Source organism: Gossypium hirsutum, chromosome A08, assembly GCF_007990345.1.
Source record: "Gossypium hirsutum isolate 1008001.06 chromosome A08, Gossypium_hirsutum_v2.1, whole genome shotgun sequence".
In the NCBI taxonomy this organism is placed as follows: domain Eukaryota; kingdom Viridiplantae; phylum Streptophyta; class Magnoliopsida; order Malvales; family Malvaceae; genus Gossypium; species Gossypium hirsutum.
In genome coordinates, this window is record NC_053431.1 from 105,286,171 (window position 1) to 105,429,574 (window position 143,404).

The 143,404-nt window shown below is 33.4% G+C and overlaps 12 protein-coding genes and 2 pseudogenes across 30 annotated transcripts; 8 read left to right on the forward strand and 6 right to left on the reverse strand.

Moving 5' to 3' along the window:
- Positions 1–4,962: 4,962 nt before the first annotated feature.
- On the reverse strand, positions 4,963–7,688 carry LOC107900850 (somatic embryogenesis receptor kinase 5). The gene is made up of 4 exons (XM_016826592.2): positions 7,181–7,688; positions 6,766–7,026; positions 5,802–6,668; positions 4,963–5,715 (listed from the first exon to the last, which is right to left on the reverse strand). Exons 1-4 carry the CDS (start codon positions 7,593–7,595, stop codon positions 5,234–5,236), a joined length of 2,025 nt encoding a protein of 674 aa, XP_016682081.2. The 5' UTR covers positions 7,596–7,688; the 3' UTR covers positions 4,963–5,233.
- A 9,336-nt stretch (positions 7,689–17,024) lies between these two features.
- Positions 17,025–19,321, forward strand: LOC121204480 (40S ribosomal protein S13). Its single transcript, XM_041074310.1, has 5 exons — positions 17,025–17,200; positions 17,309–17,381; positions 18,464–18,602; positions 18,689–18,875; positions 19,069–19,321. The coding sequence occupies exons 1-5, from the start codon at positions 17,178–17,180 to the stop codon at positions 19,100–19,102; spliced, it is 456 nt and encodes a 151-aa protein (XP_040930244.1). The 5' UTR covers positions 17,025–17,177; the 3' UTR covers positions 19,103–19,321.
- A 12,195-nt stretch (positions 19,322–31,516) lies between these two features.
- LOC121204481 (uncharacterized) lies at positions 31,517–39,222 on the forward strand. 3 transcript variants are annotated; one of them, XM_041074312.1, is made up of 5 exons: positions 31,517–31,753; positions 36,813–36,963; positions 37,071–37,247; positions 37,542–37,759; positions 38,797–39,222. In XM_041074312.1, exons 2-5 carry the CDS (start codon positions 36,885–36,887, stop codon positions 38,992–38,994), a joined length of 672 nt encoding a protein of 223 aa, XP_040930246.1. In that variant the 5' UTR covers positions 31,517–31,753; positions 36,813–36,884; the 3' UTR covers positions 38,995–39,222. The 3 variants fall into 3 exon arrangements, with proteins under 3 accessions (XP_040930246.1, XP_040930245.1, XP_040930247.1); XM_041074311.1 differs by having other exon boundaries at positions 31,519–31,753; positions 36,747–36,963; positions 38,797–39,215; XM_041074313.1 differs by having other exon boundaries at positions 31,529–31,753; positions 36,747–36,960; positions 38,797–39,009.
- A 1,041-nt stretch (positions 39,223–40,263) lies between these two features.
- On the forward strand, positions 40,264–45,144 carry LOC107917646 (tRNA 2'-phosphotransferase 1). Of its 6 annotated transcripts, none has more exons than XR_005899397.1 (13): positions 40,329–40,661; positions 40,758–40,856; positions 40,971–41,118; positions 41,409–41,498; positions 41,641–41,695; positions 41,782–41,904; positions 42,221–42,277; positions 43,585–43,625; positions 43,720–43,788; positions 43,935–44,122; positions 44,252–44,336; positions 44,415–44,486; positions 44,874–45,144. XR_005899397.1 is itself a non-coding variant. In XM_041074315.1 (9 exons), the coding sequence occupies exons 1-9, from the start codon at positions 40,489–40,491 to the stop codon at positions 43,728–43,730; spliced, it is 792 nt and encodes a 263-aa protein (XP_040930249.1). In that variant the 5' UTR covers positions 40,329–40,488; the 3' UTR covers positions 43,731–43,767. The 6 variants fall into 6 exon arrangements, 2 of the variants coding, with proteins under 2 accessions (XP_040930249.1, XP_040930248.1); XR_005899398.1 differs by lacking the exon at positions 44,252–44,336 and having other exon boundaries at positions 40,330–40,661; positions 44,874–44,941; positions 45,017–45,144; XR_005899396.1 differs by lacking the exon at positions 44,252–44,336 and having other exon boundaries at positions 40,264–40,661.
- Positions 45,145–48,097: 2,953 nt separating this feature from the next.
- LOC121204483 (uncharacterized) lies at positions 48,098–49,498 on the forward strand. 2 transcript variants are annotated; one of them, XM_041074320.1, is made up of 3 exons: positions 48,098–48,331; positions 48,441–48,617; positions 48,912–49,345. In XM_041074320.1, the coding sequence occupies exons 1-3, from the start codon at positions 48,256–48,258 to the stop codon at positions 49,325–49,327; spliced, it is 669 nt and encodes a 222-aa protein (XP_040930254.1). In that variant the 5' UTR covers positions 48,098–48,255; the 3' UTR covers positions 49,328–49,345. The 2 variants fall into 2 exon arrangements, with proteins under 2 accessions (XP_040930254.1, XP_040930253.1); XM_041074319.1 differs by having other exon boundaries at positions 48,125–48,334; positions 48,912–49,498.
- Positions 49,499–54,190: 4,692 nt separating this feature from the next.
- LOC121204482 (uncharacterized) lies at positions 54,191–60,199 on the forward strand. Of its 3 annotated transcripts, none has more exons than XM_041074316.1 (8): positions 54,191–54,369; positions 56,742–56,958; positions 57,067–57,243; positions 57,538–57,755; positions 58,798–58,941; positions 59,096–59,313; positions 59,451–59,709; positions 59,828–60,199. In XM_041074316.1, the coding sequence occupies exons 2-8, from the start codon at positions 56,898–56,900 to the stop codon at positions 59,954–59,956; spliced, it is 1,206 nt and encodes a 401-aa protein (XP_040930250.1). In that variant the 5' UTR covers positions 54,191–54,369; positions 56,742–56,897; the 3' UTR covers positions 59,957–60,199. The 3 variants fall into 3 exon arrangements, with proteins under 3 accessions (XP_040930250.1, XP_040930252.1, XP_040930251.1); XM_041074318.1 differs by having other exon boundaries at positions 56,742–56,955; XM_041074317.1 differs by having other exon boundaries at positions 56,809–56,958.
- Positions 60,200–61,152: 953 nt separating this feature from the next.
- Positions 61,153–63,024, reverse strand: LOC107900845 (UDP-glucuronate 4-epimerase 3). Its single transcript, XM_041074321.1, has one exon. It carries the CDS (start codon positions 62,595–62,597, stop codon positions 61,296–61,298), a length of 1,302 nt encoding a protein of 433 aa, XP_040930255.1. The 5' UTR covers positions 62,598–63,024; the 3' UTR covers positions 61,153–61,295.
- A 10,774-nt stretch (positions 63,025–73,798) lies between these two features.
- LOC121205056 (transketolase, chloroplastic-like) lies at positions 73,799–78,191 on the reverse strand (annotated as a pseudogene).
- A 1,350-nt stretch (positions 78,192–79,541) lies between these two features.
- On the reverse strand, positions 79,542–82,386 carry LOC121204484 (DNA repair protein RAD51 homolog 3). 4 transcript variants are annotated; one of them, XM_041074323.1, is made up of 9 exons: positions 81,843–82,386; positions 81,472–81,570; positions 81,148–81,270; positions 81,021–81,054; positions 80,867–80,937; positions 80,553–80,779; positions 80,287–80,418; positions 80,027–80,093; positions 79,542–79,876 (listed from the first exon to the last, which is right to left on the reverse strand). In XM_041074323.1, exons 1-9 carry the CDS (start codon positions 81,952–81,954, stop codon positions 79,701–79,703), a joined length of 1,041 nt encoding a protein of 346 aa, XP_040930257.1. In that variant the 5' UTR covers positions 81,955–82,386; the 3' UTR covers positions 79,542–79,700. The 4 variants fall into 4 exon arrangements, with proteins under 4 accessions (XP_040930257.1, XP_040930259.1, XP_040930256.1 ...); XM_041074325.1 differs by having other exon boundaries at positions 79,542–79,894; positions 81,843–82,361; XM_041074322.1 differs by having other exon boundaries at positions 81,148–81,297; positions 81,843–82,361.
- A 602-nt stretch (positions 82,387–82,988) lies between these two features.
- On the reverse strand, positions 82,989–86,617 carry LOC121204485 (probable tRNA N6-adenosine threonylcarbamoyltransferase, mitochondrial). Its single transcript, XM_041074326.1, has 13 exons — positions 86,239–86,617; positions 86,077–86,121; positions 85,899–85,973; positions 85,716–85,812; positions 85,494–85,584; positions 85,305–85,354; positions 84,694–84,884; positions 84,473–84,558; positions 84,302–84,377; positions 84,110–84,193; positions 83,868–83,982; positions 83,556–83,644; positions 82,989–83,442 (listed from the first exon to the last, which is right to left on the reverse strand). Exons 1-13 carry the CDS (start codon positions 86,524–86,526, stop codon positions 83,311–83,313), a joined length of 1,419 nt encoding a protein of 472 aa, XP_040930260.1. The 5' UTR covers positions 86,527–86,617; the 3' UTR covers positions 82,989–83,310.
- Positions 86,618–88,456: 1,839 nt separating this feature from the next.
- On the forward strand, positions 88,457–91,463 carry LOC107899901 (protein NRT1/ PTR FAMILY 7.3-like; annotated as a pseudogene).
- Positions 91,464–126,837: 35,374 nt separating this feature from the next.
- LOC107900841 (protein GRAVITROPIC IN THE LIGHT 1) lies at positions 126,838–129,552 on the forward strand. 6 transcript variants are annotated; one of them, XM_016826576.2, is made up of 3 exons: positions 126,838–126,994; positions 127,524–127,573; positions 128,098–129,552. In XM_016826576.2, the coding sequence occupies exon 3, from the start codon at positions 128,154–128,156 to the stop codon at positions 129,351–129,353; it is 1,200 nt and encodes a 399-aa protein (XP_016682065.2). In that variant the 5' UTR covers positions 126,838–126,994; positions 127,524–127,573; positions 128,098–128,153; the 3' UTR covers positions 129,354–129,552. The 6 variants fall into 6 exon arrangements, with proteins under 6 accessions (XP_016682065.2, XP_040930261.1, XP_016682061.2 ...); XM_041074327.1 differs by having other exon boundaries at positions 126,841–126,994; positions 128,083–129,552; XM_016826572.2 differs by having other exon boundaries at positions 126,848–126,994; positions 127,515–127,573; positions 128,083–129,552.
- Positions 129,553–130,175: 623 nt separating this feature from the next.
- Positions 130,176–130,786, forward strand: LOC121205057 (pectinesterase inhibitor 9-like). Its single transcript, XM_041075982.1, has 2 exons — positions 130,176–130,608; positions 130,662–130,786. Exons 1-2 carry the CDS (start codon positions 130,176–130,178, stop codon positions 130,784–130,786), a joined length of 558 nt encoding a protein of 185 aa, XP_040931916.1.
- Positions 130,787–132,438: 1,652 nt separating this feature from the next.
- Positions 132,439–134,350, reverse strand: LOC107900842 (plasmodesmata-located protein 8). The gene is made up of 3 exons (XM_016826577.2): positions 133,470–134,350; positions 132,724–132,835; positions 132,439–132,624 (listed from the first exon to the last, which is right to left on the reverse strand). The coding sequence occupies exons 1-3, from the start codon at positions 134,212–134,214 to the stop codon at positions 132,606–132,608; spliced, it is 876 nt and encodes a 291-aa protein (XP_016682066.2). The 5' UTR covers positions 134,215–134,350; the 3' UTR covers positions 132,439–132,605.
- Positions 134,351–143,404: the final 9,054 nt, after the last annotated feature.

A 143,404-nucleotide genomic window follows, 5' to 3' on the forward strand; every position in this document is an offset into this window, starting at 1 on the left:
CCCTGATGTAGTGGAGGGGTGTATTTTTATATGATTATACGTATAGTTTTCTACGGGCTTTGCACTTCGATTCCCTGGTGTGGTGTAGTTACTGTTCTAATTAGCAACCTGGTGTGGTGTTACTAATATTACTAGTAAATTATGAATTTCTATCAAATTTAGTTCAAACTCAAATTAAATACTAAAATGTTAATCTTTTTTTTTAGGTACCAAAATATACAATTTTTGTTAAATACATATATCATTCTGGATCAGAAAAATACAGATATCAATTTAAAAAATAAAATTTCAAGTAGTATTAAACCTGACGTTGGTGTAAGATATTAGTTTAAAAAAAAAATACATTAGTACGATAAGTATAGGCATCAATATCTAAAAAAAGCAAATCCAAGCAAAGTAAAATAATGGTGAGAAGAGAGCATGACGATCATAACTATTATATTCTCAAGTTGGCAGTATTATTAGATTGATACAAGATGTCATGACAATGATATTGGCAGGTCAATGCCCCCCTCTACCAAGTAAATATGTAAAAGTAAGTTTTGGACTGATATAATATGTAATATGATTAAGGTGGTGGGTTTTAAACATATAATCAATAGCTTGGCTTATCATAAACTAGTTTAAAACTGACAAAGCTATCGCCTTCGAAAGAGAAATTTCAACTGTTTCTTTTGGACCATTTCAACGTGCTGCATTATTTACATAAATTCCCAACAACTATAAAGGCATATTCCTTCACCAAATTGTGTCTGTACCATGAACCAGTACTGCAGCTAAACATTTCGTATTGAAATAATTTAATTTGAATTTTTTAAGATTTTGAAAAAGTTGTTATTATTAAGAGTTGAAGCGTTGCTCTACCTATTTTTAGGACTTAAATCACATTGTAATTGTTAAGCATCACTCCCATTTCAGTTAATTTTAATAATTAATTTTTTTTATTTATTTCAATTATACTGTGATTAGTCTACATTATTTTATTATTATTTGATCTATGAATTTAGTCTGCAAAAAGGCTCTTTTACAACCTTAGAAAATACACTCATTAGATATTAGAACTCATAACATATTTAGAGAATTTTGTGTTTACGTTTGGAGAGTTCTTTATTTTCGGGTTTGCGATCGGGGTTTAGTTTTTCCCTCCATCTTTTGTACTCTTCGTTCTTTTATAATTATAGTAAAATTATATTTGCCCGTAGATTTTTATCCTCTTTGAAGGAGTTTTTTTACGTTAAATTCGTGTGTTCAATTTCTCAATTTCTTCCGTTATTTTTTACTTATTGTTTAATCAGGTCGATCTCTAACAATAATAAAGGTTCATAGTTTTTATCTGTTGGTTTAATTAGGTAATTCAATTATTTTTAGGTTAAAATTCCAACTTTAACGACGGTAATTTTTCTTATTTAATATGCGCTGATTTTTTTATATTATAAATAAATAAAAATAGATCATCCTAGTGCTATCGGTCCCTATGTTGTCAACATATTTTAATTTTTTTTTTAATTTCGAAATTTTAGTGTTCTTACTTATTTGATATAATAAATAAAATTTAATTGAGAATTCTATCAAAGAAATTGGATTTTATATATATATATATATTAAATAGTTAGATGGTAATTTAAAGTCCTTGGAACTTTGCTTACATCAAAGAAATTGAATTCTAATTGATAATCTTATAGGGATTGAATTCACAGCATTATAACTAGAACGGCTAAATTTTAAATGTGCAAAGAATATAGGGATTGAGAGCAAAATTAAACCCTTAATTTTATCAGCATCTTAGCCATTTCTTTTTCGAGTAAATATCAAAATTACATATGAAATTTTAATTTGATTCAATTTTCAAAAATGGCTAACAACATTATCAAATTAGCACCATTTTATGTTCGATATTACATACACAAACAATTATGCTAATCAAATATGAAAATAAATAAATTTATTTATTTTCTTTAAATACATACAATTGAAACAGAATCAAAATTTTATATATGCATATATGAAAAATAATATAAATTTCATATGTATAATTATATTAAATAAGAATTAATGCATAGTAATCAAGTAAATAGGGTGCATCGAGTATCGACTTTAGCTAAAATAAATATTTTCTCTCTCCTGTGGAAACCCCTAAAAGTTTAGCCTAATTCCCACCTACCCTTATCTAGTTTGTCACTGGCCCAAAGGCCAATCGCAAGTATTTTCATTTCCCGCTTTGTCTTTGTCCACTCTCCCCTACATATCTTTTCCTCCCCTCCCTTCCTCTCTCTTCTTCCTTTTTTTCTTCTCCCTCTTTCATATCTCCTTCTGGCAATTAGTGTCCTGTGCCATTAATGCCACAACCTCCTCGTTGACATCACCCCTTTCTCCCTCCACTCCTCTCTTTCTTTCTTTTTTCCATCACCACTTTGTTGTCCTCACCGGCCACTTCTTTTTCTGGCTTGAAGACTGTTGGTAATGCAAAAGAAAAGGGTAGTCCCACATTGGCTGGGAAAAGGCTTCTAAGAGGGTTTAAATATAATCTTACTTCTTACCTTTATTGAGTAATTAAAGCTAAGGTCCAACACATGAGCGTTGTTATCATTTGCTTGGTTTGGTCCATGGTAACATGTTTGGATAATTTTTTATTTTATGTAAATAGAAACACATGAGCGTTGTTATCATTTGCTTGGTTTGGTCCATGGTAACATGTTTGGATAATTTTTTATTTTATGTAAATAGAAATATTTTTTTCAGAGAATCTAATCAGTTACGGAAAATCTATTCAACTTCTTTCAGTTGCACCATTTGTGAAATCTTACCGTTTTGCCCTTCAAGAAACAAAATAAATAGCAGGTCCTCTTTCTCATTTTACAAAAAAAAAAAGAGAGAGAAATCATTTTTCTTTCCTTTACTTATTTACCTTCTTTCTTTTAGTCACTTCTTCCGATCGAGTGTTTAATTCCTTTGAGAAGAGCAATTCCAATCATTGTTCCACTTTTTTATTCGGATGTACAAATATAAAAGTAATGTGTTAACCTAGGGGCGATGTCCATTACTCGATACCACTAATTAGGATAAATTTGCTTCTAAGGCAATGGTTCTTCCATGGCACAGTGATTATTTTATTATTTATATTTTTCCAACAATTGATCAGATTAATAACTTTTGTCTTAAGGGTTTTCACTTGGCTTCTCCCTCTTAGAAGGTTTCTCCTTTGTTCCTTTTTATTTTCTTTCCACCAAACGATCTTGGAGAGTTTCTATGTGTTGTCAGTCACTCCTTGTTGTCAAGTTGGCTCTCCTTCTCCCCCCCCTCAAGTGGTGGCGCTTTCCTAAGTCCTTTCAAACTCCCCTCTAATAAACCATTTGATTTAGGCTTCGATGATTTCACCTTTGCTTTAGCCTTTTTCCTCGAGGTACCCTAGTCACTCTTTGATTTTTCGGTTGGAATGGGATGGCATGAAGAAGCCAGTCAATTTAGTAATTGAAGTCAAATTAGACAGTTTGCCCAGGATCTTGTTTTTCGTTCGGTCGGTTCTTGGTGTTTCAGGTCCTTCATTTGTTGGAAAATAGTCTCCCCAGTCAAAGGCGTTCATTCTAACAACGGTGATAGCGACCCCTCCCTAACCCTTGATAGTTTGTTCCTATGAGCTAGAGTTCCTTGTGGGCTTTAAGTTCCTATTGAGTTGGGCTAGGGTTTATGACCTTTGGGCTTTCTTTTTTTTCAGGCTTCTTGGGCCTATGCCTTATGGGCCTTCGGGCCACCAAGTACTATTCTTTATTTAATAGAATCTATATGTTGAAAAAAAAAGGTTAAAATAGAGTTCAAGTCCTTGTACTATTCCTACATTTAGAATTTAGTCCTACTATTCATATTCCAAAATTTGAATCCAATAATTAACACCATTAAAATTCTTTTGTTAAATTTACTGGTGTGATATCTTGAAATAAATAAATACTCACTTAGTAATCATGTAACAAGAAAAATGACGTAATGAACATGAATTTAACAAAATAATAAAGAATTTTAATAGTGTTAATAATAAAAATTTATATTTTTAAATCTGAAAAATAGAAGGATTAAATTCCTTCAAATAAAAGTAGGAAGCTTAAATTTTAAAAGTATGAAAAATACATTGATCTAAGCATATTTTAATCCAAAAAATGTGCCAAATCGGGTTGAGTAGGGTTCTGTATGGGCTTTAATGCCATCGGTATCCCTCTTAAGTTTGGATACAGTGGCTCAAAGCCAAATACGACTTCTGGGTATAGAAGATAAAGGATGATTCGAGTACTGAAATCGATGGGTTACTGTTAGTAATTCATGGCTTGAGTGAATTGGCTTTCAGTTTTCCCATGGACATGAAGTCTTTCTGGTCCCTCAGCCATTTCACCTGCAATTTTTCATCACAACTTTATGATTATCCAATCACAATATACACTGAAAGGGCCTGTCACTGATTTCATAAGTTTTTGCAGAATCACCATTACTATTCAAAAAGTTTTTGAGCAGTGGCGTTGCTTTGGACTCAGTCTTTGTCCATAAGCTAGTTGGCTATTTCTGCTGCTAGTGCCTGCCTGCAACATTTGCCCACCACATTGTTAGTATATATTTTTACACTCTTTGGGGTCATTTTCCAACGATTTCACGTGCTGGTGCAACATGTTTCAGTCCTGGAATGGAGTAAAAAACGATAACATTCCTCCATTTCTCTTAGCAACTTGTGCATAAAAGTTCAATTGTCGTTTCTTTAAAAAGGAAAGAATAAGCAGTCCCCAGAATTGTCTTATCCATCCCTTAATTCCACGCCTATGTTACACTAGGGTATGAGTGTCCCATACAGGTATATATTCAACATTTTCTTGTACAGGTATAAAAACAATATGAATATATAAGGTCATTTCTATCTCCATATGTTACCTTCATATGTGTAGCCATGACTGGAACTTGGAAGACTTGAGACCATTAAAAAGTTAGTACAGAAAACAGCCTTATTTCATTCAAATTGATTCATTTGAAAGGCAGGCAGGTTCATCTACCTTTGGTTCTTTTACATCAATTGCAACGAAATGATACAATACTTGAAACATAGATACACTGACAGAGTTCCAAATCCTTAGTAAAGGACAAAGCTGTTAGATGAGATCAGTAAAACTAGTGCTTACGTTATGGCATCAACCAGAGGTTAGTAATAGCCTAATTCCTGCCTTGGGTCACTTGAAAGTTGAGGTAATAACTCTAAAGAACTTCAACAGCTGCTCATTAATGCACTCAATTCTTGTATCACATTGTCAATGGATGGCCTGTGGTAAGGAGATTCATGGATGCAAAGAAGTGCAATTCTACCAAGTCTAGTGGCTTCAGAATCTGAGTACTTTCCTTCAAGATTCATGTCGATAAGATCTTCAACTTTTGACGTCTCGGCAGCGTGGCGGATCTGTTGGGTGATTTTTCGCTTTCCACTTAGTATCTGAAATACAATCATACCAAATGCATACACATCGCTTTTTTCGGTGAAACGGCCAGTTGTAGTGTATTCCGGAGCGAGGTATCCCATTGCAGCACTAGCCTTGAGCGTAGAGAAGACAATATCGTCTGCAACGAGTTTGTGCAGGCCGGAATCCAAGAGCAAGGGATTGGATCGGTTGTCTATAAGCACTTTCTCTGCAGATAAATTCTGGTGAACGAGAGCCTGTTTGCTTCCTCTGCTTTCATGTAAATACCGAATACCTGCAAGCATAAAACATGCAATTGTTCCAATAAACTGCTTTAATAGAATATTTACATAAACATTCACATATTTAAGATAAACTGACCTTTGGCAATGCCATATATGATGGAAATCCTGGTGGACCATTCAAGAACCTTTCCATTTCCCTGCTTTACATCAAGATACTGCAACAGATTTCCATTTGGGACATAATCATAGATGAGAAAACACTCACCCCTGCCCTTTGAACAACAAAAGCCTCTCAACCTCACTAGATTTTCGTGTTTCAATGAAGTCAATATCTTGAGACCTTGCAGAAACTCAGATTCATCGGACTTGCAGCTTGTCTTGGCAATGCATTTTACTACAACAGCAGAACTATCTCTTAAGGAGCCCTTATAGATGGCTGAGAAATTACTCTTCCCCAACAAATTTGTTTCCGAGAAACACTGAGTCGCACGCTTTACTTCCTCTAAATTGAACATAAAGCTCTCAAAAACTTCCTGGGAAAACCCATTCCCACTCCTACCTTTGTCTAAAGGATCCCAACCACTAGAATACTCTAAACTAATTAGGGGCGAGGCACTTCTCCTGTTAACCTCCTTGACCTGGTCCGTGCTAAGCCGACTATCTGAACTATCGAAAGCACTCCCGATTTTCTGTTTTCTCCTACGGTACCATGCGAAAGTAAAAAGTGCTGCAACTGTCAACACAAGAGCAACGCCAACAATGCCGGAGACCACACCGATTTTTGTACTACCGGATGGACTCGAGCAGTTAGCTTTGCTGCATTCAGTTGGTAAATCAGCAGACTCCGGGATATTCTTTTGGTTAAGGCCATTGGGTTTGAATGGTTCAGGTCTGCTTCTATATATCTTACTCGAATCCGCACAATCTTTCAAGTTAGGAAACCCAACACCACACAAACCAAGATTGTTTTCGTATTGGAACCCAGCATGCAGCCTCTTCAAAACTGCATTTCATCCACAAAGATACTGATTTAAGCACATGAAGGCACCACACAATTTTAAGAATCAGTGTAAAGAAAGACAGTAGAGTGAGTATATCACCTGGTGGGACATTGCCAGATAAGGTGTTGTTGCGGATGTCCAACACTTTGAGCATTGGAGCATTGGCTAACTTCACTGGTACCGAACCGAAAAGGTTATTAAAGCTCAAGTCCAGCCTCGTTAACATCCCCAAATCCCCCAAACTTGCAGGGATTGCACCAGTGAGTCGATTATCTTGCAAAGCAAGAACAGTAAGCTTATGTAGAGATCCTAACTGCGTTGGTAAACCCCCAGTCAACCTATTGTAACACAGCTGAAGAACTGTAACCAGAAGAACCCAATGTTAATTATCATGAAAATTTTTCTATCGAATCCTTTAATTTCTATATGGATCCTATAAGGAAACAGATCTATAGAATATACATAACACACACATACATTTAAAGTAAAAAAAAAAAAAGAGTTTTCTGAACACCTTGAAGATTAGTCAAGTTGCCAATATGAGGAGGAATCTCTCCGGACAAGTTATTGACATTGAGATACAAATCGGTGAGTTGACTCAGAGAAACGATCTCCTTGGGTATCTCCCCACTCAACGCGTTGAAATGCAGGTACAAACCGGTCAAGCTCTTGAGTCCACCAAGAGCCGGCGGTATCTGACCGGAGAGACCTTTCCCTTGCAGCGAAATGTTGACAACGCGGCCTTGTCCGTTGCATGCGACCCCATCGAATGAACCGGTGCTACAGTGGTCGGAGTAAGGCGTCCAGGAAGACAAGAAGCGGTTGTCAGGGTCCAAGGAGGCTTTGATTTGGAGGAGAAGGTCAAGTTCAGTTGGTGAAGAGAGAGAGAGGGGGAGGAGAGAGAGGAGGAAGAGAAGAAAGAGGGACATGTTGGGATGGAAGAAAATGGGAAGGAAAGAGAGTGGGAAAAACCAGTTTCAGTGTAAGATTCGAACTTGTTATAGATGATGGGCTTAAGTTCAAGTTTAATGGGAATCGTGCAGATAAAAAATTTATATTATTTTATTTTAAAATTTAACTCTTTTTTTTTCTGCAGAAAATTAATGAAATATATTTTTATAGGATGCTGTTTTTGTTAGGTAAGGGATTTGAAATGTGGCTCACATCAGTCAATACTTTCTATGACTTTTAACAGTCTAATTCAGTGAATTATCTGTCCTCAAAGCCCCACCAAAAATTAAATATTTACATTATTTTTAATTTTCAAATTGTTTTTAACATTAATTAACATTATTCTCCAAATCAGGTGGAGAAAGTGCAAGGGAAAGGAAAAGGAAACTTCTTCTATTCATTCATGGAAACTCTAAATCAATATTGAGTTTACGATGCTGTCGTGTGTGTGTGTGTGTGTGTGTGTGTGATTCTAATAGAATAATTGTTTAGGGTTTGTTAACATTGGAGAGTAGAGAGGTAAGCTAAAAACATTTGAAAATGTATAGTGAGCTATATATGTGGTGACAATTTTGAGTAAAGCGTTGGAGCAGTGGGGAGTAGGAGTGATTATATAAAAAGGAAATGAAGATGATTGATGATAGAAGATACTAGTACGATTAGCTGTAAACTGAGATTAAAAACGAAAAGCCTGCTACTTTTTTTGTAAAGTTAGGGGATGGTCATTTTCATCCCTTGATAATTGTTATCGATGGAATGATGGGGTTTTGGGAAAGCTGAAGCTGCCCACCCATACCGCAACAGCTGGATCTACATATTGGTATGATTTCATTCACAAAATTATTTTTGTAATGCCTTGTTTCTGTTTTCATGTTGAAAAGGAAAAGTCAAAAAGTAATCTTTCAAAGGGAGCTTGTCCTTTTTCTTCTTCCATGGCATGTTATGTTCATCTTGCTGGTGCGTTGATGTGCGCGGTTTTCTTTTTAATTTGCGCCCGTTACAATCATCTTTAGGGTCAGATTTTGCTATTGAGACTCGGGATCCCTTTGAATTTATGGGCTTCTCTTCCTCTCTTTATGTGTATTTTGATTCTCCATTCTCATGGTTTATTTTACCTAGTCAGTCAATCACATTAGTTGTTACTATTGTACCATTTAGGTATTGTGATCTTTTGCGATTAGTTTTGTGCTTGGGTTTTTACGGGTGTTTCTCTGTTTGATCTTTTACATTTCATGTGCTTCTGGTTATCTGAAGAGATGTATTTCGAACTGTGGACTATCATTTGGTTGAAATTTCATATATGTTTCGCGAGTCTGAGGTGACATGTGCCTTGATCTTATTGTTGTTGTTGCCTAAAATATGAATGTCCTCTTCTAGAACTGTCGAAGGTCTAAGAAAGTTGACAATAGTCCATGCTCTAATGAACTTTATTTGTTCTTCCTAAATTCCTGTTTAGCATAGACAAATTGGTTCTTTCAATGACTTTATTAACAACCTATGTCTTATTCATATGTACATGAGAGGAGTTTGTTGGAAAATTTTATTATGAAAAGCGTTTTGTTGCTGAACGAATATTTAATATTATTATAAAACTCGAACTTTTATTGTGTTATTTATGGTAAAAAAAATTCAAGTTTAATACATATATTTCATGACTAGAGAGACTTGTCGAATTTTTACTTTATATCAAATGATTTTCTCTGCTATTTTTGAACCTCTGGTTGTTAAAAGAGTACGCTCTTACCACTAACCGAATACAATGAAAAATAAAACTTTTCAATGGGAAAAGTTTACTTTCTTTATGAGACCAAAACCGAATCCACTATCACGAGTACTATGAAAAATAAAATTTATTTGTAGCTTAAAACTTTCCTAAATTTTAGCAATGTATTCACATATCAATGATGTGTGTAATTCGCTACCCCATAAACCCTATATATAGAAAAAAAAATCACAAGAGTTCTATTACAATGGTAAGAGAGGTGAAAATAATATTTTAATTAAAATTTAAAATCCCCTTAGGATTTTACCTAGTGGGTAGTGTAACAATCCGATAGTTAAGGATGTCGAAAAGTATATTTCTGGGATTTCATACTCGTAAAACGGACTCGTAAATAGTTGATTTAAATATTGAGGCTAGCTTAGTAGTTAATTAATTTTTGGATTAGTAAATTTCAAGAAATTATGAGTTATTAAGGTACAGGGATTAAATCACGTAAAGGTTAAAAATTGAATTATAATTGAAATAAACTAAAGGGACTAAAGTAGCAATTGTGCCACTTAATTAATTTTTGTGTATAAGTGTTCGGCCATGGGCTAAATAACAAACATGTGTATATTATATATATATATATTATTAAGTAATAATAAAAAAATGAAAAAAAAATTAAATGAAATAGAAAGAGATGAATGCATGCAAATTACAAAACATAGAAAAGGAAAAGAAAGAAAGAAATGAGAGAAAGGGTCCACGGCTAAGGGACATAAGGGTTCAAATCTAAATTGATTAGTGTAATTTAGTTATTTTTTTTTGTAATTTTTACGCTTTTAGAATTTCGGTACTTAGGGCTACCTGACCCATGTTGTAATTTTTAGTATTGGTCAAGATTTTAAATGTTGACATTGTTGAATAGTTTAAGTAATAGGGATTAAATAGATAGATTTTTAAGTTAGAAATGGAAACGGGCTAAATTATGGAATAAACTGTTGATTTTGAGAAATAGGAACTAAATTATAAAAATTTTGAAATTAAGAGGTCGAATTGGAAAAGAGGAAGCTAAATATAGTTTAGAGTGAAATTAGTATAAAAATATAAATTTAAATGTGAAAGTTAAAAACTAGTCTCGGTTTAGGGACTAAACTGAAGAATAAGCAAAATATAATGTGAAAATTAAAATTTAATGTGAAATTGAAATGTGTAATATTAATGTGATTTAATTGTTTTATTTCGTAGCTAACGTCATACTGGAATCCTCGAGTAAAAAAGGGAAGGATAAAATCGACGCCGAATAGCTCAGAATTCACAGTTTGTGTTTCTATAATCTGAACTAAGTTATAAATTATTGCATTTTGAATTGTTGCATATGGTAAACATTTGAGGTGAGTACTTTTATACTTTGAGATTGAATTGAATTCATAGTCGATTGGAATGGATTGATTTGGAATATTATGAATTTATTGAAAATATGAAGATTGAATTGAATATATGTATATATGTGATAATGTGTATATATGGAATATATGTATATATGTGATAATGTGTATATATGTGAAATTGAGACATTGGTTGTGTTGAAAAGTGAAATGAAACCCTATTAACTGTATCTGGCTGAGTCGGATATAGATGGCATGCCATAAGATATGAAGAGTTCAAGGATTACTTCGACCTCGAGTCGATGAGGCATTGGGTGCCAATTTGCTTTGGTTTAACCAATGAGACATTAGGTGTCAAATTATATAGCGTTGGGCGCAGTTATTACTCTAGATTTATCCAATGAGGCACTAGGTGCCAAACTGGTGTGTTGGTTGGATTCGTGTATCCGTCCGAATCCGAGTCGTGTTAAGAGGGGAAAGTAAAATAATAATTTATGTGATTGATATTAAAATGGCAAAGATGATGAATGAATATGAGATGAGAAATGTAATATGAAATGATGAAATGTAATGTGAAACTTGAAATGAATTCAAGTATTGATAAAAAGAGATGAATCATGCCATTGCATGAGTTGAAATATTCAAATGCTATGTGAAATGCCTTTGATATATATATATATATATATATTAACATATGGAATTTAGAGGATGTAATAAAGAATGAGAAATTTTGTACTATTGATTTGAAACATAAGTGCATAATATTTCTTGTTACATTATAAGTGCATAATATTTCTTGTTACATTCTCACACTTTGATTACTCATATCAAGTTAAATTGTTTAGATTATAGAAATACCATTGAGTTATACTTTGGTAGTGAATGAGGCTATGTTGATATAATAGCTTAACTCAATACTTTGGTATGTGTTAGTTCAAAGTTTAGTAGCTTAAGTAGCTAAGTGTTGGTCCAATTATGGTGAAATTTAGCATGAAGGAAAGCTTGAAGGGTTGATTGCTTGCTAGTGTGTTTGATGATATAAATTGTGGTACCAATGAGGGTACATTAGTTAGGCACTTAAAATAGATTGTCTGTGCTTGTTTTAAGCATGCTTAATCATGTTTTGAGTAGGTTAAATGATTGGTAAATGAGTTGCTTAATGTTCAAGCAAATAGGAAATGGTAAACTTAAGTTTTAATGTACTTTTAGGTGCACACGGCTGTGTGTCACACAGGCGTGTGACCGAAGTCAATGAGTTACACGGGCTGAGACATGACCGTATGTCCCAACTTCAAAAGTCACACGGCCCGGGGCATTCCACACGGCTTGGCAATACAGCCGCGTGTCCCCTATTTTTAGGAATTTTTGAAAATGGCCCAAAACTTTTAAAATTGTTTCAAATTAGTCCATGTCTATTTTTAAAATATTTTTAGGGTCCCATAGACTCAAAATAGGGGTTGTAAGAGTAACTTTTACTCTGAATTGGAAGGGATTAGCAAACCTAAATTAGTGCATTCTACTAACATTATCGAAGATAAAAAAAATAGTCGGAGTATGGACCAATACTTTGATGCTAATAATTGGAATAGTCTTGTATATAACCAATTTCTAGCATTCAAGAAGAGATAAATAGTGATAAGAGTGTAGATAGTGAAAGACCAAGTTTAGCATTGCATAGCATGATTCGTTATTCGATTGTTTAAGATTCTAGTATGAAAGTATTAGATTGTCGTGACCTGCCCTTGTGTATTAAAATGTTAATGACTAGCTTACATGTTTAATTATGATTGATTATTTGTTTTGATTTGCTAGTAATGCTCGTAACCCTAACCTGACGATAGAGAGGGGTTAGGGGTGTTACAGGTAGCACATTCTGGTATCCCAAACCCAATGTGTTGCCCACCCTATCTTCTATGGGGTTTAGTTGAGCCTCTCATTTATTGGTACAATTATATGTACAATCAGATTTTAATTTTTAATTAAATCAAGCTCATATAAATATTCAACCCAATAACTAGTTTATTATTCTCAAAATACTATTTATCTAATCAAAATTAATTAATTCAATTAAATTATTTTCTCAATCCAATTCTAATCTCGTCAGAATCATTACAACTATTCTATTAAGATGTACGAGTAAATAAATTTAATTGTCCTATTTAGTAAAATTACGATGATTAATTAATTTAATTTTCACTTTAAACTTTAATTATTTAGTCACAATTAATTAAATAATAATCCCAAATGGTTAAATTAGTTTCTAAGTCATCTCTTGTTACTTTTCGAGAAAATGTATTTACTATGTATAGTAATTCATGCAACTTATTTCTCTTTTGCCGTTCTCATTTGTAACAATTCGATTTTCAGTGGCGTCGAAAATGTGATTTTGAAACTCCATTTTCGTAAGTCAGGTCCATAAAAATTAAAAATAAATATTTATGGAGTTAGTATAAAAGTTTATTAGAGTTTGATCCTTCATTTTTTCCTACTAATTGCATAATTAAAGTATAGGGACTAAATTGTAAAAGTCTTATCGCTATAGACTTTTAATTAGCCAAAGGACAAAAATAGCAATTAAATCATTTCTTAAAGAATATTTAGTATGACATTAGTAACTACTCGTAAATATTAAATTAATAATATTTACTGACTCTATTGTCGGAATTGTGATCCTGAAACTACTGTTTCCAACACCATTGAAAACGGGTTGTTACACTTCTTTATGCACGATCGTTGTGTACTTATTTTTTGGAAACAGCAATCTAGTAGGGGACTGTTGAAAATTGTAGATTGCAAATTCATTAGATATCATTAATGGATCACTTAGTGCAATTCATGAGCACTTATTTAGATTAGAAAGTGATGATTCATTCATCTAATGGATACATTTGATTTCCATGGGACATGTTTCTTCTGAGAAGTATGTCCAATACAAAGGGCTATGGCTCTTCAATAATGTCCATGGAGTGCATATAAATAGAGGGGCTATGGTGCTCAAAAAGTTTATTATTACAATCAATCCAATTTCAGAAATTAGAGTAGGAGTTAAGGAATTCCTTGATTTTGCTAATCGAAGGAATTCAACAAGCTTCATTGTATCCTAGGAGGACCTTTGTCTTAACCCTTTAGCAACTTTATGTGGGGGCAAATTGTTCTCTTTAGAAAGCGTCATCCGTGCCTCAAAGTCTACTGTTTTAATTCCATATTGTTTCTAAATCTATTATTTCCACTCAAATTCTCCAACACCATCAACTACTGACTTTAAATCCTCCCACAACCATTTCCTCTTAAATGCCTATGGGCATCCATGGATGATAGAGAATACAAAATTCTTCATTGAATCGATATGTCGAATCCGAACATGCATGAATCGAAAATGATTATAAACAACTCCAACCCTCATAGAATCATTCCAAAGAACCCAAATTCTATCTGCAAACCCTCTAGCCTTAATTCTCTGAGAGCATTAGAACTCTAATTTTTTATCAACTTAATCAAAACATTAATTATTTGAACTAAAGCATAACATCGGTAAAAAGTAAAAAGATAGAATTATATCAAATTCAAGTAAAAAAAAAACAAACTATACCCATAAGTAAATTATTGTAGAGAGACAAAAAAAATCATAATTTGACCAAGTAAAAAAACCATCATACATTGCTTCCTTGGATGTTTTCCCTTTTCCATTTCATTGTGTAGAATAAATCGTTGGATAACCTTTGATTATGAACCTCCAATGTCCAGTTTAAGGTGAATCTCAAATCAATTTTATTGAATTAAATATCTCGATTTTTTTTTTTTTGATAATTCTCAAAATCAAATTTGAACACAGTTATGTGGGGACCTATTTTTATTATCATATTTCTCAGTACTCACTCTCCAGATGTAGGACAAACATGGTCCATGACTGACCTCTTGCTCACCTCATTGTTGAATGTTGAGTGATGCTAAACTAAAATTTCATTTATTGATTTATTTTAAAAATACTCTTCTAGTAAATAGGCACTATTCAAGTGAAATTCAAAATACAGTATTTTGTTTGGGTGGTATTTCAAATTCCAAATCTTTTTTGCTACATTGAGGCTTTTTTATCATCATTTCACATTCTGGAAAAAGAAAAACCCAAAATGGGGATATTGGCCAATCATGATTGAATTTATGACTTTGTGTTGTCAGATTTCTGTGTCACCAAAATCATACTTTCATTTTCTTTCCCATTCTTACTATCATTTAAAACCCACGCATAAAATCTTTGTAACCCTTTTTTTTTTTCCCAGCTTTTTAATTATACTTTTGCTCAGTTCCTTTCTAAAATTTGAAAATGGCACAACTATTTTCAAGGGTACCTTTGATTCTCCTTGGACAAACAATGGTAACAAGACACATGAAGGAGACAAGTGGAAGTTTCAAAAAGAAAAGCCTGTAAATATTGGAACAGTGGATTCTAATGTAAGTGCAACAACCGCCTAGGTTGAAGCAAATAATGCTAGACAAAGACAAATCTCTGTCTCTTAGTCTTTTTATTAATTATACCCATGAAACACCCCCCCACTCCTTTTGAATTGGGACTGTTCAGTGCATGACTAAATAGGGAAGTAGAGGGTGCGGTGTCTCTGGCCTTTCAACCATCTTTTGTTTTTAATTAAACCCTAAACATCTTTTCAGGTTTTTGTTTTTAGTCCACCTTTCTCTTTTCTTTTTCTCCCTTATTATTATTAGCTAAATTTCTTTATTAATTTCTGCGTTATGAGTAAGCTTTATATTTAGTTACTTTAATTTATCAATTTAGTATTGTTTTTATATTTAGATTAGTCAAATCAATTAAATTAGAAAAATTACTTAAACTATCAGTTTGAAGTAAGAGTTTAGATAGATTAATTCATGAACCAATTGAACCGGTCCATAGAATAGATTGAACTGTTTTTTAATTAATTTATTCAATTAAACTAGATAAAGTGGTTGGACAAATTGATATAATCGAACTAAGAATTGATATATTCTTATTCAAATTATCATTATATTTACGGTTGGAATTTTTCTTATTTTAGTTTTATCCTTAGGGTGATAATAGTTTGATTTGGGTTAATTTTGGAAAGAATAAATGCGATTACTATGTAAAAAAAAAAAACCCACATATCAACTAAATCAAACCAAAGTGAATTTAACTAATTCGGATGGGATTTATTTTTTTAGTTTCTAAAATATTAAAATATGGACAATTATCTTTTACACTGTGAGAGTGAAGCGGAATTAGTTTGATATAATTTATTTTTAAAATATGATTAAAAAAATATTTGACATTATCTTAAACCTATTTGTGGAGTGGCTTTACTTCACTCATAAAATTATTCACCTTAAAATATTAAATATTTTATACAATATTTTTAAATTATTTTCAAATTTCTAATTTGTGAGCTGAAAATGAAACCGAATAAAATTCAAAATCAAAATATAATATTCTGGAGGTTTTTTATCCTAGTAAAAAAAAACTAAGTGAAATGGGTGTCCATTAAAATATAAGTATAGAATGGCTTTGTGGAGGAGACAAGACAAGACAGTTTTATTTAAAGATTCAACTCTTATTTTTTTATTAATACTATTCCCTTTTTCAGGTCATGTGAACAACAACATCCACTGTGCCAAGGACATCGCACAATTCAAAGAGCCAATGGGCCATTCCCTTCTTACCAACGTCTTTTGTTATTTCTACATATCAAACAATCAACCTTAATTTCTTTCTCCCCTTAATACTATTTGTTTTGTGTACTTAAAAAAATTGGGTTTGAACGGAGGATTGGATGTAGTACGATATGTTTAATTTATTTTTTATTTTATGTTATAATATTTAGTTTTATCACTATTATTATTTTTACACTAATTATTGGTAAATATATTATTCATCTAAATCTATCCTTAATAATAATTTATTATCACCATTTTAACAATATATATATATATATAAAGGGAGAAAAGAAAATTATTCGAATTTAAAATTCGATGTCAATCATAATTTAATATCAATAAAAATATTTTTTTTCATTAACTAATGAAGTATACATGTACTAGCTGTCATGTTGATACAATTAAAATTTTAATAGTTGAGTTAATTGTTTGCAAAATGATTTAAAAAAAAAAAGACGAAATTGATAAAAGTGATAAATGTGAGAGATTAAATTTGTGATTGTATTTTTTAAATGGTTCAACAATACACAACATAGATGATACTTATAAAGAAACTCACTAACCAAAAAAATTAGTAGGCCCAATATGTAGGAAATGTCCAGTACATAAAAACTGAACCAGAGAACCGCCACGGTCAAAGGCCCAATAGGTTACTAGCAAAGGACCAGAATGAAAACCCTAGCCCCAGCCTCCTTTACTACTTTCTTTGCTAAAAGCAAGCAAGAAAGGAGCAGAGGTTAATTGACCGAGAGAGAAGCAGCCGTAAAGCTCGAAACTCTGTCGCCATGGGTCGTATGCATAGCCGAGGGTTTGTATTTGCTCCCACTCTTCATTCAAATTTCCCTCTGAAAAACTTTACTTTGATTGAATGATCTATATTTTTGTAGCTGCTTCATGATTTTATTGTTCTTTGCAGTAAGGGTATTTCCGCATCTGCTCTTCCGTACAAAAGAACTCCACCTAGTTGGCTCAAGATCTCCTCTCAAGATGTGAGTCGCTTGTTTTAACCGTGCTTTTTTTAAAAGAATAAATTTGGATTATTTATCTTCAAATTTATGAGCCGAATTATGTTCTATTATATATAATGAAGTTGCTCTTTATATTTGAATAATTGAATTCTCAATACCCGTTTGATTACTATATAGCAGAGAAGAACCAGATATTATCATCAATGGAAGTTTCACTAATTTGTACCGAAAATGGTTATACTTATTGATTACAATACAACGGTATACTCTGCTTAAAGTGTGAAGTTTTATCTTTAGGGTTTTAAGCCGGTCGCTTCGTGAAATTTTCAGGGTTTAAGTAGTAAAAATAACAAAAGATATGATTAAGTGAAAAATCGACGGCTGCTTAAAAGGAAATAAATCAACCATCCACATCATGAGCCTCGATGAAACCGAGCTCCATTTACATCAGCTAAAAGTAACTCAGTAATATACTAACAGGTGGTACTTGAAAAACATGAATCCCTAAAGCCATATTATAAGCAGAATCCGCCAAGGAGTCTGCAACTTGATTACCTTCCCCGCAGATATGTTGAATTATCACCTTCCAAGGTTTTCCTTGCAAACTACGAATTCTCCTTGTGATTATCCTTTTAAAAAAAAAAAAAACTGAAGGCTGTTGGGAGAAATTTTTCAGTAGTTAACATTTAAGGTTAGTTATTTCACAATAATATTTCTATATTTTGGGGATGTAGAATTATAATGACCATTTATTCTGGTGGATTAAATCTATCATTTTGTGAGGTATATATAGTTCAAGTTGTTTCAAGTTTCGGGTATCTTACTTTCCAGTTCATATTAGTCTGGTTTATATATTCCACTAGTGTTGCCAGAAATTTTAGTGCTAAATGGATGGAGTGTTAATAGTTGTTAATTCATCATTTACTGAACTGTTTCTAATGGTTTCTCGTTAATGTTCTTAAGGCCTTTCTTTTCTGGGTTACATCCCTGAAATGTTGAGCTGCAAAACCCTTAATTTTTTTAGTTCATTCTTTCCTTAAACGGAGTATGTAGGTTGTACACTTTTTAGGCAATATTCATTAATATTGTATTTCATCTTTTAGGTGGAGGAGAACATTTGCAAGTTTGTGAAGAAGGGTTTGACCCCATCTCAAATTGGTGTCATTCTCCGTGATTCACATGGGATTGCTCAGGTGAAGAGTGTTACGGGCAGCAAGATTTTGCGGATACTGAAAGCCCATGGTATAACTTCATTGTCGTCATCTTATGTTGCTTTAATCCTCTGATGCGAAGACAAACATTCGACTCATCCATTTGTTAATTGTCAGGTCTCGCTCCTGAAATTCCCGAAGATTTGTACCACCTGATTAAGAAAGCTGTTGCCATCAGAAAGCATCTTGAGAGGAACCGCAAAGACAAGGATTCCAAGTTCCGGTTGATCCTGGTTGAGAGCAGAATCCATCGCCTTGCCCGCTATTATAAGAAGACAAAGAAGCTTCCACCCGTCTGGAAATAGTGTGTATTCCTATCCCTACTTCCTTTTGATATTCCTTGACATGTATAAATCACGGTTATTAGAGGCATTCTCTCTTATAAAACGGCCTCCAACATGCATGAAAACTGTTCCTTCACCATTCTTATTTCTCAACTCTCTTGATCTAGAGGTTGGTTGTAACATGTAAACCTTAATGTGCTTTTGCTTTTGCAGCGAGTCGACTACTGCCAGCACACTTGTGGCCTAAGGGAAGACACTGTTGGAACCAGCTTCTTGCGCTTTGATTGATGGACCCCTGGATATGGGTTGGAGTAGTAAAGTTTTAATTACATGCTATATTTATGCTTTTAAAGAACCAGTTCACATTATGGTTTGAAATTGATATACTTAGGAGGGATAATATTATGTTTAGTGATCAGAATCATTTTTCTAGTCCATTTAAAATGTGTTGACGTTTTGGATCTTATCTTCAAAATGTTGTTACGTGGATTTATGTTTCCGAACCTTACTTGTTCAGGGGTTAGGGTTTAGTGAAGAAGCTTGAGCTTGACGGAATTTCACTTCTATATAACTCAAGTCTGATTTGAGATAAAGATGGAGCTGCTTAATTAACCTTGTTTTTTTTTCTGATGAGAAAATGTGTTTGATTTTAATATTGGATTTCAAACTTGATTATTTAGTTTGAGTTCAGATAGAAAATTTTGAATTAAAAATTGTCTGATATAGCTTGTTTAGGGTTGAGTGAAAATCTGGAATTTCACTTTTAAAACTTGAGATAAAAGTTTTTGTGATGAAAAAATGAGTTCGGATTTGATACTGGATTTCAATTTCAATTATTATGTATGAGTTGAAATTAAAAAAAAAAATGACTGTTACAGCAAGTTGGAGTTAGAGGAAGCTGTTGAAGCTTAGGAGAAATGATGACAATCTGTCAAACTCTATCTTACTTCAGTTTTATATTGTAACTACAATTGAATCTTAAAGAAAAATTAAATATTTAAAGAACAAATTGATAAAATATATTTTAAATCCAAATTAGGAAATTTACCACATGATAAGAAACTCAAAAATTATTTTGATAAAATTTGTAAATATTTTATAACTAATTTTTTAAACTCAAAATTACAAAATAAAAGGCTAAAATATGTTACTTACTTCAAGATTCAAAGATTAGTAATTTTATTTTTTAAAAATTTATTGATACATATTTTAAAATAATAATAATAAAATTGACTAGGTAGTCATGCAATTAAAAAATTGATATTGTAATAGACTTAAATTTTAAAAAATAATTTTAACACTTGAATTTTGAAATTTAAACTTTTTTTTCATCCACAAGTTTGGTATCTAAATTTAATTGCATTAATTTTTTGTTAATATGGCAGCGATGGCCATTCGTGCACTGCCACATTTCACCTTCTTTTGGCTGCAAATTAGACCATTTTATTAGTTTTCTTTTCCTTTTCTCTTTTAATTATTTTTCTTTTAAAAAAAATAATAAAACGTTTTTCTCTTTCATCCAATTCTATTCCTTTTTCATTTTTTTTTGTTCCTTTCTTCTCTTTTCTATCTTCTTTTCTTCTTCTTCTCCCTATTCATCTTTTGCTAACCCTAGTCACTGCCATCCATGGCCTTCTCCGACCATCAAAACCCTTCTCTCTTCCTCATTTTCTCAAATCTTATCTTGTATTTTCAAGAAAATCTCTTTAAAGCTGAAAAACAAATTCAAAGTTTGATCCTTAAGCTTTTGAAATTATACTTTACGCTTGTTCATGAAAGGCTAAGGAGGCTTTTGGTGAGGCTTAGAGTGAGTTAAGGAGCCGAAGGAAGTAGCAGCAGTGTTGCTGCCATGGCAACAACAGAGAATCGGTTTTCTTGAAGCATAGTAGAAATTCTTCAAGTCATGGAGTAAAGAGTTAACAAATTCAATGGAGGAATTGCCCTTGTTGTTTATTGGGTCCATAGGATTTCTAGGGTTTTATAAATTCTAATAAAAATTCATTAGGTTTACTTTTTTTTTTTGGGTTTGTTTTTTACGGAGAAAACAGAGGTTTTGGCTATTAAGATTCGGCTTTTTTTCTTGGTTTTGATTGAAGTTGTTAGTTTATTACTCTTTTTTTTTGTATTTTTATTGTTTTCCAATGCACAAAAATCAATGGTTTATTCATTGTTACCCTTCATGGATTATATATTTATATGTAAAAGATCTCTTCATATCTTTTGCGTATTATTTTGCTTGTTGTCGAAACCATTTTTATTTTGAAAAACGGAGGTCGACTTTAAAACGAAAATGGAGTCGCCACTAATCCTTTTTGTTTAGGTGCGATCGGGTCACCTTGTGATCGATCATTTTAATAAAACATTTCGGTTTATTAAAACAATGTTTTTTGTCTACGAAAAATTAGAAAACGGATTCGGGAGTCAGTTACACGCGAGGAAGTATTAGCACCCTCGCAACGCCCAAAATTGGTACCGTATTGATCAATTAACGTCCTAATGTTGAAAATTTGAAAAAGATTTTAAAATACAATTCCTTTAAACGTTTGGATAACTTGAATTGGATATTGAGATTCTCTCGCTTAAAAGGAATAAAATATCATATATAGCACGATAGGACACAACATTTCAAACCCTTAATACAAGATCATCTTATAATTTCCAAAACTCATGCATTTGAAATTTCAAAATGATATTTGGCTATCTGGTCAAACGGTAAGTCGAAACCCAGCACAATTGGGCACGATTTCTCGAATTTCCAAACACAAAATATTGCTTCATTTTAATTTAAGAAAACATGGACGAAATTTCAAAAAGATATTCAGTTATTCGATTGAACGAAAAATCAAAACCCAGCACGGTAGGGCATGATTTCTCGAATTTCTAAACACAAAATATTTCCTTATTTTGAGAGGTTTTTTAAAATGATGATGATTATAAAAGCGATCTAAAGTATATAAAATAATTTTAAAAAAATAGTATCCATTCAAGATAAAATAATATATAAAACTCTTTGAAAATAACATATAAACAATTCAAAATATATAATGTGTAAAAAAAAGTTTGAAATATATAATATATGAAAATATTAAAGTAAATAATATATAAAAATTTGAAATGAGCATTATATAAAAAGTTAAAATAGATAATAACCAAAAAAAGTAAAAAAATAGATAAATAAATAAAATGTTAATAACAAGAGTGAAAAACATATATAAGAAAAATAATAATGAAAATAATATTAGTATATAAATAGAAATAAAATATAATAAATAGAAATATAATAATAGTAGAAATATAAATAGATAAATAAAAATTAGATAAATAATAATAGTATTAGAATAACAAAATAAATATAAATAGAAACATAAAATAATAGCAATAATATATTAAATTAGTTAATTTGATAATAAAATAGCGAAAATAAAAAAGGATTAAATCGAACCTTAAAATAAAATTCTGGGGCGAATCAAAAATAAAGAAAAGGAAATGGACCAATTTGAATGTGCGAATAACAAGGAGGGACCAAAAGGGAAATAATCTCACCCTCCAAAACGCACAGCTTCAAGGAGGACCCAAAATGCAGTCAAAACGAATTTTAGGGCAAAAAAATGAAAACTTAATTGCAAAACAATAAAAAAAACGGAAGGGCTAAAAGCAATTGAACGAATTTAGAAAAAACAAAAAAAATTGAAATGAAATGGACAAAATTCCCATGTAATTGAAAGAGAAAAGAAAATAATTCAATTCCAATGGAAACAGGAAAAGAGAGAATAATCCAATTCCGAATTGAAGTAGGAATCCCAAAGTAATTCATCCAAAAGTAATTGGTTCCCTTTTAAAGAACAAAATACCCCTATTTATATACATGAGGTTTACTAAAATTAGCCTAAATAATTTAATAATTAAAAAAATTATATCTTCCTATTTTTAGCCTTTTACCAAGTCAACAAATTTTGATAACTCCTTGGCTTTCTTCATCTTTTTGATTTGGCCACAATTTAATGATTGTCTTTCAATTTGGCCCTTTTTTAACTTGTTTCCGATCGATTGCATCATTTGGCTTCGGTTATTATTTTTTGGTGGCCCAGGACAAAATTTGCCTATTACAGCTACCCCTCTTTGCTCATTGTCGTGTAATAAAAATGGAGCAAAGACTATAAAATGGACAATTTTGCCTGGGCCTGCTGAGTCTCGGCGCTTCCTTTCTTCCTCTTCAAGTAACCTCGCTTTAACCCACTGTATCTTCAGCGGTATAGGAATTTTTGTTTCGATTTGCTCCACTACTGCTTAGGGAGATATGATCTGTAATCTTCATCCTGCTCCACTGCTGCTCAGGGAGATAAGATCTGTAACCTTCAGTCTGTTACCCTACTGTTAAGGCTCATTGTCCTCGATCTGCTCCACTACTACTTAGGGAGATAAGATATGTAACTCAGCCTATTACCCTACTGCTTAGGGGGTTAAGGCTCACTGTCTTCAATCTGCTCCACTACTGTTTAGGGATAAGATCTATACTTTCAGCCTGTTACCCTACTGCTTAGGGGGTTAGGGCTTGCTGTCTTCAATCTGCTCCACTACTGTATAGGGATAAGATTTGTATTTTTCAGCCTGTTACCCTACGGCTTAGGAGGTTAAGGCTCACCATCTTCGATCTACTCTACTACTGTTTAGGGATAAGATCTGTATTTTTCAGCCTGTTACCCTACTGCTTAAGGGGTTAAGGCTCGCTATCTTCGATCTGCTCCACTATTGTTTAGGGATAAGATCTGTATTTTCCAGCCTGTTACCCTACTACTTAGGGGGTTAAGGTTCGCTGTCTTCGATCTGCTCCACTATTGTTTAGGGATAATATCTGTATTTTCCAGCCTGTTACCCTACTGCTTAGGGGGTTAAGACTCGCTGTCTTCGATCTGCTTCACTACTGTTTAGGGATAATATCTGTATTTTCCAGCCTATTACCCTACTGGTTAGGGGGTCAAGGCTCGCTGTCTTCGATCTGTTCCACTACTATTTAGGGATAAGATCTGTATTTTTAGCCTGTTACCCTACTGCTTAAGGGGTTAAGGCTCGTTGTCTTTGATCTGTTCCACTACTGTTTATGGATAAGATCTGTATTTTCAGCCTGTTACCCTACTGCTCGTTGTTTTCGATGTGCTCCACTACTGTTTAGGGGAGATTTTTATTTTCCGGTCTGTTACCCTATTACTTAGAGGATTAAGGCTCGCTCCTGTTACCCTACTGCTTAGGGGGTTAAGGCTTACTGTCTTTGATCTACTCCACTACTGTTTAGGGGAGATTTGTATTTTCTAGCCTATTACCCTACTGCTTAGGGGGTTAAGGCTTGCTGTCTTCGATCTGCTCCACTACTGTTTAAGGGAGATCTATATTTTCCAGCCTGTTACCCTACTGCTTAAGGGGTTAAGGCTTGCTGTCTTCAATCTGCTCCACTACTATTTAGGGGAGATCTGTATTTTCCAGCCTGTTACCCTACTGCTTAGGGGGTTAAGGCTTGCTATCTTTGAACTGATCCACTACTGTTTAGGGGAGATCTGTATTCTTCAGCCCGTTACCCTACTGCTTAGGGGGGTTAAGGCTCACTGTCTTCGATCCGCTCCACTACTGCTTAGGGAGATAAGATCTGTAATCTTCAGCCTGCTTTCTTGCTACCTCAAGAAGATAAGACTTGTATCTTCAATCTGCTCTTTTGCTATCTCAGAGAGATAAGGCCGGTGGCTAAAATCTACTCCATAGCCGATACATAGAGATAAGACTCGTCATTTTCGATCTGCTCCATAGCCGATACATGGAGATAAGATCTGTAATTTTCAGTCTGCTTTCTTGCTACCTCAAGAAGATAAGACTTGTATCTTCAAGCTGTTCTCCTGCTACCTCAGAGAGATAAGGCTGGTGGCTAAAATCTGCTCCATAGCCGATATATGGAGATAAAACTCGCCATTTTTGATCTGCTCCATAGCCGATACGTGGAGATAAGATCTGTAATTTTTAGTCTGCTTCTTTGCTACCTTAGGAAGATAAGACTTGTGAATTCACCGATGTCGCTACACTGTCCTCTGGGGAACATGCCCTATAGACTCAGTTTCATATGCTTATGTTTATTGTAAATAATTAAGATGCTATGATCAAAATGAATTAGATGCCCCTAATCAAATGCACTACGAATGATATGAATGTAAAAATGTCATAAGAATGGTTTTTTTTTAAAAGCTTAAAGTATCATCACTTGTTATTCATCAGAGTTTTATCACTGTTGTATTATGCTGCTTACTTGCTCGGCTAGCCTTTCCAACGAAAACCCACAGAAACAACCCATTTTGCTCAACTAGCTTGCCCCATTGTAGTTTCAAAGTCTCTTTCACTGTACCTTCTGGGACTTAAAGTTTATACTTCCCACGGCAACTTTAGGGGAATAGTCATTTGATTTCTTCTATCCATCCTGCTGCAACTCAGAGGTATAAGATTTGCATCATCTTCAATCAATTTAATCTATTACACCATTCCCTGGGTGTAATGAACAGATGTATATGCCTAATATCTACATGAATACAGAATACCATTTTCCTTTTCTCGAGAATAATCTCATTGCTCATTTTTTGCCAGGATTATAACACCAATGTAATTTCCTTTTTTCTCAACCAATGTATTTGACAGAAAACCTAAGGAGGTAATTTCAATTTGGGCTTAAATATTTCCAACCCTTAAGCTTGGTGAGTTTTAAACAATAGTCCCGTTTCAGGCTCCTGTATTATTTAGAAAGTTCCAGAGTAATATGCAAAACTCCTTTTATGAAAATATTATTAGTCCACTAATTATGATTTCAATGCAAAATACTTGAAAAAGATCATAACAATGGATCAGAAACATAACTCGAAGCAAGTAAGTTAACCAAGGATGTCAAAATGTGATTAAGAAGGAAATTTATTGGAATGTATCTTGAAAAGAATAAGATAATCAAAGATATCAAATCCCCAAAATAGGTAAAATAAAACACTAGGTGCCCCAGATATCGCAGCTTAAGCTTTTCTGTACCAACTTCTTGAGTACCACTTTGAGCTTAATCTGTGTTTAAGGGATCCGGAACACTTTGCCGATGCTCCCAGACATAGCATACTTCTTTATAGCAAGACCACTATATGCCCCACTTCGATCCAAATTTGAGCCGCCCTTTTCAGGTTTTCAACTCAGATCCCCTTTGGTCTTAAGGCACCAATTGCGGGTTTTCACATTGGCTTTTCTTGTTTCTTTTTCCTTTTTTTTGTGTTTTTCATTTTTTTGAAACTGCTAACTGTGACTAAATCTGAATTCATCGGATTGGGCAGGTTCTTGCCATTCGTCTCGGTCAATATCAATGCTCCTCTAGGAAAGGCTTTCTTTACTACATAAGGTCCTTCCCAATTTGGGATCCACTTTCCTCTGAAGTCCTTTTGTATAGAAATCTTCAATGCCAGGCCCCCGTCGTGGAATTCTTTGGGACGAACATTTCTGTCGTAAGCTCGCATCATTCATTTTTGGTATGTTTTGACCATGACGGGTAACTTTCAACCTCTTTTCTTCAATTAAGTTCATTAGATCCTTCTATTTCATCTAATTCTTGACTCAATTGAAGCTTGGAGAGAAGGAATCTCGATTTCAATACCGTTTTTATCCCATAAACCAATAAGCAATGTGTTGCTCCAACAAGTCCTGGTCGACGTTTGATAAACATAAATGGTAAATTGTAACTTCTTTATGCCAATCTTTACAAATCTCCATCGCCTTTCACTATGACCTTTGTTTTATTTTTTTTTGGGAGGAGTTTGATGATTTTGTAACATTGGCATATGAAGTGACCTTCACCTTCCTCATGAAGTAATCGACGACTGCCAAGATAAATCGATGTATATTAGTAGAGAATGACTTGATAACATCCATGCCCTATATAGAGAAAGTCTGTGAATAAATGAATGAGGCACATGAATTTTGTCTCCCTAAATACAGCCCAACCGATACAATTCCCTTCCTTATTGATCAATAGTACCCGAACCTCATGATTAACCTGGCTAACGTAAAACCATTAACATGTGTATTTCGAACACCCTATAGCATCCTACGTTTTAGTAGCCTAGGCATATCTTTATGTGATCATGAGAAAAAATCTTTGAATTGGGAATAACCCAATAATGTCTCGCTTTGTCTTTGTGGTGAGTTAGGCTTCGACCTTCACCTCTTTCCTAGGCTCGCAATGTCCACTGACCTTTTGTAGTGTAGGATTTGGTTTTCATCCTGTTCTTCTATTCTTAACAAATCAGGATATAGGCTATAATCTCTTGTCATATTCAAAGTCTTGAGATCCGCTTAAACACATATCTTACCCCAAAAGGGAGTCAGTTACAGCGTTGCTTATGTCGTTGATATCTGGGGACCTATTATAGGTACAAAGGCATATTTCCAAAGAATAAATGATTCTAAGGATGATTATTTGTATGATATGATCATAAATGAAGAATAAAATAATATTTAAAAGACAGTCCAAAGAACAAAATAATGTATACAATGAAATGGAAAAAATAAAAGTATATTTGCTTAACAAGATGCATTTTATTGAAATAAAAAATTCTGGACACAAGCCTACGTCACAAAAAGATTCTTATTGCCTCTAGGCTTAAAGCAACAAGCGTGTTTTGAATATTACTTTAGATTAGCTCTAAAAAATACAGGGATCTCTTCCACAGTCCCATCGTTCAAAACACTCCCAAGTATGCAAGGATTTGAAAACTTTTATTCCCCAATTCTCTCTTCGAATATGTCATTCAGATTTTCTGATATTCCTTCCTCATATTCTCGACTATCGCGTTTACCCTATTATCTTTATGATTGGGTAACGAATTTCCTATGCCAAGTGGATTATCGAATTTCACAACGCCCACGTCAATGAGCCTTTCGACTAGCTTTTTGAAAGAAAGGCAATTCTCTATCGACTGTCCTACTGTTCCCGCATGGTATTCACATTGAGTACCTGTGACGAATAATTTGGGATATGAGGGTTGCAACGGCTTTAAGTAGACAGGGGATATAACGTATGCATCAAATAAATTTTTGTACAGCTCCCAGTATGTTATTGGAATAAGAGTAAACCGGAGCTTCTCTGTGCTTTGTTTTGTATTGGGCTCCTGTCTTGGTAAAGCTTGCTGACCCGTGGCCACTACCTTCGGTTGGTTTACTGTGACTTGTTTTGCATAACTTAGGCTCACATTGCTGATTTCATCTTCTCTCTTCTTCGGGATGACCTTCTGGTACTTTCCCCAGCCTCTATCTTTTCGCACCTTATTACATTCTCTATCATCTTACTAGACATCACTATGTCCACAAAACTCCTAGTTGCGCTTCTCAGCATGTGATTAATAAAATGTGCCTTCAAAGTATTAATGAAAAACACGGTTGTCTCTTTTTCCAACAGCGGCGGTTGAACGTGCGTAGCAACTTCCCTCCACCTCTGGTATACTGCCTGAAACTTTTATTCGACTTCTTCTCCATGTTTTGTAACGTGATCCTATCAGATGCTATGTCGGTCACATGGCCATATTACTTCATGAAAGCCTGTGCTAAATCTCTTTATGATTTAACTTGGGTACGACTCAGCTGATTGTACCATTTAGCCGCAGCCCCAGCCAAACTGTCCTGAAAACAGTGAATCAATACCTGATCGTTATTGCCATGACCAGTCATCCTCCGATAAAACATCATAATATGAGCCTCAGGGCAGCTGGTTCAATTGTATTTTTCAAATTCTGGCATTTTGAACTTCGAAGGGAGTACCAAATCTGGAATCAGGCTCAACTCCTTAGCATCCATTTCGCAATAATAATCAGCACTTTCCAACGCCTTGAATTTCTACCCCAATCATTTATATCGGTCTTCCAATTGCTTTGGAAATTTCGCTATTTCCTTTTCTGCTTCCACTACCTCATCGAAGTCAGGGACCGCAGGATTTGCTCGATTGTCCTCTGGGTTAGAACACGAGCTCGTCGGGAAATTTATCGGTGCCAAAGTACCAGTCTGATATTGAAGTTTGATATTGACAGACACCCTTTGCGGTGGTACTGGGTATTTGTTGGGGTGAAACCTGGAGGGTAAGCAAGGATCTCATTGTCGTCCTTAGTATTAGTCACAAGACTATTCCCTTTTCCCGGTCTTCCAACTAGTAACTGAGTCAATTGGCTTATCATATTCTTTTTAGATTCCAGCATTTGATCTTTTATATCTTGCTAGATCTTAGCTAATTGCTCTTGCATTTGCGCTTGCATCTGTTCCTGCATCTCCTTCTGAATTTGCTCCAATTTTTTCAGCCTTTGATCCATAACTTTAGTTTTTCTTTGTGTGTAGTAGTGATGTTCCAGGATAACTATAACACGATTACTAGTTAATTAGGGTTCTTTTGTAAAATTTAATGCACATGATGCAATAATGCAATGCAATGCAAATACATGGAATGAATGCAAAAGAAAGAAAGGCGTTGATTCTGAATTCAATTCTATTGGAACAACTTTTCTAGAAAACAAATTCCTTTACATAAAACGAATTACATGTGCGGCATTGCCCTCATGTTCCAGGCGAAGACACCGGTTTCCTTTCTTTGTAAAAGTCAAATCTCGCAAGCTTCCAATAGATGCCCCCACTAGCTTCTTTTTCTTGATCCGGGCCACGATTTATTACTCGCTTATCCTTGCGATGTTGGTTAGCTCCTTTAAGAAAGTCGGGACATGACAGTTTTCTAGTAATCTTTATCGGCTTGAATCCTCAAGCAATAAAACAAAGTCTTGTTTTCCTCCGCGAACTATCAGCCTTCTTTCGCTGTGTTCACTTGGATCATGTTCCGACAACCGTATTGTCGAAACCATTTTTTAAAAAAGTTTGAAAAAAAACGGGATCGACTTTAAAACGAGGTATGGAGTTGCCACCGACCTTTTTTGAGGTGTAATCGGATCACCTTGAGGTTGATCATTTTAATAAAATATTTGATTTATTAAAATAATAATTTTAGGTCTACGAAAATTGAAAATAAGGGTTCGGGAGTCGGTTACACATGAGGAAGGGTTAGCACCCCCGTAACGCCCAAAATTGGTACCAATTGATTATTGAATGTCCTATCGTTGAAAATTTAGAAAAAAATTAAAATACGATTCCTTTAAAAATGTATGAACAATTCGAATTTGATTTTAAGGTTCACTTACTCCAAAGAAATAAAATACCACATCCAGCACGTTAGGACACGATACTTTAAGCCTCCAAAAACTGAGATCACCTCATAATTTCCAAAACACACAACGAATTCTTAAAAGGGTACTCCGTTATTTGGAAAAACGGAAAAAAAAATCAAAACCCAACACGTTAGGGCACGTTTTCCTGAATTTCCCAAACACGAAACATTACATTGTTTTGAAGAGTTTCCCAAATAAGCAATTATGAAATCGGCTCAAAATATATTCGCTTGGGTTACTTTAGGTTAAAAAGCAATCGATGTTGGGCGAAAATGCGGGATTTTAAAAAAAAATCATGATGCAATAACAAGAAACTAAAACATAATTATAAGCATGAAACAATAATAAGTGAATACGAATTGAAAACACAAAATAACACATGATACACAGATCTACATGAAAACTAGGAACAATATAACGCAAAACAAAAAACCATATGAACAATATACAAAGGGATAACATATATTAGAATTAAAAATAGCTTATATGAATAAAAAACGGATAATAAATATGTGATTATTAAAGTATATATTGAAATGAATAATATGTAACACAATTTCAAATGAAACTAATTGACTTAATAAATGATATACACATTTATATGAAAAATAAAAAATGTATATACAACGATACCAAAGTAATTAAAATAAATAAAATATGTAATTTAAATCAGGATCCTCAAAAAAAGCCAAATTTTATATGAATAATTTTAAGGAAAATATATATATAATAAGTTTAGAAGAAAGTATTTACATAACAGATTTGAAAAGAAAACATATATTAAATAGATTTAAAAGAAACTATATAAATAAAATAACATAGAATTAATAACGTATATGAAATAAAACTAATTTCATCATAATTGTACATTTACAATAATAATATATAAAAATATTTTAATTAAATATTATACAAGAACTTAGAATAATACTACATAAAAATAGAATTTTAAAATTATACTTTACAATTTAAACAAATAAATAACAAAGTAAAAATTTTAGTAACCCAAATTGTATGTTTAAATAATTTCCTTAAAAGTTGAATGCTAAATAGATTAAAGAAATAATGAATTATACAAATAAAAAACTCAATTAAAATAAAAATAAAATAAAGGGGATACTTCATAAATAAAACAAATCATTAAAATTAGAAAAGGGATCGAAGTGCAATGTGCACAAATACACAGGGACCAAAGGCACAAATAATCCAGACCCCCAAACTCAGCACCCAGGCGCGGGCCAAATCGAGACATCGCACAAATTGCGGGGACAATTTAATAAAATAAATAAAACACAAATCGGGGCTAATTTAAAAACTTGTGCAAATAGGAAGGACTGGCAGCGAAAATTACCCATTTAAGGTAAAATGCGCGGACCAAGTCAAATGCGCATACTGAATCTACTCCCCAATTCTGTTTCATTTTCATTTGAAATTAAACTTGTTTTAAAACCTTTTTTATTTTTGCTTTTTAAAAAAACATTTTAACTTTTATTCCCTTTTTTAAAGAACCCTAAATGCTTTGGAGTATGTCTAACTCCTTCACTTTCCTCTCTGCTTTCCAGCCAAACAACTAGTACCCAAGCCTCAACATTCCCAAAATCCGACGACGAACGGAGAGCCCTCCCCACGGCATTAGCACGACGGTGAGTCTCATTCTCTCTCACTTATATTTTAGCGTATCCGAAAATGAAAAAAAGAAAAAAACGAAATAAAGTAGTAATAACCACCTTTGAGTATATTTCTTGACTGCTTTCTTTTATTTTTTTATGTGTATTTGGTATTCGATTTGTAACCCAAAAGAAATCGTGTTCTATTTCTCTGAACAACAAAGGAAAAAAACCCCTAAACAAATGAAAATTCGTGGCCTTTTATAGCCAACTTTACAACGGTTTCTTTGCTTATACTAGTTGCAGGTATGGTGAACGTGGGGCGTGGGTCGTGCTACACGTGAGATGGCCGGACGGGTGAGGTGCGTCGACGTGCGTGGTGGAGGGGAGCAGCAGCTATTCTCTTTTTTGCTGAAAAGTTAGTTTAGTTTCGGGCTGTTTGGGCTCTAGGGTTAGGTTTATTTTGGGCTTATAATTGGGTTTGTTGTTTTTGTAATTTTGGACTCTTTTTGGATTTTTTTGGGTTTTATTTATTGGGCTGGAATTAAGTAGCCCGGGCTAAAGTTGGGTCTTACATGTATTATAATCTAATTTATCAAGAAATCCATTTTCCCATGACAAGCTATTCTATTTAGCAATCAAATATGAATTAACACCTCCTTTCTATGATGATGTAATGCAATGTAGTCATAAACAAAACAAAAACAAACACGTTAGTACAGAAGAAATAAATAACAAATAAAGTACTTATTCGGGTGCTCACTAAATTTGGGCAAGGTTCTACCTAAGGTGGACTCTCAAGGTTTACTATATGTGGTTCAGCTCTAGAGAAAGGGTATCTGAACCAGCAGATTCTTCAACCTTAACCTATTATAAGATCATGTGGATCAAGTTTGGTTCAGGGGAATACATTTTCCTATGGCCATGTGAAGGTGAAAACCTCACGAAGACATAGGTACGGATGTATCTCGAAAGCAGTCCACTAACCCATGCGGAGGTGAAAACCTCACGAAGGCATAGCTTCTCACTCCCACTTAAAAGGTGTGACCCCAAAGGTCATGCAATGAAATGCAAGAGTATTTTACAAGACTCAAATAATAGCAATCATGATAATCACAAACAAATGCAACAAAAGAATCACGATTTTTCAAATCAAATTTTCAATTTTCGACAAAAGGATAGAAAATAATCAATTTTACGGCTTGACTCTCTTATTGGTCCCCAGTGGAGTCGCCAAGCTGTCGAAACCATTTTTATTTTGAAAAACGGAGGTCGACTTTAAAACGAAAATGGAGTCGCCACTAATCCTTTTTGTTTAGGTGTGATCGGGTCACCTTGTGATCGATCATTTTAATAAAGCATTTCGATTTATTAAAACAACGTTTTTGGTCTACGAAAAACTAGAAAACGAATTCGGGAGTCAGTTACGCGCAAGGAAGGATTAGCACCCTCGCAATGCCCAAAATTGGTAACGTATTGATCAATTAACGTCCTAATGTTGAAAATTTGAAAAAGATTTTAAAATACAATTCTTTTAAAACGTTTGGATAACTTGAATTGGATATTGAGATTCTCTCGCTTAGAAGGAATAAAATATCATATTCAGCACGATAGGACACAACATTTCAAACCCTCGATACAAGATCATCTTATAATTTCCAAAACTCATGCATTTGAAATTTCAAAAGGATATTTGGCCATCTGGTCAAATGGCAAGTCGAAATCTAACACGATTGGGCATGATTTCTCGAATTTCCAAACACAAAATATTGCCTCATTTTAATTTAAGAAAACATGGACGAAATTTCAAAAGGATATTTAGTTATTCGGTTGAACGAAAAATCAAAACCCAACACGGTAGGACACGATTTCTCGAATTTCCAAACACGAAATATTTCCTTATTTTGAGAGGTTTTTTTAAAATGAGGATGATTATAAAAGCGATCTAAAGTATATAAAATAATTTTAAAAAAAATTAGTATCTATTCAAGATAAAATAAAATATAAAACTCTTTAAAAATAATATATAAACAATTCAAGATATATAATGTGTAAAAAAAAGTTTGAAATATATAATATATGAAAATATTAAAGTAAATAATGTATAAAAATTTGAAATTAGCGTTATATAAAAAGTTAAAATAGATAATAACAAAAAAAAAGTAAAAAAATAGATAAATAAATAAAATGTTAATAACAATAGTGAAAAACATATATAAGAAAAATAATAATGAAAATAATATTAGTATATAAATAGAAATAAAAATATAATAAATAGAAATATAATAATAGTAGAAATATAAATAGATAAATAATAATAGTATTAGAATAACAAAATAAATATAAATAGAAACATAAAAATAATGGCAATAATATAGTAAATTATTTAATTTGATAATAAAATAGCGAAAATAAAAAAGGATTAAATCGAACCTTAAAGCAAAATTCTGGTGCGAGTCAAAAATAAATAAAAGGAAATGGACCAATTTGAACATGCGAATAACAAGGAGGGACCAAAAGGGAAATAATCCCACCCTCCAAAACGCACAGCTTCAAAGAGGACCCAAAATGCAGTCAAAATGAATTTTACGGCCAAAAAAGAAAATGAAAACTTAATTGCAAAACAATAAAAAAAACGTAGGGGCTAAAAGCAATTGGATGAATTTAGAAAAAACAAAAAAATTGAAATGAAATGGACAAAATTTCCACGTAATTGAAAGAGAAAAGAAAATAATTCAATTCCAATGAAAATAGGAAAAGAGAGAATAATCCAATTCCGAATTGAAGTAAGAATCCCAAAATAATTCATCCAAAAGTAATTGGTTCCTTTTTAAAGAATAAAATACCCCTATTTATATACATGGGGTTTACTAAAAATAGCCTAAATAATTTAATAAAAAAATAAAAAAATAAAAATCATATCTTCCTATTTTTAACCTTTTACCAAGTCAACAAATTTTGATAACTCCTTGGCTTTCTCCATCTTTTTGATTTGGCAACAATTTAATGATTGTCTTTCAATTTGGCCATTTTTTAACTTGTTTCCGACCGATTGCATTCTTTAGCTTCGATTATTATTTTTTTGGGGCCTAGACCAAAATTTGCCTATTACACTTGTAATTTTTTTTAAAGATTTTGGGTTCTTTGTTTGTTATTTATTGCTTGAATGTGCTAGATTCTTTATTATTTGTTTTTTGATTGTGCTGAGTTATTTGTTTTTTTAATAGAGCTGCCTGCATCTCCCATTTTTTTTTCTCATATTTTCTCATGAAACAAAAAGAAAAAAGAAAAATGAAAAGATTCAACTACCCAACAACTGAAAAAAGATAAAAAAAATGAATGTGAAAATCCAAAAAAGAAAATGAACTCAAGATTCGAAATGTAAAACAAAGAGAAGAAAAAATGTGTTTAGTAGAGAAAAGAAAAGAAAATGTGTTTAACAAACAGGACAAGAATTGAAATCAATCATTAAAAGCAAACATGTTTAGCAGAGAAAAGAAGAGAAAATGAAATTGGGAAGAAGAAAGATCACCGGGAAATAAAAAGGAAAAAAGGAAATAGTTTTAAAAATATTTTATTGCATTTTAATATTTTTTATATTATGACCTCATTTATACCACGTGTCACAGTCTTATTCCGTCACCTGTCTTGAAGTTAATGCCGTTAAGCTTGGATACCAAACTCGTGGATAAAAATTACCAATCTGGGAGAAATGAACAAGTTTAGGTACTAATATTATATTTTTCCCTAATTTAAAATAATAATTAAAAAATACTTTTAAAAACCTTTAAATGAAGATGTGAACCTTTTAAAAGTTTAGAGAGCAGCCCAACTAACACGATTAGGCCCATACCCCAGAAAAAGAAAAAGACACCCTAAAACGCTTTTTATCATTTTCTGGCACTTCATCTTCTTATTCCCCTTGCCGCCAGTTTCTTTCTTTTTTTTTTCTTTTCCATTGTCTTCTTGTAACATCAAACCCAATATTAGTTTTAATTGCAGTTAACATAATTAAATATAAATTACATTTCATCAATACACACCATTTATCTTAACTTCATTTATGATCTTAAACAACGGCTTAATTCTAAAATCAGCTTTTAAATTATATCATTTTTTCCCTTAAATACTTATATATATATATATTCTTTTTTGTTAAAATAATATTTTAACACTCTCATTTCATCTCAAAAGTGCATGATATTAAATAAAAATATATTATGTATTATGTATTATATTCTATATAAGATGAAATTAACTTGAATTAATAATTTAAATACTGCTTTTAATATTTTAATTTCACGTGGTCACCATAAGTGTGGTCTGGGTTTGGTCTGAGTTTGAATCGCGTTAATTATTTCAGTTTTGTCGTGTTATTGTAATTAAAAAAAATTATTTACATAAATGAAAAATTGATATACTTCACTGTATATAAAAAAAAAATCCCAATTTTGATTTTTAATAAACAAAACGGTGAAATCGGGTGAACTTAACCGAGACAACACCGCCTATCAGAAAACATATATCGCGAAAACAGTAAGGAAAAGGAAAACAGTGAACTCTCAAAGAACATTGAAATCTCTTTTTCTTAACCTCCCCCCCCAAAAAAAAAAAACCTTTAATAGCATCCCGAGGAACCCAATTGCTTCAGGTTTGGATTTCTCTTCCATTTCTTCTCTTTATTGTCAACTGCATCTCGTCGTTAAGGTTTTTTTTTTCCTATTGCTTATTTTCTGTACTTAGCATGACATCTTCTGCTTTGATTCAAGCTTCCATTATTAATTGTTGGCATGCTTGTGAATTTTTTTTTATGCCTGATCTGAAATTGATTTACTTCTAGCTATTGAAAGTTCTAAAAATATAGCTCTAATTTGGAATCTCTTGTTATGATTTGTCTTAATGCCCACGGATTCCAAAATGTTTGAGTTAATGGTCTTGTAAATTTAGCTTGAAAAAACCATGTATTGGATCAATCCATAATAATTCATTTCTGCAAATCGTTCGTAATTCAATTTTATTTTTGTTGCAGCCGTTCTTAGGCTATTCTTTGAGGTGCCATTTGAAAAAATTCCTTCCCCCCCCCAAAATAATGCAGCAGCTAGCCCGTGATAAAGTAAGATAATTGGCGCTGGAAGATCATATCTATTGTTGAAAGATTGATTAAGGCATGAAAGCTTGTGTTGGATGGCGTCGTTTCCTTTTCTGTTTCCCACTTATTTTCATCCTTCCTCATTTATTTTCTGGTGGTTGTTCCTCTTTGCTACTAAATCATTCACTTGTGGGTTCTTCTAATGTCCTTTTTGTTTGTTATTGAAGACATCAAAATGATTCTTTTTTTTTTTCATGTTTCGAGTTCTGGAATTGCACCAGAATCAAGCAGTCACAGATTCCCCCAAGGAAAACACGAAGAAGTTTGATGTTCAGCATTCATCAGGAGATGATGCCCCCAAGAAAATAACCAAGAAATTTGATCACCTGGTTCTTGGACCTGCTGCCGGAGAAGGCTTGCCCAACCGTTTGCAATGCCGAGGTTTTGACTATTTTGCTGTTGCTAGCACATTAATTTGATAAAGGGAACATTAGACTTGCATTCATTTCTAAAAACTGTAGATGCTATAATAACTGTTTTATGTGATTAGGAGTCTGTTTTGTAGACATTTGTGGCATCAAATTCCTTTTCTTTTTTCTTTCTAATTTGTTCATAAATATATGATGTTCCCATTGAAATCAAATGTTTAATGAAAGTAATTTTATTGAGCCCTCAGATCCTAAGTTTTGTTGCTGTGGTATTCTATGAATTTCTAATGTTTTCAATGTATTGCAGGAGTTAAAGCTCTCAACAAGACCTATTTTTCAAACCCTTCTCATGCCTCTAGTGTCGGCGATGGTATTGCCTTTGTGACTGTTTTTACCATTTATAACAACTCACCCGATGCCCTTGCGGATGGTAAACCATCAAACTTGGTGACTGTTGGGAATGCTTCATATAGTAAGCCAGAGCGATCTATGGCCATTTTGAATGTGTTCATTAAGTTCATTCAGGTAACTCTTCAGTTAAACATGATAGAGCTGCACCTGGCTTCCTTTTGGAAATGTCTGCTAGAGATATCTGTTAAATTGCTTGAAGTTCAGGACCACATTCTGTTATCTATGAGCTTTTTAACTTATCTTCCAATGTACTTTGGTATTATTGTAACTAGAGGTGATATGGGCTGGGTTTGGGCCCAAACAAAATTTTAGACTCGTTTGCTAGGCCAGGGCATGTTTTGGCCCGAAAAATGGGCATAAACTTTTACCAATCCCGGCCCGGATAAAATGTCAAAACCCAGGCCCGACCCAATCTGGCGTGTATTAATTTTTTTAAAAATATATAATACATAAAAATACTAAAAACATTAAAATAAATGTTTTCCAACAAATTTAAAAAAAATGTATATTTAAATAACATCAAGATAGGGTGAAATGATAGCAAAATAGTAAAAAAAAAAGAAAACAGGAAAAAAAAGGTAAAAAAAAGCAAAAAGAAGGTGCAGTTTTTTTTTTTTACATATTCGGGCTGGGTCGGGCCCGGCCCGGGCAAAAAATGCCTTACCCAAGGCCCGGTCTACTTTCTGAACGGACCTTGTATTTTTTTGCTCAAGTCTATTTTTCGGGCTTATATTTATACCTAAATTCTCTCACTTTTCGGGCAGGCTGAGCAAGTCCAACTGTAACGTAAAGGATTAGTTCTATTTTGTATTTTGTATCTTGCATTCATTAAAGGAAACCTTGTGATAGAGTCCATTCTTGTAAGTTTTTGAAGAATCTGTATTCTATACCTAATTTAGGAAGTAGGATTTAATTTATGAGCGGAGTTGTTGGATTCATTTAAGGGGTAAGCTTTACTTACGTATGTTCTTTTATGATGCTTATATAAATAAGTTTTGTTATGTTTGGAGCTTAGGTATTGACTATTGAACAACTTCGATATTGATAACTATTGAGTATTGTTATTCTGGAGTATTTGTTATATATACATCACCTAGAGTCGATTACTTTGAAGCATCTATTTGACGGGGTTCTGTATTAAAATCTTTCAGGTGAGAATGCCTCAGAGCAATATTATTATTCTGACTGATCCAGAATCTGATTTGTCACTGCACCAAAACAGTGTTACTGTACTTCCCATTCAGGGTGAATATTCCCAGGACAAGTTGATGCTTCAAAGAATCAGGTCTTACATTGTAAGAGCACATTGTATTGATATATATAGGTATGTTAACTTATACTACGGGTAGAAACCCTAAACCTATAGTCCTAAACCCTAAAACGCTTTTTATGGCACTTCATCTTCTTATTCCCCTTGCCGCCAGTTTCTTTCTTTTTTTTTTTCTTTTCCATTTTCTCTCAAACGTATTTCTTTTATTTATTTTTATTTAACCGATTGCAGTTCAACCGCGATTTGTTCCCCTGTTTTTTGAACCGAACCGGTCAGATAATCCCTTCCATTTTTTTAATCACTTCCTTCTTTATTTCTTTTATTTGATTTTTGCTTTATGCTTTCATCAATCTTTTGATTTCACTCTTTATCTTTTAGATTTTTTTTTCTCACAATCATCAACTTATTTCTTTTATAATTTTATCATTTTTCTCTCATCTCATTTCTTCATTTTTCTTTGGTTGGGTTGTTAGGTTACATAAAAATGGACTAAAAATGTATGAAAAATGAATTAAAAATCCAAGAATTCCGGTTGAACCGGTTCAAATGGTTCTGGCTTCCGATTTCATAATGATTCTGAACGGTTCAATATTACTATTTTGATCAGTAATTCAGTCGCTTTTGGTTTAATCGGTCTAACCGGTTGGTTCCAACACCACTGACTTATATCGAATCGGTTGGTTCCAACAACTCTCTTTACTTTGGACAGGTATGGTCCCTGGACCTGTTTATGGAAGGACTTATTTATGAATTAAGTTATTCCAAAAATCCACTCAATTTGAGAGAGTTTTATTATTATTATTATTATTTTTATTTATGAAAAAACATACAATTACATTAATTCAAGAGATTAACAATATCACAAGCTCTTGTTGAAGAACCCCTAACAATTTATTAGAAGGGTTATTAGGAGGGTTATCAAAAGTTTGTAGATTTGACTTCCATGTTAGATCGATCTTTGCTAACTCGGTTCGTAACTAAATTTGATAGAGTTTGAATAGAAATATTAAATCATTTAGAATACAGGTGGAGCTTGTGTTTAAACATTCAAAGCTCAATTTTAGTTTCACTTAATTCGATTTTAAATTTTTAATATTTTATCTTTTTGTGTTATATAATTTATAACAGGAAAAGAATAAATTTATATTAAATATATAAATTTATTTTATAATTATATAAAAATTTTAATAAATAAAAAATATATAAAATTATTAAATATTAAATTAAAATAATATAAAATTAAAATGGGCGAAATTAAAATGATTTGAATTAATTTTTTTGCAAATATGAATGAAGTAAAATTTTAAGATGAAATATATTAAAATAATTGATGCATCAACATCGCTATTCCGCTTAAAGTCTATAAACCTAAAGAAAATTGGGAAAATTCCGCAAGAGGGAAAAATACTTTTTAACCTTTTTATAGAACACCGTAATAACCATAAAAGATTGTGGGAAGAGCCACGTGTAGCAAAAAGACCATTGCTTGCGAGAGCAGCGCACCGTATCCTCGTCTCCTGCCGCCACTGTTACCCATCTTCTTCAAGCTTGGCATACCATCAAAATACCCTATATGTGGTCTAGTCTCACTAACGGTAGCATTCGAATTTTACGTTGTTGCGTTACTCGTCGTCCAACCGTCCCCTCTCAACTTTCCAGGTTCCTTGCTCTACATCTCCTGGAGAACACAGTCCCCTATAACACTATGTCCTCCTCTTTTTCTTCTTTCGCTCATTCAAATAGAAGGTAATCTTCAAATTTGAGCGCAAATTCGTATCAATAATCTAATTTTTATTCATTTTGAATAAAATTTTCTCTTATTTTTTATGGTGGTTTTGGCAGTGGAGGCAGAGGTCAAGATATGAAACATGATCGAGAAAGATCTAGAGGCCGTGGCGGCGGCGGCAGCAAGGACAAAATTGATGCTCTTGGTCGACTCTTGTAAGCGGCGTTGGACATTGAAACATTCTATCAATTCTTTTTATATATTTATTTTATATACGATTAAATTGATTTTATTCATTAGTGCTTTGTTTTTGGTTTAATTTCTTTTAGGACACGAATTCTGCGACATATGGCTACTGAACTGAATTTGAATATGCGAAGTGATGGTTATGTCAAAGTTGAAGATTTGCTGAAGCTGAATATGAAAACATTTGCTAATATCCCTTTAAGGTCACACACTGTTGATGATATCAAAGAGGTATAATTTGTAACAGCATTTCTTGTCTTTGTTCACTGTTGAATCCTGAGAATCCTCTCCTATTTTGATTGAAATTTTCTATCATTGCAGCATGTAACTTTTGTAGTTAAAATTGATGAAAATGGCTTCTTTAAATACTATTTGTTGTTTACTTAAAAGCGATCTTTGAGCTGTTACCAGTAGTAATTTAGATTCTTGGTCTCCAAAATGTTGGTGTACAATCATGAGAAGGAAAATGTTCATTTTACAGCCAAAAGAAAATTCATGGTTTTTATGTTTATTGATTGTAGGCTGTCAGAAAAGATAATAAGCAACGGTTTAGCCTTCTTGAGGAAAATGGGGAGCTTTTGATACGTGCAAACCAAGGCCACACCGTCACGGTGATGAATCTTTTATAAAAATTTATCAATTTCTTCATGCTTTATCTGAATTTTCACCTCAGATTATTCTTAGCTGTTGTTTTCAGCATCTTTATTTATGTCTATGCACTTCTAAGGAAGATATTGTATGTCATGTTGGCAGACAGTTGACTCCGAAAGATTATTGAAACAAATCGTTTCAGCTGATGAAGTGCAATGTAAGAACATCTTGTCTCTTAGATCGATGGACTTGCTTTATGTCTTTTATTATGCATAATCCTCTGGATTTTCCCTGAGATGATAGTTTGCGTACATGGAACCTATAAGAGGAATTTGGAATCAATTTTGGAGTCGGGTTTGAAGCGCATGAAAAGATTGCATGTTCACTTCTCAAGTGGCTTGCCGACTGACGGTGAAGTGATTAGTGGTGAGATACCATGAAATTTCTCTTCACTGGTCCTCTGAACTTTGACATACGAACTCCTTCATTTTACTCTTTATTTTTAATATGCCAACTCCGTCTACGTGACAAACTGCTTAGGGGTGTTATTATGTCTGTTATCTGCATTTCACCATAGGATTCATGCAAAAGATTATGAAAGGGGATTACTAAGATGCCGATATATAACGTGAATTTTAATTGATAATGGGAAATGACAAGCACTAATCGGAATAAATCGAGATTTAGTGAATCTAAATGCTGTAGAGGGCTTACGATGACTTGTATCTTTTACCCTCTTCAGGTATGAGACGAGATGTTAACGTTTTGATCTATCTTGATGTTAGAAAAGCTTTGGAAGGTAAGCACGCTTGCTTCTTTCAAGTTTCAGTCCAGTGATGATTCTATGAACCGAAGCAATAACTGCAAGTCATGTCTTTCTCACTTTTATTTAGAGTCGTGGCCAAATATATATCGATCTGTTCTTGCCAAACTACGGTTCTTAAGTTGTCTTCCCTTGTTTTCTTGATGACTGCAGAAGGCATGAAGCTTTACATTTCAGACAACAAAGTGATATTGACTGAGGGCTTTGATGGGGTGGTACCTGTCAAGTACTTTGAGAAAATAGAATCATGGCCAGATAGAAAACCTATACCTTTCTCAAATGTTTAAAATTGGATTATGAAATGATCAGTTTTTTTTTTTTTACTCTCTTTTAAACCTGTGTGATGACCAATTTGTATTGGATCTGATAAAAGATGTTCATTTTGTTTGATATTACATCTTTGGCATCCATTTCTCTCCAACTTTTCATGCTGTTTAAGGTCGTGATTTGTTTTTGTTATAATTGTGTTTAAGGTATTATGACCGTGTTGTGTTTTTGTTTCATAATTGTGTTTGAGGAATTCATGTTAATAACTGGATTTATATAAGTTTTGATATGTTGAGGGTGTTGATGTTGTGCTTTAGATAGTTTTTTGTTCTTGGTGTTCATATCCTTTTTCAAATGTAGGCTTATTACATTCATGTCAGATGATGAAATTTACCTTCTACAATTTGTAGATCTGTGTCATGTTTGTGGTTTTATTTGACATATTTACAACATGTTTGGTTCAATGTAATGGCTATGCCATTACAACCCTATTCCGTGGGCCCACCCTAAACACACCTATGCAGTAAATTGTCTAATTTCTATTCTGTTTCCTCACCACGGATAACAGATTCGGTGTTTAAGGAGCCCTTCACGCTCCCCACTTTGCCCTCAGTTCCTTCTATAGTCCTCACTTCCAATTTTTCTGCCATCTTTTTTCTGCTTTCTTTTTCTTTCTCTCAATAGAGTTTTTCTTTTCCTTTCTTCCGTTTCTTTTTCTTTATCTATACCATCGATTGTTGGAAAGAGCAAGAGGGTTCTTAGAGGGGGAATTGAAATCTAAATCGAAAACTGAAAATGTTGAGGGTAAACCGAGTGATAAACCGGGCACGAGCTTCGATTTCAAATTGTCAATACCTCCTAAGTCATGACCCAAAGATTTCCCCTTCATCTCCTCAACATTTCACTTCAAAATCATCCATTCGCTTCTTCGATATTTTCAAGGCAATCCCTTTTTAATTCTATTATTTGATTTTTCAAGTTATAGTTCTTTTTAACTTTCTGTCTTGTGTGTGCAGCTTGCAAGCAAGGAAAAAATCGAGAAAGAACGAGCAAGAATGTAAGTTTAAAGCTTTGTTTGTTTATTGAAATTTTGTTACGTGCTCTTTTTCTCCATGAAATTTAATATAAATAATTGTTTTAATTTGATTTAGGGCAGTGCTGATGAATTGAATAGAGGATATTTTGATGATATGTCTGAGCTAAAACAACACGGTGGTAAGGTATTAACTGATTTGTTCTTTTTATATACATATAGGCTATATCATTTGCAAATCTGTTCAAATTAGTTGAATTGCAACTGATTTCTGAGTAAAATTAATGTTACTTTCTGTAAACATTTTAATTGTTAGTTTTTTTTTTCTGGCAGATTGCACTGGCAAATAATATTCTAATTCCGGAATTGCAGCAAGGAAGTTTCCTGCCATGGATGTTATATATTCTGATGGTAGAAAATCAAAGCTGCTGATTGTTTTTGATGCAAGTGGTGTTGATGCTAGCAATTTGGTTGTCCCTGAAGCATCTTTAGTCTGTCTATCATTTAGAGCAAACTCTCAGGTATGGTTTCCTTTTTCTATGTTTGTTTTGGATTAAATATGTATTTCTTAATGATGTTATAAATCTTCCATTTTTATCATGATAAGAGAATGTTGACTAGATAGTGCATTGCTTTAAAATTGTGATAAGAGGCATATCAGCGTCTCCATGGCAACGGAGGGGTTAGCACTAAATTGCAATCATGAAAACAACAAAAATATGAGAAACAAAAGATGTTGGTTGCTAACTTTTCTTTTCTCTTGTTTCTGGTTATTGTTGTTGATGATGCATTTTAACTCCTTTTCCTTGTCAGGCTATGGTCGATTCTTGGAGCAAGCCTTTTTATGACTCCTTTAGTGAGTCCAAGAGCGTGCAGCTATATGAGGTTCTATATTTTTGCTATTTAACTTTTCATTCCTTTTTGGCATGTGTGGTGAATCAACTATTCTCAGTTTTCTGTTGCTAGAAAGAACTTATAGTTACATCCATCTGTAGTCAATAATAATAACAAACAAATAAAACAGCGAACAAGAATAGAAGATAACCATGCTGGTATGACTTATGAGTTATGACCGTCCTAGTTGAGCTTATAGCTCATCAGATCAGCCTATAATTAATAATGCAGTTGTCCTTGTATTTACTGTATTTGAATGGAAATTCTTGGCAGCTGATTTTATGTTTTATATAAGTTATTTGTTAAAATACTCGTGTTTGGAAATTATTATGTGTTGCTAAATGATAATATATCTATTATATCTTTAAAACTTTGCAGGTAATATGGAGAATGAAGTCAAAGAAACACTTGGAAACGGTTTCACTAGCTATTCTGCTTCACTAGAGGTCAGTTAGCCAGATCATTTATTCCAACATAGATTCCCATTTATAATGTCTTCTCTTTTTTCCTTGTGATGTAAGGTATGTATCGGACACACTCATGTTTGAATACATGTATCAAACACAAGTATTTAAGGAAGAAGAAAAGAAGCCCTTTGTTCTATATATCCTTATTGATAAATAGAAATATAATTTTGTTTTCTCCAAAATCCCCTAATTCCACTGCAAAAGAAACCTTACATGTTCTTTTCTGTTGCTTCATAAAGGAAGAATCTCAAAGATGTTAGATTCTAGCAATATAAAAAGAATTCATGTTTTCGATACCTTCAATTTGACCTAATGTTGTTTTGTGAGTAAAGCTACGAACAATGATTGTTCTTTCAAGGATCAAGCTCAACCTTGAAGTAATCATAAACATAGATTGCTTAGCAAATGACATTTTTGTGGATATATTGATGAGAACTTACATATCTAGCCTGGTTTCCACATTGTATTGGTAAATGATAACTGCATTTTGTTTTGAGATTGCTCGGATAAAAGCCCGAATTTCTTGAGATCTGTCGTAAACTATGAATTATGGTACCATAGAGAAGCTGCTGGTTAAGCCAGAAAAAGCTTAGTCCCACTGCCTGCAAAATGTTGGATACAAGTTCTTGCCTGATCCCCTACTTCTAAAGCTAAATCTTCTTAATCAGTTTATATTTCTTCAAGATGCTGTAGCTGACTCAAAAGCTGTTGAGGGAGTACTGTTATGGAGCATTGGGATTTGGTGGACAAAGAAACTAAGCATATAAATTGGCAATTTCAGGGAAACTTAAATTGGAAGCAAAGCTTTTTTATTTCGAGTACATTGATAAAGTTAATTTTTAATTAAATAAATCAAGCTTCATCCGAAAAAGAAGTATTTGACTTGTAACACCAAAAAAAAAAAAAAGGTGAGAAATGATGCACCTGCAAAGCCCCAACAATTAAAAATGGCAGGAAAAAGAAAAGCTCCAACAAACATTTTTTGTTTCTTTTAGTTGAAAAAAGAAAAATAAAAAAAATGCTCTTTTTGTGACTTTTTTTTAATGAAAATTGTGTTTAATACAATTAATTAGTTTTAGATTATAACACAGGTAAAAAGTTTTATATAAAAATTATGTCAATAACAAATGGAATTTTAGTTGAAATCATAAAATTGAGATAACTTGAGAAGCAATGCATTCAAATAATAGTGTACTATTTCAAAATATAGTAAATAATTTTTTAAATATTTTAATATAATTAAATATAAAAATAAAAAAGCATTTTAACATAATTTAATATAAAAATAATTATATTAAGAATGTTATTAAATTATATTTAATAATAGTTATATTAAAATATGATTAAATTATTTATTTTTATTTTTATTAAATTATATTTAATAATAATCTTATTAAAATTTAAAACCCATATCTAAAAAAAATTTTGTTAAGGGTATTATGGTCATTTTAATTTTTTTCTTTATGCTATTACATATCTATTTCATTCAACCAAACACAATAATACTATTACAGATTTATTCCATTACATTCAACCAAACAATTGAATTACTGATTACAGCTCTATTCCATTACAGCTTTATTCTATTACAGCCCTATTCCATTTCAGTGAACCAAACGTGTCCTTAAGTATTCATATCATATATTTTTGTTGTATTCATATTCAAAATTCTCAGCTGCACCACATTCATCTCACATCATTAAATTTACATTTTACCATTTTTATATCCATATTATGTTCGATTTTATATAATTACATGAAATTTTGTGTCCATAATTTAAATTTTAATTCATATATTTTTTCATGTTTTAAATTTTTTTATATTGTCTAAATTAAGAAAAGAAATGGAAGTTTGGACTTGATTTCCATTGTCTTAGTATGTACCTTTGGGGTGTTATTTGATTAAACTTTTTGTGTGCTTAGGCTATTTTAATGTGCTTTTGGTCTTTTTCGATTAATTAATATCAATGCATATTGATAAATTCCAACTAGTACATTGAAGCACATCAATAATGAGATGTACCAATATAATAAAAAGTAATGACTTCCTTAGTTTGGTTTTCGATTTTTGCCTCTAATAATCGAATCAGTCTTCTTGTAACATCAAACCCAATATTAGTTTTAATTGTAGTTAACATAATTAAATATAAATTACATTTCATCAATACACACCATTTATCTTAACTTCATTTATGATCTTAAACAACGGCTTAATTCTAAAATCAGCTTTTAAATTATATCATTTTTTCCCTTAAATACTTATATATATATATATATATATTCTTTTTTGTTAAAAATAATATTTTAACACTCTCATTTCATCTCAAAAGTGCATGATATTAAATAAAATATATTATGTATTATGTATTATATTCTATATAAGATGAAATTAACTTGAATTAATAATTTAAATACTGCTTTTAATATTTTAATTTCACGTGGTCACCATAAGTGTGGTCTGGGTTTGGTCTGAGTTTGAATCGCGTTAATTATTTCAGTTTTGTCGTGTTATTGTAATTAAAAAAAATTATTTACATAAATGAAAAATTGATATACTTCACTGTATATAAAAAAATCCCAATTTTGATTTTTAATAAACAAAACGGTGAAATCGGGTGAACTTAACCGAGACAACACCGCCTATCAGAAAACATATATCGCGAAAACAGTAAGGAAAAGGAAAACAGTGAACTCTCAAAGAACATTGAAATCTCTTTTTCTTAACCTCCCCCCCAAAAAAAAACCTTTAATAGCATCCCGAGGAACCCAATTGCTTCAGGTTTGGATTTCTCTTCCATTTCTTCTCTTTATTGTCAACTGCATCTCGTCGTTAAGGTTTTTTTTTTCCTATTGCTTATTTTCTGTACTTAGCATGACATCTTCTGCTTTGATTCAAGCTTCCATTATTAATTGTTGGCATGCTTGTGAATTTTTTTAATGCCTGATCTGAAATTGATTTACTTCTAGCTATTGAAAGTTCTAAAAATATAGCTCTAATTTGGAATCTCTTGTTATGATTTGTCTTAATGCCACGGATTCCAAAATGTTTGAGTTAATGGTCTTGTAAATTTAGCTTGAAAAAACCATGTATTGGATCAATCCATAATAATTCATTTCTGCAAATCGTTCGTAATTCAATTTTATTTTTGTTGCAGCCGTTCTTAGGCTATTCTTTGAGGTGCCATTTGAAAAAATTCCTTCCCCCCCCCAAAATAATGCAGCAGCTAGCCCGTGATAAAGTAAGATAATTGGCGCTGGAAGATCATATCTATTGTTGAAAGATTGATTAAGGCATGAAAGCTTGTGTTGGATGGCGTCGTTTCCTTTTCTGTTTCCCACTTATTTTCATCCTTCCTCATTTATTTTCTGGTGGTTGTTCCTCTTTGCTACTAAATCATTCACTTGTGGGTTCTTCTAATGTCCTTTTTGTTTGTTATTGAAGACATCAAAATGATTCTTTTTTTTTTCATGTTTCGAGTTCTGGAATTGCACCAGAATCAAGCAGTCACAGATTCCCCCAAGGAAAACACGAAGAAGTTTGATGTTCAGCATTCATCAGGAGATGATGCCCCCAAGAAAATAACCAAGAAATTTGATCACCTGGTTCTTGGACCTGCTGCCGGAGAAGGCTTGCCCAACCGTTTGCAATGCCGAGGTTTTGACTATTTTGCTGTTGCTAGCACATTAATTTGATAAAGGGAACATTAGACTTGCATTCATTTCTAAAAACTGTAGATGCTATAATAACTGTTTTATGTGATTAGGAGTCTGTTTTGTAGACATTTGTAGCATCAAATTCCTTTTCTTTTTTCTTTCTAATTTGTTCATAAATATATGATGTTCCCATTGAAATCAAATGTTTAATGAAAGTAATTTTATTGAGCCCTCAGATCCTAAGTTTTGTTGCTGTGGTATTCTATGAATTTCTAATGTTTTCAATGTATTGCAGGAGTTAAAGCTCTCAACAAGACCTATTTTTCAAACCCTTCTCATGCCTCTAGTGTCGGCGATGGTATTGCCTTTGTGACTGTTTTTACCATTTATAACAACTCACCCGATGCCCTTGCGGATGGTAAACCATCAAACTTGGTCACTGTTGGGAATGCTTCATATAGTAAGCCAGAGCGATCTATGGCCATTTTGAATGTGTTCATTAAGTTCATTCAGGTAACTCTTCAGTTAAACATGATAGAGCTGCACCTGGCTTCCTTTTGGAAATGTCTGCTAGAGATATCTGTTAAATTGCTTGAAGTTCAGGACCACATTCTGTTATCTATGAGCTTTTTAACTTATCTTCCAATGTACTTTGGTATTATTGTAACTAGAGGTGATATGGGCTGGGTTTGGGCCCAAACAAAATTTTAGACTCGTTTGCTAGGCCAGGGCATGTTTGGCCCGAAAATGGGCATAAACTTTTACCAATCCCGGCCCGGATAAAATGTCAAAACCCAGGCCCGACCCAATCTGGCGTGTATTAATTTTTTAAAAATATATAATACATAAAAAGTACTAAAAACATTAAAATAAATGTTTTCCAACAAATTTAAAAAAATGTATATTTAAATAACATCAAGATAGGGTGAAATGATAGCAAAATAGTAAAAAAAAAAGAAAACAGGAAAGAAAAAGGTAAAAAAAAGCAAAAAGAAGGTGCAGTTTTTTTTTTTTACATATTCAGGCTGGGTCGGGCCCGGCCCGGGCAAAAAATGCCTTACCCAAGGCCCGGTCCACTTTCTGAACGGACCTTGTATTTTTTTGCTCAAGTCTATTTTTCGGGCTTATATTTATACCCAAATCCTCTCACTTAACAAATCAGGATATAGGCTATAATCTCTTGTCATATTCAAAGTCTTGAGATCCGCTTAAACACATATCTTACCCCAAAAGGGAGTCAGTTACAGTGTTGCTTATGTCGTTGATATCTGGGGACCTATTATAGGTACAAAGGCATATTTCCAAAGAATAAATGATTCTAAGGATGATTATTTGTATGATATGATCATAAATGAAGAATAAAATAATATTTAAAAGACAGTCCAAAGAACAAAATAATGTATACTATGAAATGGAAAAAATAAAAGTATATTTGCTTAACAAGATGCATTTTATTGAAATAAAAAATTCTGGACACAAGCCTATGTCACAAAAAGATTCTTATTGCCTCTAGGCTTAAAGCAACAAGCGTGTTTTGAATATTACTTTAGATTAGCTCTAAAAAATACAGGGATCTCTTCCACAGTCCCATCGTTCAAAACACTCCCAAGTATGCAAGGATTTGAAAACTTTTATTCCCCAATTCTCTCTTCGGATATGTCATTCAGATTTTCTGATATTCCTTCATCATATTCTCGACTATCGCGTTTACCCTATTATCTTTATGATTGGGTAACGAATTTCCTATGCCAAGTGGATTATCGAATTTCACAACGCCCACGTCAATGAGCCTTTCGACTAGCTTTTTGAAAGAAAGGCAATTCTCTATCGACTGTCCTACTGTTCCCGCATGGTATTCACATTGAGTACCTGTGACGAATAATTTGGGATATGAGGGTTGCAACGGCTTTAAGTAGACAGGGGATATAACGTATGCATCAAATAAATTTTTGTACAGCTCCCAGTATGTTATTGGAATAAGAGTAAACCGGAGCTTCTCTGTGCTTTGTTTTGTATTAGGCTCCTGTCTTGGTAAAGCTTGCTGACCCGTGGCCACTACCTTCGGTTGGTTTACTGTGACTTGTTTTGCATAACTTAGGCTCACATTGCTGACTTCATCTTCTCTCTTCTTCGGGATGACCTTCTGGTACTTTCCCCAGCCTCTATCTTTTCGCACCTTATTACATTCTCTATCATCTTACTAGACATCACTATGTCCACAAAACTCTTAGTTGCGATTCTCAACATGTGATTAATAAAAGGTGCCTTCAAAGTATTAATGAAAAACACGGTTGTCTCTTTTTCCAACAGCGGCGGTTGAACGTGCGTAGCAACTTCCCTCCACCTCTGGTATACTGCCTGAAACTTTTATTCGACTTCTTCTCCATGTTTTGTAACGTGATCCTATCAGATGCTATGTTGGTCACATGGCCATATTACTTCATGAAAGCCTGTGCTAAATCTCTTTATGATTTAACTTGGGTACGACTCAGCTGATTGTACCATTTAGCCGCAGCCCCAGCCAAACTGTCCTGAAAACAGTGAATCAATACCTGATCGTTATTGCCATGACCAGTCATCCTCCGATAAAACATCATAATATGAGCCTCAGGGCAGCTGGTTCCATTGTATTTTTCAAATTCTGGCATTTTGAACTTCGAAGGGAGTACCAAATCTGGAATCAGGCTCAACTCCTTAGCATCCATTCCGCAATAATAATCAGCACTTTCCAACGCCTTGAATTTCTACCCCAATCATTTATATCGGTCTTCCAATTGCTTTGGAAATTTCACTATTTCCTTTTCTGCTTCCACTACCTCATCGAAGTCAAGGACCGCAGGATTTGCTCGATTGTCCTCTGGGTTAGAACACGAGCTCGTCGGGAAATTTATCGGTGCCAAAGTACCAGTCTGATATTGAAGTTTGATATTGACAGACACCCTTTGCGGTGGTACTGGGTATTTGTTGGGGTGAAACCTGGAGGGTAAGCAAGGATCTCATTGTCGTCCTTAGTATTGGTCACAAGACTATTCCCTTTTTCCGGTCTTCCAACTAGTAACTGAGTCAATTGGCTTATCATATTCTTTTTAGATTCCAGCATTTGATCTTTTATATCTTGCTAGATCTTAGCTAATTGCTCTTGCATTTGCGCTTGCATCTGTTCCTGCATCTTCTTCTGAATTTGCTCCAATTTTTTCAGCCTTTGATCCATAACTTTAGTTTTTCTTTGTGTGTAGTAGTGATGTTCCAGGATAACTATAACACGATTACTAGTTAATTAGGGTTCTTTTGTAAAATTTAATGCACATGATGCAATAATGCAATGCAATGCAAATACATGGAATGAATGCAAAAGAAAGAAAGGCGTTGATTCTGAATTCAATTCTATTGGAACAACTTTTCTAGAAAACAAATTCCTTTACATAAAACGAATTACATGTGCGGCATTGCCCTCATGTTCCAGGCGAAGACACCGATTTCCTTTCTTTGTAAAAGTCAAATCTCGCAAGCTTCCAATAGATGCCCCCACTAGCTTTTTTTTCTTGATCCGGGCCACGATTTATTGCTCGCTTATCCTTGCGATGTTGGTTAGCTCCTTTAAGAAAGTCGGGACATGACAGTTTTCTAGTAATCTTTATCGACTTGAATCCTCAAGCAATAAAACAAAGTCTTGTTTTCCTCCGCGAACTATCAGCCTTCTTTCGCTGTGTTCACTTGGATCATGTTCCGACAACCGTATTGTCGAAACCATTTTTTAAAAAAGTTTGAAAAAAACGGGATCGACTTTAAAACGAGGTATGGAGTTGCCACCGACCTTTTTTGAGGTGTAATCGGATCACCTTGAGGTTGATCATTTTAATAAAATATTTGATTTATTAAAATAATAATTTTAGGTCTACGAAAATTGAAAACAAGGGTTCGGGAGTCGGTTACACATGAGGAAGGGTTAGCACCCCCGTAACGCCCAAAATTGGTACCAATTGATTATTGAATGTCCTATCGTTGAAAATTTAGAAAAAATTTAAAATACGATTCCTTTAAAAATGTATGAACAATTCGAATTTGATTTTAAGGTTCACTTACTCCAAAGAAATAAAATACCACATCCAGCACGTTAGGACACGATACTTTAAGCCTCCAAAGACTGAGATCACCTCATAATTTCCAAAACACACAATGAATTCTTAAAAGGGTACTCCGTTATTTGGAAAAACGGAAAAAAAAATCAAAACCCAACACGTTAGGGCACGTTTTCCTGAATTTCTCAAACACGAAACATTACCTTGTTTTGAAGAGTTTCCCAAATAAGCAATTATGAAATCGGCTCAAAATATATTCGCTTGGGTTACTTTAGGTTAAAAAGCAATCGATGTTGGGCGAAAATGCGGGATTTTAAAAAAAAAATCATGATGCAATAACAAGAAACTAAAACATAATTATAAGCATGAAACAATAATAAGTGAATACGAATTGAAAACAAAAAATAACACATGATACACAGATCTACATGAAAACTAGGAACAATATAACGCAAAACAAAAAACCATATGAACAATATACAAAGGGATAACATATATTAGAATTAAAAATAGCATATATGAATAAAAAACGGATAATAAATATGTGATTATTAAAGTATATATTGAAATGAATAATATGTAACACAATTTCAAATGAAACTAATTGACTTAATAAATGATATACACATTTATATGAAAAATAAAAAATGTATATACAACGATACCAAAGTAATTAAAATAAATAAAATATGTAATTTAAATCAGGATCCTCAAAAAAAGCCAAATTTTATATGAATAATTTTAAGGAAAATATATATATAATAAGTTTAGAAGAAAGTATTTACATAACAGATTTGAAAAGAAAACATATATTAAATAGATTTAAAAGAAACTATATAAATAAAATAACATAGAATTAATAACGTATATGAAATAAAACTAATTTCATCATAATTGTACATTTACAATAATAATATATAAAAATATTTTAATTAAATATTATACAAGAACTTAGAATAATACTACATAAAAATAGAATTTTAAAATTATACTTTACAATTTAAACAAATAAATAACAAAGTAAAAATTTTAGTAACCCAAATTGTATGTTTAAATAATTTCCTTAAAAGTTGAATGCTAAATAGATTAAAGAAATAATGAATTATACAAATAAAAAACTCAATTAAAATAAAAATAAAATAAAGGGGATACTTCATAAATAAAACAAATCATTAAAATTAGAAAAGGGATCGAAGTGCAATGTGCACAAATACACAGGGACCAAAAGCACAAATAATCCAGACCCCCAAACTCAGCACCCAGGCGCGGGCCAAATCGAGACATCGCACAAATTGCGGGGACAATTTAATAAAATAAATAAAACACAAATCGGGGCTAATTTAAAAACTTGTGCAAATAGGAAGGACTGGCAGCGAAAATTACCCATTTAAGGTAAAATGCGCGGACCAAGTCAAATGCGCATACTGAATCTACTCCCCAATTCTGTTTCATTTTCATTTGAAATTAAACTTGTTTTAAAACCTTTTTTATTTTGCTTTTTAAAAAAACATTTTAACTTTTATTCCCTTTTTTAAAGAACCCTAAATGCTTTGGAGTATGTCTAACTCCTTCACTTTCCTCTCTGCTTTCCAGCCAAACAACTAGTACCCAAGCCTCAACATTCCCAAAATCCGACGACGAACGGAGAGCCCTCCCCACGGCATTAGCACGACGGTGAGTCTCATTCTCTCTCACTTATATTTTAGCGTATCCGATGAAAATGAAAAAAAGAAAAAAACGAAATAAAATAGTAATAACCACCTTTGAGTATATTTCTTGACTGCTTTCTTTTATTTTTTTATGTGTATTTGGTATTCGATTTGTAACCCAAAAGAAATCGTGTTCTATTTCTCTGAACAACAAAGGAAAAAAACCCCCTAAACAAATGAAAATAACCCCTAAATAATTTAATAAAAAAATAAAAAAATAAAAATCATATCTTCCTATTTTTAACCTTTTACCAAGTTAACAAATTTTGATAACTCCTTGGCTTTCTCCATCTTTTTGATTTGGCAACAATTTAATGATTGTCTTTCAATTTGGCCATTTTTTAACTTGTTTCCGACCGATTGCATTCTTTAGCTTCGATTATTATTTTTTTGGGGCCTAGACCAAAATTTGCCTATTACACTTGTAATTTTTTTTAAAGATTTTGGGTTCTTTGTTTGTTATTTATTGATTGAATGTGCTAGATTCTTTATTATTTGTTTTTTGATTGTGCTGAGTTATTTGTTTTTTTAATAGAGCTGCCTGCATCTCCCATTTTTTTTCTCATATTTTCTCATGAAACAAAAAGAAAAAAAGAAAAATGAAAAGATTCAACTACCCAACAACTGAAAAAAGATAAAAAAAATGAATGTGAAAATCCAAAAAGAAAATGAACTCAAGATTCGAAATGTAAAACAAAGAGAAGAAAAAATGTGTTTAGTAGAGAAAAGAAAAGAAAATGTGTTTAACAAACAGGACAAGAATTGAAATCAATCATTAAAAGCAAACATGTTTAGCAGAGAAAAGAAGAGAAAATGAAATTGGGAAGAAGAAAGATCACCGGAAAAAAAAAGGAAAAAAGGAAATAGTTTTAAAAATATTTTATTGCATTTTAATATTTTTATATTATGACCTCATTTATACAACGTGTCACAGTCTTATTCCGTCACCTGTCTTGAAGTTAATGCCGTTAAGCTTGGATACCAAACTCGTGGATAAAAATTACCAATCTGGGAGAAATGAACAAGTTTAGGTACTAATATTATATTTTCCCTAATTTAAAATAATAATTAAAAAATACTTTTAAAAACCTTTAAATGAAGATGTGAACCTTTTAAAAGTTTAGAGAGCAGCCCAACTAACACGATTAGGCCCATACCCCAGAAAAAGAAAAAGACACCCTAAAACGCTTTTTATCATTTTCTGGCACTTCATCTTCTTATTCCCCTTGCCGCCAGTTTCTTTCTTTTTTTTTTCTTTTCCATTGTCTTCTTGTAACATCAAACCCAATATTAGTTTTAATTGCAGTTAACATAATTAAATATAAATTACATTTCATCAATACACACCATTTATCTTAACTTCATTTATGATCTTAAACAACGGCTTAATTCTAAAATCAGCTTTTAAATTATATCATTTTTTCCCTTAAATACTTATATATATATATATTCTTTTTTGTTAAAAATAATATTTTAACACTCTCATTTCATCTCAAAAGTGCATGATATTAAATAAAAATATATTATGTATTATGTATTATATTCTATATAAGATGAAATTAACTTGAATTAATAATTTAAATACTGCTTTTAATATTTTAATTTCACGTGGTCACCATAAGTGTGGTCTGGGTTTGGTCTGAGTTTGAATCGCGTTAATTATTTCAGTTTTGTCGTGTTATTGTAATTAAAAAAAATTATTTACATAAATGAAAAATTGATATACTTCACTGTATATAAAAAAAAAATCCCAATTTTGATTTTTAATAAACAAAACGGTGAAATCGGGTGAACTTAACCGAGACAACACCGCCTATCAGAAAACATATATCGCGAAAACAGTAAGGAAAAGGAAAACAGTGAACTCTCAAAGAACATTGAAATCTCTTTTTCTTAACCTCCCCCCCCCAAAAAAAAAAAAAAACCTTTAATAGCATCCCGAGGAACCCAATTGCTTCAGGTTTGGATTTCTCTTTCATTTCTTCTCTTTATTGTCAACTGCATCTCGTCGTTAAGGTTTTTTTTTTCCTATTGCTTATTTTCTGTACTTAGCATGACATCTTCTGCTTTGATTCAAGCTTCCATTATTAATTGTTGGCATGCTTGTGAATTTTTTTTATGCCTGATCTGAAATTGATTTACTTCTAGCTATTGAAAGTTCTAAAAATATAGCTCTAATTTGGAATCTCTTGTTATGATTTGTCTTAATGCCCACGGATTCCAAAATGTTTGAGTTAATGGTCTTGTAAATTTAGCTTGAAAAAACCATGTATTGGATCAATCCATAATAATTCATTTCTGCAAATCGTTCGTAATTCAATTTTATTTTTGTTGCAGCCGTTCTTAGGCTATTCTTTGAGGTGCCATTTGAAAAAATTCCTTCCCCCCCCCCAAAATAATGCAGCAGCTAGCCCGTGATAAAGTAAGATAATTGGCGCTGGAAGATCATATCTATTGTTGAAAGATTGATTAAGGCATGAAAGCTTGTGTTGGATGGCGTCGTTTCCTTTTCTGTTTCCCACTTATTTCATCCTTCCTCATTTATTTTCTGGTGGTTGTTCCTCTTTGCTACTAAATCATTCACTTGTGGGTTCTTCTAATGTCCTTTTGTTTGTTATTGAAGACATCAAAATGATTCTTTTTTTTTTTTTCATGTTTCCAGTTCTGGAATTGCACCAGAATCAAGTAGTCACAGATTCCCCCAAGGAAAACACGAAGAAGTTTGATGTTCAGCATTCATCAGGAGATGATGCCCCCAAGAAAATAACCAAGAAATTTGATCACCTGGTTCTTGGACCTGCTGCCGGAGAAGGCTTGCCCAACCGTTTGCAATGCCGAGGTTTTGACTATTTTGCTGTTGCTAGCACATTAATTTGATAAAGGGAACATTAGACTTGCATTCATTTCTAAAAACTGTAGATGCTATAATAACTGTTTTATGTGATTAGGAGTCTGTTTTGTAGACATTTGTGGCATCAAATTCCTTTTCTTTTTTCTTTCTAATTTGTTCATAAATATATGATGTTCCCATTGAAATCAAATGTTTAATGAAAGTAATTTTATTGAGCCCTCAGATCCTAAGTTTTGTTGCTGTGGTATTCTATGAATTTCTAATGTTTTCAATGTATTGCAGGAGTTAAAGCTCTCAACAAGACCTATTTTTCAAACCCTTCTCATGCCTCTAGTGTCGGCGATGGTATTGCCTTTGTGACTGTTTTTACCATTTATAACAACTCACCCGATGCCCTTGCGGATGGTAAACCATCAAACTTGGTCACTGTTGGGAATGCTTCATATAGTAAGCCAGAGCGATCTATGGCCATTTTGAATGTGTTCATTAAGTTCATTCAGGTAACTCTTCAGTTAAACATGATAGAGCTGCACCTGGCTTCCTTTTGGAAATGTCTGCTAGAGATATCTGTTAAATTGCTTGAAGTTCAGGACCACATTCTGTTATCTATGAGCTTTTTAACTTATCTTCCAATGTACTTTGGTATTATTGTAACTAGAGGTGATATGGGCTGGGTTTGGGCCCAAACAAAATTTTAGACTCGTTTGCTAGGCCAGGGCATGTTTTGGCCCGAAAAATGGGCATAAACTTTTACCAATCCCGGCCCGGATAAAATGTCAAAACCCAGGCCCGACCCAATCTGGCGTGTATTAATTTTTTTAAAAATATATAATACATAAAAAATACTAAAAACATTAAAATAAATGTTTTCCAACAAATTTAAAAAAATGTATATTTAAATAACATCAAGATAGGGTGAAATGATAGCAAAATAGTAAAAAAAAAAAAGAAAACAGGAAAAAAAAAGGTAAAAAAAAGCAAAAAGAAGGTGCAGTTTTTTTTTTTACATATTCGGGCTGGGTCGGGCCCGGCCCGGGCAAAAAATGCCTTACCCAAGGCCCGGTCCACTTTCTGAACGGACCTTGTATTTTTTTGCTCAAGTCTATTTTTTGGGCTTATATTTATACCCAAATCCTCTCACTTTTCGGGCAGGCTGAGCAAGTCCAACTGTAACGTAAAGGATTAGTTCTATTTTGTATTTTGTATTTTGTATCTTGCATTCATTAAAGGAAACCTTGTGATAGAGTCCATTCTTGTAAGTTTTTGAAGAATCTGTATTCTATACCTAATTTAGGAAGTAGGATTTAATTTATTAGCGGAGTTGTTGGATTCATTTGAGGGGTAAGCTTTACTTACGTATGTTCTTTTATGATGCTTATATAAATAAGTTTTGTTATGTTTGGAGCTTAGGTATTGACTATTGAACAACTTCGATATTGATAACTATTGAGTATTGTTATTCTGGAGTATTTGTTATACATCACCTAGAGTCGATTACTTTGAAGCATCTATTTGACGGGGTTCTGTATTAAAATCTTTCAGGTGAGAATGCCTCAGAGCAATATTATTATTCTGACTGATCCAGAATCTGATTTGTCACTGCACCAAAACAGTGTTACTGTACTTCCCATTCAGGGTGAATATTCCCGAGACAAGTTGATGCTTCAAAGAATCAGGTCTTACATTGTAAGAGCACATTGTATTGATATATATAGGTAGAAAAGTTTGATGTTAACTTATACTACGGGTAGAAACCCTAAACCTATAGTCCTAAACCTATAGTTTAATTATGAAGAACATTATCCTAATTTAGCTGCCAAACTGCCATTTTTCTATGTAGACATTTCTCGACATCAGGCTTGAGAAGCTGTCGCAGGAGCAGGGGCGTATAACTCATTTCATCTTTTCGGACTCGGATATTGCTGTAATTGATGACTTGGGTCAGATATTTGAAAAGTACCAAGATTTCCATGTGGCTCTTACCTTCAGGAACAACAAAGATCAGCCTTTGAATTCTGGATTTATTGCTGTGAGGGGTACACGTGATAGTATTTTAAGGTTGAGACCCTTTTTTACTCTCAAAATATCTGTAGTGAATCTAGAAGAAACAATATCTTTTTCTTTCCTCATGATATTTTGGCATCATGCCATCAGAATTTTCTCTAAAGAAGCTGAAAATGTGAAATTGCTTGCAGGGCTAGAACTTTTTTACAGAAAGTATTAGAAGTCTATAGTTCCAAATACATGAAGGCTTCCCGAATGCTTGGTGATCAGCTGGCCCTTTTCTGGGTCATAAAGTCCGATGCCTCTTTTGATGCAAAAAGATTTAGTAAAGCTCAGGCTTTTATCAAAGAGATCGGTGGTGCATCAGTGCTGTTTTTACCGTGTGCTACATATAATTGGACACCGCCTGAGGGTGCTGGCCAGTTTCATGGCATGCCTCTGGATGTCAAGGTATTTTAAGCCTTTCATGATCATTTTGGTTGCTAGCTGAGCCTGAAATTTAAATATATTTTATTCTGAAGTCGTTTCATGTATGAATATATTGTAATATTCATTTTACTGGATGTAGGTTGTTCATTTTAAAGGATCAAGGAAACGCTTGATGCTCGAGGCTTGGAACTATTTCAGCTCTTCTGCTGACATTTCAGATATGTTATGCCTCATCTTGAAGAGTGGGAGAACAAAGTACGACTTTTGAGCAATTTCATTTGATTTTTGCGTGGAATTAGTTAGCATGCTAGGTTATCCATTTAGGTGATACTTGATTTTCGCACGTTTTGATCGAATCTAATACATGAATACATTTAGAAGACAGCTTATAGATTCAAGATTGTGGAAATGTACAATTTGCGAAAGTTTTCTCATTCATTTGAGAAACAAATGCAGTAGAAATATGTACAATTGTAGTTTTTGGTTAAAGCAGATAAAGTGAATTTTTTCATGCCTCTCTAACCCGGGGATCAAACGTGTTAGACATTTTTCATTTTTTGCAATGCTGCCTAAACACTATTTCATATACATACATATATATACATACATCATTTCTAATTAACCCTGTAATTTTGCTTTGGCTACATAAAGCATGTTAAACCCTTACTTAAAAAGTCGCCATTTTTCATGAGGTATATAAATATATATATTTGTTAAATGTTGAATTTAATAAATACTGAATTTGAATTATAAAAATTGTTTGATTTGTTATTGGAAATTAAGTATTGAATATAAAATATTTGTTCCATTAATTTTAATTTTAATATAAAAAATATGGTAAAAGTGAAGTGTTAAATGTAAAAATATATATATATTTAACAATATCTAAACTAATAATAAAAATAATTAATTTAAATTATTGGGGTTTAAAAGATAACACATAATGTAAAAGATTATATAAAATAAAAGAAAAAAAGTAAAAATTTTCATTAAGTGGTAAGTTTCCTTATCTATATCATCGGTTTCTCATTGAAGAAAATCTATCCATTGGTGTTCGATATTATCTAATTATCACTTCCATGCTGAAATATTAATTTTGTATGAAATGAATTTTTTCCATGTACCTGTTTCCTAAAGGTCAGCTTGGATTGCCTACTGGATCATGGATTCAAAAATGAAACATCATTGAATAGTGCGATTCCTCGAGTTCAAAAGCTCACAAATACAAGTTATTCAAACCCTAAACACTAGTATTTTTGTCATTTCTTAAAAACGAATGTGCACAATAACTCAATGCAGGCGACGGCATATCGTGTAATTGGAATTTACATAGCAATGAGTCATGTTCACCAATCATCATATAAGCTTTAGCAGTCATGAATTCTACAATGCCAACAATTACATTCCATGGGATAAGAAAAAAGAGGATTTTATGGTGTGCCCAACCAGCAAACAATCTCCATCAATCACAAAAAATCATCCTTTTTTTTTTATAGGTCATCATTAAAGATATATGAAACAACAAATAATCGAACGGAGAAATGTTCAAAACAATGATAAGAATGATAATGAACAAGAGGATCCTACCACAATATAAAACAATGAATCTATCCAGCAGCCTTTTTCCCACCAGAATAGTAGCTGAGATACCATCTTACAAATTTCTTCAACCCTGTCTGCAAATCAGTCGAGGGCTTATATCCGAGCTCCCTCTGAGCCAAGCTAATATTTGCATGAGTGAACCGGACATCTCCGTTCTGCGGCAGCTTCATAACATTCCTCTTTGCATCAACCTTTAAAAGCCTCTCCAAGATACTCACAAGATCCGAAACCAGGACAGGTGAAGTATTCCCCAAATTGTATACCCTAAATTGAGCAGGACCCTTCTTCTTCCCTCCACTCCCAGTACTCTTCTCAGCAGTATCCAATGCTGCTAAACACCCTTTCACAATATCATCAATGTAGGTAAAATCTCTAGCGACTGTACCATGATTAGCTGCCTCAAATATTGATATGGTCTTCCCTTTCAAAATATCCCTAGTGAAGAAGAAATATGCCATATCCGGCCTTCCCCAAGGACCATAAACTGTGAAAAACCTCAATGCAGTTAATGAAAGACCATATATATGGTTGTAAGTATGTGCAATCTCTTCACCAGCTTTCTTAGTAGCAGCATATAAACTAGCAGGTTGATCGGTCCTATCTTTCTCAGAAAATGGAACTTTGCTATTAAGCCCGTAGACAGAGCTCGAAGAAGCCCACACAATTGCAGGTTGTGGATTAGCAGATTTACAAGCTTCAAGTAAACTAACAAGACCAGCAATGTTGCTATGCACATAAGAGCTAGGATTTTCCATGGCATACCTGACACCAGCTTGAGCAGCCAAATGCATAACGTGGGTAAATGGAACAACCTCGAATAGTTTCCTTAAAAAGGTCGAATCATTGATGTCTCCTTCCACAACGAAGACACCGGTTCGGTCCAGGAGCGCTTGACGAGCTCTTTTCAATGAAGGGTCATAGTAGTCATTGAAATTATCAAGTCCAAGAACACCATCCCCACGCCTTTTCAAAGCGGTCGAAACATGGGTACCGACGAAACCGGCGGCTCCGGTAACCAAAACGGAGATTCCATTTCGGGAACGGATACGGGCAGATGAACGGACCCGTTTTTCCCAAGCGGGTCCACCCCAGTTGTGGGTACGGAGAGAACGGCGAGATGGGTCTTGAGGGATGGGATTCGAAGAAGGAGATCGAAAGAAGAAGATGAAGATCAAACCCAAGAAGATAAAGGACCAAAATGTGAGCTTCATAATAGAGGAATGCCAGTGCCACCTCGATTTATTGTGAATGTAAGGCGATTTTTCCATCTTGAATTTCCCAGGTGTGGATGGAATGTGTTTTAACATTAAACAAGGAGACAGGTCTTTGCAAGATTCAGAATTTAGATTTTCTTTGGTACAAAATTCTAGGGTTTTTGGAGAATCTTCTGGTTTCTTCAAAGGATGGGTTTTGTTTTTGGAGGTGGCTAATGGTTTGGGTATAGTTTAAAGCTCATTCAATGGCTTCTAGAAAGAAATAAAAGAGATCAAGATTTGGTTTTTGTGCAGCAAAAAAAAAAAAAAACAGTGAAGTTTTAGAGAGGAGAAGAGGAAGAAGAAGAAAAAAGTAGTGAAATGAAAGAGAGGGGTTGATTTGATTCTTCAAATTGACTTGGTTAAAAATGGGATTTTTGTTCAATTTCGATTGCTACTAAATGAGGTAAGGATTTGATTCGTTCCCACTTTTCATATCAGATATCCCTAAATCTTCTGCACTTCCATTTATCTCTTCAGTCCAAATTAAGTCCGTTTGAGAAATTATTTTTCTACTTCCCAAATTAAAATTTTATTTTTAATAAAAAATAGTTATATATAAATTTTAACGATCAATCCTAAGCTTTAAATTGCGAAATCAGATGCTTAATTTTGGGAGCTTTAGGATATTGTTCAACATACTCCATTTTTATCTTTACAAATTAAAAACCTAGGATATTTCACAACTCTTTTTTTTTTTTTTTAACTTTTCTCAATTTTAGGTCATCTCTCTCATTCATCATCAATAACTCAAATTCCTTTCTTTTATAATTATCATCTACAATCTTTTAAATTCACAAATAAAAAAAAATTAACATACATTTTCGTGATAAATAAGACAAATTTAGTTTTATTTGTGAAGAAGTATTAAATAATAAGTTTTTTTTACCATAAAAGAAGTGTATAGATTTTTTCCTCTCGTATTTAGATTAAATTTGAATCTTGAATAATATTTGAGAAGATTTTATCTAAATATTATCTTGATCCAAATAAGATTAACTGTAAAACAGACAATAATATACATGATTATATAAAAATAATAAACCAATAAATTTTAATTTAATATATAATATAAATAATAAATTTTAATTGTATATAATTGTAGAGATAGTCTTCTTTTTTTTTTTACTCAGTTGTTTAAGGTGGAGACTCTGGGCCTTGATTATTCAAGTTCAAGACTTACCATTTACAATTATATGTACGAGTCTCGAAATCTCACCATGTGTTTAGTCTAATTTATTAGTTTTTGTCTAGACTATAATTGGTGAATATATAAGTGTAGAATTAATTTAAATTATATTAGAATTTATTTATAATCAAGAGATTATTTCTACCACAAAATTTTCACATATATATATATGAGTGTTGAAGGAATAATTAAATATAAATGTCATTTTAAGGACTATATTTTATATTAATATCTGAATGTGTTAAACATAAATACCAATCGTGAATAATGTAAGTGTAAAATTGTTTAAGGGATTCAACGAATGGTAGAAAGATGTCAAAATCTAAATAAATGAACCAACCACTTGACGAGTGTTGGAATTTGTGGATTTTAGTCCACTTTGATACAGACAGTAATCAACGCAGCATTATTGATGCAGTTCAGCAGTCTCTTGTAATTTGCTTCTAAATAAATTAACAATAAACCAAGAAAATATATATATATATATATATATGCAGTCACTTGCAATCGTGTTGTAGGTAAGACCTTTTCACCACCAAACTAAAACACGGGGAAGCTTAAGAAAGAAATGCTGATTTCCGAATACACGTGGAAAGTGCTGCAGGTACCTTATGTCATTGTTCCACAACACCATGTTCCTAAAATGGATCCTGTTGGAATCCAGACCAGACATGCCTGACATGTAACTCCCTCTCCCTCCCAAATAAACTGATAATTTTGTTTTTATTAGAAAGTGTTGATGGCAATGCTTTGTCAAATGACTTTTGATGGTATAAACGACAATATGGATAGGCAAATTGAGGACAAGATCTCCATCTACCATAAACTTATCAATAGGTCAATAGCTTTCCTTCTTTCTCCACACTAATTTCTCATCAATTTTTGCCTTCATTCAATTGCTTATTTGGTCCAACTCCAATAAAAATTATTCATTCTCTAATATTTTCATATAATATATATTAGACAAAAAAAAGAAGTTAGGATATGAATGGTCAACTAAACCATGAGTAGAGTAGCAAAGGACTCTTTAGTTGACACTAGTGTCATGGGTCAAGGTGCAAAGCCGGGCAAAATGCGTCTCATAGAGGTCTATCGGTTAGATGAGACTCATTTGACCCACGAGAATTGACTCGATTCAAAGATCTAATGGAAAAACCTGTCTCTTTGAAGCCTGGATGACCCAATAAAGCAGATATGGAAAATTAGGCTAGCTTGGCAAATAGGGAAAGTAATCTTAGAAGATATTTAATCTGATAAGATTTAATTTTGTAATCTAGGAGATTATGTAAATTCCTTAATTATAGATATGCTTGGATCTTGTCCGTCAATGTAATTCGATCTATACTGTCGGTTTGAATGGAGCTCAACTATAAATAGAGAGTCCCCCCTTAGTTGTAAATCATCCATTATATAAATCATCCATTGTATCTAGTATTTATTGAGTTAAATACTAAATTGAGAGCATTTACTCAAACACCTATTGTGCATTGTTTTTCTATGGCTATTCTGTTCTCCTGAGCATTCTTTTTGTTTGAGTTGCTTTTGCTATAAGTTCCTAAGGCTGCATGAATTGCGATACTGAAAGTCTAGCTCCGTGACATTTGGTATTCGAGCTAAGGTTGCGAAGGCACCATTCGAGATGTCGAAAGAAGTTACCGATTAGAGTGAGCCAATGGAGACTCATGAGAGGGCTAGAAAAATATTTCCATTAAGGGAAATGTTGTCGGTTTTAGAAGAACAAGTGGTTAATCTCGAGGAATCTATAGGGGATGTGAGGAAGACACTCGATGTGGTCTAAAGAGACACAGATGGGTTTGATTTAATGAGGGATCAGCTCAGAGAGTTTGTGTTGCAGTTTCACGAGACCAATATAGAAAATATGTAAGGGGCGCTGAATTCCACTAGGAATAAGTTGACAGAGAGGAACAATGCTCTCGAGGTCATGATGATGGCTTTGAAGGAGGAAACAATGACCACGACGAGAGCTTTGAGCACAAGAATGAGAAGCTTGAGGGAGAGCTTACCTTGTGTCAAGCAGCCATGGATAAAGGAGTAGTGTCAGGTGCAACATTCAATTGTGAGGTAGATGTCCCGAAGTTGAAAGAGATGTGGAAAATTTCTTGTGGAGAATAGAGCAATACTTCTATGTCAAAGGCATCATGGACAATGCTATTAAGGTAAATACTACATCCTTGTTTCTTTCTGATTTTGCGCTTTTATGGTGGTGGAGCAGATCCACTAATAAAAGGCATAGTGAGATTGGGATTTGGGAAGAGTTCCAGTATGAGTTGAAGGGCAGTTTTATCCAGAATATGCCAAGGGGGAAGCTTGGGCAAATTTGCGACAACTTACGCAACGAGGCATAGTTGGGGAGTATGTGTAATGCCCTTAAAATCATCCTCCTAAATTTTGTAAAGTGTTATATTCAGAAAGTGTATAATTAAATTATCGAGTAAATGAAATAAAGTACATCAATGTTAGTAGAGGAAGATATTGGATGATGGAGAATATCCAAAAATAAATAAAAAAATAAAAAAAAATATAGTATTATATTGTGAGATATAAATTTGAGGTATTGACTAAATTGTGAAAAAGTGAAAAGTTATGGATTCAAAGTGTGAATAGTTGAGAGGTTACAGTGTAAATTCAAAAAGTTGAAGGACTAAAGTGAAAAAAACCAAAAGTGAAAAGACATAAATGAAAATATAAAATTTGAGCAGAGGTAAAATGGTCATATAGCAAAATAATAAATAAATAAATAACTTTAAGAAAAATTACCAAAAGGTCATTGAATATGGATGAATTATGGCTATTAGATTTGCTTAGCCTTAAATTATAAAATATGGGCTATTGGATTGTAATCATGATGTTGGTGATATTTTAAATAATATATTAATAATAAGTAAATTAGATATTTTGACAATATTTTAATAATAAAATGGTATTATAAAAGTAAGGAAAGATGATGAGTTATCTTCATCCTTCCCTCCCCAACGCGAATGGCAAATGAAGGGGGAAATACATTTCCTTCTTTTACAATTTGGTCATTGGTTATTCAATTCCACTATTTCACCCAAAAATCATGAGAATTTTTATGAGCATCAAAAAGGAAAATGGTAGTAAAGATCTTAGAGAGTATGCTCATCAACTTAGAAGTAAGAAACTAGTAGATGGAAGTGAAGAAAAATAGATGAAAAGAGAAGGGTAGTGATGAAGTTGAGAAATAAATGGAAGAAAAGCAAAAGAGAAGAAATTCTTGTCAAAAGAGATAAGTTTTCAAATTAACCTTCAAAAGAGATAAGTTTTCAAATTAACCTTACTTGTATTTCAATGAGCTGAGTTAAATATATTGTGAATGAAAAGTATAAAATGTGTATTTTAATTTATACATTAGAGATAGAAAGTATTGATGAAGTATGACATGAAGAGACACCAAGTTTTCAAGTGAGTGAGTGAATATGATTTATAATTATGACAAGTATTAAGGTAAAGAAATGAATATGTTATCAACATATAAATACAAGTGATTAATTTGGACAGTAACTAAAAGTATTTAATAAATATATGTGATTAGATGAAAGTTAGTGCAAAAGAACCATGAGAAAGAAAATGTTTCTACTAAAACAGTTTTTGGACAGCAGAAGTAACTAAAATTTGAAAATTCACTAAAAATTGTAAAAATCGAATTAGATGTTGAATCAAATATTGAATTAAAGCCTATTGAGTCTAGTTTTTCATAGAATAAATGGTGTAAGCAATGGAATTGTATGTTATGGTATGTAATAATTTTTGTAAGATAAGGTCAGAAGGTTTTTTGTTCCTCTATTTTAACTTTGAAAAATAACTATAAATTGTACAAAAAAGTAATTTTTATTAATAAAAGCTTAGCAAGTCTATTTTCAAGGAAAACAAATGGAAACATAATACAAGTTTTGTACTGAAAGATAATTAATTTTTAGTGAAGAAGGGTCAGAGTTGTCTAGCAGCAAAACAGGGGAAAAAATAAAGAATTTGTTGTATTAATTGACTTATGTGGAATTTTCAAAATTTTTATGGTAAAAATTTCATCGAGTCTAATTTCAAATACAACAAGAAGATCCTAATTTCAAATTCTTTAGCTCAAGATATAAACAATTTAGTGACTATGACACAAGTTGACATCTTTGATATAAACACCTAAGTAAATAGTGGAATTATAGCTAATGTTACATATAAGCATCTCATATTAAAAGTTAAAGTTTCTAACATATATACATAATGGGTGTGGAATGGAAAGAAGGAGGTGGAAAAAATAATAAATGAATTTGAAATATTACAAAATGGTTATAAATGATGGAATGATTAAAATATGTGAGAATGTTTAAACAAATTGATAAAATAATAAGTGAATAATTGTTAATTGATGTGATTTTGGAATCTTGGCTAAAAGTTTATGAAGAATTAAATTAATTGACACAATTTAAAAATAAATATGAAATATACATAAAGTGGGTAAACTACTTTAGAAAGTCTAAGTCTTCCAATGGACTTATTTGTAAAACTTTAATAATTGTGTTAATTTTATAAACTTTGTTATCTTTGATTAAATATCATGTTTTAATGATCTCCCTTAACTCATAAATAGTTCTGTCATAAATTCAATTATTACTAAAATGATCTTCAATAATCAAACAATATGATAAATCGATCTAAAATTTTTGTAGTTTCTTCGGCAACGAATTTGACATCCCAGTACCTTGACTCGACGATCGGGTTGGGTATGGGGGTGTTACAGTATGTACGAGAGTTCAGGGAACTCATGCTCCAAATTTTGGATGTGAAAGAGAATGAGGCTTTTCTTGCCTTTAAGAATGGGTTGAAGTCGTGGGTTAGACAGGAATTAGAATGTAGGGGAGTCCAAGAGCTGTCGAAAGTTATAACGGTAACAGAGTCCGTAGTTAAGCTTAGTCTAGGGAAATATAAGCTTGACTACCAAGTTCGAGGAAATGGGTGATAGTGAGGGAGACCACGATGAAGATAATGATAATGGCAACGACAATAGTGGTAATGGGAAACCACAAAGGGGAAGAGGAAACCCAACAACCCGAAGGAGAAGATGAGCAAGATAAAATGCTTCCTTTGTGACGATTCACATATATTGAAAAATTGTACAAAGAGATCCGTGCTTTCTGAGAATAACAAACCAAAAGGTAAGGTCAAGAGACTTGGTACGAGCATAAGGGGTATCAAAGTCAAGAAGGTCAAAGAGAGCGATAAGAAGTCTGTGGAGTGCTTCATGTGTTGTGGTTCGCATCGGTTGTGGAACTGTCTAACGAAGTCTATCGTCGAAGGGGATGATGGGTCAAATAAAATGCCCATGATATTTGGTTTGATCATGGGAAGAGTCGAAGATAAGAAAGCAAAGAGGACCAAGAAGAAATAAGTTAAATGATTCTTGTGTTGTAGTCCGCATGAGTTGCGGAATTGTCCAGAGCAATCTAAGTTATCCTTGGTTAAGAGAAAAGCAACAAAGCTTGTTAAGTCATCAGAGAGGCTTTTACCTAAGGAAGAAGTGACTTGTGCATTAGACTTCGAGGAAAAAGTAGCTATGCAAACATTGAAACTAGGATCAATGAGGCTCAGTTTTGGGAGAGTGACGAAGCTTGTTGAGTCATCGGAGAGGCTTCCACCCAAGGTATAGGTGAGTTGTGCATCAGACTTCGAGGAAAAAGTACTGACACAAATATTGAAACGATGATCAATGAGGCTCATTTCTGTTGAGTCATCGGAGGAGCTATCTGTTGGAAAAAATAGGTTTGGAAAATGCAGCAGAAAATAAATTTAGGGAAAAACTAGAGTTTTAAAAAATTTTCGAAACAAAATTTTGGTTGTGATATCTAAAGTAATAAACACTTAATCAAAATTGTACATTGTCAATTTGTTTAGGATGAGCGCTTCGACTGAGTAGTCTTCTCCATTATCCTCAAGCTCACGTCTGCTTAGTGTGGGCTCGCTTCGAATAAAAAAATTCACAAAAATTACCAGTGGGATAATTTTGTAATTTATATAAACTTTTGGGTCAAGTTGTAAATCAGAAAAATATTTATAGAAATTTTCTAGAATAATCTCTTCAGACAATTTTCTTTCTACAACTTTCTCTTGAATTCAAGTATGTTATTTATATAGGCAGAGTTTAGAGAGTTTAACTATGGTTAAATTTAATCACTTTAATATTAAATTTAATATTAAATATTATTAAAATAATAGAATGTTTATCTAAAAAATAAACATTAAATTAAATTTAATATTAAGATAATCACTTTAATATTAAATTAATAAAATAATATTAAGATAAGCGTTAAATTTAATTTAATATCAAACTATTAAAATAATATTATTTTTGGAATAGTTAATCTAAAATCAAATTCTCTGGTAGAGTTCTAGTAGAAATGTAACTCTTCCACTGCTCAACCATCGACAACCAACCATTGTTAGCCACCAGGATGTCACCATTACAGCCATCAGCACCGTCGTGTCCGGTGGTGCAGGTGCAACACCCTTATGACACCCTAAGTCGGTTCTGCTGTTACCGGTTCGGTTTGGGTCAATGATGACCTGACCAGTCTGATCTAGCCACTGGTTGGATTGTTGGTCCGGTTTCACATATCGGGCTTAGTTCAACTAGTTTTTGGGTTTTGGTATCAGTTTTGGGCTCCCGGACTCAATTTATGATCTCAGGTCCAATTTTCAAGTTCAATTACCTATTGGGCTAATTACCTGACTTGAAAATTAACTTAAAAAAAATCATATTAGTTTTAATTAATTTGATTAATTTAATTTTACTTGATCAAAATTAAATTTTCCAAAGAATCATTTAGATTTTCCAAATTAATTTTTTAAGAAAATTCTTTAATCAAATTCTCTAGTTGAACAACTCTTACAGTCACCTAATTTAACTCCACATCGAATAAATTGACTCAATTAAATTATTCCCAAGGTCGTAGAATTTTCTTCTGATTCAAATGCAGTCCGATCGAGCTTTTGTTGAGCTAGCGGAGGGACCAATCGAACATATACAATTAGACTCTAGTTATTACAATTATGTCCAGAAGCATTGTTTTGATAATTCACAATTACTTAATTATGGAGTCAATCTATAAGAAGTACCATGATTGAAAACTTCTTATTGTATACTCTTTACGAAAGCAATTCATCTAATTGCTTTGTCCAATGACCTCGTCATTTGTGTGTTACCTTGATTCCTTTGAGTTAAATTCGTTTACTCAATACAGTCCTATTTTATCTCATTGTCACTATTGTGTCTTCTTAATGATTAATATGATCACTGTCAAAAAATTACTGTGATAAATTACTCGTTCGAGAACAAGCAACCCGTGGTCACTTTCCATATTTATCAATCCACACAATGCCAATGAGAGGATATCATTAACTCTTTAATTGAGTTATGAATTCCACTGTTGCTAGTAAAGCCATGTCATACACAAGTCATGTACCCAACACTTATATCATCTTTGTAGTGTAAGTCTTCACTTATATCAAAGCACATAAGTTGCATACACATGGTCAGTGACTAACTTAGGATTTAAATAAATCACACCATGAATGTCACAAGTGAATTAATTTACAAACGAATTCAGAATTAATTCATCTTGGGTCCGGTCCAATGTATCATTCTACCAATGAATACATCTATGTCTTTACTCGTGGAGTCAATTGCTTCGATAACCAATACTAGCCATCTCCCCAATTGGAATCGTAGGCGACATAATAATCCTTCTCAGTATTTGAATAAAATGCTCACTTTGATTCTTTTACGGGATTATGAACTCATTTAGATTATCTACTGAAGTAAATTGTCTTTCTCGCAATGTAAACGTTCTTACAATGCCACTTATCTTCAATTTGAACTTTAGACAATCAATGAGCTAATATTTGTTTGTCACAATTTCGCTATGCATGCAAAATATAAAAGACAAAAAATACAAAAGACAAAATAGTGAAATGTGAAATTAACTTTATTTATTTATTCATCGTTCAAATAAATAGAAAACAGTTACATATTTACTACAATATGGGTACATTTCCCAATACTATCACCTAAGGGAGAGGTGGGTTGTGCATCGGACTTCGAAGTAAAAGTAGCGATACAAACTGGATAGCTGAGACGAGTAAATGCAACGAGTGAGGTAAATATCAAACAGTGTGGTAGTGTTTTACATTTTGACTTACTATTAGCTTGGTAAGAATATAAGAGCCCTTTCAAAGTTCTGAAGTGAGGAAGCCAAGGGACTATAGGCATGTCGAAGCCTAGTTGTGCGGATCAAGGGGATCCCAGTCAAGGCAAGTTACAATGTGGCGAAGGAAGAGCAGTGGGATCTTGTGAGTGAGATATGCCAACGAGTGGAACGGATTGAGCTAAAAGGCGACGGAAGCTGAGGAAAAAGTTTCAAGGGACGGGATAACCCGATAGTGAGACTAGTCAAGAAAGAGTGATACATGCACGGATGGGGTGAAATTTATTAAATTCCATTCACCGGAACTGCCAATTTTCAAGTTTTGGAAATCAACAGACTTAAGACAACTTTTTGGATAGGAGTTTTGGGCTTTTAACTCGAGTTTAAATCATATTGGGTTATGGTTTTGGGCTTAATTTTTATTATATATGAGCCCAATATTGTATTTATCAGCTCTTATTATTTTATTATTTTATTATTCCAAATTTTTAATAATTATTAAGTAGTTTAAGTTATTTAGGAGTTTTATGTCAACAAGAAAGTTTAGTTTAAAACTACTTTTTGTTTAGATTAATTAGAGTTCTAGTATACTTAAAAGTTTTATTTATATTTATTTAGCTAGCTTATATATGAGTTTTTGCATTGTATACAAATCAGACAATTGTTTTTTTATTAATAAAGTTTTAAACTCTAAGAGTTTGTTTCTTTGAGCAAGATTTCTTTCTTGTGATTGTTAGAAGTAGTTTTCTTCTCGATTTTCTTCAAGAAGTCATGAGAATTCATTCTTCACCCTTCAATTTGCGAATGATTATTTCTTGGAGGGTTGATTGGAGCAATTAATTGAGTTTGTTAGGATTTATATTTCAAAGGGTTCAAATGGACATTTATCCTTCTATCCATCATAGCCATCGATTTATTCAATTCATCTTCCACTTTTAAATTTCGTCTATTTATTTTTATATTATTATTATTTGTTTTTTTTATTCTTAAATTTCTACTTTTACTATTTTTGATTTCTTTATTACTAAATTTGTTTATTTCTTCTTTTCAGATCATATCCAAATCTTTCTTTCTTGAGTCGAACAACTTGAATTCGATCCGCTTCTGCCTCAATTCGTATTAAAGAGTTAAAGCGTCAAAAAAGTTTTGAGAAAAATCAAGTAAGTTCCATTCTGAAGGCATAATGAAGGCATTGCGAGAATGGGTGGGAGAGAATGTCACAGGCCAAGGTCCAAAGCACGTGACCATTGCACAAAATGCGTTCCCATGAAGGTCTATCAGTTAGATGAAGCTCATTTGACCCACAAGAACTGGCTGAATTCAAATAACTGATAAGAAGCTTGTCTCTTTGAAGCCTACATGACCCAATGAAGCAAATATGGAAAATTAGGCTACCTTGGAAAATAGGAAAAGTAATCTTAGAAGACATGTAATATAATAAGATTTGATTTTGTAATCTAAGAGATTATGTCAATCCCTTAATTGTAGATATGCTTTGATCTTGTCCGTCGATGTAATTCGATCTATATCGTCGATTTGAGGGGAGCTCAACTATAAATAGAGAGCCTCCCCTTCAGTTGTAAATCATTCATTCTATCTTGTAACTAAAGTTTTAGTCCCTTGACACTAAGCCCTAATTCAATCCTTATACAACCCATATCCCCTTCTCGTTATACGGAAAGATAGAATAAGCAAATTGGTTATTTTAAAAATCCAAATTTACCCAAGACTACAAATGTATTCAGCTCCATTCTAACATAACAAGAAAAGCAAGCTAAATTAAAGCAACAAGTATTGCAAAACTCTACCCTACCTTTTCCTTCGTACTGCTATTGATGAATCATAAGCAATAGAATAAATTTTGATTCTGTTTATTACCGAAACAAAAAAAGAGTGTGTCAAAATCAGAATGGTTTTGTCAGTGTAATCTCCAGCTGGAAACAACAAGTTTCTTCGGAGCCTTCTAACCAAGCTTAGCAAAGTTTCTTTTGTTGTTGCTACAACAACCTTGGGAAGGTAAACCAAATTCCTTTATATTCTCTTAGCTGGTGCACTTGCTCCAAACCAGCCAATGCCGATTGCCTTCCCTTTGGATCCAACAATCTTCCCCCACCCAAATGTTGATTCTGCCTTAATACTCACCCTAGCTGATGCAATAGATGGTAAAACACTTTCCTCTCTTTCTTAGTTCATTAGCATTTTTAGCAGCAATCTCCAACTTAAAACCAATTCTAATTAGAATTACATCGGGGTTGCTTCCTGAAGAGTTGCTTGAAATAAAGTAGCCACCATTTTCAATCCCTTCAATAGAAGTTCCTACGAGTAGGGGCAACTTTTTTTTAGAGAGGGAAAGAATGGAGGGTGTTTTCCTCTTGAGGACAACAACCTTGTATGCACCAACAGTTTTATTTCCATTAGCTGGACGGAGCCCAAAATGTTAGGCATTGCACAGAAGCTTGCCAAGTGCTCAATTGGCTAGTGAGTCGGTCCATCTTCCCCAAGACCAATAGAATCATGGGTCATAACATATATAACTCCAGCTTGACTCATGGAAAAAATCCTAATGGCTTCTCTCATGTAGTCAATGAAGATAAGAAAGTAGCACAGTAAAGAACCAAACCAGGGCCGTGAAGGGTAATGCCATTGCAGATGGCTCCCATACCATGTTCCTTAACTCCAAACCTAACATTGCATTCCTTAGGGGTGTCCTAGAAATCACCATACATTTTAAGCAAGGTCATGTTAGAAGAAGCAATGTCTACACTTCCACCAAGAAGACCAGGGAGTACTTTTATAAGGGCATTAAGATTTTGTTGAGGGAGGTTTCGAGTAGCAATAGTTGGACTCTCTAGAGTGTATCTCTGGATATTACAAACAAAAAATGATCAAACGAAAGTTCTACATTCCAATATCATTAAACAATGAAAGGATATTGTTTAAGAATTTACGTGTTTGACACTGTTTAGTAAAGAAATTAGAGGTGTACTAACCGTAAGTGCCTTCTCCTAGCCAGTTGGTAGTTCACCAGTGATGATTGACTTGAGCTCTGCAGCTTCCTCTTTGTACTTCTTCTCATATTTAGCAAACTTGGCATTCCACTCAGCTTCAAGAGTAACACCCTGAGGAGCATGGCGACTCTAATGGCTGTAAAAATAGAAAGAAAGTTCGAACCCTAAAGCAAAAAGTGTAGTCCGATGCAGAGGTTGCAACCTTGAATAATCTCCTTACCCTTTAACATCTTCAGATACATGGAAAGGCTCAAATGGCCATCCAAGGTATTTCCTAGTAGCATCTACTTGCTTGGCACCCAATGCACTACCATGAACACTTTACGAGTTTGCCTTGTTCGGAGAACCATAACTAAAGGTGGCTATCACTTGAGAAGAACAAGAAGAGAAAACGGCTTCAACAAAAAGGATTTGTTGCACCACATAGTTTTTACAAGCCAAAATTTTGTCTATAAAATAAAAAAACAACGCCGAGCACAAATATGAAGAATGATGCAATATTTTTCAATTTTTATTATGTAAATGATGCAACACTAAGGGATTAAAATAGCAGTCGGGTAGTGGAATAGCGGCCGCTATATGGCGGTAGTGGCGCCGTCCGAAACTGATACTGCTGAAAATAGCAATGTGAAGTGGAGTCACACCAATAGCGGTGGATCGCGACCGCAATTTAAGAGGTAACGGCCAATTGCAGCAATAACGGGCCGCTATTCCCGTTATTTTCCGCTATTCCAGTTGATATCTATTTTTTTACTTTTTTATTAGTTATTAATAGTGTGACTTTTAAAAAAAATTCATGACCGCGATAGCCGTAGTGACCGCAATAGCATCCGTTATGTCAACAACCGCGATAAACGCAACACGACTGAAAATGCGGCCACAATCGCAATTTAAATCCTTGACAGCACCCTTAAAACAAAAGCTACAGTAAAGAAGTTAGTTTCAGTAAGAGTTATGAATCTTTAAATTTAAGATATATATATATATATGATTCATATCACTGAAAAAACGTGTATATTACTTCAAAACAAGAAGCAGGAATGGAAGAATTTTGAAAATGTCAATAGTTGGCTTGTCTTTGACAGCCTTTGCTTCCTTAATAGCAGCAAGAATTTCATTTTAGCTAGTGTTCCCATTCTTGATTAGTGGTGTTCAGTCAGTTAACCGACCCGAAATAACATTAATCGAATTAACCGACCTTTCAAAATTTTTAACCGTTAACCGAACCGAAATTTTTTTGGTTAATTCAACCGGTTAACCGAATTAACAGAAATTATATGTTTTTTAATTTTTGGTTAAAATAAGTATAAAACTAACCAAATTAATCGAATTACCGGAATTAACCGAATTATTTGTATAAAATTATATGTTTTTTATTTTTATTTTTAGATTTTTATTTTTATTTATTAAATTATTTGTAATTTTTATGATTTGGTTGGGTAATTGGGTTGGGTACTTGGGTTAATATATATTAGATTGGGTATTTGGGTTTATGTTAAATTGAGTTTGACTGAATAGTGGGCTATTATATTTTATAATTTTATTTATTAATTTTTTCGGTTAACCGACCGATTTCGAACCGAATTAACCGTTAACCGAAAACTCAAAAAATTATTAACCGACCCCCGACCAAATTAATTCGATTAACTGACCGATTAACCGAATTCGATCGGTTAACTGAATTTTTTCGGTTTTACCCGAATTTTGCACACCCCTATTCTTGGACCAAATAACATGCCACCCAAGCCCCTCGAAACACTTATCAATGCTCTCAGTAAAGGCAATTAAAGTATCACCATCAATGGAAATGCGGTTGTCATCATAGAAAGCTATAAGTTTCCCTAGTCCCCAATGTCCAGGAAGCGAACAAGAGCCAAGTGTTTCTCCGCAAGAGCCAATCCGACCGACCGCGTTTGCAATACCTTGACCAAGAGGACCTGCATGTAAAGGAAACAGCCACATATATAAGAACACACAGACACATATACTCATTTTGCTTTCTATTGATGAAAACGAATACACTCATTGTTCTAAAAGGAGTTTAGCTAACCAGTTATGACTTCAACTCCAGGTGTTTCGGGTGTCGGGAGCTTTCCCATTGTCGGAAATTCTTCAAATCATCTTCCTAAAAGATAATGCAATAATCATAAATTTTAGTCCTTTGTACAAGAATCAACGTTTTTTTTTTTTTAATTCTTTCTATCACTGAACAATTAAAGCAACCATCAAGGACAACATGAAGAAAGAATAAAGGAATTTACCAAATAAGTATAAATACTCGTGGATTCATTGAAAGAAAGGGACACTGTCGCCGCCAGCGAGGTGAAGCACAGCATACTGTAACATACAACCATCAACTTCGCAACCCTTTTTAGTAACGTATAATAATAAGTTAAAGATGGTAATGGTGTGAGGATGAGACAAGGTGGTTTTTTGCCTACTTCATTTAAATCATTTAATTTTATATCAAGTCGTATTTTTTTTTTCATCCTTAAATAGAGCTGTATAAGAAATAAATTCGAAAAATAATTATTATTTGAAATACAAATCATTGCATCAAAATTATTTTTCCTCCTAAAGTTGTACATGTGCTGATAATCAGTAATCCCAATCCAAAATAAAAATTATCAAAATATGAATGTCTTCAAATTTATGTATAATAATAATGTGAAAATATATAACCACAATGTAAAGGACAAATGATTAACTCAGAAATCGTATAAAAAATAAAAATAATTAACACATAAATTAGTTTTAATCTCTCTATTATTCTCAACTTTAAAATTAATTTTTATATTTTAAATTGACATATTTTGATCCTATTTTATAATGGTTTTGGTTAATACAAATAGATATATAGTTGTGGTTAACTATTTTAATTAAAATGTTATACGTGAATTTTTCTTAAAAACACCACTTCTTTAATAAATTATTCTCTTCCCCACTAAATTCGTCACATTTTGGCTTTTAATAATCAAAATTCTTAATTTTGATTTCTTATTTATTAAATTTTATTATAGATAAAAATTCAAAAAAAAATATTTAATGAAGTAGTTATTATATATATATATTTGAAATTTAATTAATTAAACAATATAAAATAATTGATATGATTGTTTTAAAAAATTGAGTTAAAAATGTAAAGCGCGGCATTTTAATTGGAACATGGAAGGTAAGAAATTCACAGAAGTATTTTAAGCAGAGTAGTTAACAACATTGTAAAAGTAAAAAAAAATTATAAGTTCATATTGTTAGAAGGAAAAAGAAATTGTTAACTAAACCACAAATGAAGCCGCACGCAGTAGCTGCGTTTGGAAATTAGGTAGCCCTCATGGCTGAAAATATGATTTTTTTTTATAATATTTGGCATATATTTAAACTTATTAAAATACTAAGAAAATTTTACTATCACATTTTATTTACTAAATACTTTGTTAAGAATATAAATTTATGAATTTATCCTTATTAAAAATAATATTTATGTATTTTATTTTTATAATAAACTTTATTCTTAAAAAATATTTAGATTAATTATTTAATAATAAATTTTAATTGATAGTTTTAAAATTATTTTTTAATTTATAATTTTAAGTGAAATTAAAATTATTTCAAATTTGTCTTGCATATATATTTCTAGATATAATAATGCATGTATAAAATTAAGTACATATAAACTTATTTTGGAAAAAAAATTATAAAATACTTGAAATCACGTTTATTTTAACTAAAAGCTAACCCTTACGAATATATATATATATATATATATATATATAAAAGATTGATTCCAGATATTGCTGTGAGCAAAACTATAAATATTTTAAAAGTATATCATGCAAAAAGATTATGATTAAATAAGTGAGCTAAACCTAAACTTTATTTTTCTTTTCCTTTTGCTCGTAAATATTAATAAAAACTATAATAAAATTAAATTTTCAATTAATATACCAAAAAAAGAAAGAGAAAAACAATAGAAAATAAAGATAATATGTAAACAGATACTTAATAGATGATTAAATACGCATATAAAAAATAAAATTTGCAAAAATTCCGTTGAAGTAATAGAGAAAATCAAGAAGGAAGAAGGAGACAATAGCTTTTATTTTTTATTTTATTATTATTATTATTTAAGTTTATTAATAGACTAATACTACAAACCAATATAAAATATGATTAATTTTAACATTTTTTTTAACTTTCCAATCTATATAGGAAACAGGGAAGTAGCTTTCCCACCAGTATCAAGGGAATCATATTGCCATGTTTATAAGAAAGTAACTCTCAAGAGAAAATTAGATTCCAATGAAAGTAGATAAAACTTGAGATACCAAACGTTTAAATCACTAACTAATTAAATTTCCAAGAAAGTGACCACTTTCCATTATACCAAACCTTTAAAGCAGAAATCTTTTAATTGGACCAAAATAAATAAAAGACGGCAATATCAAAATGCAAATGTCGAGGAAGGTTGTTGGGAAGTCTAACTTGCTTGAAATTCATGTTTTTTATGTTTTAAGATCTTGAGCAAATTTCATTGAACAGCTAAGATTTAGTAACACAAGCAAAAACAAGACCAAAGTTAGTAGAATACATATATCTATGGCTAAAAGTTCGTAATATTTCACTATAAAGCAGATTTCTCATTTCTCAATTTTCAAGTCAAGGCAAGGCCCTCGGTTTGTTATCGATGGAAAAACCAGGTGCAGCATTCTCTAGTTTCATCTATATTTTACATCATTTTGATCCGTTTACAGCTTGAGGAGGAATTCCTGATCCCCCTAGCTGTAACAGAATACGCTGCTGATGCTGATCGAAGAGAAGGTGACTTGTCAATATATGCATACCGTTCGTTACCGTTCCAGTACAAAACTATCCGATTTGTGCAAGTATGCGACCAGCTATCACCTACTCAGCATGGTTACACTACATAAGTCAAGCACTGTAACTATGGCAATGGTCGACCATACAACAATATGTGTGTGACTATGCATTTATATAACACCTAGGAAACTAGAAGTTTAAGCGAGAAGTATAGGTGATCGGGGTTGATATTACCTAGTGCAAGAGCTAATTGAAAGGAGGCTTCTGTATGCTTAGTGGTCACCTGATTCAATAAAACAACCTGCCAAAAGGAGGTACGATAGAAATCAGTAAGCACACAAGCAAAGGTGAAATCGTTATGTACTGTCCAATGAATTACAAAAACTAAAACAGCATGCATGATAAAAATAGAAAGAAAAAAGAAAAGAAAAGAAAAGATGCATCATTGCAATTGAAAACTATGAATTTTACGACAAGAACCAAACTAATCTCACCGCCAAGCTGAATCTTTTGGCCAGGTTCATTAACTTTAAAGCCATTCCACTGAGGACCCGGGTCCTAAGGGCCATATCATCAAAATCTTGGCGGAAATGGAAGGTAACACTATCCACAACAATCACCTTCACCTGTGACCATAATGACATATCTATTTAATGACCTGAGCAGGTGATTAGCAGCAGTGTTCACCAAAAATAAATCCCAGAACAAATATAGCCTCAATAAAAAAGGAAAGGACCCAGCATAAAACTACTATACCTACATCTTTATTTTCTGAAAGGAACTTGTCTAAATAATTTATCAGGGCAATTTGCTCCGTATAACTACAAATGCGGAAATAAAATATGTTTTCCAGGATATCCTGAGGCTGCATTTTGATTTTGCATTCTTGGAAATCCTTCCTCAAGAATCTGTTATATTCTGACATATCTTCTATGCAAGCTTCAGCAATTTGAAAAGCACGCTCCACCATAAAACTGCCTTCCGTGTCTTAAGTATCATATGATCACATTGTTAGCAAAATAAATCCAATTGTAAACAGTGGAAAAACTTGCAGTGGTTTTTTATGAAAGTTACCGATATATATAGAATTCCCACCCAGACCACCAAAATCATTTGGAATTTGAACATTAACTGCTATTTGAATCCTGTCAATAGAGACGGAATTACAGCAAATATAAATCTGAATGTAACATGCTAGCAAAACTTGATAAGAAGCAACAACTCCTACCCCAGCTGTGTTTTACCAATGCCTGGGACTCCACCTATCAACATAAAGATAATACTTTCACTACCAAAAGCAGTTGTCAATTTATACTTCAGAACAGAATTAACAATCAGTGACAGTGATGACCAACCGATTTCAGTAACTTCTTTGCAATGTATTCCACCACCCAAGATGTTATCTAGATCCGCAGAGGACGTAGTTATGTGCATCAATGATTCCTCATCATGGAGCATATCCCAGGCACTTTGTGCACCTGCCCACCATTGGAACGTGTCCAAAACTATAAGGAGTTAAACTGGCAATGTAGGCATTGGAGAAAAGCAGGAATGCACGAGGGAAAGTACTAAATTTCAATCAACATCATTCTGAAAGGAACACGATAAGTTGAACTTCACCAAATAAAGTGAAGCTTGCCTGCACGAAAACTCTATAATAGAAGAGAAACGATAAATACCCTCAACGATTGAACAACTTGCATTCGAGGTTTCCGACCCCCTACTATGTGATGCAACCTTCAGAATATTCATAGCTTCACTTTCGGAAACATTTAATTCTGTATAAAAAAAAGATAAATAGCGTTAGAAACATGAAACTCTGCAGAGGTAATACACTAATTCACACACAAAACAGACTTCTGACAGGATTGAGGGTTGGGATGAAAGATAAATTGGGGAGTGGGGGCTTAAATGTAAGAGCCCTTGGTGTTAGGGAAGTAATTCAAGTTCGTTTGGTATTAAAAACAAACAGTTGGTAGGCTTGCATTAGCAAATAAAAGGACCGCAGGATCGCGTGATGCAAAAGAAAAAAAAACAAAGAGCTAACCACCTCGAGCAAGGTCAGAGGAAGAGATGGAAGAAAGAGAAGAGAGGGAAGTGTAGCCAGCTGAGATTAGCTTCCCCCTTTGCGATGCTGAGATTGGTAGCCTCCATATTTCCATCTCTAGCTTCCTTGGCGTTGCCTTGGCGCCCAATAGCTTTTCTCTGGGCTAAATGCTCAAAAAACACCTTGACTTTTTATGGGTTGCTTAAAGTCAAAATTTTCAATAGGCTCAAATAGGGCTAAAACGCTTTCAATTAGGGTTGGTTTCGAGAGAAGGCTGATTCAGATCATGTTGTTGGGATATATACTCATAAAACATACATAAAAATGAGTTAAATATTCTTATATTATTATAATTTATTTTTGTTTGAAATGCTTAAGATGATAAATTTGGCTCATCTATATCAATTATTAGTCAATTTTAATCATCATTTATAAGTATGATATTCACAATTTATGAATACACCCTACATTATATTTTGAGTCAAGTGTCAGTTGTATTTCATTAAGCAAAAGAATAGGAAGTGTCTGAACAATAAATAAATGTAGAGCTACAATAAAAGCTATCTAAACCCGCAACTAAGTAAACACAAATAAACAAGAAATATATGTTCTGTGTATGCCCTTTTCTTAACTCCACTTATTTGTTCTGTGCTTGGTTCTAGACATATTAAAATATTCTTCCATATTTTAATATTTTATATATTAGAAATATTATGTTTTGTGAGTCCAACTTTAATGTGAAAGTGCCACTCTTCAATTAGGTTTTTCTGTTTGTATTCATTTCTCGTTTTATTAGTGATCTAATTTGATCACCATAAGTTTAACTTAAAAATTCAATTGAATCTCCACTTAATTTAAATCCATAAAATGTCTACAACTTGAACTCAATTTGATCTAAACTCAAAATGGTCCAAATTCGAAACAATTCATACCCAATGAAACCTAAGCAACTAACTCAATATGACCAAAACTTAAATCCAATATGATATAAATATGACATGATTTGACTCAAAAACTCAAATTTCAAACTTGAATGACCAAACTCAAAACAATACCAACCTAAAGTTGGACTTAATCACGAAATAATCCAAATGTGGATGGGCTGCTTGGTTTTTGATTTGACTCTTGAAAACTAGTATGCTTCTTCCCTAACTTAAAAGGAAATATATATTTATCTTTTCAATCTTTCTTGTCTATCTGTTACATCCCTTTCTTCAATTTAGAATTACATGGTTAATTGATGAAACAAAAGGTTTTACAGAGAATATTGAAAGCATCATGCAGCTCTCCAATGGGTTTGAACATATTCGTATTCTGAATCGTGCCACTGTAACGAGCAACCTCAATTAACCATTAGATAGTTAAAGCTGAAGGATCATTACGACGTTGAATTTAGACCAGTCGAGGATCTATGAAGACAGAATAGAGATATAAGCTCTGGGTGCATTTTGGGTATATGCATTCTCTTGTATCATTGTTGTTGCAGTGAGGCTTGTACAAGAGATGTAAGCGATGGATGAACCCGAGCCCTTCTTAATGAGCGAGCGTCACTGCTGCCTTCGGCATATTCCTCCCCTAATGGCCACCTTGGCCGCAAATCATACTAGTGCAACACAAACGTGTGAAAATTCAAGTGAACTTTAGCTTATTTTTGCCTATAACCATGCATAACTTATAAAGCAAACAGAGTCATGTCATAAGATATTTCCCACATACCATGAAATCGTCTGGATCATTGGCAGGTGGTGGAGAATCATATCTTCCAGCACGAAAGTTCTCAATGCCAGTCCAAGCAATCATCACGCCTATTTCATACAAAAATTACGGCATTACTTGTCTACTTTTTTATTTATAACATCTAGTTAATTCCCCAAGGTTTAAACATTGGGTTTAGGCGTTTATCCTAATACTCTAGAGCAGTTGAACATTCTATATTTTTATCTTTCTATGCATACATACATGCATACAAGAATATAGACACATGCATAAACTTATAACTTGACTAAAAATTACAGAAATGGAACTTACCATTGTCAGTGCAAAGGTTGGGGGGCGGACAGACAAGCTGCAGACTGTACTTCTGAACAACCTGATCCAATCGAGACCTAACGTATTGATTTGATGCTACACCTCCAGATACTACCTGCAAGAAGCAACATGAGAACAAGGTCAGCATACACCAGTATGTGGCAGATTAACTATAAGAAGCACTCAGTACTATCAGTAGTAAATAAGATTAATACACATGTATTACATATAATTTACATCACCAGATGCTTTATGGAAGGTTCAATCTTCAATGCCCATTCAACTGCTCGTTCACACCTTTCTTCTAGATGCAACACAGCAACTCGCTGGGGTACAGATTTTAAGGTCTCATATATCAATAAATATATTTTAAAATTAATGAATAGATATAGAATTAAGATTGTGGAACGAAGAAGAAGCGAAAATGATGTAACCTGAAAAGAGGCAGCAATATCAGCTCGGGAACTTCTGTCTAGGCTACTTGCACAAGAAAGGGGAACCTTGGCATCACTACAACAAATGAGGATCTAGCAGAATTACCATGATAGATAAAAGGAGGAAGAGTTGATAATAAATTATAATAGATATCGGTAAGGTTTACATACATATTTCTGGATGCAATTGCTAGTTTCACTTGGGTCTTTAGACCGGCATATGAGAAATTGCAATCTTTATGCTGTTTCATTGGAATCTGAAAAGAAAATGAAGTGCAAATGTGAAACTCAGAAGAACTAAATGAAATGGTCAAAACCATATACAAAAAACAACAGAACCATCAAATATACATTCTAGAAAAGGTCAATACAGCCCTAAAAGAAAAACCTACTGAGAATCTAACTGATTCTGCATCACCCTCCTGAGCAAGTTGCTCAACAGCTGGCCCACCACTCTTCCTCATATCAAGGCCAAGCCATTTTGCAGTCTTGTCAAAAGCCTCACCAATTGCATCATCTATCGTGGTCCCAAGTTGAGTGTAATGACCAAGATGATGAGCAAGAACTAATAGATTGTGCCCACCTACAGGAAAAACAAGCAAGCAAGCAATGACTGTAACTCACAAACAGGAATTTAGTAGGTAGCTTAACTAAATTTATTATTTCTTCCATGTCAATCACCAAATTGCTTAATCAGATTGGGAAACACTTCCATTTTGAGTTATTAGCCAAGCAATTTCAGCATTCCGTAACTTATGCAAAGAGGAAAACTGCAGATGACAACTTTAATTACCCCATGTCACAAAGGGTTGCAGAATAATACTTTATTGCCCATGATGTTGTTACACATTACAGCCTTAACATGGATCACATTATATGGAAATACCATGCCACACACATCTCTCCATCTTCCTCTCTGTCTCACTAACTAGCTAGCTAACAAGCAAAAATGTTTATGCAACGAGTGTAAGCAACAAAATGCTACAATGCCAGAAGCATGTACCTGATATAAGCAGTGCCAGGAAAGGAAATTGCAGCTCCTTTTCTATCAGCCTAGATAAGGAAGTAACAATGTCAGGTACTCATAAACAACATATGACTTCTCTTCTCACGTCTTACCTGAAGGCTACTTATTTAGAAGTGCTGGGGTGCATGCCTCTTTCTAATCTATATATAGTCATTGCTTCAATACCTGGCCACTAGAGCATGAGCCTCCATGTGATGAACACTGATGATTGGTAGATTGAAGCTGCCAGCAACTCTCCTAGCTTTCTGCACACCAACTGCACAGAAATTGCATAAAAAATAGGTCGAAAGGGAAGGGTAACTTTGACCACAGTTTGAAACAATGATTAACAATAAAGTTCAGCTTTTAAATAAATAAAAAAATAAATAAAACATTATCAATAATTACCTCGAAGGCAAAGACTTAAACCAGGTCCAATAGTAACAGCAACAGCAGATAGTTCCCTTTCAGTCAAGCTAGCTTTATCAAGTGCATCTTGCACAACCTGGACTTTATAATCAGTTTAAATTTTATTTTTGCATCACATTAATGATATAATTTGTTTACAAATAAAAGAAACTTATATGATACCTGATCAATGACTTGTGAATGTGCTTCTTCAGCCATTTTAGGAGCAACACCTCCATATCGAGCTAGCAAATCTGCCTTCATAGGGCCAATAGTTAAAGTGAAAAGAAAAGGTATTCACTTCACTGCCATAAGAAAATAAAGATAGTAATTTTGCTGCTAAATTGGAATAAGTACTTACCTGAGAAGACACAACTTGACTCAGAATTTCGCCATTGCCTCTCACCTAACATTCACCCAAAATTTCCCTTTTTTACTCAAAGATGGTTTTCCATTGAAACATAGAGAACACCCATGAAGGAAAAAATGAAAGAGGAAAGCGGGAAAAGGAAAGGGTGCTTACGATAGCGGCTGCTGTGTCATCGCAACTCGTTTCGATGCCAAGAACGACCAAATCGTCATCGAAGGATTTGGACGAAACGGGTCTTCTTGAAGTGGAAAAATGAGCTTTCGGCGAATTGAGTGAAGAAGGAAAACGAAGGAGAGGAGTATTGAAGGGTCTTAATCGCGGTTGTTTATGGAATTTCAGTAAACTGAGGGCTTTAAATGTGAAGGGAATAAATATTGATGATTTTTGTACTAAATTTAGGCGGGAAAATGTTGAAAGAAGTGTTAACAATGAAGACACCATTTTCAGAGGGTATGAAGCTTAAAAGACGACTGTTAGCCAGTGGAGAAGAGATTATGAACGAACGAATGAATAATGAAGCGAGGAGGTCGCCGTCGTTTTGTAACAACGCCACCGTTTACTACAAGCCCATCCGGATCCTGTGGCCAGTGAGCTCTTTACCCAAAATCCAGCCCATTTGGCCCACCTAGGTTCATATTTCGTAAAACACATATTCTAGGGGGTTTTTTTAGCATACTTTCCTAGAGTTAATTGTAGATGGTGGTGATCATTGGCGGGTCCTGTTAAAGATCTGGGCTGGAATTGAAAAATGTGTATAAAATTTTGTTTAATTTTAATTTGGATAAAAATGTTAAAAATAAAGTGTAACTTGATTTGGACGTATTAATTCTTTAATTATTATTATTTTTGCATAAAACAAGTTTAAAAAATATAATACATCGAATAGATTAAAACATTAAAATAAATATTTCTCAACGAGTTAAAAATAAATTTAATATTTATGTTTAAATAACACTAGATAAGTGTAACTTAGCAAGTAAATGCCTCTAAAAGAATAACAAAATTAATAATAAAACAATAAAAACAAAATAGTAACAAAACCGTGACAAAACAACACCAAAACAGTGGAAACAACAATATATATATTTTTTTTACAAATTCGGGTCGGGCTGAGCCAAAAAAGCTTACTTGTCTTTTGTTTCAAATCCTTTTTTTAAGCCTATATTTTTACCTAAAGCCTCCTACTTTAAGGGCGAGTACTTGACCCGGCCATAATCAAATCTAACTATAACATACCAATTTTATGATTGAGATTTTAAATTCATCCCAAATTTTGAAATATTTTACTTTGAATATTTGAAGCATTCCATCATATTTATTATATGATTGTAGCAGATTAATGATGGTGTTAAATATCAACTTAAAACTAATAGATAGTATCTATGTATCTGTTACAAGACAATATGATTAAAATTTTGAGGAGATTTTTTTAACATATGATCTATGTATTTTAATATATATGCTAAATCTAAGATACCATTTAATTCCAAATTAATAATTAATATAATACTACATTAACACTCCAATTAAATTGTTTTAAAATTTAAAGATATATGATGCAATTAATATTATATTTAAATTTATATATTTATAAAAGAATTTTATATTATTAATTAATTTCAAAAGGTTAAGATAATTAAGCTCCTTATTGTTGTTTTTAATTTTACTAAACAAATTATTAAGATATTTATAAAATTTATATTGAAAAGTAATAAAATACAATTTTTTTAGTTAATTGCACCCAACATTTTTAAACTATAATTTTCATTTTAAATTCAAATCGTTTTAATTAAATCTTTAATTATTGAGGTTATAGCAATTGAATCTTTTTATTATTAAAATCATTAATTTAACGAGTAAATGACATGTCAGATTTTATGTGGCATAATTTAAAATACAAATTTTAAGAAAATTGAATATTATAAAAATAAATATTTTAAAAAATATTAGTTTTAAGATTTTCAAATATTTTAAAGAAGTTTTAGCACTCACTAATTTTTCCAGTTTTATTTTATGATTTTTACTTTTAAATGTTATGCAACAATGATTGATTTATTTAAAATTTAATTACCTAAAATAGTTAAATTAACGAAAAATACTTAATTGATTTATAGTTGGATACAGGATTATAGTTTAGGGAGTTTTTGTTATTGCCACAAAATACATAGTTAGGTATAGCATTAGCATCCAATTCTATCTTCTTGTTTATAAGGAAAGGAAAATAAGTCCAGTTGTCAGGTCTTGACTGCCAAGCGTCCTCATAGGACATATACCAGAAGTGAACAATGAATTAATTACATCTTCTTGTCTTCTTCCATATTTTCATGCACTAAACGTCATCGCCAAATCCACAGTTAGTCAGAAAAAGGAAACCTCATTTATGGTCATGCTGTCAGACAGACAGACCTTTGAAATATAATTTTCATTTACTCACAATAATTCATAGTATCAGTAACCGCACCGGCCACCATCATCTCATCTCCTCCCTCCTCTCGTTGGATTTCGGATATGGAGACAAGGCAACAACCCTGCGTTGCTTCTTCGGTTATCAATGGCATTAAGGTATGGAATGTAACATGTTTCCTAGCATGTTTCAGAGATTGTATTAGGAACATATTACATGAGTGTTTAAGACTTCTTTTCTGGTTTCTTTCTTTCTTATGTCTGCAACATCATTTGCGGTTGCATGCAAGGACGATAGGCCGATAGAAAGAGACCACATGGGAATTTGTGTACCGAGGATGGATCGCTTGATCGCTATGGCAGGCCAGCCATAAAGGGTAGAACTGGAGGATGGAGATGTGCCATGTTTATATTAGGTAAGTTAACTGTCAGTAGGCTTAAGTTTTGTGGCAATAACAAAAACAATGTTTTTTTCTTATTTTCAAAATTTAAAATTTTAGTTTTAATTTAAATAATAATGAAATTGGTGATGTCAAATTTTGTTATTAATTTCTTTTTTGTTGTTTTATTTGTGTTTTTTTTTAAATACTCATTTCATTAATTTTTAATTCTTACATTTTTTGAATTTTAATATTTCAATCCTAACAAATATTAGCACTTAATTGTATTAATTAAAATTATGTAAATTCCTTTTGAATATTATTTAAAACTACTAAGTTGTCATGACATTATGTGCTTCTTTATGAAATTTTTAAAAAAATGACAAATTTTAACTTAATGAATTTAATGGTTACATTTTTGGGTCATTATTAAAAGTTTCGAAATTTGAAAAGTACAGTGATTAAAATTAGAGTACATAAATTAAATATGCAAGCTTTGCATAGTACAAGGACTAATTACAAAATTTGACCATCCATTTAATTGAATGTATCAGCTTCGTCGTTTGGTACCATGTTGTCAACATGTGGTCCAAACTTTAAGACAAAAGAAGATGCTCTTTATTTGTCTCGGCCAGTTTTAAGTTACAATAATGCTTACACATACATAATTGGGGTTTCATTGTTGGCTAGCAGTAAATCAGGGACTGGTTACGCTTGCATTCGCGGCGGTGGAGGTGAATTTGGTTCTTTTTACAAAATCTGTTCTAAGACAATCTAATGCAGAGGCAGCCAATACATTCAGTAGGTGGATGGGAACTATGTACCTTTTCTCTTTAATGGGTGCTTTTCTAAGTGATTCCTACTTGGGAAGATACCTTACATGAGTCTTATTTCAGGTTCTCTACTTTATTGTAAGTAAGCCTCACACAATTATCATGTACTCAGTTCCCGCTTTAATGCACAAATTGGACTGATTTTGATTGGTTTTTGTTGTTGTTTTGGACAGGGGTTGATAGCACTATCGTTGGTCACACAATTGTCTCTACTAAAACCTCAAGGTTGTGGCAAACTAGGACAGTTATGTGAACCTCATTCATCAGCTGAAACTGCTGTATTTTATGTTGCTATATATCTGATTGCTTTAGGCAATGGAGCCCCTGAACCTGCACTTGCTGCATTTGGAGCCGACCAATTTGACGAGGAGGACAGCACCGAAAAACAATCTAAGAATTCATTTTACAGCTATTTTTATGTGGCCTTAAACATGGGATCCTTGGTTGCTGAGACAGTGTTGGTATATATTCAGAACCTTGGGAACTGGATCTTGGGGTTCTGGATATGTGCTGCTTGTGCAGCGCTTGCATTTTGCTTGCTCTTGTGTGGGACGTTTCAGTACAGGCACTTCAAGGAGGTCGGAAACTCGATATCCAAATTCTCTCAAGTGATAGTAGCTTCCATGAGGAAAATGAACTTTCAAGTACCCTCCAATGGTGAAGGGCTTTATGAAATTGAAAGGAAGCAAGGCAAAAATAATGGGGTCAGAAGATTACTTCACACCAATGGCTTCAAGTATGTTTTTCTTACAGCTTATGAATTTCTTAATTTGTTTGAATTGGATGCGGTTCTTAACGTCTTAAATGTCTGAACTCTGAATGGAAGATATCTTGATCGAGCCGCCATTATCACCCCGGTCGACATGGTCGAACCAGCAAATCCATGGCATCTTTGCACCATCACACAAGTTGAAGAAGTGAAGTCTATTCTAAGATTACTACCAATATGGTTCTGCACCGTTTTGTCCTCTGTAGTGTTCATACAAATGCTCTCTCTCTTTGTCGAACAAGGAGCAGCCATGGACACAACAACAATCTCAAACTTCCATATCCCACCAGCCAGCATGTTTGCATTCGACATAATAAGCACATCAACATTCATTCTATTGTATCACAAACTGATAGTTCCTTTATACATCAAGGTAACAAAAAGAGAACCCAAGCCACCATCCGAGCTACAAAGAATAGGAATCGGCATAGCCATGGCAATGGCAACCATGATAATCGCAGCCATCGTGGAGCAGCAAAGACAAAAACATGCCGGTTCTAAAAACACGAGCGATTTAAGCATTTTCTGGCAGATCCCACAGTATGTGCTTGTGGGAGTGTCTGAAGCATCTGTGTACGTTGCCCAGATGGAATTTTTTGCGACACAAACACCTGATGGCTTGAAAAGCTTGGGGATTGGTTGTCGATGTCTTCTTCAGCAATGGGTAGTTATATATGTAGCATAATTTTGACGACAGTGATGGCCATTACATCTAGGAATGGGGAAGCAGGTTGGGTTCCACCGGATTTGAATGATGGACATTTGGATCGGTACTTCTTTTTATTAGCTGCATTGACTGGTATTAACTTGGTTCTTTTTGTTATTTGTGCTAAGAGGTATAATCCCATATCGTTTGAGAACAGAGCTGAAGACATGGAAATGGGGACACAGGAGGCAGCTAATGAAGCTTGAGCAAATAGGAGTTCTGTTTTTGTTTTTGGATCAAATATCTATTTTCTACTAATATGAAAAAGAGAGGTTATTCTGGGCTTAGTTTGGATGGCTAGGGCCACTAGTTTTGGTAAGATTGAAAATAGCGGTAGCGGGGAAATTAATTGTTATAATAGTTAGATTAAAATTAATAATGAGATATGCATTTGGATTCAAATACAATGATGATGATGAGATGAGAGTAAAAAATTGACCATTAAAGACAGAATATTAAAATGATGGTACATAACTTGACTACATTACCAAAAAATGCTGAAAATTAAAAAAAAGTTATGTGTTTAGGCCATTTTCCCAAAAAATGACGGGAATATTTTATGAAAATGCTTCCAGCTAGCAGTGTTTTCAGGTGAAATGCAGAAAAGTGCATCCACGTGGAAGCATTTTCAGTATATTTGTAGGAAAACGCTTTCAGTTGAAAGCGCTTTTGCTACATAAGCTGAAAACGCTTCTAGGTGGAAGCGTTTTCCCCCAACAGTCAACACCACAATGGCTAATTAAATAGCCACTCCTCCATCACCCTTAATCGAACCATATTGAAGAGATGCTGCATTTTTGCACATGACCCTTATTGGTTAGGGGTGTAAATTGGACCCCACACTTGTAAGTGCGTTGGTAGAAAGGTAGAGACCCGGGACGCACTCATTTCACCTTCCATGCGAGGAGTGCACTATCACTCTGGAAGACATACAGTTACATCTCGGGTTACCAATGGATGGGCCGGTAGTGACTGGGTTAGTTCACGCAGCCTATTGGAGAGACGTATGCGAGCATCTTTTGAGGCGGATTCTGGATGTAACACCCCTAACCCGTATCCGACGCCGGAACAGGATTATGGAGCATTACCATACTTATAACTCAATGTAACAGCCTAATTTTTAATGGTGTCGAAAATAGTGAGATCACTAAATTTGACGAGTAAGTTTAAAATTTTTATTAATTATCATTTACGAGTCAAGTGTGATTTTAGAAATATTCTTAAACTAGTGAAACTTGTGATTTAAAAGAATTATTAGGTTAATTAGTCTCGAAAATAAGGTATCGAGACCTCAATTTTATAAACAGATCCGTAAATATTTTTATAAATATTTACAGAGTCTCAATGAGTTAGTATTAAAGTTTCGTTAGAAAATTTTAACATTTTAATAGTTAATTAATTAAAAAGGACTAAACTGAAAAAGGTGCAAAACTTACTAAAGTGATAAAATAGTTTAAGTGGTACACAAAGGAGGACTTATGGAGCAATTAGACCTAAATTAGAAGAGTGAAACGGCAGAAGCAAAGAATTATTGAAATAAAGTGAAATAATACAAAATATACTTAGATAAATTGAATTCTAAGTTTTCTAGGCCATTTTTCTTCAATTTTTCAGCCAAAAACTCCATAGGAGAAGGTTTTAAGCTGGTTTTATTTATTTTACTTCATGTAAGTTCATTTCTTGCTCTTTTCTTGTTGTGTTTTAAAGATTTTTACAACTAGGTCCAACTATCTATTTCATTAGTTATTGAATCTATGGTTAATTTTAAAAGTTACCATTGATGAGTTCTAGAATTTTATGATGAATTAACATGAAATTTAAGCTTTAATTTTATTATGTGATGATTTTATCAAGTGATTTCAAGGGAAATTGATTTTAGGACCAAATTGTGAAAAAGATTAAATATTAGGGTTTTGTATTAAGTTATATTTATCAAAGGTTGTGTAATAGCTTATAATATTTAGATAAAGTGTTAATTGAGAAAAATTAGCTTATTTGATGGACTAATTAGTGAGGGACTAAATTGTAAAAACTGTAAAAGTTGGGATAATTGTGTAATTTTGAAAATTTAAAGGCATAAATTGTGAATTTAACTAGAATTGAATTAGATGCTAATGAATAAATAGTTTTATATTATAGATCAAGAACTCGAAAAAAAATCGTAAAAAAGGGAAATTAGCTAAATAGTCTCTGAATTACAGCAAATTCTACAAATTGGTCCAGGTAAGTTCATATGGTTGAACATTCATGATTAATTATTAATTTAGGAATGATATAATGTATTATTTCATATTTTTTGTTATTGAATTATGGTTATTGTAACATTTCAAATTAGGGTCTAGTCGGAACAGTGGTTTTGAGACCACAAATCTGAAGTAAAAATAATTATTTTATGATTATTATGAGGTCTATTTCATGCTTATGTGAAAATTTCATGAAGAAATTTTATGGATAAAGTGTCCAATTTGACATTTAGGACTAAATTGCAAAAGTTGCAAAATTTGAGTTCTAGAAGCTTTAAGCATGAAATTACCATGGATTGTTAATTAGAGGTCCTTAAATAGCAATTTTCTCAATTTCTATTTTTATGGATAAAAATGGGCATAAATAGGAAAAATTTGAAAGAAAGGCCTTAAGGTCATTTTTGTCATTTGGTTAATAAAAGAATAAAAAGGGAAAAATAAGCCAAAAATTATGTCCATCTTCCTCCTCCTTAGCCAAAATTATCAAGGAGCCATAGCTAAGCTTTGTTCATCCTTTCAAGCTCAACTGTAAGTGCACTCTAGCCCTGTTTTTAATGCTCTTTATGTTTTTAAGATACTTGAAGCATTATCTAGCTATTTCTACCATTATTTTGAGCTAAGGTTCATGATCAAAAACTTACCCATGTGTGACATATTTTACTAAGTGGTTTTTCATGAAAACACCTAAAAAAGACATTTTTGTAAAAGTTGTAACATAGGTGGTTAGAAATCTTATTTGAAAGAAAATGTGGATTGATATAAGTATGATATAGGTTCGGCTCGGCCTGTGTAGCAAAGAAAATGAACACATTTCATTTTATGAGCCTAGGGGCTAATTTGTAATTTTAAAAAAGTATGATTTATGGATTATTTTGAACAATTTGATAATTAAATAAGTAAAATTTTCTATTATAGATCAAGAAAAACAGAGTTCGAACCTAAACCGAGGAAAGAACAAGGTTGTGGACTAAATCAAATAGTAGCCATATTTTGGGTACCAAGGTAAGTTCGTGTGTAAATAATGCAACATTACATTATTATGTTTTTAATGCTTTAATATTGCATGAATTGTGTAATTTTCTTTTTGGATTTAATTAATGATGACTCGATGACGATTCGACGAAGTTTGATATCTCTAAATCCTAGTTGAACCTTAGGAATAGTTAGGATACAAATGTCATGACATTAGGGTTATGTGTGATCCCATGTAAGACCATTTTGGGACATGGCATTTTGTATCGTTCTGAGATCCCATGTAAGACCATGTTTGGGACATGACTTTGGCATCGATATGTAATTTCCTGTAAGACCATAGCTAGGCTGTTGGCATCGATCTACGATCCCATGTAAGACCATGTTTGGAACATGGCATTGGCATCGATATGTGATCCCATGTAATACCATATCCGGGATATGGCATTGTCATCCTACCATGTGTATGAGAGTTCCTGAGTATCTTTTAGTATTCCAAGTGGTTCAACAGGTAATCCAAAGATTATGTCAAAGAGATGACAAGGTATGATCATGTTGAAAGGGTACAGGTATATACACAAAGCTCATAAATATTGAGATTATGAATCGATGATACCTCGGTAAGATGTGAATGTATGAATTATGATCTTGAGTCTTATTGTACATTATACAGATGACATGACTTAAAATGTAACTATGATACTTGATGACATTATGATAAATATTATTATGTTATGTGTATAATAATGCATGGTTAATGTTGTTAAATATTTACATGCAAACTTACTAAGCTTTATGCTTACTCCCCTTTATTTTCCATTTCCTTATAGTGTCACCAAGCTAGCTCGGGGATCAAAGGACGTCGGAGCTCGATTCACACTATCAAACTAATCTTTTGCGTATAGTGAATTTAAGTATTTTGAGTATGGCATGTATAGGGGCTTGGTCTTTTTGTTATATGTCATATTGGGTTAGCCAAATGTGTTGGCTTATAATAATATTTGATTCATTTTGTATATGGCCATGTGATATGGTTCATATTGATTATTGGGTTGTAAACCTAATTATATTTGCATGCATGTACTAAGGCTAGTCATGGTATGGTTAATCTCATTTGGCATGGATGAATTGTAGACATGATCATGGATGTTTGATGATGAAATTGTGAGTAAATGACATAATAACAACTAAGGCATGAATGTATGAAATTGAAGTAAATTGATGTTACATATTGCATCTAATTTGGTAAGCTTGATCTAAATAAAATATGAAGTCTTAAGCTAGTATAAATAGATAAGAAGTTGATATGCATGAGCCATGTTTATGAAGGTGTAAGTGCTCATTTATGCCATGTAGGATGTCATTGAGATGTGTAAGTACATATGTGTTATTGAGGTGACTAAAGGCTTAGAAAATAACCTCAAAGTTGTCCACACGGTTTAGACACACCCCATGGGCGTGTGATCCGGCCGTGTGTCCCCTGTACCCTAATTAGGTAAAACAGAATGCCTTGTAGTAAACACACGGGTAGAGACACGGCCGTGTGTCTCAGCTGTGTGAAGGACACAGCCTCAGGACACGGGCGTGTGCCCAGGGCGTGTGCCCAGGCCGTGTGAAGTCTGGACTTAATTTTTGGAATTTAATTCACCACATGGCTAAGCACACGGGCATGTGACTTGGCCATATGATCCTAATTGTATTGATGACATCATAAACAAAGAGTTACACAGGCTAAGGACACGGGAGTGTCCCAAGCCACACGGGTGTGTGTTATCACACGGCTTACCCACACGAGCGTGTGACCCTCCAAAATAAGAAAATTTTCTAAGTGTTATATAAGTTCCGAAAGTTTTCGATTTGGTCCCGAACCATACCCAATGTATGTTTTGGGTCTTGAGGGCCCATATAAGGGACATTATGCATGTGAATGAAAAGTTTTAAATTTAGACGGAAATTCATGTCTCGGTTTTGAATATTTACTTGTGCTTAAGTCCAATAATACCTCGTACCCTATTCCGGTGTTGGACACAGGTAAGGGGTGTTGCATTTATTGGTATTAGAGCTACGGTTTAGTCAATTCTTGGGCTAACGTAGCATGTGTACGAGTCTATCTATACATGCCATAAATGAATTATGATAGTGTGACGACTTCTAACCTTTTTAAATTATGTTTTCATATAGTAATGGATCCCAATCTAGCTGAAGCTGATGATGTAGAAAGTAATGCGTCGGCTCTCGCTCAAGGGGTAGCACCAATTGAGAGTAGACCTGTGACCGTGAGTCAGGGAAGAGGAGAAGAGGCTAGGGAAGCCTTTCTCCATATGATGAATGCCTGTTATACAGAGTTCGTTCGATCGAACTTGAATGGTCAACCCCTTCCACCCCCACCTATTCTTCAGCTTGTTCCTGTAGCACCTCAGGGTATGGATTTTATAAGATTGAATAGACCTTCAATAGATAAAATTTGAAAGCAATGAGCCAAAGAGTTCCGAGCTAGTATAGATGATGACTCTGAGAGGGCAGAGTTCTGGCTCGAAAATACCATTAGGGTATTTGTTGAGTTATTATGCACCCTTGAAGAATGCATAAAGTGTGTTGTGTCTCTCTTGAGAGACTCGGCTTATCAGTGGTGGAACACCTTTATGTCAATTGTACCAAGGGAAAGAGTTAATTGGGAATTTTTCCAAGAGGAGTTTCGTAAGAAATACATTAGCCAGAGGTTTATTGATTAGAAATGAAATGAATTCCTTAAGTTAAAATAGGGTCGAATGACTGTAACAGAGTATGAACGTGAGTTCATAAGACTCAGTAAGTATACCCGGGAGTGTGTATCGACTGAGACCATCATGTATAAGAGGTTTGAGGATGGGTTAAATGAGGACATTCGATTGCTGGTTGGCATCCTAGAATTAAAAGAGTTTGTTGTACTGGTTGAGGGAGCTTGTAAGGCCGAGGAATTGGCTAAAGAGAAAAAAAAGCTGAATTTGAGTCTCGAGATTCGAAGAAAAGACAGATGAGTAAGTCACTGCAGTCCTCATCTAAGAAACCGAGAGAGTTTAATACTCGATCAAGTGCATCAGTTGGGTACTAGAATAGAAATAAGGGTAAGCAGTACTCAATTTCGAAAGCTCAGATTACTTCAATTGTTAATGTTGGTAATACTCGACCGAGTAGACCAGAGTGTTCATATTATGGTAAACGTCACCTCAACGAGTGTCGAGTTAATGATAAAGCTTGTTTTAAGTGTGGTTCCCAAGATCACTTCATTATAGATTGCCCCGAGAGGGTTGAAAAAGAGAAATTTCTGAGTGCAAGATTGGGTAATACTGCTTCTCGAGGTAGGCCACAAAGAAATCTGAGAAATGAAGCAAGTAGCAAGGGTGCACCTAGAGAAGCTGTGAAGCCCGAAGGTAGAACACCTGTGAGGACTTATGCCACTCACGCTCGCGAAGAGGTTTCATCCTCGGATGTGATTACAAGTACTTTCTCTCTCTATGATACTTATGTTGTTGCTTTGATTGATCTGGGATCTACCCATTTGTATGTTTGTGTGATATTGGTGTCTAACATGAATATGCCTATTGAGTCTACAGAATTTGTGATAAAAGTGTCAAACCCTCTAGGCAAGTATGTGCTAGTTGACAAAGTATGTAAGGATTGCCCTTTAATGATTAGAGGTTATTGTTTCATAGCTAATCTTATGCTTTTGCCGTTTGATCAATTTGATATAATACTTGGTATGGATTGGTTGACCATGCATGATGTGGTAGTAAACTGTGGAAGGAAAATCATTGAATTGAAATATGAAAGTGGTGATATTCTTTGGGTTGAACCTGATGAATTGGATAGCTTGCCTGTAGTGATTTCTTCTATGATTGCTCAGAAATGTATGAGAAAGGGTTGTGAAGCTTATCTTGCCTTCGTACTGAATACAAAAGAGTCTGAGTTGAAAATTGAATCAATGCCGGTAGTATGTGAGTATCCGAATGGGTTTCTAGAAGAGTTGATAGGATTGCCTCCTATTAGGAAAGTTGAGTTTGGTATTGAGTTAGTTCTTGGTGTTGCACCTATTTTAATCGCTCCGTATAGGATGGCTCTTATAGAGTTAAAGGAGTTGAAAGTTTAGTTACAAGAGTTAACGGATAAAGGTTTTGCGAGACCTAGTTATTCTCCGTTGGGAGCACCAGTGCTATTTGTGAAGAAGAAAGATGGTTCAATGAGATTGTGTATAGACCACCGACAACTCAATAAGGGAACCATAAAGAACAAGTATCCCTTACCAAGAATCGATGATTTGTTTGATCAATTGAAGGAAGCCACAGTGTTTTCAAAGATAGACTTGAGAGCCGGCTACTACTAGTTGAGAGTTAAGGACCCGGATGTGCCGAAAACTGTATTTCGGACGAGGTATGATCACTATGAATTTTTGGTTATGCTATTTGGTTTAACGAATGCTCTCACAGTATTTATGGATCTAATGAACCGAATTTTTCGACCGTACTTGGATAAATTTGTAGTTGTTTTTATTGATGATATCCTGATTTATTCTCCTGATGAGACTGAGCATGCCGAGCACTTGAGAACGGTTTTGCAAACTTTGAGAGACAAGCAGTTGTATGCTAAGTTTAGTAAAAGTGAACTTTGGAGAAGTCGGGTTTTTGGGCCACATTGTTTCGGGCGATTGTATTAAAGTTGACTCGAGTATGATTTTGGCTATTTTTGAATGGAAACAGCCGAGGAATGTAACTGACGTTAGAAGCTTTCTAGGCTTAGCCGGGTATTATAGACGATTTGTTAAAGGATTTTTCATGATTGCTACTCCGATGACGAGGTTATTACAAAAAGATGTCATGTTCGAATGGATAGAAAAATGTTAACAGAGTTTGAGAAACTAAAGGCATTATTGACCGAGGCACTGGTTTCAGTACAACTTGAACAGGGAAAAGAATTTGTGGTTTATAGTGATGCATCTTTGAATGGATTGAGTTGTGTACTTATGCAAAAAGGCAAGATAATAGCTTATGCCTCAAGGCAACTAAAGCCACATGAGAAAAATTATCCGACCCATGATTTGGAGCTAGCTGCCATTGTGTTTGTGTTGAAGATTTGAAGACACCATTTGTATGACGAGAAATGTCAAGTCTTCACTGATCATAAAAGTCTAAAGTACTTGATGACTCAAAAGGATTTGAACTTACGACAACGGATGTGGCTAGAGTTGATAAAATATTATGAGCTAGTGATTGATTATCACTCGGGAAAGGCAAATGTGGTCACTGATGTTTTGAGTAGAAAGTCTTTATTTGTTTTGTGGGCTATGAACACTCAGTTGGCTTTATCAAATGATGGTTCGATTCTAGCTGAGTTGAGAGCTAGACTAATGTTTCTCCAAGAGATTTATGAGGGTAAAAAAAGTGACAGTGAGATGCAAGATAAGAGAGCTCAGTGTGAGTCATGTATTGAATCAGATTTCCAAATTAGTTTCGATGGTTGCTTGATGTTCCGAGATAGGATTTGTATTCCTAAAAATACCGAGTTGATTCAGAATATTTTGCATGAGGCGCATAGTGGTTGTTTGTCTATACATCCGGGTAGTACGAAAATGTACAATGACTTGAAGAAATTGTATTGGGGGCCGAATATGAAAAGAGATATTTCAGAGTTTGTTTCGAAATATCTGATTTTTCAGCAAGTAAAAGCCAAACACCAAGTACATTTAGGCTTACTTTAGCCTGTGATTGTTCCCAAGTGAAAATGAGATTGTATTACTATGGATTTTGTGACGGGTTTGCCTTTGACACTGAGAAAGAAAGATGTTATATGGGTTGTTGTAGATCCATTGACAAAGTCAGCTCACTTTATACCTATACGTACCGACTACTCACTTGATAAGTTAGCCAAATTGTATGTTCCTAAAATTGTGAGATCGCACGGAGTGCCTTTGTCGATTATACTAGATAGAGATTTGAGGTTCACATCACAGTTTTGGAAAAAGTTACAAGAAGCTTTGGGTACAAAGCTGAATTTTTGTACCACTTTCCATCCACAAATTGACGGTCAATCCAAAAGGGTAATTCAGATTCTTGAAGATATGTTACGATGTTGTGTTATTGAGTTCCAAGGTAATTGGGGAAAGTATTTACAGTTGGTAGAATTTTCCTGCAACAACAGTTTTCAGTCGAGTTTGAAGATGGCACCCTATGAGGCATTGTATAGACGTAAGTGCCGAACGCCTTTGTATTGGACCGAACTCAGAGAAAATTAGATTCACGGAGTTGATTTAGTTAAGAAAACCAAAGAAAAGGTAAAGGTAATTCGTGATTATCTGAAAGCCGTTTCAGATAGACAGAAATCCTACGCGAATTTGAAACGAAAAGAGATTGAGTTTCAGGTCAGTGATAAGTATTCCTGAAAGTATCTCCATATAAGAATGTCCTCAGATTTGGCCGGAAGGGCAAGCTGAGTCCGCATTTTATTAGACCATACGAGATTACCGAAAGGATAGGGCCGGTAGCATATCGGTTGGCTTTGCCGCCTGAGTTGGATAGAATTCATGATGTGTTCCATGTGTCTATGTTGCACTGACACCGATATGATCCTTCACATATGATTTCACCAACAGAGGTTGAGATTCGGTCGGATATAACTTATGGCGAAGAACCGGTTAAGATTTTGGCTTGGGAAGTTAAACAATTGAGAAACAAAAATATTACCCTTTTGAAAGTATTATGGTAAAAACATGGGGTTGAAGGGGCTACATGGTAGACCGAGGAAAAAATGAGAAACCAATGCCCACACCTTTTCACCGGTAAGATTTTCGAGGACGAAAATCCCTAATGGGGGAGAGTTATAACTTTTTAAATTAGGGTCTAGTCGGAACAGTAGTTTCAAGACCACAAATCCAAAGTAGAAATAATTATTTTATGATTATTATGAGGTATATGACATGATTCCGTGCTTATGTGAAAATTTCATGAAGAAATTTTATGGATAAATTGTCCAATTTCACATTTAGGACTAAATTGCAAAAGTTGCAAAATGTGAGTTCTAGAAGCTTTAAGCATGAAATTTCCATGGATTATTAATTAGAGGTCCTTAAATAGCAATTTGCCCAATTTTTTTTATAGACAAAAATGGGCATGGATGGAAAAATTTTGAACGAAAGGCCTTAAGGGCATTTTTGTCATTTGGTTAATAAAAGAATAAAAAGGGAAAAATAAGCCAAAAATTGTGTCCATCTTCCTCTTCCTTAGAAAAAATTCTCAATGAGCCATAGCTAGGGTTTTTTTCATCCTTTCAAGCTCGATTGTAAGTACACCCTAGCCTCGTTTTTAATATTCTTTATGTTTTTAAGATCCTTGAAGCATGATCTAGCTATTTCTACCATTATCTTAATCTAGGGTTCATGTTCAAAAACTTACCCATGTGTGACATGCATGTATTTTGGTGTTTAATGGAGGAATATGAAAGTTTAATGTATGATAAACATCTTTTACTAAGTGGTTTTTCATGAAAACACCTAAAAAAGACCTTTTTGTAAAATTTGTAAAATAGGTGGTTAAAAATCTGATTTGAAAGAAAATATGGACTGATATAAGTATGATATAGGTTCGGCTAGGCTTGTGTAGTAAAGAAAATGAACACATTTCATTTTACAAGCCTAGGGGCTAATTTTTAATTATGTGAAAGTTTAAGGACAAATTATAATTTTTCCAAAGTATGATTTATGGACTATTTTGAACAGTATGATAATTAAATAAGTGAAATTTTCTATTATAGATCAAGAAAAACGGATTCCGAACCTAAACTGATGAAAGAACAAGGTTGTGGACTAAATCAAATAGTAGCCATATTTTGGGTACTGAGCTAAGTTCGTGTGTAAATAATGCAACATTACATTATTTTATTTTTAATGCCTTAATATTGCATGAATTGTGTAATTGTCTTTTTGGATTTAATTAATGATGACTCGATGACGATTCGACGAAGTTTGATATCTCTAAATTCCGGTTAAACCTTAGGAATAATTAGGATACAAATGTCATGACATTAAAGTTATGTGTGATCTCATGTAAGACCATGTCTAGGACATGGCACTGGCATCGTTATGAGATCCCATATAAGACCATGTTTGGGATATGACTTTGGCATCGATGTCTAGGACATGGCGCTGGCATCATTTTGAGATCTCATATAAGACCATGTTTGGGATATGACTTTGGCATCGATGTGTAATTTCGTGTAAGACCATAACTGGTCTATTGGCATCGATCTACGATCCCATGTAGGACCATGTCTGGGACATGGCATTGGCATTGATATGTGATCCCATGTAAGACCATATCCGGGATATGGCATTGGCATTCTATCATGTGTATGAGAGCTTTCGAGTATCCTTTAGTATTCCAAGTGGTTCAATAGGTGATCCAAAGATTATGTCAAAGAGATGAAAAGGTATGATCATGTTGAAAGGGTACATGTATGTACACAAAGCTCATAAACATTAAGATTATGAATGATGAGACCTCGGTAAGATGTGAATGTATGAATTATGATCATGAGTCTTATTGTACATTTTGCAAATGACATGACTTAAAATGTAACTATGATACTTGATGACATTATGATAAATATTATTATGTTATGTGTATAATAATTCATGGTTAATGTTGTTAATTATTTACATGCAAACTTACTTAGCTTTATGCTTACTTCCCTTTCTTTTCCATTTTCTTCTAGTGTCGCAAAGCTAACTCAGGGATCCAAGGATGTTAGAGCTCGATTCACACTATCAAACTAATCTTTTGGGTATAGTGAATTTAAGTATTTTGAGCATGGCATGTATAGGGACTTGGTCTTTTTGTTATATGTCATATTAGGTTAGCCAAATGTGTTGGCTTATAATAATATTTGATTCATTTTGTATATGGCCCTGTGATATGGTTCATATAGATTATTGGGTTGTAAACCTAATTATATTTGCATGCATGTGCTAAGGCTACTCATGGTATGGTTAATCTCATTTGGCATGGGTGAATTGTGGACATGATCATAGATGTTTGATGATGAAATTGTGAGTAAATGACATAATAACAACTAAGGCATGAATGTATGAAATGGAAGTAAATTGATGTTACATATTGCATGTGATTTGGTAAGCTTGATCTGAATAAAATATGAAGTCTTAAGCTAGTATAAATGGATAAGAAGTTGATATGCATGAGCCATGTTTATTAAGGTGTAAGTGCTCATTTATACCATATAGGATGTCATTGAGATGTGTAAGTGCTTATGTGTTATTAAGAGTGACTAAAGGCTTAGAAAATAGCCTCAAAGTTTTCCACACGAGTAGACACATGGGTGTGTGTCTAAACCGTGTGTGACATACGGTCTGCCCCATGGGCGTATGATCCGGTGTGTGTCCCTTGTACCCTAATTAGTAAAACGGAATGCCCTGTAGTAAACACACGGGAGGAGACACGGTCGTGTGTCTCAGCTGTGTGAAGGACGCAGCCTCAAGACACAGGCGTGTACCCAGGGCGTGTGAAGTCTGCACATAAGTTTTCGAAATTTAATTCGCTACACAGCCTAAGCACACAGGCGTGTGACTTGGAAGTGTAACCCTAATTGTGTTGATGACGTCATAAACAGAGAGTTACACGAGCTAAGGGCACGGGTGTGTCCCAAGCCACATGGGCATGTGTTATCACACGGCCTACCCACACGGGCATGTGACCCTTCAAAATAAGAAAATTTTCTAAGTGTTATATAAGTTTTGAAAGTTCCGGGTTTAGTCCCGAACCACATTCAATGTATGTTTTGGGCCTCGAGAGCCCATATAAGGGAAATTATGCATGTGAATGAAAAGTTTATATTTAGACGAAAATTCATGTCTCTGTTTTGAATATTTGCTTGTGCTTAAGTCCGGTAATGCTTCGTACCCTGTTTTGGCGTCGGACACAGGTAAGGGGTGTTATGGTTATTGTAAAAATGTGAAAATAGAATTGAAAGTTCAAATTAAGTGGAACACAAGAATTGAATACGATCGTTCTGTGACACAAGATGAATTGACGGATAAAACCATGGTTGGACCATAAGAATGTTTAAATGTAAGACCATAGCTGAGCTATGGCCTTTTAATGAAAAGAACATAACTGGGTTATGACACTTTGGACGTAAAACCATGGTTGGACCATGACAGTATAAATATGTGTAAGACCATAGCTGGGCTATGGCATCTTGATGATAAGACCATAACTGGGTAATGGCATTACGAGTGTAAGACCATTGCAGGGCCATGGCAATTGTGTAAGACCATAGTTGGACTATGGCATCAAAAAACAATGTACTCAAATCCGTGAGATGTTCTCTAATTTGACAATGATTGGTAAGTATTTCATGGATTAATGTGAAAGAAATTAAATAGTTTTTGATATTGAGCTCAATTATATGAATTCATTAAATTGAAGTTATGGTTGGTAGGAAATGTTGTTAAATTCTTAATCTAAATGAATTAATAGTATATTCGGTAAGATTTATATTTAAAGTCTATGAACTTACTAAGCTTCATTAAGTTTACTCGTGTTGTTTAATGTTCTTTGAAGATTAGCATGAGGTTGGAGGATCGGATCAACACATCAAGCCACACTATCTAGATTAATCCGGTAGTTTTTGTAATATAAATTTTAGTCTATATGGCATGTATAGAGTTGGTTTGACAATGAAATAGATTGGAATATGGTTGTGAATCTTAAATGTTTGTATGTAAGTAGTTAGAAATAAATTTGATAAATCTATGAAATGAGTTAAATACGTAAGTATAAGTAATGGAAATGTTTAAGATGTTATGTCATGTTGAGAAAATGTTTTGGCTTGTATTGGTTGCATGGTTGGGATATATTAGTATATGAAATTGTTGTATGCAGGTTGATGTTAAAAAGGGTGAGAAAAGTGACCTTAAAATGGTCTATTTTCATCCACACGGTCAGAGACACGGGCGTGTGTCTCAGCCATGTGTGACACACGGCTTGGAACATGGGCATGTGGTCTGGCCGTGTGTCCCCTGCACTTTGAAATTTCAAAACAGAATGCCCAGGTTTTTGTACATAGCCTAGCACACGGGTGTAGGGTTTGACCGTGTGACCCCTGCACTTTGCACACGGCCTAGCATATGGGCGTGTAGTTGGCCTTGTGGCATAAATCAGAGAGTTACATGGGTAAGAACATAGGCTGGGACACAGTCGTGTGTCCCACATCGAATGCCCACACGGCCTAAGACACGGGCATGTCTCCTGGCCATGTGAGCCACACGGTTTGGCCACATGGGCGTGTGTCCCCTGTTTCAAAGAATTTTTTTGGACATTTTGTGAAAAATTCTTGAAGTCTTCGGTCGATTTCTGATTTACTTCTAACACCTATTTTGGACTTCGAGGGCCCATATAAGGAACCATATGAGTGTTCTATGAATGAGTTATGATATATGTATTAAAGATTATGAAATGTTCATAATTAATCTGTAAAGTCTGGTAATGCTCCATAACCCTGTTCTGGCAAAGAATATGGGTTAGAGGTGTTACATTTATTGGTATCAGAGCTTTGGTTTATTCGATTCTTGGAACAAATGTAACGTGTAAAGTGTCTAAAAATACACGCTATATAAATCTGTGATAGTGTGATGTGTATGATCTGATCTAATCCTTGTTTTTTTCTTATAGATTGTAAAGATGTCAGATAGATCCGAACATGCTGAACGTGATGAAGCTAATAGCAGAATACAAACATCTGAACATGAGAAAAGTAGTAGTTTCCCAATTTCTCCGATATAAGAACAAGAACTCAAAAATATGTTTTATGGGTTTATGAACCAATGGATTAATGAATTTATGCGAGAAAGAAATCTGGCTTAGTAACGTCCTCCCCCTACTGTACCATCTATAGCACCCCCGGTTGCACCTCCACCTCCTCCGGTAATTGAATCAAGTAAATGTACCTCGATAGAAATACTTAGAAAGTGTGGGGCCAAAAAATTCAGGGGTAGGTCAGATGATGATCCTATCAAAGCTGAGAATTGGCTTCGGAATACGATAAGAGTTTTTGAGGAATTAGCTTGTTCTTCTGAAGATTACTTTAGGTGTGCTATAATGGCTATAATTGGTGGATGACTATAGTGGCCGTAGTGCCGAAAGAGAAAATCACTTGGGAATTTTTCTAGAGTGAATTTAAAAAGAAATACATCGGCAACAGATACTTGGATAAAAAGAAGAGGGAATTTCTTAATTTACGACAAGGAAATTGATCAAAAACAGAATATGAGAGGAATTTGTATACCTTAGCAGATATGCCCAGGAAATTGTATTAACTGAGGAAGAAATGTGTATTCGATTTGAAGAAGGACTGAATAATGAAATTAGAATGATGATTCGGGCACAGAAATACGGGAATTTATTGTTCTGTTAGATCGTGCTTAGAAAATGGAAGAGGTGTACAATAGAAAAATGCAACGAGATAGAAGAAATAAAGAATCCTACAAGGGAAGCTCATTTAAATCATTTTCAGCATTTTTGACTAAAAAGTTTAGAGATGATTTTAGTCGACCCACCTCAATGCCAGAATGATTAAGTAAGAATAAGGTGACTCAACAAGATCTCGTGGTAACTATTAAACCTGTGGCTAGTGTGGGTAGTGTGCAGAATGCTCCCAGGCCTAAATGCAAATATTGTAGAAAAAATCACTTTGGTGAATGTAGAGGTAAGGTAGGAGCTTGTTACAAGTGTGGGGCCACTGATCATTTTATTCGAGACTGTCCTCAACTACTTAAAGAGGAAGGAGAGCAAAAAGAAAAGCAATTAGCCACTTCTCAAAGAAGTAAACGTTCAGGCCAAAGCAGTGCTACTAGGACTGCTCGTTCGGGTCTGAGAGATTCAACTGCCCGGTTAGAGGCTAGGGCATTGCACGTACATATGCTATCTGAGATACAGAGGAAGCAACAGCTCCAAACATTATTGCTAGTACATTCTATCTTTTTGATGCTACTGTGTATGCATTGATTGACCCTGGGTGTACACATTCTTATATTTGCACTGCATTAGCATCAGAAAAGAAATTGTCTGTTGAACCTACTGATTATGATGTTCAAGTCACTAATCCATTAGGCCAAAGTGTAATAGTAAATTTAGTGTGTCGTGATTGCTCATTGAAAATAAAAGGCTTTAAATTCCCTACTGATTTGATGTTGCTACCTTTTCAGGAATTTGATGTTATATTGGGAATAGATTGCTTAACGAAGCATGATTCCATATTAAATTATAGAGAAAAACGGATTGATTTGAAATGTTAGACAAGAAAGATGATTACTGTTGAATCTACAAATAGTCAGAAATATTTCAGCTTTTTCAGCTTAAAGATTAATGCAGAATAGTAATGAGGCATTTTTAGCCTACCTTCTTGATATTTGGGGTTCTGAATCAAAGTTAGAACAATTATCAGTTGTTAATGAGTTTATTGATGTGTTTCATGAGGAATTGTTGGGTTTACCACTTGATCGTGAAGTTGAATTTGTAATCGATGTGATTTTGGAAACAACTCCTATATCGATAACACTATACCATATGGCACTAACAGAGTTAAAAGAGTTGAAAACATAGTTGCAAGATGTAACGACCCAAATTTTAGTGGTGTCGGAATAGTGATGTGAGATCACTAAATCCGACATGTGAGTTTAGATACTAGTAAGTAAAAGTTAAGTGTGATTTTAGAAATGTTTTTGAATTAGTGAAATTGTGAATTAAAGGAAATTTTTAGATAAAAAGAGATAAAAACGAGGTATCGAGACCTCTAATTCCTAAATCGAGCCACAAATATTTTTAGAAATATTTATGGAATTTTACTAAGTTAGTATTAAAGTTTTGTTAAGAAATTTTAACATTTCGGTAGTCAATTGAATAAAAAAGATTAAATTGAATAAGATGTAAAATTGAGGGAAGCGATTAAATAGCTTAAATAATAAATAAGAGGGACTTAAGAGCAATTAGACTCAAAGGATGATGGTTGGACAATTTGGGCATGAAATAAACAAGAAAACAATGTGAACAAGGGGCAAAATTGGAAATTACATAAAGGTTAGTAGTTAAAAATGATGTAATTGAAAAAAAATTAGATATTTTTCTTCATCTTCTCTAGCCAAAAACAACCATTAAAGAATTTTTAGAGCTGGTTTCTCATATTTTACTACATGTGAGCTCAATTCTTGATTATTTCTTGTAATTTTTGTGATTTTGAGACTTTTACAACTAGGTCCTATTGTCTAATTCATTAGTTTTTGCTTTTATGAATGATTTAGAAAATTGCCATGAGTAAGATCTGAAAGTTTATGATGATTTAGTATGGAATTCGGGTTCTAAATTTATTATATGATGATTTTATGAAGAGATTTTATAAGAACTAATTTTTAGGATCTAATTGTGAAAGTTGTTGGAATTAGGGTTTTGTGTTGAAATTCTGAATGTTGAAGGCTTTGAAGTAGTTTATAATGTTTTGATAAAATGTTATTTGAGAAGAATTAGCTCAATTGATGAATAAATTGAGTAGGGACTAAATTGTAAAAATTAAAAAGTTTGGAGTAATAGTGTAATTTCAAAAATTAAAGGGCATAAATTGTGAATTAGAATAGAATTAAAATAGATGCTAATAAAGGAATGATTTTATAATTATAGATAAAAAATGATGTGAATCATCGAAAGGAAAAATTGCAAGAATAGTCCTTGAAATTTTACGACTTTTGCAAATTAGCCTAGGTAAGTTCATATGGCTAAATTCAATATTTTGGTAGGTAAATTTCAATCATGTCATATTATATTATGGTATATGAATGTCATTTGTAATATCCCGAATTAGGGCCTAATCGGAATAGTGGTTTCGTGATCACAAATTCGAGATAGAAATAATTATTTTATAATTATTTTGATGTTTATGATATGATTGCATGATTGTGTGAAAATTTCGTAATCAAATCCTATGCCTAAAGTGCTTAAATTGAAATTAGGGACTAAATCGAATAATTTATAAAACTTGCATTCTAGGAGTTTTTAGTATGAAATTGTTTTGGAATATTAATGAGGAGGTCTTAAATAGAAATTTGACCAATTTCTAAGTCTATGGAAAAAAATTGGGCATGGATGGAATTTTTGGAAAGTTTAGTAGTAAGGGTATTTTGGTCATTTAGTTATTAAAATGAATTAAAAACAAAATTAAAAGCCAATTTTTGTCCAACTTCTTCATTAGGCCGAAATTTCAAGGGTTCTCCATGGTTAGGGTTTGTTTCAACCTTTCAAGCTCCATAGTAAGTGATTCCAAGCCCCGTTTTTAATGTTCTTTACGTTTTTGGAATCCCGGTAGCTCGATTAAGCTTATGCTAGCAATAATTCAACCTAGGGTTCATATTTGGAAAAATACCCATAGGTGAAATTTGTGTATTTTGTTGTTTTATGATAAAATATGAGGTTTTAAATTATGTTAGACAACTTGAACTACTCGGTTTTAAGCGAAAACTAGTAAAAGGGCTTAATTGGTAAAAATACCTAATAGTCATAAGTACATGTTAGAGTGTGAATTTGACGTTGCCATAGAAGGGAAAAATGATCAAAATGTCATAAAACATAAGAATAAAAGATGAAGTTTAATTCCCGAGCCTAGGGGCAAAAGTGTAATTATGCAAAAGTTTAGGGGCAAAAATGTAATTTTTCCAAAGTTCGTATTAAATGCTGTTTTGATGAATGTATGTATTCAATAAGATTAATTTAGCATTATAGATCAAGAGAAACGAGATTCAAGTCGCGATCGAGGGAAAAATAAAGTTTACGAAGAATAAGCTCGATTGCTAATAATTTTATACCGAGGTAAGTTCATGTGTAAATGTAGTAACATAATTGTCTTTTTAAGCAATTTAATGTTGTTTATGTGATATGATGCTTATTATTATCATGAAATGTTATGTTTTGTGATTATTGTTGAATAATATGTAATTATGTGAATTACTTGATAAGTATGAACTATCACCGAAGTATCAATTTAGATATTCCGTGGAAGACGGCAAAGATGTGTAATAGAGGAAAAATCTCATTTGAACCTTGGGAATAGATTAGAATACAAGTGACATGTCACTAGGATATTTGAGTTCCGAACTCGTTGAGTTGAGTCCGAGTTCGTGAGATGTAACTAGGCATCCGAGCTCATTGAGTTGAGTCCGAGTTCACTTATGGATGCGAACGCCCGAGCTCGTTGAGTTGAGTCCGAGTTCACTTATAGGCGGGTTACATGGTAGCTTGGCTACATAAGTTCCGCAGGCTATTGAGTTTGTCTAGCTGCGGGTATGGCTCTTATGTTCATGAGATCCGCGTATTCGAATTATATTCCGATGTGTTCAACGGGTGAATCTTACGTGAATAAGAAGAAGGCCTAAAACGAAAGTGACATGTTGGAAAGTGTGGTAAATGAGAAAATTTGACAGGTATGTGCTTAAACCCTCAGGTTGAAAACTTGGTATGATGAAATCGTAGGAAGATATTAAATGTAAATGAAACATGCATGTCTTGGTATTGTTTATGCAAATGATGTTTTATGTGAGATTGTGTGATTATGTTACTTGCTATTTGCATGTGAACTTACTAAGCATTTGTGCCTACTCCCTCATTTTCTTTCATTGTAGTTTTGACAAGCCGGCTTGAGAATCGGGATAGGTCGAAGACTCGTTCACACTATCCAAAGGCTTAAATTGGTAAAATGGCTTGTGTATTTTGAATGTGGCATGTATGGCAAAACACTCACTTTGTGTAATTGATCTTATGATATGGCTATGGTTTGGTAAGAAAAGGGTTTGTAAATGATTAGCCATTGGAATGACCAATCTAAGTCATATTTGATGTTATGTATGTTTAAAATGCTATTTAGTCCATGAAAATACTTAGTAAAGTGAAATTTGCCATAAAACAGAATCTGATAGCAGCAGTGATGTAAATTTGAAAAATCACTAAAAATAGTAGAAATGGAATTAAATGATGAGTAAGTTATTAAATTGAAGCTTAATGAGTCTATTTTTATATGTATTGAACAAAACAGGTATATAAATTATATTTTATGAGATATTTGAATTTTTGTGAAACAGGTCTAGAGTGATTTCTGGATCCCCTGTTCTGACTTTAAAAATTCATCATAAATTGTAAAAAAATAATTAGAAGTCATTCTTTATATTCAAAGATTCCTTATTGAGTCTAGTTTTAATAGAAACAAACTTCATAGTCATTTAAATTCTATATAGAGAGGTATCTGATTCGTAATATACAGAGGTCAGAGTAGTCGAACCCTGAAAAAGGGGAGACTTTAACTAATAAACTGTACTAATTGGCTAGACCAAAAATTCTAGAAAAACATTTGTAAATATATATATGAGTCTAATTTTAGGAAAAATTTACAGAATTGGATTTCGAGTTTCGGAACTCCATATATGAATTTTTAAGCAACTATGACACAGATTGCTAGCTTGACTGGAAATTTTAAAAATAAATTGTTTGAGCTGTTTAAGTAATGAATTAAGTCTGTTAACACCTCGTGTTCGAATCCGGCGACGGCCTCGGGTACGGGGTGTTACATAATTAATCGTGATAATTGTGAAATAATATTTAAGTAAAAGTACAACTTAAGTGGGACAATGGAATTTGGTACTTTCGTTCTGTGTTCAAGATGAATTGACGGAAAAAACCATGGTTAGACTATGGCAACATGTGACATGTGCTCCCGTATAAGACCATAGCTAGACTATGGCATCGATGTGATTTGATTTTGTGCTTCCATATAAGACCATATTTGGGATATGGCATCGGTGATATATGTGCTTCTATGCAAGACCATATCTAGGATATGACATCAGTGTGATTTGTGATCCGTGTAAGACCATGGTTGGGATATGGCTTCGGTGTGTGACATGTGACTATGTGCAAGACCATAGTTTTACTATGGCATTATGATAAATGGGCGCAATAGAATAAAAAAAATTGTTATTATGTGACATTGAATCCAAATAAGTGAACTTATCAATGATTTTGTGATTTGACAGGAGGAATTAGTGAATTGTATAATATATGATTATTTTTAAATGTTCGGTAAGATTTATTTTCTATGCCTATGAGCTTACTAAGCTTCTATGAGCTTACTAAGCTACTTGTGTATGTTTATTTATCTTGTAGATTAATGTATATACATTCGAAGGATCTACATAGAGGATCACACCATCCAGATTTACTTCTGTAGATTTTGTTAAACAACCTGTTTGATTTATATGGCATGTAAAAAGGGATTGATTTGATAATGTAATAGGATGAACGATTAAGTATGCAATGTAATTCGAATGTGTTAGTTATAATAGATAATGAAATATACATGTTTTGGCTGGAATTGGTTGATTGGTTGGACTTTATTGGTATATAAATGTGTTTTTGTGCAGGAGGTTAGTATGAGGGTGAGAAAAGTGGTCTTAAAGGACTTATTTTCGTCCACACGGGTAGGCATACGGGCGTGTGTCTAGGCCGTGTGTGAGACATGGCCTACCATATGGGCATGTGATAAGGTCGTGTATCCCCTGCAACTTAAAAATGAGAAACAAAATGTCCAGGTTTAGGCACACGGCCTAGCACACGAGCGTGTGGCTTGGCCATGTGACGCACACGGGCTTTAACATGGCCGTGTGATATGGCTGTGTGAAGTCTACACCTAAAATGTGAAATTTAATTATCCCACGGCCTAGCAACACGGGTGTGTGCTCAGGCCATGTGACTCAAGTTTCTTCTCGAATACAAGTCAAAGAGCTCCACGGGTTTGGGACATGGGCGTGTGTGACTACACGGCCTACCCACATGGGTGTCTGATCCTGTTTCATGATAATTTTTTTTTATGTTTTTTAAAAGTTTTGAAAGTTCTTAGTTTGGTCCCAATCTATCTCCAACGTATATTCTGGGCCTCGTAGGCTTATATAAGGGACTTTAAGCATGTGTTTGAATAATATTTAATTTGAAATGAAGTTTTATAATCTGGTTTTAAGTGTGTTTAATTGTGTTTAAGTCTGGTAATACCTAGTACCCTGTTCTGGCATAGAATACGGGTAAGGGGTGTTACACAAAAATTACTAGACAAAGGATTCATCAGGCCAAGTATGTCTCCTTAGGGTGCACCTGTCTTATTTGTGAAAAAGAAATATAGTTTTTTGAGACTGTGTTTAGACTACAGACAGTTGAACAAGGTCACAATTAAAAATAAATATAATTTTCCTCGTATTGACGACTTGTTTGACAAAATGAAAGGTGCAGTAGTATTTTCGAAGATAGACCTTAGATTTGGGTATTATCAGTTGAAAGTTAAAGAGTGTGATGTACTGAAGACTGCTTTTAGAACTTGGTATGGTCATTATAAGTTTTTAGTAATGTTATTCGACTTGACTAATGCACCTGCTGCTTTCATGGATTTAATGAATCGAATTTTTTAGCCTTCTTTGAATATATTTGTGGTTGTGTTCATTGATGATATATTGATCTATTCTAAGACAGAATCTAAGCATGCGCAACACCTGAGAATTATGTTACAGATTTTGAGGTAGAAACAGTTGTATGTAAAATTTAGTAAATGTGAGTTCTAGCTTTATGAGGTCAAATTTTTGGGTCATACTGTGTCAGTTGAAGGGATTCAAGTGGACTCGAGCAAAGTATCTGTAGTGGTGAATTGGATAATTCCGAAGAATATAACATAAGTGCGAAGTTTTCTGGGTTTAGTAGGATATTATCGTCGTTTTGTCAAAAAAAAAAATTATGATCACTTTGCCAATCACTCGACTACTACAGAAAAATGTTAAATTTGTTTGGTCTGATGAGTGTCAACAAAGCTTTGAACAGTTGATGAAAATGTTAACAGAAGTTCTAGTTTTGACTCAGCCAGAATTAGGTGTGCCGTATGTTATATATAGTGATGCATCTCTAAATGGATTGGGTTGTGTCTTAATGCAGTTGAGAAAAGTAGTGGTCTATGCTTTTAAAAAATTAGAACCACATGAGAAGAATTATCTTACGCATGATCTCGAATTGGTTGCAATCGTATTTGCTTTGAAAATTTGGAGACACTACTTATACGGTGAGAGATGTTATGTGTATACAGATCACAAGAGTTTGAAATACTTGATGACTCAAAAAGAGCTTAGTTTAAGACAGAGACAGTGATTAGAGTTACTAAAAGATTATGATCTGGTTATTGACTATCACCAAGGAAAGGCTAACGTAGTTGCGGATACACATAGTCAAAAATTGTCTTTGTTTGCACTTCGAGCGATGAATGCTTATTTATCTCTTAATGAAGATGGTTTTGTATTAGAAGAGTTGAAAGCAAGACTTGTATTCTTTTAACGGATTTGGGAGTTACAAGATGATGACCCGAAATTGGTGTTAAAAAGACAGAGGGTTCGGGACAAATTGGGTTCAGAGTATAGCATTAATGATAATGGTATGTTGTGTGATCGTAATAGAATTTGTGTCTCGAATAATTTAGATTTGAAAAATGATATTCTTTTTGAAGCTCACAGTAGTATATATTTCATTCATCCGGGTAGCATGAAGATGTATTATTATTTGAAACTGATGTATTGGTGGCCGGGTATGAAACGGGAAATATGTGAATTTGTAACAAAGTGTCTGATTTGTCAGCAAGTCAAAACAGAACATCAGGTATCAATGGGTTTGTTACAACCTATCATGATTCCTGAGTGGAAATGGGAGCATGTCACGATGGATTTTGTATCTGGATTACCTATGACTCCGAGAAAGAAAGATTCGATCTAGGCGATTGTGGATAGCTTGACTATGTCAGCACATTTTATCCCGGTCAAAACAGACTTTTCACTTGAGAAATTAGCAAAATTATATATGTCTGAGATTGTAAGACTACACGGGGTTCCAACATCTATTATTTTGGATTGAGATCCAAAGTTTACATCGAGATTTTAGAGTAAATTTCAAGAAGCCCTGGGTACAAAGTTAAATTTCAGCATAGCGTTTCATCTTCAGACTGATGGGCAATCAGAACGAATAATTCAAATCTTGGAAGACATGTTAAGATGTTGTATACTCGAATTTGGAGGTAGCTGGGAAAGGTATTTACCGTTGGCTGAATTTGCATATAATAATAGTTATCAATCTAGCATAACCATTTGAAGCTCTTTATGGAAGAAAATGTAAGACTCCATCGTATTGGTCTAAATTGAGTGAATCCAAGTTAGTAGGAGTCAATTTGATCCGAGAAACTAAAGATAAAGTTCAAGTTATCCGAGATAGTTTAAAAGTTGCTTCGGATCGTCAGAAGTCATATACGGATTTGAAAAGAAGAGAAATAGAATTTAATATGGGTCATTGAGTATTTTTAAAATTTTCACTGTGGTAGAAAGTATTGCGGTTTGGTAGAAAAGGGAAATTGAGCCTAAGATTTATCGGACCGTATGAGATCATTGAAAGAATTAGCCCTGTAGCTTCTCGGTTAGCTCTTCCTCCTAAACTTGAGAAAATTCAAACGTGTTGAATGTATCAATGCTGAGACAGTATAGACCAGATCCTTCACACATGATTTCTTATAGTGAAATTGAGCTACAACCGAACATGACATATTTAGAAGAATCAGTGAAGATTTTGGCTTGAGAAGTTAAAGAATTACGTAATAAACGAGTACCGTTGGTTTAAGTATTGTGGCATCATCATGGTTCGAAGGATGCAACCTGGGAAACATAAGAATCAATGAGATCACAGCACCTAAACTTATTCTCAGGTAACAAATTTCGAGGACGAAATTTCCTAAATGGGGGAAGTTATAACAGCCCAATTTTCAGTGGTGTCGAAAATAGTGATTCGAGATCACTAAACCCGACGAGTGAGTTCGAAAATTTTATTAATTATTATTTACGAGTCAAGTGTGATTTTAGAAATATTCTTGAATTAGTGAAATTTGTGATTTAAAAGAATTATTAGGTTAATTACTCTCGAAAACCAGGTATCAAGACCTCAATTTCATAAACAGAGTCGTAAATATTTTTATAAATATTTACGGAGTGTCAATAAATTAGTATTAAAGTTTCGTTAGAAAATTTTAACGTTTTAATAGTTAATTAATTAAAAAGGACTAAACTGAAAAAGGTGCAAAACTTGCTAAAATGATAAAATAGCTTAAGTGGTAAACAAAGGAAGACTTATGGAGCAATTAGACCTAATTTAAAAGAGTGAAATGACACAAGCAGATAGTTAATAAAATAAAGTGAAATAAGGGTAAAATTGTAAATTTTACAAAATTTACTTAGATTAATTGAATTCTAAAGTTTTCTAGGCCATTCTTCTTCAATTTTTCAGCCAAAAACTCCATAGGAGAAGGTTTTAAGCTGGTTTTATTTATTTTACTTCATGTAAGTTCATTTCTTGCTCTTTTCTTGAATTTTCATTTCTTGCTCTTTTCTTGAATTTTTTGTGTTTTTAAGATTTTTACAACTAGGTCCAACATCTATTTCATTAGTTTTTGATTCGATGAGTAATTTTGAAAGTTACCATTGATGAGTTCTGGAAGTTTTTGATGAATTAACATGGAATTGATGCTTTAATTTTGCTATGTAATGATTTTATCAAGTGAATTCAAGGGAAATTGATTTTAGGACCAAATTGTGAAAAAGATTAAATATTAAATTCCATTTATCAAAGGCAGTGTAATAGCTTAGAATATTTAGATAAAGTGTTAACTAAGAATAATTAGCTTATTTGATAGGTTAATTAGTGAGGGACTAAATTGTAAAAACCGTAAAAGTTGAGATAATTGTGCAATTTCAAAAATTGAAGGGCATAAATTGTGAAGTGAACTAGAATTGAATTAGATGATAATGAATGAATAATTTTATATTATAGATCAAGAACAAGAAGAAAATGTGAAAAAGGGCAATTAGTTGAATAGTTCTTAAATTACAAAAAATTCTACAAATTGGTCCAGGTAAGTTCATATGGTTGAAATTTCAAGACTAATTGTTAATTTAGGAATGATATAATGTATTATTTCATATTTTTATTATTGAATTATGGTTATTTTAAAAATATGAAAATTGAATTGAAAGTTCAAATTAAGTAGGACGTAAGAATTGAGTACGAGCGTTCCGTGACACAAGATGAATTGACAGATAAGATCATAGTTGGACCATGACAATGTTTAAATGTAAGACCATAGCTGAGCTATGACATTTTAATGGAAATTGGGTTATGACACTTTGGACGTAAGACCATGGTTGAACCATGTCAGTATATATATGTGTAAGACCATAACTGGGTTATGACATCCTGATGATAAAACCATAACTGGGTTATGGCATTATGAGTGTAAGACCATGGCAGGGCCATGGCAATTGTGTAAGACCATAGTTGGACTATAGCATCAAGAAACGATGTACACAAATCTGTAAGATGTTCTCTAATTTGACAATGATTGGAAAATATTACATGGAGTAATGTGAAAGAAATTAAATAGTTATCGATATTGAGCTCAATTATGTGAATTCATCAATCGAAGTTGTGGTTGGCAGGAAATGTTGTGAAATGCTTAATTTAAATCAATTATTTAGTATGTTCAGTAAGATTTATATTTAAAGCCTATGAACTTACTAAGCTTCATTAAGCTTACTTGTATTGTTTAATATTCCTTGCAGATTAGCGTGAGGTCGGAAGATCGGATCAACACATCAAGCCACACTATCCAGATTAATTCGATAGTTTTCGCAATGTAAATTTTGGTTTATATGGAATGTATAGAGTTGGTTTGACAATGAAATAGATTGAAATGTGGTTTTGAATCTTAAATGTTTGTATGTAAGTAGTTAGAAATAGAATTTGATAAATCTATGGAATGAGTTAAATAGGTAAGTATAAGTAATGGAAATGTTTGAGATGTTATGCCATGTTGAGAAAATGTTTTGACTTGTATTGGTTGCATGGTTGGGATATATTAGTATATGAGATTGTTGTGTGTAGGTTGATGTTAAAAAGGGTGAGAAAAGTGGCCTTAAAATGGCCTATTTTAGTCAACACGGGCAGAGACACCGGCATATGTCTCAGCCGTGTGTGACACACGACTTGGCATATGGGCATATGGTCTGGCCATGTGTCCCATGCACTTTGAAATTTCAAAACATAATGCCCAGGTTTTTGTATACGGCCTAGAACACAGGCGTGTAGCTTGGCCATGTGACCACTACACTTTGCACACGGCTTAGCACACAGATGTGTAGTTGGCCTTGTGGCACAAGGCAGAGAGTTACATGAGTAAGAACATGGACTGAGACACGGTCGTGTGTCTCACATCGAATGCCCACACGACCTGAGACACAGGCATGTATCCTGGCCGTGTGAGCCACACGGGCGTGTGTCCCTTATTTCCAAGAATATTTTTGGACATTTTGTGAAAAATTCTTGAAGTCTTCGATCAAGTCCCAATTTACTTCTAACACCTATTTTGCCTTCGAGGGCCCATATAAGGGACCATGTGAGTGTTTTATGAATGAGTTATGATATATGTATTAAAGATTATGAAATGTTCGTACTTAATCCATAAAGTCTGATAATGCTCCATAACCCTGTTTCGGCAACGGATATGGGTTAGAGCTGTTATACTCAAACAATCATACAATTCAAATTAACTTCTCAAACCAATTAAAAATCCTTGAAATTCATTCATATAGTCCCTAATACAAGCTCTCGAGGCCCTAAATAGAAATTAAAAGTGGTTCAGAACTAAACCGAGAACCCAAGAAATTTTTAGAAAAGCATGGAAAATTTTCAAAGTGTAGGGGACACACGCTCGTATGGCCAGGCCGTGTGTATTACACGGCCAAGTGACACGCCTATGCCTCAGGTCGTGTGGGCATTCAAAATAGGATCATATGACCGTGTCCCAGCCTGTGTCCAACCCCATGTAACTCTCTAACTTGGGTCACACGGCCAGACCACGCGCCCGTGTGCCAAGCTATGTGCAAACTGAAGGGTATAATGACTTGTTCCACACGGCCGAGCCACACGCCCATGTGCTAGGCCGTGTGAAACTATTGACTTTAATTCTAAAGAAATATCAGGGGACACACGGCCATGTCACCTGGTTGTGTGTCACGCACGGCTGAGAGACACGCCCGTGTCTCTGCCCATGTGGACAAAAATAGGCCATTTTCTAAGCTCTATTTCTCATACGAATAGGTTCCAACCTATACAGATCAATTTTCATATAACCATGGCATAATTGAGCATTCAAAACCAATCAATATCTAGTTTATATCATGTACTATCCACACATGCAACATGACATCCATAAGCACATTTATTTGACCACTTTTAAACATACCAAAAGTACTTCCAAAGTCTACTAAATGGTCAATTACATATATGAGACAGAGTGCCTAACTTAGCATGCATACACATTTTCAATCTCAACCATTTGGTACCTTAAATATCAATTCACAAAACAAAGCATTCACATAGCAAAGATACCCAATCATATCATAAGGCCATTTCCACCTATTTACATATCAAAACATATACCATTTTCAAGCCAAATCAATTGGCTAAATACACAACAAAACATATAGGCCACATTAGTCAAAACACCTATACATGCCATTTAACCAAGATATACAAAATCCAAAGTACCAAAATGAGAGTTTGGTAATGTAATGCGATCTCCGACAACTTCCAAATCGAGCTAGCTTCCAAATCACTATAAACACGGAAATTAAAACGAAGTAAGCAATTAAGCTTAGTAAGTTCGTATAACTATTAAATACAACTTACCACATCATCCATAATTTAGTTAAGTGAAATTAAAACATAGGTAAATACCACTTCGACCCAAAATGTAACACATAATCACAATTATGTTAGCCATCTATAAATACATCAACTATGAATTACTTCCCATAATTTCATATGAATACTTGAACTGGTTTGTCTCAACTCGTATAACCTTGTATCATCATCTGTGCCCGTTGAATCATTTGGAATACTATTGGATACTTGGGTATCTCACACACTAAGTGCCAATACGTGGCCAAAACCACCTCTATCTCATATCTCATATAGATGCTCACTCTTGAGCCATCACTTGGTCTGCTCACACAAGCTGTCGGTCAAGACGTAGCTACACGGTGCTGCTAACACAAGTTGTAAAGTAACCGCAACACATGCCAAAAACTCAGCCACTGGTAGGACGTATGAAACCAACACCCAAAACACGGTAACCCCTAATGACATGTTATTTGTATCCTATCTATTCCTAAGGTTCAACCGGGATCCATACGTTGCCGATACCTTGTAGAGAATTTCAATAGTGTCGTATCATCACAATTATATCAATTAAGCATTTAAACACATATATAATTTAATACTTGTTAACATACGAACTTACCTCGAATTAGTACGAAGAAAATCAACCGATCAATCCATTACTTTATCTTTGCCTCGATCTAATTCTGAACGTGGCTTTTCTTGATCTAAATCATCAAATTTAACTAATTTAATACTTATTATATTCAATTCAATCCAATATCATGTAATGGCAAATTACCATTTTACTACTTTTAACCTTTTTACAATTTAGTCCCTAGGCTCGTAAAATGAAATTCATGCAAATTTCTCTACACCCAAGCCTATCCAAATTTTATAGGTGCTCATAGCAGCCCATACATTCGACAAATTCACACATTTAACACATAATTTTCACATTTTTCAATTTAGTCCCTATTTGACAATTTTATTAAAAATCTTTTAACAAAAATTGTTTATTTAACAACAAGGATTCATTTTCTTCCAATAAACTTCAAAAACAACTAGTGTGCTCTCATGGTAAAACCCTGGACTTTCAATCATTTAGCAAATTGGTCCCCTAGTTAGCTAGGTTAAGCAACAACGATATCGGAAACATAAAAATCATTAAAAACAGACTCGAAAATCACTTACATGCAAGGATTTCTTCTAGCCAAAATCTCCAAGCTCCCAAAGCCTATTTTTTTCTTGTATTTTCAGTTGGTGAGAATGAACCAAAAAGATGATAGTTTTGTTTCTTTTATTTAATTAAGTTTTAATTACCTAAATACCTTTTTACCCTTACCTAACTTTAAAATTTTCATAAATACCATTCCATGCACATCCACTAACTCAATTAGTGGCCTAATTACCATATAAGGACCTCCACTTTAAACTTCTATAGCTATTTAACACTTTTAGCTAATAGAACATAACTTTCTCACTTTACGCGATTTAGTCTTTTTTTACAAATTAAGCATACAAACGATAAAATTTCTTAACGAAATTTTTATACCATAATTCTAACATATTTTAGATATTAAAATAATATTAAAATAAATTTTACAATGTCAGATTTGTGGTCCCAAAACTAATATTCTAATTTCACTAAAAATCGGCTGTTACACTGGAAACTATTTTTGGAGCCCGGATAGATATGAATTAGCTAAGAAGAAATTTCGATGGGCTCGATGAGGATTCGAATGAAGCCCAAAGAGAACAACAAGCTCGGGCATACATCCTTATGATTATCAAGGGTTTCCTAATGCCCGATAAGTCACGAAATCTCGTCCATTTAAGGGGACTTCTAAAACACGTCAATTTTAGAGAAGTAGACAAACTCAATTGGAGGTCAGCCGTATTGGCGACATTATACTGAGAGATATATCGGGCAACGGCACCACAGAAAATCAAAATCGATAATTGAAAACTACTTCTATAATCATAGGCGCAGTATCGACTACTATTTTTACGTCCTCGAGCGGACTACCCTTATACATTCCCACTCGTAATAAGGTAAAATTCATCAGTTAAAATATTTACCATAATAAAACTATTTAAATTTTAAATTGTTGTGTTAACTGGAATCATGGGCCAAGTTACGTGGGTTTACTTGACGAGCTTTGAGATATGCGACTTCTGTTAGACCAACAATCGGAAGCGGAGGTATGTGTTTTTTAAATTTTAATTATATAATATTAACATAATTCATTTAAAAATTAGTAGAATATAGATAACTAAAATTTTATTTTTTTAATATAGTTTGAATGGATGCCTTACTCCGATTCGGGTTTCGACAATCGATTCTAATGGCACCCCAAGACCTTGATGATTTGCATCCTTTTGACTTGGGGGGGAAGACGGATGAGAATTGGACTACATTCCATGCCCAATATATCAGCATGTAGAATAATAGGTACGAGTTTTTACCTATTCGTGAGCTTATAGTTGTTCCCGAGTTAGCTTGTTATCCAGAGTACATGCTATGGTTTAGGGCAAGCGAATGCATACAAGGAGGCCACGACGGATGCCTAGGAATCCAAGGCGAGGAGGCCACAACAAAGTTGACAATGTGAGTTCATCGTCTACAACGACGCAAGAACCAACACCGATGGTCGCACCACCTCCTGGTCAGTATGACTCGAGTTATTTCGGTGCTTATACTAACCCTTTTTTTTTCATAAACACCACACATTGCATCACATTTTCCTACTTCTACTTGGATGTTAGGTTTTGCTTATGGACCTTCGTCCTCGACATATTACACGCTGATGCTTTCGGCGTTTCAGACGACTACAATGCCGACGACGACATATAGGCAGTCTATGTTATGTCGCAAACACTTCCGGAATCACCATTCTACCAAGTTACACTATCCTCAGAACCACTTATTCCTAGATCGGAGGATACACGACGGCAACCGAGGAGCAACCAATCGTAATCAACTACAGACGAGGCGAAAAAGATTAGAGGCAGAGACCACAACCTGTACCGGAGGTTGAACCAAGAAGGAATCTGGCTCGCAACCATCGACCACCGCGATGTGGCACACATTATGACCTGGGATTGGATTGATTTATTTTATTTTTGTACTTGTCACGTAAATTTTTTAAACAAATACGCAATGTTTTTATTGTATTGAAAGCGTCATATCTAACGGGGTCGACAGAAGCACAAAATCGATATTTAAGAGATGATACTCTTATTTAGTTGGATCCGATGATTTTCCGCCTAATTCTTGCCCGAAGTTTTGACAATTGAAATGTTCTTGTTAAAAGCCAATCGCGCTATGTTCTCTGATAAAAAAACGATCCCGCTCTCAGTGTCATGCATTTCACCGTTGTAATAAACAATAGCATTAATTCATCCACTCATTTTCAACGAAATAACCTGTTCCACATGTTCGTAACAAAAAAATCATGCAGAGAAATGTTGTTGTAATTAAATATGAACAATAAAAAATGATCCTTACTTTATGCAAATTGCGTGGTAGCTCTAAATTACCCCTAATCTACAAACTTCTCTTATTCTGATTTTCTTTCAGTTTTTTTTTTGTTCGTAAATGCCTTATGGCAATCAACCTTGAAATAGCTTGCTTTTATAGACCCTGGGGTGAGTGCCAACTGATTCAGAAAATTTTTTCGGGCTAGTAGGAGTTGAAATTCTTAGAGAGAAAGCACTCCACATAGGACGCTTTTTCATTACATGTTAAAGAAAAACACTGAAAGCGCCTCCAGCAGGACGCGTTTTCTTGCCACATCAACTAAAAACGCGTCCAGTTGGAGTGGCTTTCAGCATTTTTCTCTGACATGCACTAAAAAAGCGTCCTACGTGGAACGCCTTTTCTTTAAGAATTTCAACCCAAAATTTTAGCCACTCAACCATCACATATCCTGGGATTCCTAGGATATATTTTTTGAACCTATATCAGTGTTTGAAAATAATACACTGGAATATTTAATCAAATCGAGTAGTTCAAGTTTCGATTATGATGTAAATTGAATTTTGCAATTTAAATAATTTAAATATACGATTGGTGTAAATACGATGCCTCTAAAAATCGAATTAAATAATTATTAACTTTACATCTCAAAAAATTACAAAAAAATATTTATATAAAAATTTAAAAATAATAATATATTAAAAATTTTAAAAATAATATATAAAAAATTTAAAAAATTATAAAACATATAAAAACAAACCCTAAACCCTAAAATTCAAAAAACCTAAAACCATAACCCTAATTAAAAAAACAAAACACTAACCCTAAATAAAACATTACACATGGAAAATGCTTCTAGCTAGCAACGTTTTTAGGTGAAATGCAGGAAAACGCTTCCACATAGATGTGTTTTTCTACATTTCACCTGAAAATGCTGTCAATTGGAAGTATTTTCATAAAATCGACCCATTCCCATTATTTTTGGGGAAAATAGCCTAAACACGTAATTTTTTTTTTATTTTCAGCATTTTTAGGATATTTAGTCATATAACCTCAAGAAAATATTAAACTTCAAAAAATTAATATATAATAAAACAATAAAAAATATCAAAATCATGTACATATTAAATAATAAATTATATTTAAATTAACTATAAATTATTAAAAAATTCAAAATTATACATATTTATTAATAAAATATATTAAATTGATTTGATATTAATATTATATTTATATAAAAATAAAATTAGAGCAAAAGTAGAAGTGGAAGTAGATGTGTTCATGGGTCGGGCTACCGGCCCGGCCCGAAGGCCCGTCCAAAATGTGGGAGGGTTTGGGCAAAAATAAAGGCTCGAAAAATAGGCTTGGACAAAAAAATAAGGCCTGTTTAAAAAATGGGTCGGGCCTCGAGTAATGTATTTTTAGCTCGAGCCCGATCCGAATTCACTAAAGGACAAAAAAATATGTATTTATTATTATTATTGAATGTTATTTTCTTATTGTTTTCTCCCTATTTTGCTACCATTTTACTATTATGTTGCTACTATTTTGTTATTATTGTTTGGATATTGTATAAAACTTATTTTATTGTTAATTTTGTTATTATTTTAAAGGCATTTATTAATTTTTTATTATTTTAGAGGTATTTTCTTGTTAAGTTACATCTATCTTAGTGTTATTTAAGTCTACATATTTTTTAAAATTTATTTTCAATTTGTTGGGAAATATTTATTTTGATGTTTTTAGTATTTTTGATGTATTATATATATTTAAAAATAATATAAAAAATTAATACGGACGGGCCGGGCTGAACTCGAGTTTTAGTATTTTTATTCGGGTCGGGCTTGGAAAAAATTTTAGGCCCGTTTTTTAAACCGACCCAACTTAGACCTAATAAATAAGCATAATTTCTTAGTTGAGCCTGGCCTGAACTTAACCCGGCCCGAGCCATGAACACTTTTGAGTGGAAAGAGTAAAATAGAAATTAGCTCATTCCAGTGGAGTTTTGTATCCACAATGGAAAATTGAGAATTGGTGAAGCGTGTTTCTTCCAAACAACCTCATCTATGAGGTGTGGTGAGACAGAGGGTAAATTGTTCTATAAAAGCCAACGCACGAGAGATAAACATTGATCCAAAGGTGGCCTTAATGTGTTGTATAAATGATTATATATGAAAAAAAAATTTATTGGTTTAAAAACATTTTTAGGTTATTGTTTTAATTTAATTTTGTTATAACAAAAAGATAAAAAAATATTAATTAAGAAAACTTTGTTTAGTATTTAAATTTTCAAAACTAACAAAATGATTACTCAACTGATAAGTGTCATTAATGAAGTAACGTCATTTCATATGGCACGTTAAATATATCAACTCTTTTTATAGTAATCTTATTTGTGTTATAGAGAATGGTTGTTATACACTTATAACAACATATTGTTATAAAATAATAATAGTTGTAAATCTACAATAAAATTAATATCGTAAATTTCTATCAAATAAATAAAGTAAGAATTAAATCAACAAAATTAAAAGACGTGAAATAGGTGCGTGCATTATTGCTTTTATACATATTTTATTTTGTATTTTTTTTACGTGATTAATTATGAAGTTTATAATTCTAATAAGTTTAATTAATTTGTGTGAGGTATTCAAATTAAATTAATTAATTTATCATGAGTCATTAAATTCAAGTAATCAATTTAAATTTATGGTGTTCCAAATTTGATTAAGGAACTTAATAGTTTATTGAATTGATATCTTTAATTTCACTCATTAAACATTAATAGAATATGATTAATAGATTTTTTTTTCATGTGAAATTTAAACATTTTATTGAAATAATATTCTAATTAAGATTGTTTTTATTTAATAAATGACAATTTGTTTTTATTTAATAAATGACAATTAATAGGTTTAATTATATGAAATAGGTATAATTTTACTAAAATTTTTAACAATATGTCGTTTTAGAGAATTAATTTAATAAAAAATGTATTTCATAACTATGAATATTAATGATGTAAGTGAAAAAGTGTTATAAAATATTAAAATAATATATTAAAAAAAAACACCAAAATATGAGACCTTTAAAATAATAATAATAAAAGAAGAAGAAAACTTACCCCGTCGTAATCATAGGGTTTGGCTTACTTTGTGATTGTCCTGGCGTACCGTGGACCGATGACCAGAACATAAACTTTACCAAAGTTTCCCAATGCTTTGCTTCGTCTGAAGATATTCCCCCCATTTTACCCTCCCAACATCTCCAGGCAGGTATATTTCCTCATCCCGACAAAGCTAAACAAAATAATATTAGCAACCCAAAATTCTACACGCTTAACTGGCTTAACTTTTGGTCTTAATGTGTTTCAGTTTCTTGCATTTTTCTGTTTCTGCTTTAAAGTAACGGCATTGAATAACAACTTTAAACATTTGTGTTGTTGCTGGAATCTTGTTTAAAGCTTTGATGGGGTTTGCTAATTGAAAAACATGTTTTTTGCCTCTTGTTTTTCTTTACTCAAATATGTGATCATGCGTTGGGAATCGTATTAGCTATTGAGGAATTCAGAGTGGGTGTCTGTGATTATTTTAGGATTAATTGTTGAAAAGTTTATCATTTTAGTTCTTGGAATATTGCCTTTCTCTACCTGGGGTTTGTGCCTGTAAGATGGACTTGAAATGATGAATGAGGGAGTTGTATTATTCACTAGAATTTTATTTTTAACCATTTATTAATATTTTTTTCGTGTTGTTTTTTCCGAAAATGTAATTTGTTAATTACTATTGCTTTCTGGTTTTCAAGGTTATTATGGTTGCTGGATATAACCTGAAGAGGGCTCGCGGTCTTTTCAGGTATGCTCGGGAACTATGTCTTCTGTTATACATGACATACTACTATGTGTTCTCCTGAGGCGTTTGGTAACCAGAATCCGTGCCTAATGATTCAAAGGCACCGTGCAATAAAAGTATTTCAAGCCTCTATATGTCTGAGTTATGTGTTAGATGTAGGAAACCCCTTTTTGTTGTATACAATTTTCAATTTCCAGGTTGCCATAGAGCAGAGCAAAATCAACCAAGTGATACTGTTAGAATTAAGACTGAGAACATGGCGAGTCTATTAAGTATTGAGATTATTGTAGATTTGTATATAATCATGTCCTGATAGCAGTGCATTATGAAAGGCAAGTTTTCTTTTTATATATATATACCTTTTTTTCAGTTGTTTTCGATCTTATATTTACTTGCGTCCCCTCTGATATGTGCTAGATTTTATTGATAACATTGTTAAAACTTGTAGGTGTTGTAGTAGCAGTATGTTCTGTGAAAGAGTCCGTTATAAGTCTCCCATTGGTTTGTAACAGATATGCTACTGACAGGGTCAAAAGATACTCAACTTCGTGAAAGCAACAGCCAAAAAGTTCACCCTCAACCAATGGAAGACAGAATGAAGCAGAATCCAGAAGCTATGGAAGCTTTTATATCCAAAATATTTACAAATATTTCCTCCCTTAAGTCGGCCTATATTCTGCTCCAAACTGCTCATACTCCTTATGACCCTGAAAAAATTCAAGCTGCTGATAAACTTATAATTTCCGAGCTGAAGAATCTATCCGAACTAAAGCACTTCTACAGAGAAAACAACCTGAAGCCAGTGTCTGTTTCTCCTCAGGATTCTCACTTAGCTGCTGAGATTCAAGAGCAACAGAGCCTGCTGAGAACCTATGAAGTTATGGTAAAGAAGTTCCAGTCTGAAATTCAGAATAAGGATTCGGAGATTCGTCAGTTGCAGCGGCAAATTGAAGAGGCAAATCAGAAGAGAGTGAAGCTAGAAAACAACCTAAAGCTTAGGGGATTGTCTATGAAGGAATCTGAAGGCTTGGGGGAAGCAAACGGATTCTTCCCTGCAGATTTGACCCCTGAGCTCTTTGTATCAGCCGTTGAATCTGCTTTCAAAGCTATTCATGATTTTTCTAAACCATTGATCAACATGATGAAAGCTGCTGGCTGGGACCTTGATGCTGCCGCTGACTCGATCGAACCCAATGTTGTATATGCCAAGAGAGCTCATAAAAAATACGCATTTGAGTCCCATATTTGCCAGAGAATGTTCAGTGGGTTTCAAGAGGAGAATTTCTCAATTAATTTAGATAATCTTACAGTCAATAAAGAGAGCTTCTTCCACCAATACCTGGCTCTGAGGGAGATGGATCCGTTGGACATGCTAGGCCAGAATCCTGATTCCGTATTCGGGAAATTCTGCAGGAGCAAGTACCCTGCGGTCGTCCATCCAAAGATGGAAGCTTCATTCTTCGGAAACTTGGACCAACGGAATTATGTAATCGGAGGTGGACATCCTCGGACTCCATTTTACCAAGCCTTTCTAAAATTAGCCAAGTCTATATGGGTTTTGCATAGGCTAGCTTGTTCATTTGATCCTAACGTGAAGATCTTCCAAGTTAAAAGGGGAAGCGACTATTCAGAGGTTTATATGGAAAGTGTAGTGAACAACTTGATAATGGATGAAACTGATGAGAAACCTAAAGTTGGGCTAATGGTCATGCCTGGCTTTTGGATTGGCGGCATCATCATTCGGAGCCGAGTTTATCTTTCAGGAATGAAGGTTAGTGAGTAATTACAAGCTCTATGCCAAATCTTTGTTCCAGTACGTAACATCTATTAAGCGTGTGTAGTTTTCCTTTATAATGTGTTGTTATTGCTCTCTACTTCTGCAATTGTATCACAAGTAGCTCTTTATTTCTCGATCAATCGAACCATGTAATGTCATGATCCATGAGTATTCAGTCAATTGAATCAACCCGCATTTAGTCAAAGGATCATGTTTGAGTGAGGGCAAATTATCTTAATCCGATAAAAGCTACAGATTTTATACTCTAGAAAATATATGATTCAGGATAATTGATGAAAGATATGCCAAGATTCACGTTTGATTGATTTTGCCGAGAACCCACTCATCCACATGATCTCTTTCAGGTCAAAAGTTTATCACATCCTATCCTTTTTGCTCAATCAAATGAATATATGTACATGCACCAAAAAGTCAAACAACATTCCCCACATGCTCTTATTCTATAATAAACTGCAAATAATATTGTAAAATCAAATGGGAATTTATATAGATAAACCATGGATGATTACTATATATTTATACTGAGATTTGATTAAATAAACTCATTGTCGTCTTGTAGCTCCAAATACTGCGCACTCGGCGGCAATTTAACATAACCTGACACAGAATTATTCATAAACAATATTCTTATTTTATTCTCCTTCATTACCTCGTTACACAATTATTTGGCTCATAATCCACGTAAACTGCAAGCTACCTATGGCTTCGCATGTGGCCAGCTCTCACTGTTCTTTCTATATATATATGTTTATCCAACTTCAATTCTTCAATTTATAGTCTATATTTTTGAGCTTCACGTCTTGATCAATGGCTAAACTCAGCCTCTCCCTTCTGCTCTTCTTTTTCTTCATCTTTTGCATTAACATTGGCACGGTTGAGCCATTAAGTAGAGCGGCACATTCTCAAGCTAGGGCCTTCGTTGAGGCGTCATGTCGGACCACACGCTATCCGGCCCTGTGTGTTAAATGGCTCACTTGTCATGCTAGTTCCAATACACCACCAACCGCGCAGCAACTGACCCGTACGGCGTTGACAGTGAACCTATACCGAGCTCGTCACGTGAGGTTGTACTTGGTGAAGGTGGCTAAAGAGCTCAAGGCAACGAAAGCCAAGGAGTATCCGGTGGTGAGAGATTGCTTGGTGGAGATAGATGATAGTGTAAGCCAGCTTAGCCAATCGGTCGGAGAGCTTTGCCGATTGGACCCCAAAGCTGAGATGATGAGCGCGATGACATTTATTGGCACATAGATAACGTTGATACTTGGGTTAGTACTGCCCTAACTGAGTTCCCAGGGCAGAGGATGAGTAAAATGAAGGCCACCATTAAGAGCAAGGTGTTGAATGTTGCACAGTTAACAAGCAATGCACTGGCCTTATTTCACCGATATGCTGCTGCTGCCATTGAGAAGCACCCATAAGGTTGGCAGCTGGTTATCTTTTTAGAATTTGAGCTTACCTTTGTATGTTCAATTGAAGTCGAAATATTAAGTTTTTGTCTAATAAGGCTATATATTTAAACAATGGTTATCTAAATCTTAATTTGCAAGTCCTGAAAGTAGACGAAGAGGTTTAGGAAAATCCTTCTGGGTTTAATTCTACAAAAACATCCTTCAAGTTTTAAATTAGTCATTAATTTCGTACCCATTCTAATTGAGGGCCAGTTTTGTATTGCTTTTCAAAGGCACTTCTGGCGAAAAGCTGTGCAAAACAAGCTGCTTTTGGCTGAAACTTTTAGTTTTTCAAAAGTGCTTTTGAAAAGTACTTCTGAAAAGGCGAATGTTAAAATTTTTAGCTTTTACTGTCCTAAAACAATTTAAGTGCTTAATTATTTTTTCACTCCTCTAATAATATAGTACTTTCCCTTTTTCTTCTTGATACTTAATTACAAATGTGTTAAAATCATTAATTAAAAATAAAAATATATTTTTTAAAATACTAATTACAAATATTTAATAGTTATATTTAAATATTGAAAATATAGTTTATATATTCTAATTAAATTTTATAAATAATTAATATTTATTGTTTAAAAATATTTAAAATTTATATTTTATATATTAAAATATTAACAAGAAGTTATAATAATTTTTTTATATTATTACTAAAATATAATAATATTAACTAATTTAAGTATTATTTAAATGCATATTTGTTACTTAATAATAACATGTCTAAAATGGACATTTTATTTCTCAAAAGCACTTTTTGACAGCAATGCTAAACACTCAAATTTTAAACTAAACTTTTCCACAGCACTTTTCAAAAGTATTGCCAAACTAGCCCTAAGTCTAATTAAGTTTTTAAAATATTAGTAATGTATTAATCATCATGTTTAAATACCCTAATGTCAATTGAGGTGTTAAATACTAGCATAGATTTAAGTGAATCAAACTTTACACATGCTTATATCTATTACATGAATAGTTTAAATTTGACATGTTAAGAGTAAAAAAAAAAAAAAAACCATTAAAATTTCAGAGGTTATTTCGTTTTTTAAAAATATATATATATATTTCACATAAGAGGCTTCATTGATATAGTATTTATAGTTTAAGGATTTACTTGAAAGGTTTTCAAGATTAAAAATTAAATTGAAATATGAAATGAGGATTCAATTAAATTGCCGGGCGTTCCAAATGAAAAATAAATGGGCTTCAACGATGATGCATGGAGGCCCATACAAGTCGTTTTGAACAGACCAAACAAGCCCAAGTATAAAAACTTGACCCAAACTTAGTGGAATTAAAATTGTAGTTTGTTAATGCAAGAAAAATATGAGAAAAAAACCCATAATTTTAGTTGTCTAATAATTATCCATTAACAAATTACTTTTAAAACTTTAAGATAAGGAGGTTATGGAAAAATTATATCATATCATTGTCTTCAAAACTATTTGCAAACACATATGGTTGCGTTTGTACCATGATTATATCATATCTTTTTAGTCCTTTTTATTGTAGGGATGATGGCAGACAGCTATTGGAGTCAAAGAATGATAAAATTAATGTTTTTTTTTAAACTAGTCATCACTTGCGATTATCCTAATATCCAAAACTATTGAGCTAAATGAAAACATAAGAATTTCACCATTGTATATTTTAAAACTGAAAATAAATTGGTGAAAAAGTAGGCACCTTAAAACATAGAATTAGGAAAACTAAACCCAGCCCCCAAACCATGAATATTCTTTTGCTTCATAATCTAAACCTGGTAGCAAGGAAGGGCTTTATATAGTCGTTAAACCTGTTGTTTCATTCTGGAAAAAAAGGAAAAAGGGTCAATGTTATTATGTGTAGAAGCAGTATGCTATATAGGATGAAGAAACAATTAATAACATGAAGTAGAAATTACATACCCATTGCTATGGCAAAATGAGAGAATAACAATTAGAACAGCTAGACCTGCTAATACACCCACGATGAGGGCTACTGTTTTTCCAATATGATCCTCATCTTGGTGGGAGGAATCTACACACAACAATAACAAATCAAAATGTTCCATGCACTATATAGGGTACAAATTATATTCTTCTTCTCTATTTCATAATTGCATCTACTTTAGTCCATATTATTGAGAGATGAGAGGAGAATTTTTGAAGAATATTTTTTTCCATGCACTGTATAGGGTAGAAATTATAATGGATTATTGAAATGTTCCCCTATGCCTTCCTTATTTCTTTTTTTAATGAGGCAACACGAATCATATGGTTCTTATTCGAATTAAAGTAGGAGATGATGGCTGGAATTGACAACGTGATCATGCACAGATGTGTTCTTAGTACAGCATTGTACTGATCATAACAACAATAATCCCCACTAAGTTATAACACAGTGCTTAAGGCATGGATATAATAATATGAAGCTTTTTTTATTTTAATAATGGAGGCGGTTTTTTCTTTCGAAATGACGAGTATGTAGCATTTAGTGTTGATGATACCCCCTTAATGCCTTTTACTTTATAAAAGGATCACTTGTTGACTCTTGGCCCTTGTCTAATTATCTCTAAGTGAGTCAATATCATGTAACCCTGGTTCTTCTACCCTAACAAACAGTTTCTAACCAAAAATGATCTTACTATAGTTGAAAAGGATATGAAATGAACCTGCAGAAGAGAATTCTTGATAGTAGCCAGATGCCCAGTACCGAGCATAACACTGCCCCAAGAAAACATCAGCTGCCGCAGCTGATCCGCATAAGCTCTTCAGTTTCCCAACAGCATCCCCAAGGCAAGAGGAGCAATCACTCGAGCTCAAATCCCCCATACACTGGGCAAAACCCTCGACCATACCCGACGAACTGACTTTAAAACCAACACCCACCTGCAAATCAGCTAACACTATATCTCTACGCCTAAAGAACTCCAAGTCGTTTTTAACACTACTTTTACTGCATTTCTTGAAATTCAGACTTGTATCGAGTGTCCCCAAGAAACTAGCACGGTCGTATCTTAAATAACAGCCTTCTAGTTGTAATGAAGCACCGTAGGAGTAAGGGCAAACCAAGCCTATCTGGTTAACAGCACTTTGCATGCATCTTGAGCAGTCGGGTCTCTGTAAATCACCCCTGCACTGGTATAAGCCATAGACGGTGGTTCCATCTGGCGGCGTTGAGCTTCCATTTCCGGTGGCATAGGTATTGTAGGAGACTTGAGAGGATGAGGTAACAACGGATGATAGAAAAGCGTTGAGGTTAGCTTCAAATGGAGTGTTGGGACCGTACTTTTCCTGAGAGCAACCACCATAGATGAAGATATGAGGTTTGACGAGAAGGCCATGACTGAGTCTGAGAGACAGGAAGAGAAAGAAGAATCCCTGGGCTGTGGAGTGTAAGTGAAGGCTCCCTACCATTTTTCTTTTGTGGCCCTGGATTCGTTTCTTCAATTTGGCATTGCTTTCTTTTGTTTTTGTTGGTGTAGGAGACAGTGAGTGAGAATGCTTTGCTTTTACTTTTTGGTCATTCAATCATTATTCAGTTCTGAGATTCCAATTAAGAAAGGGCCCATTTGGTCTTCATGGCTGCACCACAATATTTCTACTTCCATGTTCGGTAAGTAGTCATAAAGTCCAGCATATATATATAGGTTTACTTTTATTTCTGACCCAGATTTGTATCATTGGGACTCGTAATAAGGTTGTTGCTGCGATTGATATCGATATTTCCAAGCCATTTGCATTCATCCAACCCTTTCAAAAGTTAAAAAAAAGGGGTCTAGTATATGACTTGGTGCCAGTAGGAAGGGAGCAGATTGCTCTCGTATCAAGAAAATCAAATCACATATATTCCTACCTTACCCTTTTTAACTTTTAATAAAGGGAGGATAGGGTTTTTGAAATTAAATAAATTAAATTATTCATTTAAATAGAATATATTAAATTAAATTTGTCGAAACCATTTTTTTATTTGGAAAAATGGGGATCGACTTTAAAACGAGGTATAGAGTCGCCACCAATCTTTTTTGTCTAGGTGTGATCGGATCACCTAATAAAACATTTTATTTTATTAAAATATCAATTTTGGCCTACGAAATTCGAGAAAACGGGTCGGGAGTCGGTTACGTACGAGGAATGATTAGCACCCTCGTTACGTCCAGAATTGGTACCTAATTGACTAAATAATGTCCTTATGTCTGAAATTTAAAAAGATTTTGAAATACGGTTTCTTTTAAAACATTTGAATAATTCGAATTGGATGTTAAAATTCTCTTGTTACGAAGGAAAAAAAGGTCACATCCAGTACGTTAGGACATGACCTTTTAAACCCTCGAAACCACGATTGAGTCTTAATTTCCAAAAGCTCATACATTTGAAAGTTACAAAAGGATATTCGATTATTTGGTCCAACAAAAAACTGAAACCCAACACGTTAGGGCACAATTTCTCAGATTTCCAAACATAGAACATTGCCTTTTTTTGAAATTTAGAAAACACGGACGTAATTTTAAAGGAATACTTGATTATTTGGATAAACGGAAAATCGCAACCCATTACGTTAGGGCACGATTTTCTCGAATTTCTAAATATCAAACATTGCATTTGTTTTGGGAAATTTTCAAATAAACAATCATAAAACCGGCTCAAAACGCATTTGCTTCACTTGAAATACAATGGAATAATTAATTTTGGATTGGTAAGTTGAAAATTTTATTCAAAACTATACAATATACATGGATAAAGCATCCTACCAATGAGTGAAAATAGTATAGACGTAAAAATAAAAAGAACAAATTAACAAACATAAAATAACAATGAGCTCACATCCAAACATTAATAATCAAAATAATGAAAACTAAAAATATAACTAACTAAAGAAACAAATTAGAATAAAATATAACAAGCTCGTAAACATAAATGAATAACAATTAAAATAACAATTCTAAAGACTAATGAACAATATACAACAATAATACATTAAATAATATGAAAACTAAAAGACAACAGATGATACACAAAGCAACACGGACAGTATGATGTAAACAACTTAAAAACTATGAAGTATATGAAAATTTATGAATGGACAATACATGATAGGGCTTGAAAGAGTTAAAAAATAAAAATAAAAAAACTAACAAAATATAAATGAGTATTGAAATAAATATTATGAAAGAAGAAGTTTGGAGTAAATAATGTACACAGTATTAAAAACAAAACATGTCTATTTAAAGTTGATAATACACATATAATAAAAAATCATAAACAATATATAATAAGATAATAGTACATGAAAGAATTTTAAATAACAAAAATATAATAAAATTTGTTTTTTAAAGCATAAACTATATACACAATAGATTTGAAAAGGAAGATATACATAAATAGATTTAAAAGAGATTATGTATATAAAATATCATAGGATTAATAATGTATGTAGAATAAAACTATCTTTTTCATAAACTATATATGTATAATAATATACAAAACTTTAAAACAATGTGATATAAAAGAGAGCTTTAAAATAATGATTTTATAAAAAAAACAAAGTAAAATTATCAAAGTAATTCAAAATGTACATATATTTTTTTTAAAGTAACACCCTGATTTTGGGCCTAGTCGGAACAGTGGTTTCGGGACCACAAATTCGACGATGAAAATTTTATTTTTTATTATATTTTTATGGTCTAAGATTTCATGGAATATTTCGTGAAAATTTCGTTTGAAAATTTTGACGTTCGGCACTTAATTTAGTCAAAAGGACTAAATCGTAAAAAGTGTAAAAGTTGTAAAATGTGTGTTCTAGTTCACAAAAGGTACTAAGTACTTGTGAGTAATGGGGTTTTTCAAGCGGAGGTCCTTGGATAGTAATTAGACCATTATACTAGTTTGGACAAAAATACCTAAAGGAAGATAAAACACCATAGTTTTTAACTAAGAGCATTTTGGTCATTTAGTTATTAAAATGAATTAAAAACAAAATTAAAAGCCAATTTTTGTCCATCTTCAACCCCTTGGCCGAATTTCACATGAGGAAGACATAGCTAGGGTTTTTCAAGCTTCCAAGCTCGATTGTAAGTCCATTTTAGCCCCGTTTTTAATGTTCTTTATGTTTTTAGAGTCACGGTAACTTGATTAAGCTTATTCTAGCAATAATTTAACCTAGGGTTTATATTTAGAAAAATACCCATAGGTGAAATGTGTTTATTTTGATGTTTTATGGTAGAATATGAAGCTTGAAATTGTGTTAAACAACATTTTCTAAGCGATTTTACGTGAAAATGAGTAAAACGACATAATCAGTAAAAATACCTAATGTTCATAAGTACATGTTAGAGTGAGAATTTGATGTTTCCATAGAAGGGAAAAATGATCAGAATGTCATAAAACATAAGAAAATAGGATGAAATTTAATTTCCGAGCCTTGGGGCAAAAGTGTAAATATGTAAAAGTTTAAGGGAAAAAATGTAATTTTGTCAAAGTTTGAGTCAAGGACTATTTTAATAAATGTGAGTATTAAATAAGCTAAATTTTTTATTTTAGATCAAGAGAAATAAGATTCGAGTCGTGATTGAGGGAAAAATAAAGTTTACGAAGAATAGGCTTGATTTCTAACATTTTGTACCGAGGTAAGTTCATGTGTAAATGTAGTAACATAATTGTCATTTTAAGTAATTTAATGTTATTTATATGATATGATGATTATTATCATGAAATATTATGCTTTATGAATTATTATTTAGTAATATGCAAATTATGTAAGCTACTTGATAAATATGAAATGCTACCAAGTATCGGTTCCGACATTCCGTGGAAGACAGCAAAGATATGTGATTGAGGAAAATCCCGTTTGAACCTTGGGAATAGATTAGGATACAAGTGACATGTCACTAGGATATTTGAGTTCCGAGTTCGTGGAGTTGAGTCCAAGTTCGTGAGATGTAACTAGGCATTCGAACTCGTTGAGTTGAGTCTGAGTTCACTTATGGATGCAAAAGCCCGAGCTCGTTGAGTTGAGTCCGAGTTTACTTATGGGCGGGTTACATAGTAGCTTGGCTACATAATTTCCACAGGCTATTGAGTTTGTCTAGCTGCGGGTCTGGCACTTATGTGCATGCAATCCGTGTATCCAAATTATATTCCAATGTGTTCAACGGGTGAATCTTAAGTGAATAGGAGAATACTTAAGAGAAAGGTGACATGTTGGTAAGTGTGGTGAATGAGAAAATTTGGACAGGTATGTGCTTAAACCCTCAGGTTGAGAACTTGGTATGATGAAATCGTGGTAAGATAGTAAATGCAAATGTAACATGAATATCTTGGTGATATTTATACAAATGATGTTTTATGTTGGATTGCATGATTATGTTACTTGCTATTTACATGTGAACTTACTAAGCATTTATGCTTACTCCCTCCTTTCCATTCTTTGTAGTTTTGACAAGCCAGCTCAGAAATTGGGAACAGTTGGAAGCTCGCTCACACTATCTGTGGACCATTTTGGTATAGTGGCTTGTATATTTTGAGTATGGCATACATAGTATTATAATCATTTTGTGTATATCATCTTATGATATGACTATTGGGTGGTAAGGAAATGTTTGGTAATGATTAGCCATTGGAATGACAAATCAAGATCGTATTTGGTGTTATGTATACTTAATGTGCTATCTAATCCATGGAAATTCATAAAAATGTGAAATTTGCTATAAAACAGTATCAGACAACAACAATGATGTGAGTTTGAAAAATCACTAAAAATAGTAGAGACAGAATTAGATGATGAATAAAATATGAAATTCAATCTTATTGAGTCTAATTTCATATGGAAGAAACAAAACAAGGTAAATGAGTTGTATTTTATGAGAAATTTGAGTTTTGGTGGAATAGGGTCAGAGCGATTTCTGAATCCCCTGTTTTTAATTTATAAATTCACTAAAAATTCTAAAAAAATAATTAGGAGCCATACTTTATATGTATAGATTTCTTATTGAGTCTAATTTTGAGAGAAACAAACTTCATAGTCATATAAATTCTGTACAGAGAGAAAAGTGATTTGTAGTGAACAGAGGTTAGAGCAGTCAAACACTAAAACAGGGGAAATTTTACCTAATAAACTGCACTAATTGGCCCTACCAAAAATTCTGAAAAAAATTAGGAAATAGATATATGAGTCTAGTTTGAGAGAAAATTTACGGATTTTAATTTCGAGTTTCGTAACTCAAGATATGATTTTTTTTAGCGACTGTGACGCAGATGGGCAGTTTATTACGAAAGGTGAAATAAATTGTTTGAATTTGTTTAAATGATAATTTAAGTTTGTTAATGCCTCGTGCTCGACTCCGGAGATGGTCTCGGGTAAGGAGGTGTTACAATGAATGTTAAGTGAATTTAAAAAATAATGAATTATACAAATTAAAAAAGACTCAATTGAAATAAAATTAAACTAAAAGGGATAATTAATAAGTAAAACAAACCATTGAAATTAAAACAAGGACTAAAGCACAATGTGCACGAATGTATAGTGATCAAAACTGGAAATATTCCAGATCCCAAAACACAGCGTTTTTAGTGCGGACCAAGTTGAAACAGTGCGTAAATTCCAGGGGAAAATTAAAAAAATCAAAGAAAATATAAATAGGGCCCAATCAGATGCTAGCGCAAAAAAGAAGGACCAAATGCACAAATATCCCTTCACCAAGAAAACGTGCAGGTCTTGAGGGTAATCGGGTCGGGTTGAATTGGGTTGCCCTATACAACGTCATTTTGTGGCCACTGAAAAATGCCCCAAATGGTGTCGTTTCTTCCCTTTTATAAATAAAACAATTTCTCCCAAAATAATCAACTATTTTTCAAAACCCTAGCCTATTCTTATTTCTCCCTTACCTGATTCCTAATACCCTCTCCTAAATGCCAATCCTCCACCTTGAACGGCGGCTAACAGGTTCGGGCTTCGAGGGTTGCTGCTTTCAGCCGAAAAATCCCCTCTAAACTTCGATTTCAACAAAGGAGACTGAACCTAATGGCCTATTCGTAAGGTAAATCCCTTGTTTTCTCTTTGTTTTCAAATGCATATAAATTCTAATGAAAGACCAAAAATTAGAGAATATTGGAATAAAAAATCGCCTTTTAAAATTTTGATTCCTTTCTTTGTATTCAGTATGCGTGTATACGTAAAAAAAAATTTACACTGATTCTTTGGCTTTTTATAGCCGAATCCAAATGAAAATACAAAAGTTTTTTCCTTTTTTGTTTGTTATTTCTTTGCTGTTGCTGTGCTGTTATTTTTCTTCTCGCAGGTTCCATTGACGTGGATATGGCCGTACGGAGGTGCATGTGGTGTCTTGCGGCGTTGGTCTAGCTAGGGTTTGCTGAAATGTCTTTAGGTTTTGGGCTGAAATTTTGGGCTAAGGTTAGATGAATTTGGGCTATTTGTTTAGGTCTAGCATTGGGTTTAGTTTGGGCTTTAATTTGGTTTGGGCCTCAATGTTTGTAAAAGGGACATTGGACTTTAATTTTATTTTTATTATTTTATTTTATTTTTTATTTTGGTTTCTGTATGGGCCCGGGCAGATTGGGCCTCTTACAGAATTAATTTTTGTAATTGGAAAAGAATAATTTTATTTCAAATTTATTATAAAAATATTAAAAATTAAATCAAATAATTTTTAATTAACTCAAAATATTTATTTTCTTACATGGCCAACAATCCAACATACAATTTTCATGTCTTTTACTATTCTTAACCGGTATATATTAATTTGAGTTTTTTTATATATATTAAATGATAAAAATTGAAATGAATATCATAAACAATTTAATTTATCAACTTAGATTTTAAATATTAATGCGTATTGAATTTTAAATTTGAGTAGGTTAGAGCTTTTAATGACACGTTTGATTCACTAGAATGAAATAGGACTGTAATGGAATTTAATAAACATAATAGTAATTTGGTTGGATGAAATGGAATGAGTATTGTAATAATATTCATTCATTTGGTTGAGAGGAATATATACATAATAGCAAAAAAAAAAAACTCAAATGACAAATATGCTCTTTAATAAATTAAATTATGTTTTATTTTTGTAAAAATCATTAAAAAACCAAAAGCGTTAAATGTTGAAATGAAAAATACACCATTTAGTTTTTTTTTAACATCTAATTCAATTATATTTTAGTATACTTTATTATATACCATTATTTTTGTATTTGCACATAACCTTATGTTTTATAAATTGAATATCCAATTATACCACTTACATACGTTTACTAAATATCCAACATTATATTCCGCTATAGTAACATTATATTTTTTCTTAATAACATCGCTAGTATTGTTACAGAGTGTTACTATCAAAATCAAAATATAGTTAAAAAAGTAGCACCAACGTAATCCAACAACGATCTCAGCATCTATCTTAACATAACAAACCTTGGTCAGCTTCAAGAGTCTAATTATAGTAGAAAATTCATTTACACATATACAAAAAGTGACAATATTAGTATTACATACTTCCATGTCATTATATCATCCTACAATTACATACAAAAAAGTTATATTACTTCACCACTACATGAATCACACTTACAAATATCGACAACCTACAATTACATATAAAGGGTGATATTAGTTAAAAAATTCTCTAACTATAAAAAGATAAATAATAGCAAAGATGCCACCATAATCAAGCTAAAACAACCACAATGCTAAAAGCTTCCAAAGCAAACCAATAATAAAGATGAAACAAATTTAAATAGATTTAAATAGATTTAAATCGATTGTAACTGATAAAAATCGATTGAAAGAGATTTAAATCAATTGTAGCAAATTTGAATCTAGTGAAACAGTTGGATGATAAAGAGATTTATAGCCTCCAAACTAATACTAGAACTGAATGAGGTTGGTGGGTTTGAGATTTTCTAGATAGGGAAGAAGCTTAGGAATAAATGAGGGAATAGATGGAATAAATTATTTATCCTCTATTCGTTAGAGCATTGAATTGAGATTTAGAAAGGAGACTAAGGAATGACTATTCCGGGCCTAATTATAATAGAGTGTTAAACAACCCCACTTGTAATCCATAGTTCATCCAAACCAAACATTTGTTTTGGAGCATTTCACTGTAAAAATCAGAATTGGGCCTGAATGGAATAGTCATTCAGCCCAACCAAACATACCGTAAGAGTATTAACTTTTAATAAGCATTTGGGTTGAAGATTGAATTTTGGTTTGCATATGTAAATGGGTAATGGACTTATAACCTTATGGCTCATGGTTTAATTGGTTTAAAATGTCAAAACTGAAAGCTGACTGTAACACCCCCTACTCGTATTCCGAGCCTAGAATAGGGTATGTAACACCCCTTACCCGAGACCGTTTTCGGAGTCGAGCACGAGGCATTACTTAGCTTATCTTACCAATTCGGAGCATAAAAACTAGGTTTGAAAATTTATTTCATTATTCGCAGCAAATCTGTCCAATCGCGCAGCAGTTACTAAATTAATTATAACTTGAGCTACAGAACTCGAAATTTAATTCCGTAAATTTTCCCTGAAACTAGACTCATATATATACTCACAATAAAATTTTTATAATTTTTGGTTCAGCAAATTAGTACAGTTTATTAGTTAAAGTCTCCCCTGTTTCACCACCTGACTGCCCTGACCTCTAGCCACTAAAAATAAGTTTTCTCACTGTAGGATTTTCATGTGAAGTTCTTACTTGTTTCTACAGAAAATAGACTCATTAAGAAATCTAAGCATGTAAATTTCAACTCATAACCATTTTTTTACAATTTTTAATTATTTTCTAAACTCAGAACAGGGACTCCAAAAACAGTTCTGACCCTATCTTACTAAAATTCACATATCTTAAAATATAAATTTCCTTTTTCTACACCGTTATTTTTCCATGAAAATAGACTCAACAAGATTTAATTCCATATATCATTCACCCTCTAATTCATTTTATACTATCTTGGGTGATTTTTCAAATTCACGTCACTGTGCTGCCTGAATTCTGTTTCTTGGCAAAATTTTATCCTTTCATGATTTCCATGCATAATTTATCACCTAATCTTTCATAACAACAAACACCTTCATCCTTAATCATTTTAATAACCATACATCATCAAATACTTACACATCACTCATTAGCAAAATCATCATTACAAACATACAAAATAACTAAATCCCTATACATGCCATAACTCAAACGTGTTTCGATATAAAATACCGAGCAGTTGTAGTTGATAGTGTGGACGATCTCCGACTTCTTTAGGATCCTTGAAGTAGCTTTGCAATACTATAAGAGAAAGAGAAATAAAAGAAGTAAGCATAAAGCTTAGTAAGTTTACTAGCAAATAAATAACAATATTTAACTTAAATAATTAAACTCAATGTCTATATCTCTAGTTTACTCTTTAGTTAATCTTATACTAGTTCTCTTACTTGTTTACTTAGAATACTTGTGTGCATAACTTACTCAATCATTGCTGCATCGTTGAACATCAATTGATAGTATAATAAGTTCTTAAGTCTTACAACTTACCTGAGCTTGCCATTTATGCTTTAAACTGAACTTTCATGAACATGATTCGTTTACAAG

Bases quoted from the DNA above. Each gene is read 5' to 3' on its own strand.
- LOC107900850 (XM_016826592.2), bottom strand. From the start codon at position 7,595: ATGTCCCTCTTTCTTCTCTTCCTCCTCTCTCTCCTCCCCCTCTCTCTC. The intron at 7,027-7,180 runs GTGTTCAGAAAA...TTCTGGTTACAG, and splicing joins CAACTTGACTAATCTTCAAG to TTCTTCAGCTGTGTTACAAT. The intron at 6,669-6,765 runs GTGATATACTCA...GATGAAATGCAG, and splicing joins ATCTGGCAATGTCCCACCAG to TTTTGAAGAGGCTGCATGCT.
- LOC121204480 (XM_041074310.1), top strand. From the start codon at position 17,178: ATGGGTCGTATGCATAGCCGAGG. The intron at 17,201-17,308 runs GTTTGTATTTGC...TGTTCTTTGCAG, and splicing joins GGTCGTATGCATAGCCGAGG to TAAGGGTATTTCCGCATCTG. The intron at 18,876-19,068 runs GTGTGTATTCCT...TTGCTTTTGCAG, and splicing joins CTTCCACCCGTCTGGAAATA to CGAGTCGACTACTGCCAGCA.
- LOC121204481 (XM_041074312.1), top strand. From the start codon at position 36,885: ATGAAAGCTTGTGTTGGATGGCGTCGTTTCCTTTTCTGTTTCCCACTT. The intron at 37,248-37,541 runs GTTTTGACTATT...AATGTATTGCAG, and splicing joins CAACCGTTTGCAATGCCGAG to GAGTTAAAGCTCTCAACAAG. The intron at 37,760-38,796 runs GTAACTCTTCAG...AAAATCTTTCAG, and splicing joins TGTTCATTAAGTTCATTCAG to GTGAGAATGCCTCAGAGCAA.
- LOC107917646 (XM_041074314.1), top strand. From the start codon at position 40,489: ATGTGGTCTAGTCTCACTAACGGTAGCATTCGAATTTTACGTTGTTGC. The intron at 40,857-40,970 runs GTAAGCGGCGTT...AATTTCTTTTAG, and splicing joins GATGCTCTTGGTCGACTCTT to GACACGAATTCTGCGACATA. The intron at 41,499-41,640 runs GTGATGAATCTT...TCATGTTGGCAG, and splicing joins ACCAAGGCCACACCGTCACG to ACAGTTGACTCCGAAAGATT.
- LOC121204483 (XM_041074319.1), top strand. From the start codon at position 48,256: ATGAAAGCTTGTGTTGGATGGCGTCGTTTCCTTTTCTGTTTCCCACTT. The intron at 48,335-48,440 runs GTTGTTCCTCTT...TCATGTTTCGAG, and splicing joins TCCTCATTTATTTTCTGGTG to TTCTGGAATTGCACCAGAAT. The intron at 48,618-48,911 runs GTTTTGACTATT...AATGTATTGCAG, and splicing joins CAACCGTTTGCAATGCCGAG to GAGTTAAAGCTCTCAACAAG.
- LOC121204482 (XM_041074316.1), top strand. From the start codon at position 56,898: ATGGCGTCGTTTCCTTTTCTGTTTCCCACTTATTTCATCCTTCCTCAT. The intron at 59,314-59,450 runs GTTGAGACCCTT...AATTGCTTGCAG, and splicing joins ACACGTGATAGTATTTTAAG to GGCTAGAACTTTTTTACAGA. The intron at 59,710-59,827 runs GTATTTTAAGCC...TACTGGATGTAG, and splicing joins GCATGCCTCTGGATGTCAAG to GTTGTTCATTTTAAAGGATC.
- LOC107900845 (XM_041074321.1), bottom strand. From the start codon at position 62,597: ATGTTAAAACACATTCCATCCACACCTGGGAAATTCAAGATGGAAAAA.
- LOC121204484 (XM_041074322.1), bottom strand. From the start codon at position 81,954: ATGGAAATATGGAGGCTACCAATCTCAGCATCGCAAAGGGGGAAGCTA. The intron at 80,419-80,552 runs GTAGGTATAGTA...TTATGGTCACAG, and splicing joins TCCTTTCAGAAAATAAAGAT to GTGAAGGTGATTGTTGTGGA. The intron at 79,877-80,026 runs GTAATATCAACC...CATGCTGAGTAG, and splicing joins TCAATTAGCTCTTGCACTAG to GTGATAGCTGGTCGCATACT.
- LOC121204485 (XM_041074326.1), bottom strand. From the start codon at position 86,526: ATGGTGTCTTCATTGTTAACACTTCTTTCAACATTTTCCCGCCTAAAT. The intron at 85,974-86,076 runs GTAAGTACTTAT...GGCCCTATGAAG, and splicing joins GTCAAGTTGTGTCTTCTCAG to GCAGATTTGCTAGCTCGATA. The intron at 84,194-84,301 runs GTTACATCATTT...TCTGTACCCCAG, and splicing joins ATATTGCTGCCTCTTTTCAG to CGAGTTGCTGTGTTGCATCT.
- LOC107900841 (XM_041074327.1), top strand. From the start codon at position 128,085: ATGCTACTGACAGGGTCAAAAGATACTCAACTTCGTGAAAGCAACAGC.
- LOC121205057 (XM_041075982.1), top strand. From the start codon at position 130,176: ATGGCTAAACTCAGCCTCTCCCTTCTGCTCTTCTTTTTCTTCATCTTT. The intron at 130,609-130,661 runs GCACATAGATAA...CTGAGTTCCCAG, and splicing joins GAGCGCGATGACATTTATTG to GGCAGAGGATGAGTAAAATG.
- LOC107900842 (XM_016826577.2), bottom strand. From the start codon at position 134,214: ATGGTAGGGAGCCTTCACTTACACTCCACAGCCCAGGGATTCTTCTTT. The intron at 132,836-133,469 runs GTTCATTTCATA...TGTTGTGTGTAG, and splicing joins TCAAGAATTCTCTTCTGCAG to ATTCCTCCCACCAAGATGAG.